Source organism: Cervus canadensis, chromosome 6 (assembly GCF_019320065.1).
Source record: "Cervus canadensis isolate Bull #8, Minnesota chromosome 6, ASM1932006v1, whole genome shotgun sequence".
NCBI classification, from domain to species: Eukaryota; Metazoa; Chordata; class Mammalia; order Artiodactyla; family Cervidae; genus Cervus; species Cervus canadensis.
Window position 1 is genome coordinate 80,725,713 of NC_057391.1, and position 140,964 is coordinate 80,866,676.

The following is a 140,964-nucleotide window of genomic DNA, read 5'->3' on the forward strand; positions in this document are numbered from 1 at the left end:
CTTCATGTTCTCTAATGTTTCGATTTTTCTCTAATCTGACTTTGACTCCTGGCTCCTGGGTGGACAAAACTGATGTACTCTATGAAGCTTTGGAGCTTGTTGCCTGACTACTGAACTTGAATTGTTGGTTTTTTAAGTCAGGATTGCAAGGCAGGGATATGGCAATGCAGAGCGCTCTGGCAGGCAGCCTTTAAGTCTGTCAAGTTTTTAGGTTCTTGCCAGATTGCTCATTATTGGAAAGCATGGCCTTCTGCTTAAAATTTTATCTCTTGTGAATGGTACCAGGTGGAGCCTAGAAATTACATAGAGCTAAAACCCAAGTATCGTTCCTGTTTAAAATCGGAAAAGGAGCTCCTTTCCCTTTTTTATTCTGTAAAGAAAAAAAAAGTTTCCAGCATGAGAGAAGACCGAGAAGAGACTTCTCTCTCAAGTGTCATTTCCACTCTGTAATCTTAACTCAGCAAGCTGCACATCTGTTTACAGAAGGCTTGAATATTTTGAAATGTTTACCTTTATCTAAAAAACCAAGAAACCTTTTAGTTTTATTACCTACATTAAATGTTGTGTGAATAGAGATAATATTGCCATTCAAATATTAATAGTATTATTTTGGGTTCAAGAACTTCATAACACTGAGGACTAGTGGGAAATTCTGATGAATCTCTATACTTTTTAATCTTTCCTACAATTCTGAATGTTTAACGTAAGAGACTTTATGTTATTAACAAGTCAATATTGAATGTATAATTTGCTACACTAAGTAACTTCTGGTGTTGGTAGTATTTGAGAAACTACTTTGGTTGCTTACTGGCCGATGGTACCTTTCTATGTAGTGATCTTTATCAGCCACCTTTATTATGTTGAGTGAGGTACGTCACAAGATGGTCAACAGAACTATTGTTTATACGAAGACCAACTTACTAATTATTGAATCTACCAAATGTCTGTTTTCAACAAAAACAAAATTTCTAGATTGTGTTCTTTAGTTCAGGAGGTAGGTATATATATGTTCTTATAGAAGATGCTTTCCTTCAGTTTCTTAACCTTTTTAATGTTCTGACAGCATTCAGAATGCCAGTGAAATGAGAAGTGGCAATCACTCACGAATCACTTTAAATCCGTCATGTTTTTGCCTTGCAGCCATGGCTTTGTGCCTGCGATCTTGTGCCAAGAGGTGGTAGGGAGAAGTGAACAGGGTCAGAAATAACCTCTGCTGGTTTTCAGAAGGTACTGATTAATATTACTGGTAGGTGTTGAACATAGACTGTTTCCTGCTTTAGGAAATTGGTATACTATAATCCAGTGAACAGGATTAATAAGAGAAAGATCAGGCACCAAAAAGCAAGTATTAGTCTGTTGACGTTTGAGTTTGCTAGTCTGATACGGAACTGGTAAGAAATTCTTAAATTTACTGTATCACTTGAAGCAGAATAGAAGAGAAAGATCAGGACTATATTAGAGAAATTTGGTGTGAGCACAAGTTACCTTAGAACACAAATATTTTAAGTTTATTAAGAGATGCCCTTGGAATACAAAGGACTGAACTTTGGTTGCATTTATTTGCTAGCATTTTACGAACATTGTTTTCCTTAGCTCAGAAAGCTGCTTGGTATGTTTTTTTTTTTAATTTTTTATTTTAAGCATATTAAGTTTATTTAAAATTGGTACTTGCCTTAATACAAAATAGTCTGATGTTGGAAAAGTTCTGTTATCTTTTAATGCTTCAGATCTTTTAAACTAAATGCAAAACCTCTCTCTTCAGCAGTTGAATTCTACCTGTAAACTCCTTGTGCAAGGAACGTGGATGAGATGCAGAAATCTTTCTATTTGGGAATCATTTATTTAGGGTTAAGCTGGCATGTTCAAACTGATTACAGAAACTGAAAATTGTTGGGTAGTCTGCTTGTTGACACTTATTTGATTCACATAGTTTTCTAGAAGTTTTTTATTTGGTTAAGATATCAATGGTTAATTCAGAAGGTTTTTTTCTCTTGGATAAAGATAAAATCTTAAAATTTACTGGCTGGATCTTAAATTTACTGACTGTGTTCATGTTCCTTGTGAAAATCCTGATTGTTGATTGGCCAGATCAAAGTAAGCTCTGTTTCATTTGGAGACCAAGTATTACATTCTGAATTGGAGTGACTAAAAATTTATTTCTTTGAAGGCACCTCTGCTTCTTATGTAAAGTATTTTATCTTCTAGCTATGCAAGGTGCAGATAATTTTGGTTATAATAGACATCTGGAGTCAGCTTACTACTAGGACTGTAAAAACAGCAGGTTGTCAGCTATAAAGAGACCATTCAGATGTTTCAGACTGGATTTTAGAGTTCAAAGTTAACCAAAACTGAGATGAATTTTACTAGGCTAGAGAAAAATGATTCCTCATTTCTAGCCTTGACTGGTCCTAATACACATTCAGGTTCCTTTCTTGAAAGCTGTGTAATCTTAAGTTATTTACTTAATCAAGTTAGAAAGTAAAAATAAATGAAACTCACTTATCAAAGGTTTCTGTGAGGAGCAAACTAGATAATGCTTGTAAAACTGCTTGGCATAGCACCAAGCTCAAAAATTGGTAACTGGCCATCATCATTATTTTTTGACTTGTTCTTTCATATGTGCTTTTAAAATTAAAATTTTTCACTTGGCTTGAAGATAATTGTCACCTTTTATAGTTAGCTACCATAACTGAACTAGGCCATATGAAATAGTGCAGTGAGTGAGGGTTGGAAGAGTAATAATTTAGAAGCATTTTCAGGTAACCACTGAAACTGATCTTTAGAACCAGTATGGAGGTTTGTTTAAAGGAATCACTAAGGTGCAAAGGCTAATAATTAGTAAGTACCCAGGAGGAAAGTGAAAGTGAAAGTCACTCAGTTGTGTCCGACTTTCTGTGACCCCATGGACTATACAGTCCATGGAATTCTCCAGGCCAGAATACTGGAGTGGGTAGCCTTTCCCTTCTCCAGGGGATCTTTCCAACCCAGGAAGGGATGAGTACTAATGGAAAGCTGTTGCCAGACCACACATGTGAACAAAGGTGAAGGCGCTGAAGCATTGATTTGCCTTGTCACATATTCAAAAAGAAAATAGTAATTTTTTATGAATAAGTAATACAGTCATATGTTATAAAATTCAGAAGGTTTGAGAGTATGTATAGTAACATCTTCTTTCCATCCCCGTCCTCAGCCTCCCACTCTCCTGTCTACAGGGACAACCAATGTTGACTTTCTTTTGTGTCCTTTCAGAAAAATCCTGTGGCTAAGCAGTTAATTTCGCTTTACCCAAATGGTAGAGTGCTACCCACACTGCTGTCTTGTCTTTTGTTACAGTGTCTAGGAGGTCTTCTGGTCACACGGGAACAGTCCCATTCTCATCCGGCTCCTACGCGCCTCTCCTCTCCCCCTTCTCCCTCTCTTCTCTTTCCTCCTCAATCTTCCAAAGGTACCTTCTAATTGTAAGGAGCTTCACTGACAATTTTTAGAAATTTACCTGTATTTCTGTTCTTTACAGGTAAATGGCACAGAATATGTATGTATTTTATGGGTCTGTCTCTATACAGTTTTATCACATGTGTAGGTTTTGTATATCGACCCTCATCTTTCTCTCCTGCCGCCACCTCTGACCCTAGGCAACCACTAATCTGTTCTCTATTTCTATAATCTTATCATTTAAAGAATGTTCTGTAAATGAAATCATATAGTATGTAACCTTTGGGGATTGGTTTTTCGGCCTTTTTCACTTGGTGTAATTCCCTTGACATTTATCCCGGTTGTTATATGTGTTATCAGTAGTTTGTTTTCCTGTTTATTGATAGCATTCATAAAGGCTGTTAATGGATGGAATCAATAGCATTCCATCCCATTCTCTTTTATGGCTGTAGAATGTTTTTGTCTTTATCATAATGTAGCTCACCAGGTCTCTGTTGATGGATATTTAAGCTGTCTTTTGCTGTTATAAATTGTGACTTATATACTGTTATCATTACACCACTCCTGTACTTGCCTGGTTTCTAGCAGTGAAGGAGTACTAGTTACGGCATCGTTTACATAGGTATCCTTGAGGGTGACAGGAGCTTAAGGGCCAGCACAGCATATCACAGTGATGAGCTGTCAAGGGAAGTGACAGTAACGAAATGAAAAAGGCAAATCTTGTTTCCTGGAAAATCCTACAGTATAGAATTCTGACAGAGTAGAGAACCCCAGTGTGTCTTTGAGGGCTTAGAGTGGCCAGAGACTGATGGGTTACTGGTCCACACAAAACAGAGTTTAGACCTTAGTTCACTCTCGTCTTACCTAGGTATTTATGCTTCTGCACCTCCGTAGCTGATCTGAACTTAGTTCTCAGGCTCTATTGTCTTCATATCAGACTGTAGTCAGGGAGCATCCTCAGGACTGAGTTATGGACAGCCCTCCGCCTGCCAGCAGGAATTTGCACTTGTGAGACTATGAAGAGCCATAGACTTAATGGTTTACTTTGTAGTTGACGAGACTTGACTTTGACTCCTATACCCAAGCTAGAATTTTCTACCAGATACTCACATCCTTAGGGTTGACAGTACTGATGCAGATTATAGCTCCCTTTCCTATGATGTTTGAAGAATTAAAATAATTTCTTCCACCGTGACTTGAAATCCCACTCTCAGGTCTGTTGGTCCTGACAGCGAGTTCCTACTTCTTGGCATGTCTAATTTTTTTTTTTTTTTCTTTTACAGCATCTAACTCAGTGCATGGCTCATTTATCTGTAGAGTGATAAATAGAGGGGATGTCTCCTATCTGTATGGCATTGGTCACTCACTCAGAGTCGGACAGGTAACATGTGTGAGGCAGAGGGTGGAGATTGTGGCAAACTGGAGAACAAGGTAGGTCCTGTTACAGGGTGCACGGCACCTGCTCGGCCACAGCAGGCTGTGGCCACCTGGGGATTCGGGTCTTGTGTTGCCAGATTTTTCTGGGGCTTCCAGAGAAGTGAGAAAACTGGATTTTTATGTGAGATCTTCAATATATTAGCACCAGGAAAATTTTGTTTCTTGTTTGGTTTTTTGGTAAGCGCTTCAGCCCACACCGCCTACCTGTCGTTTCATACTTGAAGGCTGCCAAGTTGATATTGTTGATACTTAGATAAGAGGCTGAAGAGGCCTTAAAAGTTCCTCCTTGTCGAGTTCCTTCATTTTACAGATGAGGCTTCTGAGGCTGAAAGAAGAGAAACGACTTGCTCAGTTACTTGATGGCAAAAGAAGGCTAAATCTTAGTTTTCCTGGTCTGTTTCTTATAGGAGTAAGTATGTTTTCTGTACTTTATAATTGCTTACATAATGCAACTAGCCTATTTGCATTGGCTCCAATGACAAGTGTTATTCCTTCACTGAGAAGTTCCTTATTACCTGCCTTACTAAGGACAGATGCATTCAGCTTGGCAGTGAAGTCTGTCAACAACATCATCCAAACTACCTCTCCAGCTTCTTTTTCCACTTTTCTTGCCACATACACACTACACTGCAGGTGCACTGTGTGACTTACCCTCGACACTCCCTAAAACTTCTTGGTTTACTGCCTCCTTTTTATCTTATCTTCTAGAAATTGTAACTGTCTTAAGGCCCAGCACACATGCCGCCTTCTTCCTGAAGCTTTCCTGTCTTGCTCCCTCCAGCTCTCATAGGACTTTGCTTCTACTAATATTTGTTCCATGATCTTCTCTTACTTTGCCTTTCTAAGAGAGTAACTTATATACCTCTCTATTCCTTTTCCCCCATCCGTTCCCACTCCCAAATGCAAGCTCCTTGAGTGTAAGAACTGTTTTATTCATCTTCATCCTTATAACATTGAATATGCAGTACCTGTTAGGTATAGTTGGTGCTCAGCAAGCATATTTATTTATTTTTATTTTTTGTTTTTTTCAATTAGCATATTTAGAATTGATAGCATGGTGTATTTTAAATATGAAGTTAACTCCTATCAGTAAAAATGTATGTAATTCACAAAACTCCAATTTTTGTTTGCTTCTTCACTGCCTCTGTATCTTTTGGTTGGTGACATATGCATAAGTATTATATAAATCAGACATCAGATATTCAAATGCCTACTATGGACAGGAAGATACCATAAGTGAGGGAATTGGCCAGTAGTTTTATAATGGCATGCTAAGTTCTATTCTTTCATCAGAAACATACTGTTTTGCTATTGGACCTGTCAAAATATTCTTTATTCTTACAGAGAAATACCCCCTTTCCCATTTTTCTTGAAACATCTGATATTCTGTATCATTAGCTTTCCCACATTTGGTAGGAATGTAAGTACAAGTATTTTCTTCCTAACCCTACTGTGACAAACAGCAATGGGAGCAGAGTGATACAGGCACCTGACTGTCAGCCTCAGTGCTGGAGGGGCAGTAGGGCGTGGGGGGGCCTCGGATGCTGCAGAGTGCTTGCCTTGCTTCACTGCGATAGTTCTCCCCCAGCCCTGGTTGCCATGAAGTAAGGTAGACCCGATGTAGGTCTACCTTAAGTAGACCTTAACCTTAACCTACCTTAAGTAAGGTAGGTTACCAGATGAAGGTGAAATGGAAATCTGGATCTTTGTGTGAAGTAGTCTTTTCAAAGTACCATGGGGACAATACAGTAGATGTAAAACAAATCACATCTGGAAGTCACATACTTCAGCCATCATTTTGGGACATATACCATAATGGATGGTGAATCCTGCAAGGCACTAAAGAAGATATCTATAGGAAAGGAAACATCAAGTTATATCACATAGATGGTATAAAAATATTTTGACGAACACCTTTTAACTGATATTTTGGAGTGAGCAGTTCTGTTTTCCTTGAGCCAGATGGTAACACATACATAATGTACTGATGCTGAATTTACAGTGGGTTGATTTTTGTCCATTTCTTGCTGTGATGTAGAAGCATGTGAATTGCCCCCCTCCTTGGCTAACATCCTTCCAATGACTCCATTTATCAAGATGCAGGTAAGCACCTTATGTGTGCACAGTTAAATAGTGGGCACACACTCCTGTCCCAGAGAAAGAAGACAGCAAGAATTCCCTTTGGTTAAGTGAAACAGCTAAGCAGCCATACTTGGATGCAAATTTGAACCAGAGTGTTCTCTTAATTCTCCATTGCGTTCTACTATTTCCACTGAGGGAAGAGGATGCATGTCATTACAGCTTTTTTGGCACCTGTCCGTGTCAAGGTGGGTATACTTTTGATATGTTTGATTTCTTAAGTATGTTTTGGGGCATTATCTTTTCCAAATTCTCTTCAGCCATAAAATATAACCTCATTATTTTTAAAAGTGTATCAGAGATAACACTAAAGTCCTCCATTGAGCAACAAACACCTTAAAAGTCTTAGAAGTAGTTACTGTTATCATTTTGGAATGTGGCTTTCCAAACCATTTTCTGCGCATCTTAATGACCCAGATAACCATGATGGTGTGGTCACTCACCTAGAGCCAGACACCCTGGAGTGTGAAGTCAAGTGGGCCTTAGGAAGCAATAATGTGAACAAAAAACTAGTGGAGGTGATGGAATTCTAGCTGAGCTAGAATTTAGGAATTTCAAGTCCTAAAGATGATGCTGTTAAAATGCTGCTCTCAATTTGTCAGCAAATCTGGAAAACTCAGCAGTGGCCATAGGACTGGAAGAGGTCAGTTTTCATCCCAGTCCCAAAGAAGAGCAGTGCCAAAGAATATTCAAACCACTGTACAATTGCACTTATTTCACATGATAGCAAGCTAATGCTCAAAATCCTTCAAGCTAGGCTTCAACAGTATGTGAACTGAGAACTTCCACATGTACAAGCTGGATTTAGAAAAGGCAGAGGAACCAGAGATCAAATTGCCAACACCTGTTGAATCATAGAAAAAGCAAGATAATTTTAAAAAAAAGTCTACTTCTGCATCATTGACTATCCTAGTATTTGATGGTGTGGGTCACAACAAAGTGGAAAATTCTTAAAAGAGATGGGAATACCAGATCCCTACTTGTCTCCTGAAGAACCTGTATGTGGGTCAAGAAGCGAGAGTAAGAACTAGACATGGAACAATGGATTGGTTCCAAATTAGGAAAGGAGTACAACAAGGCTATGTATGGTCACCCTGCTTATTTAACTTATATGCATAGTACATTGTGAAATGCTGGGCTGGAGGAATCACAAGCTGGAATCAAGACTGCTGGAAGAAATATCAACAACCTCAGATATGCAGGTGATTCCACTCTAATGACCGAAAATGAAGAGGAACTGAAGAGCTTCTTGATGAGGGTGAAAGAGAAAAGGCTGGCTTGAAACTCAACATTAAAAAAACTAAGATCATGGCATCCAGCCCCATCACTTCATGGCAGATAAAAGGGTCAAAAGTAGAAGCAGTGACAGATTTTATTTTCTTGGGTTCCAAAGTCACTGTGGACAGTGATTGCAGCCAGGAAGTTAAAAGACACCTGCTTCTTGGAAGGAAAGCTATGACAAATCTAGACAGCGTATTAAAAAGCAAAGACATCATTTTACTGACAAAGGTCCATATCGTCAAAGCTGCAGTTTTTCCAGTAGTCCTGTACAGATGTGAGAGTTGGACCGTAAAGAAGACTGAGCACAAAAGAATTGATGCTTTCAAATTGTGGTGCTGGAGAAGACTCTTGAGAGTCCCTTGGCATGCAAGGAGATCAAACCAGTCAGTCCTAAATGAAATCAAACTGAATATTCATCGGAAGGACTGATGCTGAAGCTGAAACTCCAATATTTGGCCACCTGATGTGAAGAGCCAACTCATTGCAAAAGACCATGATGCTGGGAAAGATTGAAGGCAAAAGGAGAAGAGGCGGCAGAGGATGAGATAGTTGGATGGCATCACCAGCTCAGTGGACATGAATTTGAGTGAACTCCAGGAGATAGTGGAGGACAGAGGAGCCTGGCTTGCTGCAGTCCATGGGGTTACAGACAAGAGTACATGAACTATTAACTGAACAACAGTAAATACATGTGTATCTGTAAGGATATATTTTTCTTTTTTGAATGAGTGATATCCTTTACACATTGTTTTGCAGACCCACTATGTCATATACACATACACATATGTATATATATGTGTATGACATATATACACATATATATCCTATTATATGTATATAACAGCTTATTATATTTTCCCTTATTTGTGACAGTTTTTACTGTCATAACAATGTTGCATTGAACATCCTTGTAAATGCCCATTTTAGGGGTATAATTTCCTGTTTTCCAGATAAAAAAGTAATTGAATTACTACTGGGGTACAAGGAAACAACTTTTTTTTTTATACCTTCCTAATAACTATATATATGTGTGTGTTTTAGAGAAAGTCCTAACTTAATGTCCAGGGTTTCAAAAGAAAAACTCTTGGGGGGTATTTTAGAATCTTAGTTTTATATACTACTCTCATTTGACGTCTGCCTTTTGAATCAATTTGGAATTGATATAGGTAAGCAAAATAGGCTCTAAGAAGTAGCCATGTTCAAAATTAGTAAGCTTTTGAGTGATGTGTTTTAATGGTGGGGAAATTAAATTTTCAATTGAGAAAATAATCTCCCTTAATCATGAAGTTCTTTTTACCAAATATTTTTCTGCTCCCTTTGGAATTAGAACAACTGGACCCATAGGGGCTGTAAAGATATTCTTTCACATCACACATTTTGAAAAATACTAGTTTGAATAATCCTGGAAAGTGTAGGTTTTTCTACTGTGCCCTTACAAACCTTTTTCAAAGAATGTTCCTTAACACAAGTTACTAATACCAGAAATGAAAGAGGATGTCACTACAGATTGAGTGGACATTAAAAGGATGACAAAGGAATACTGTGAACAACTCTTTGCCCACAGGTTTGACATCTAGATGAAACAGATCAATCACTTGAAAGGCACAATCAACTAAAACTCATGCAAGAAGCTATAAATTTGAATAGACCTGTGCAGTATCTATTGGTTTGTCCGAAAAGTTTGTTTGGGTTTTTCCACGTGACTGTACAGAAAAACCCAAAGGAACTTTTTGGCCAACCCAGTATTTTAAAAATCAATAATTATTAGCCTTCCAAACCAGAAAGCACCAGGTTCAGATGAATTCACTGGGAATTTTGTCAGACACTCAAGAAATAAATTACATCACTTCCTTATGATCTCTTCCAAATGATAGAAACATTATGAGGCCAGTATTATCCTAATATCAAAACCAAAGACATTACAAGAAAACTGCAGACTACAGCTCTCTCACATGACATACAGAAATCCTCAACAAAACATTAGCAAATCCAACAATGTAGGAGAAGAATTATATACTATGACCAAGTGGGAAATATACCAGCTGTGCAAGGCTGGTTCAACACATATGAATAGATGTGGTAGAAGCATCTAACAGATTCCAACACCCATTTAAGATAAAACCCTCAGTTAACAAGGGATACAGGGGAACTTCCTTCTTTATAAAGAATGTGAAAACCCTACAAACTAACATGTTTCATCATACTTAATGATGAGAAACTTGAAGCTTTCCCACTAAGATCCATGAGCAAGACAAGGAAGTCCCCTCACACCAGCACTTTTCAACGTTGTATCTGATGTCCTAGTTAATGCAGTAAGTTAAGGAAACAAAATGTCTATACATTGGGAAGAAAGAAAGAAAACTTTGTGTATAGAAGATGTGGTTGTTTCTGTAGAAAATCTGAATCAACAAACTCCTGGAACTAAGAAGCAGTTATAGCAAGGTTGCAGGGTACACAAGATTGATATATAAAAGTCAGTTGCTTTCCTGTGTACCAGCAATAAACAAGTAGAATTTGAAATTTAAAACAATACCATTTACATTAGCACCCCCCCCCAAAATGAAATACGTGGTATAAATCTGACATGACATGTACAAGATCTATATGAAGAAAACTAACTCTGATAAATAAATGCTGATATTCCATGTTCATGGATAGGAAGACTCAATATTGTCAAGATGTCAATTCTTGGGTTTCCCTGTTGTCCAGTGGTTAAGAATCTGCCTGTCAATCCTGGGGACACAGATTCGATCCCTGATCTAGGAAGAACCCACATGTTGCGGGGCAACTAAGCATGTGTGTCTCAAATACTGAGCTAGTGCTCCGGAGCCCATGAGCCACACTGCTGAGCCTGCGTACCCTAGAGCCAGTGCTCCGCAAGAGCAGCCTCTGCAATGAGAAGCCCGTGTACCACAACTAGAGAGTAGCCCCTGCTCCCTGCAGCTAGAGAAAAAAGCCTGCTCACAGCAATGAAAACCTAGCGTAGCCAAAAATAAAGGAAGAAAGAAAAAAAAATTTTAACGGATGTCAGTTCTTTCCAAATTGATCTATAGATTCAGTGCAATCTCAATCAAAATCAGCAAATTTTTTTGTGGATGTCAACAGATTCTAAAGTTTATACAGAGAGTCAAAAGATCTCTAATAGCTAACAGTATTGAACAAAACTCAAGGACTAGTACTACTTAACTTGAAGCTGGACTTCAAGACAGTGTGGTATTCATGAAGGAACAGACAAAAATAAATAAATGGAACAGAATTGAGAGCCCTAAATAGACCCACATGAACATATAATCAGCTGATCTTTGACAAAGGAGCAAAGGCAATGTAATGGAGCGAAGATGGTATTTTCAACAGATAGTGCTGAAACAGCATTGACATGCAAATAAGTAAATAGATACACTTACACCCTTCACAAAAATTAACTCCCAAGTGGATCACAGACCTAATTGTAAAACACAAAACTATAATTCTTCTAGAAGAGAATGTAGGAGAAAAGATAGATGGTCTTGGCTTTGGTGATGACTTTTTAGATCAAAGGCATAACTCATGAAAGAAAGAATCAATAATTTAGACTTCATTCAAATTAAAATTTCTGTTCTGTGAAAAACATGGTCAAGGGAATAAAAAGGCCACAGACTGGGAGAAAATACTTGCAAACTGCATATATCTGGTAAAGAACTATTATCCAAAATCAAAAATAACTCTTAAAACTCAACAATAAGAAAACAACCTGATTTAAAAATGGTCCAGAAACCTTGGCACCTCACCAAAGAAGATAAACAGATGATAAGCATATGAAAAGATGTTTTACATCTTGTGTCTAGGGAATGCGGGTCAAGAAACCCGCATGAGGTATGTGGGTCAAGAAACAACAATTAGAACCAGACATGGGACAACTCATTGGTTGGAGTACGATAAGGCTGTATATTGTCACCCTGCTTATTTAATTTACATGCAGAATACATCATAGGAAAAGCCAGAATGAATGAATCATAAGCTAAAATCAGGATTGCCAGGAGAAATAACAATCTCAGATACACAGATGATGCCACTCTAATGACAGAAAGTGAAGAATTAAAGAGCCTCTTGATGAAGGTGAAAGAGGAGAGTGAAAGAACTGGCTTGAAGATCATAGTATCTGGTCCCATCACTTCATGGCAAATAGGAGGGGGAAAAGTGGAGCAGTGACAGATTTTATTTTCTTGGGCTCCAGAATCACTGCAGACAGTGACTGCAGCCATGAAATTAAAAGGCACCTGCTCCTTGGAAGGAAAGCTATGACAAACCTAGAAAGAGTATTATTAATAAAAGCAGAGACTTCGCTTTGCTGACATAGGTCCATATAGTCAAAGCTCTGGTTTTTCTAGAGTCCTATACAGATGTGAGAGCTGAACCATAAAGGGTGAACACCAAAGAACTGCTGCTTTCAAATCATGGTGCTGGAGAGTCCCTTGACTGCAAGGAGATCAAACCAGTCAATTCTAAAGAAGTCAAATCCTGCGATCCCAAAGACATGCCTAGTTAATTCCAGCTGATTGGAGACCAGAAAATTTGTAAATGGATGGTTTGATGTTCCTGCAAATAAAAAAAAAGGGCCGGGAGTTCTTTTGATTCCAAAAAAAAAAAAAAAGAAGTCAAATCCTGAATATTCATTGGAAGAACCGTTGCTGAAGCTCCAATACTTTGGCCACCTGATGCTAAGAGCCAACTCATTGGGACAGGCCATGGGAAAGATTGAAGGCAAAAAGAGACTGAGTGGGAGAGGATGAGATGTTAGAAAGCATCACTGATGCAATGGACATGAATTTGAGCAAGCTTCAGGAGATTGTGGGGGACAGAGGAACCTGGTGTGCTGTAGTCCCTGGGGTCACAAAGAATCAGACACGTCTCAGCGACTGAAGAACAGCAGCACAGCTACACATGTATTAGAATGGCCAAAATCAAGAACGTTGACATCATCGAGTGCTGGCAAAGACATGGAGCAACAGGAACTCTCATTCATTGCTGGTAGCAATGCAAAATGGTATAGCCACTTAGGAAGACTGTTTGGCAGTTTCTTACAAAAGTCAGCATGTTCTTAACCATACAGTCTAGCAATCACATTCCTTGGTATTTACCCAAAGGAGTTGAAAACTGCAACCACACAATAACCTTCACATGGTTGTTTATAGCAGCTCTGTTCTATAACTGTCAAAATTTGGAAGCAACCAAATAACTTTCTGTAGGTGAGGGGATAAATAAACTGTGGTACATCCAGACAATGGAACATTATTTAGCAGTAAAAAGAACTGAATTTATCAACCCATCAAAAGACACGGAGGAAGCTTAAATGCATATTGCTAATTGAAACAAGCCAGTCTAAAATGCCACACACTGTATTAGTCCAACTATATGACATTCTCAAAAAGGTAAAATTATGAAGATACTAAAGATTAATGTGATTGCTAGGGGTTAATGGGAAGGGAGGGATTTTTAGGGCAGCAGAACTATTTTGTATGATACAATAATGGTGGATACATATCATTATATGCTTGTCCAAACCCATGAGATTTACAACACCAAGAGAATGCTTATTAGACTGTGATGCAGATGTATCAGCATAGATTCATCATTTGTAACAAATGCACCACTCTGGTGGGAATGTGATAATGGAGAAGCCTGTACTTACATGGAGGTAGGGAGTATATATGGGAAATCTCTGTACCTTCTGCTCTATTTTTCTGTGAGCTCAAAATGGCTTGAAAAAATAAAGTATGTACATATATAGAGAGTGAGGGATTTCCTAATTTTCATATGAGCCTTCTGCTCTCATTAGATATGGACCTGAGTGTGGTCAGTAGGGCCTCTACAAGATCAGAAAGGCAGTCCCAAAGTTTATTGTCAAGGAAGGGTATTGACAGGAGGCCCTAAGCCCAGAATTGGTATAGTTCAAGTTGAATAATTGATAATTGCTTATATTCCCTGACCACTGAAGCATATGATTACTCTTTTCTTTATGCATGTTTGGAAGAATGATGAAATATGAGAAGTGTTGTTTGTGAAGAGTTGTGTGCTAAAAGCAGTAGTTATCAAACTGCATGTAAGAGTTACCCCAGGGATCTGTTAAAACGCCCGGAGTTCAGGCTGAAGGTCACCAGGTAGTTCCGGTGGGCAGCCAGGTTTGAGGACTCGTAGGCCAAAGGGGATGTTAAACTTTTTCTCTGTCTGAAGATAGTTTTGTTACTCACAATTCCGAAAGGCCCTTGTCAGTAACTTTGCAAGTGTGGAAGAATTTGGAGGTGTAGGAATGCTGTTTGTTAATAACAAACTCCTAAAGTGAAAAATAAAATCCACTTAGCCTGAAAGAGTTAATGTAGTTTCCAAAAGTGCTTGATATAGCCAAGAAACAGCTTAGGCACAGGAAGAATCTGGCTTATACTGGGAGCAAATAAAGCCAGTGTTTAAAGTGTGTTTTAATCTAAAACACATATGTGCCCCTGGGCCTGAAAACAAGCCAGAACTTTCACAGCTGTGGTGAAGTTTCCTAACAACAGATAGAAAGGAGTTGCTGTACAATGTTACTTAAACTTGAAAGTTTAGAGGGAAAATGTGATTTGTGGAGGGATGTTGTAGATAGGGGCTTCCCAGGTGGCTCAGATGGTAAAGAATCTGCCTACAGTGAAGGAGACCTGAGCAGAGGAGTGAGGTGAGCATGCAGGACAGGTTATCACTTTGTGACTTCTTTCTGATCCCAAAGAGAACAGAACTAGCTGATAGTTCTAATTATCTGTGTACTCAGAACAGAACAAAACCAAATAAACCCTACCAAAATGAAAATTGTGTCCTTTTAGAAGCACTCCAATCTGTGCCGGGTATGAACTTTTATATGCATCTTCCTTAGAATATATTACTTCTTCAGTAGAACCCTTTCTTAAAGATTCTGATTCTATGTAGGTTTTTTTTTTTACTTTTTATTTTGAAATAATTATATAGATTCATAGGAAGTTAAAAAAAAAATGGTGCTCGCTTCGGCAGCACATATACTAAAATTGGAACAATACAGAGAAGATTAGCATGGCCCCTGCGCAAGGATGACACGCAAATTCGTGAAGTGTTCCACATAAAAAAAAAAAAAAATGCACAGCGAAGTCCTCATGCATCCTTTACCCAGTCTCCACTATGATAACTCTTACATAAGCAGAGTTTATGTGTCAGAACCAAGAAATCAGCATTGATATACTCCATGGAGGTTGTTCAGACTTCACCAGTTTTATAAGCACTTAAGTGTGTATGTGTGTGTAATTCTATGCAGTTTTTCATGTGTAGCTTTGTGTAACCACTACCATAATCATGATATAATACTTCACAAGGGATTCTGAAGAACTGCTAAGGGCTATGGAACAAGTCACTTTGCTTGTAGTCCCATCCCCAACTTGAGTTCAGAACTTTGTATTGCTGGGGGCTGCCACATAGCTTTTGAAACCTCAAATGGCTTTTGATCTTTTTTTTTCCCCCCATGGGATCATCAATACAGATGTGTGTCTCAGTTACTATGCTTTGAGGTGGTAGATTGTGATCACTTATATTTAAAGAAAGTGAACTGATAAGTATACCCCAAAGAATAAAAGTCTGCTATTGATCTTCATTTTGGGGGCAAATTCAACAATTCTGGCACAACAAAGGACTGAATGTTTGGAAGTTCTTTTCCTGCCAATTTTTAGAACATGTGAGATTTGCTCAATAAATAGTGTGTCTTTCTAATTCCTGAAACAAGACTGTCCACCTCCCAGAGAAATGCCCTGATATATTTGAAGTGAATAGGCATGATTCTATTAACACGTGAAAACTGTTAACAGCATATTCTCAGCATTGTCAACATATTAAACTCTGCCTCACATTGTTTAGGTAATTCCTGTCTCCAGAGCTGAATGATACATAATGATATTTACCATTTACATGGTATGGGAATTTTAATTATCTTTGCATCCAGTATGGCAAAACTAAGGTGTTTAGGAATGTAAGTCCAGTGTTAAGCTTTCTGTTCCCAGGATTTGCAGATAAATCTACAATCTAGCAAAAACTGTGTACATGTGTGCTCTGCACCCCATTCTCTTCCATAGAAACTCTTATTTCTGACAGTCTTTTTGGCAAGAGTTCCATAGGAGAGAATAATTCTGGAGTTGTTCTGGTTGGTTCAGTCAGTGAGCTCAGCCCTGATGAAGTAATGGGGTATATGATGAGGGATGAAGTATCTAAACACCAAGATAGTCATCTTGAACAAAAGCAGCTTTGGGGTATTTATAAAGAATATATTCTTAAAAAAAAAGAATATATTCTGCCCTATAAAATTGTGGGATATTTGTTAGGGATTTAATAGACTGTGAGTTCAGCAAAGCATCAAGTTGATAATCCTTTTGTCATAGAGAAAGCAAGAGAGTTCCAGAAAAATACCTCCTTTTGCTTCATTGATTATGCTTAAGCCTTTGACTGTGTGGATCACAGTAAACTGGAAAATTCGTAAAAGAGATGGGAATATTATCTTGAGAAACCTGTATGTAGGTCTCTTGAGAAACCTGTATGTAGGTCAAGAAGCTCCAGTTAGAACCTTACATAGAATAACTGGCTCAAAATTGGGAAAGGAGTGCAACAAGGCTGTATATTGTCACCCTGCTTATTTAACTTAAATGCAGAGCACATCGTGTGAAATGCTGGGCTGGATGAATCCGAAGCTGGAATCGATTGCTAGGAGAAATATCAACAAACTCAGATATGCAGATGATATCACTCTGATGGCAGAAAGTGAAGAGGAACTAAGGAACCTCTTGAGTATGGTGAAAGAGGAGAGTGAAAAAGCTGGCTTGAAGCTCAACATTCAAGAAACTAAGATCATGGCAGCCAGTCCCAGCACTTCATGGCAAGTAGATAGGGAAAGGGGGAAGCAATGACAGATTTTTTTGGGGGGGGGAGAGGAGGGCTCCAAAATCACTGTGGACAGTGACTGCAATCATGAAATTAAAAGACAGTTGCTTCTTGAAGGAAAACTGTGACAAACCTAGACAGTGTATTAGAAAGCAAAGACATTACTTTGCAGACAAGGTCCATATAGTCAAAGGTGTGGTTTTTCTAGTAGTCACAGATGTGCAAGTTGGACCATAAAAAAGGCTGAGCACTGAAGAATTGATGCTTTTGAATCCTGGTGCTGGAGAGGACTCCTGAGAGTCTCTTGGACTGTAAGGAGATCAAAGCAGTCAATCCTAAGGGAAGTCAACCCTGAATAATCTTTGGAAGGACTGATGCTGAAGCTGAAGTTCCAATACTTTGGCCACCTGATGCAAAAGGCTGACTCTGGAAAAGACCCTGATTCTGGGAACGATACAGCAAAAGGAGGAGAGGGTAACAGAGGATGAGATGGTTAGATAGCATCACTGACTCAATGGACGTGAACTTGAGCGAACTCCAGGAGATAGTGAAGGACAGAGAAGCCTGGTGTGCTACAGTCCATGGGGTTGCAAAGAGTCAAACATGACTTAGCGACTGAACAACAACAAATTGTCTCATAAAGCTTGATTTGAAAAAGTCAGTTTATTTAGAAACTGTAGGCAAAAAACTAGAGTCTTAAATATCCTGAAAACAGAACCAACCAACTCACATTCATAAAAGAGCAGAGGAAGAAAATAATCAAATTTAATGACTCTAAAATGAAAAGAACCAGAAGAGACGTCAGATTATTTTCAATAAGAAAGCAAGCTTATCTTTGTGGAAATGTAGATTTTAAATATTAAGAGAGGAAATATTAATTTCTGCTCTTAAATATTAAGAGAGGAAAGCTAGGGTTATGTCAGTAAATGCTCCCTGAACCCACCCACCCAATCAAGAAAGGAGTAAGACAGCCTCTTTAACAAGTGGAACAATTCAAAGATATTTTGAATAACTGTACAGAAGTTAATTTAGAAAATAATCAAGCCAAGAACTGTCTAGTGGACACTGATACAGCTTTAAAAAGCAGGTGCTAAAGACAGCAAGTAGGATAATTTTAGAAATGCTATCAGTACATCAGTCACAAAGTTTATGGTTAAAAGGATGTCAAAAAAGCAATGTATTGGCCTATAAAAAAGAAAAGCCGGTTGATGTATTAGCAACCGACTAGCAAATAGCAATGATCGTGTCATATGTCTAGTAAGCAGCATGTCAACATGCAGTTTTTACAAAGAGTAAATGAGGATGCATATAAAGTTCATAGCACAAGGCTTTTTTTAAAGCTGGATTTCATTTACCTCTCAGGAGATACCACTTTAAAGCTATGTTTTATGCTATCATCCCCTAAATCAGTGCATGTTACTGCATGGTTGAAGTGAAAAGAAAATTTAGAATATGTTTTGTAATGTCAGTAATGTCACACATCAGTGCCATTCTTAAGAAATAATTATTTGTCATTGGTAGGAGTACATATTCATGATTTTGCAAACAGTTTATGACTGCTGAGTAAGAACGTAACTACTGAGCACCTACTGTTCACTCGGATTGTGCCAAGAATTTCATGTGGATGACTTTACCTAAAACTTAGAACAGTTTTACTGAGGTAGTTACTTTTTTATTATCTCTGTTCTACAAATGGGAAAGCTGAAGCCAAGGGAATAAACAGTTCGCAGAGATCATAGCTGGTAGGTGCTTGAGCCAGACAGACACTCTAGAAAAGACACTCTAGAGCTCATGCCCCTAACCACAGTAGTCTTCTTCGGAAAGGTGTTGGTTGAGGGGGAAAGTGAAGGTAGGGAGACTGCAGATCAGATCACTGAGAATAAAGTGGAGGAATTCGAGACATTCTGGCTTTAGACTGGTTTTCTAGCCTAAGGTACCCAGTGCTTGTTTACTTTTCAAACTTAGTTAAGGAGAAGCAGTGATGAAGGAGATAGGAGTCTGGGTGGAAGAAATATGAGGAGAAAAATAGAAGGGCACAGTAGAGGACAGAAATGGTATGGACCTAACAGAAGCAGAAGATATTAAGAAGAGGTGGCAGGAATACACAGAAGAACTATACAGGAAAGATCTTCATGACCCAGACAACCAAGATGGTGTGATCACTCCCCGAGAGCCAGACATCCTGGAAGGTGAAGTCAAGTGGGCCTTAGGAAGCATCACTATGAACAAAGCTAGTGGAGGTGATGGAATTCCAGTTGAGCTATTTCAAATCCTGAAAGATGATGCTGTGAAAGCGCTGTACCCAATATGCCAGCAAATTTGGAAAACTCAGCAGAGGCCATGGGACTGGAAAAGGTCAGTTTTCATTCCAGTCCCAAAGAAAGGCAATGCCAAAGAGTGCTCAAACTACCGCACAATTGCACTCATCTCACACGCTAGTAAAGTAATGCTCAAAAATTCTCTAAGCCAGCTTTCAGCAGTACATAAACCGTGAACTTTCAGATGTTGAAGCTGGTTTTAGAAAAGCGAGGAACCAGAGATCAAATTGCCAACATCTGCTGGATCATTTAAAAAGCAAGAGAATACCAGAAAAACATCTATTTCTGCTTTATTGACTATGCCAAAGCCTTTGACTGTGTGGATCATGACAAAACTGTGGAAAATTCTTAAAGAGATGGGAATACCAGACCACCTGACCTGCTTCCTGAGGAATCTGTATGCAGGTCAAGAAGCAACAGTTAGAACTGGACATGGAACAACAGACTGGTTCCGAATCAGGAAAGGAGTACATCAAGGTTGTATATTGTCACCCTGCTTATTCAACAGAGTACATTATGAGAAACGCTGGGCTGGATGAAGCACAAGCTGGAATCAAGATTGCCAGGGGAAATATCAATAACCTCAGATATGCAGATGACACCACCCTTATGGCAGAAAGCAAAGGACTAAAGAGCCTCTTGATGAAAGTGAAAGAGGAGAATGAAAAAGTTGGCTTAAAGCTCACCATTCAGAAAACTAAGATCGTGGCATCCGCTCCCATTACTTCATGGCAGATAGATGGGGAAATGATGGAAACAGTTAAGAGACTATTTTCTTGGCTCCAAAATCACTGCAGATGGTGACTGCAGCCATGAAATTAAAAGACGCTTACTCCTTGGAAGGAAAACTATGACCAACCTAGACAGCATATTAAAAAGCAGAGACATTACTTTGCGAACAAATGTTTGTCTAGTCAAAGCTGTGGTTTTCCAGTAGTCATGTATGGATGTGCGAGTTGGACTATAAAGAAAGCTGAGTGCTGAAGAATTAATGCTTTTGAACTGTGGTGTTGCAGAAGACTCTTGAGAGTCCCTTGGACTACAAGGGGATCCAACCAGTCCATCCTAGAGGGAATCTATCCTGAATAGTCATTGGAAGGACTGATGTTGAAGCTGAAACTCCAATACTTTGGCCACCTGATGCGAAGAACTGACTCATTTGAAAAGACCCTGATGCTGGGAAAGATTGAAGGCAAGAGAAGAAGGGGACGACAGAGGAGGAGATGGTTGAATGGCATCATTGACTTGATGGGCATGAGTTTGAGTAAGCTCCAGGAGTTGGTGATGGACAGGGAGGCCTAGCATGCTGCAGTCCATGGGATCGCAAAGAGTCGGACACGACTGAGCGACTGAACTGAACTGAAGGGAAGACTAGGATCTGACGTTTAAGGGGTGACTATGGAGAATTCCAAAGTGGCAAAGCTAAGAGTTTATGAGTATGAAGGATAAGATTGTGAGAAACAACCCCAAGGGACTCAGTGACAGAGAAGGCAGGTTCCTCAAGGAATGTATGAACATGTGAAACTGGTGGAGTTTGGAGGTGGGTGGGTGGGTGTTCCTGTACTGTTTTCATTATCTGTACCTGTCCTCAATGTTTCATCAGACATTCCCGTTTCTTCTCTGGGGCCTCACATCTGATTTTCTAAAACAACATGATTGAGCATCAACTCCTGGGCACTTGGTTGTACTATTTAAGTTTATATAATCTGAAAGAGCTTCTTCTGGTCTGTAGGAATTGTCTATCCTTTAAAAATGCCCTTTTCTTTCATTATCTTATTCTACAGCTGAGCACCTAGTACATCTTTTTAAGTATAGGTACCATGATCTACCTCAGCATGCATTATCAATAATCTCAAATAGGTAACCAGAGCTCATTCCTTACAGTGTGTGTTATATATACTTAAATCTGACCAGAAGTATACTTGCCATATTGTCAGAAGCATCACCGTGACAGAACTATAACTTTAGCTCTCCCTCACCACTTTATTTCATTACCTTTTCTGATTTTCTCAGTCCTGAGAAAATGATCTTACATTACATGAAATCTATACAGGTACCTAATAGAGTGTGTGTTAAAAAAAAAAATGGATTTTTTCAGGTTTCTATTTTGTTTTGGACGCATGAATCATCAAACTATGTTCAATTTGCTTTACAGAGCAAAGCTTCTAAACTATTGAAACAAAAAAGGGATCAGTGATGATGAGCATTTACACTTTGCTCTACACCAGGAACTAACAAACATCAACTATACTTCACTTTAAAAAAGAGACTATGAACAATTTAGGATAACACTTCATCCAGGAAACTGGTCACCAAAATTTCAGCAATTTAAGGATTTGACTTTAAAAGACGTATTTTCTTAAAGGCGCATGTAAAATTATGTTATAGAAGCCTTATTTTAAATTATTTATTTCTCAAGGTTCTACATCATTGAAAACAAAGACACGTTTTAAAGAGTAGACCTAGGTACCTCCGTGGGTCTGGGGTATGCAACTTTTTTAAAGAGTGGTGTGCTATCTCTGCCAGGTGTACACTTTCTCTGATGGAAAGAAAATGGTTCAGGTGCCCCTTATATACCTAGGAGATGCCTTTGGCCTATTTACTGTATGAATCTGGTTTGGAGTTGTGTATGCTAAATGCAACCATGTTTGAAATAAAGGGTCCTAATGAACCTCTTCCTGCATGGAATGCCAATTAACTGCCTGCTTTTAATTGATAATTGGACATTAATCCCTCAGTAGTGCCATAATCTTAAACCACAGTCCAGCCCCTACTGTCCATCAATGAAGGATTGGACAGTTACGCAGTATTTGACTAGACACTGAGCATGTTTTAATTTGGGAGAGAATAGTACCCACGTGCATCTTAATGGGAAGGAAAAGGTGAATAGACAATTGACCTTTGGCAATATTATGACTGCTAAAAGAACACAATAACCAGCTCAGCTTACACTCCAAATGTGTTCCCTCCATTCTTGGTAGAAACAGAAAAATACAATAAAATAGAAAATTCTTCTGTTGGCAGAGAATATGTATTTATACATTCTTGTGTGTTTAGCTCAGTGGTTAGAGAACACTTCCTGGAAAGACTGCGGCACACACGTGTTTTCAATTTGAGCTTGTACATTTCAAGGTTCAGTGCCCTGGAGGTGGCTTGGCTCGGTGTTTAAAACACACGCTAATGAATTTCAGGTTTGGGACAGAAAGTGGCTGTTCCACATTGGACAATCATGTGAACTTGGAATTGCTTCCCATGAATGTCTTAAATAACTATGTAATGTCACTCTGGACAGCAGGTTCTCCTCCTGTCTCCAAACACAGATAACTGATTGCCTTTGCTTGGGATACTCAGTGCTTGCTTACTTTTAAAACTTAGATTTGGCAGAGTCTTTCATTTTTGTAAAGGGAACATTGTGGGAGAAAATAGGGCAAAGATCATCTGAGTGCAGTTGGATGTACTGAAGGACACTTACAAATAACCTTGAAACAACCCCAAAAGACTGGTTCGGGCTGAGTGTTTTTCTTTTTTTTTTTTGGTTTTGTTTTTCCCCTTGGCTGTTTGGAGTAAGAGAAAATTCAAAAGAAAGTCACCTTTACTACCTTTTTGTGTTGATACATCTAGCAATAATTTAGAAACTTCATCCTTTCTGATCCAGCTGACCTGAAAAGTCAAGAAAGTAGGGTAGTTGATATAGTAATTTCTGTACAGGAGAAAGCAGTAAGCTGATGAAATCACAGACACCCTTTAGTCGGAATGAGCTCTGAGTGATGCCTGCCCTGGCCTGTGCACTTTTGGCATGCTTTCGAAGACTTGATTCTGACTAGCTGGGATGCTGCAATTACCCAGCATTCCGGAGGTCTTGCTTATATGCTCAGAGCAAGTCGCCATTTGTGTTGGACCAGCAGGGGGAAAAGAAAAAAAAAGTTGATTTCCTGGATTCCTTTATCTGTGAAAGATTGATCATGGGCTGTAAGGTCCTTATGGAGCAGGGGAGTTTCCATTTCTGTGTGATGCCGTATTTGTCTCAGTTATGCCATTCATCATCTGTGAGGCTATGCACAAGCCTCCCGTCTGAGCTTCAGTTTCCTCCTTCCTCTTTTAAGCAAGCTGGGCCAGATGAGCCCCTCAGGCCCTTTCTAGCTTTCACGGCCTGAAGTTCAGTTTCTTCGGCACATAGGAGCTTGAGGCATTGGTCGACTAGAGACAGTTTGGGTTATTTAACTGCTGATAAACTTCCAGCAGATGACTGTGAATGTATAACAACACTCAAGTCCTGCAGAAAGTTTGTATTGGCTTTGCTGAAAGGATCGGTGGACATCCGGGTGACAAAGCACTCCTAAGTGCCAGGCAGGGGTTGTCAGAAGACAGTGCCGCATCCGGGCTGGACGCTCACCGGGGACGGTGGCCTGTGCTGAGCGCGGGCGGCAGCACCAGGCGGTCCCCGGGCAGCCTGGCCTCAGAAGGTCGTGGGTGCCTCCGTGCTCCTGACCACCCCTCCTGACCCAAATGCCCTGGCCTCCTAGCCTTTGGCGACTTACCTCACAGTTCTAAGATTCTGTTTGGCTATTTTTAAAATGAAGATAATATCTACTTTTTGGGATAAATAGCTTAAAGGTAATGCATTTGAAAGTGTCTTGCACATAGGTGAAGCTTGATAAATAGGTAACTAAAAACAGCACTTTGTAAAAAAAAAAAAAAAGACTCCAAATAAGATAACTTTATCTGAAAGCTGAAGGGGGAAGAAAAGAACATTTGTGTAGTGAGTAATAAACATTTCACAGAGTTCTCTAAGATGTATCTCTCTATCCTTACAAACTCGTTTTACAGATGCAGAGACACCTGCAGGTTCCCAGGGTCATGATACCTGGAAACAGTGGAGTGGAGATTGTTCTGGTTCCAAACCATTGTATTCCTTTTACAGTATTTTATAGTTAATGTTAAACCTCTGGTAATTCTGGAAAAGGAAGTAAAGGATCAAAAAACGGTCATAGTACCTATTTGAGGGATTTCTCCCTATGCCCTCTTTATATGACTACAGAGGTACTGATTGCCATTTGACAACCAAACCCAGGAAAGCCAGGCCAGTCACTCCTCACTTTGTGGGATCTTAATTCCGAAACAGTTCCTGGGGATAGCTGGAAGATTTGAATATCTCTGGGATGTCACTGTCCAGTTTCGAAATAATTTTATAAATGGGTTTCTTCCAGGAAGGATCTGCGTCTTTGCCTGTGGAGACAGCCCTGAAGAACTCCTGTAATGTCAAGCTGGCGATTTCCAAGAAGCAGTCTGGGACCTGCGTTCCCAAAGAGACCCACGAGAAAGAAAAAACGTGAGGCTGTGAAGCCTGGCGCCATCCAGACCTCACTGCCCGACGCTGCCAGTTCCCTGGGTTGCAGGCTGATCAGAGCACCCCCACTCTCCTGGCCCCTGACTTTTGCAGCCCCAGGAATCTGTTGCTCCCTCATCAAATACAGACCTTAAAATGATGATCCTGATGAGACAGCCCTGGGAAAAAATGGATTAAGGACACTCCCTCTGTAGCAGTAGCTGATTCCATTAATGGGTGACATTTTTAGCAAGTGGGAAATTCTGACTCTGGTTGAAATGAAATCTGTGGTTCAAAAGAGGTTTTTAGTATTCTTTTCCTTAGTGTCTCACGTGGAAAGAACCGCCCCCCAAGCTTACGGCTGTCATACCTCATTCCACCTTCTTTGGGGACTGGATTAAAAGGACTTGGAATCATTCCTGCTTCCAAAGCCAACCATTTGGCTTGGGGGTGGAGAGGGCTCAAGACTATGTTCCAGGACCTCACCCAAACTGGCAGCATTAACGATGGGACATCCCACAGGGCCTCCAAATCCAGCCTGGCTGGGGGCTTGCCCCCACTGCCTGCCAGATGACCACCCCCACATGGAAGGACGCAGTGCTGCCCCCCACCCACATGCCTGGACCCCCACGAGCCTCTCAAAGGAGGCATGGCCCATTTTCCCCACAGGTAGGCTTAGGTTTCTGAACATATTCTGATGGGGCATCTGACCAGCGGATGCCAGCAATTCTTCGCTTTCTTGGAGGCCTCAATACACTGCTCTTTGTGACCTCACAGTCACATGAGAAATGCGAGAAGAGGGCACTGTGCTCAGTAACCAGACGCACCGGGCACCGCAGAACAAGATGCCAGCCGAACAGAGCTGTTGGCCACACGCAAGGAAGATTACAAGCTCTCACCGATGACCCTTGGGCCACTTGCTCGCCCTTCACCGATGCTTTACCTCTAAGGTGCCACCAGCGTGCCTTCATAGGGACCCCCAAAGGACTGAGCAGCTTAAGTATTGTCTATTACTTCCAGAAAGGATTTGAGATGACTTGCCATGGAAGGCCCACAGATAAAACTATTCAAGGGAGAATAAAGATAAGAACCAAATGATGAGCAGAAACTGCAGTAAAGAAAACCTTGGCCAAGAAGCAGTGCTGCAGCGAGAGCCCGGTATTTATCTTGGGCCTCCTGGTGCAAAGACAAGAAGGTTTGCAGGGTGTCAAACCCGGTCATTACAGAGTATTGTCTAAAACGGCATAACACCTGATCTCTGCCCATGTTTCTGAATAGACTGACTGGAGATTCAGTTTGTGGCATTTACCTGCTGCCTACGAGAAGATGCGGAGGCCCTCATCTTTGTGGATGGTACAGAGATGGGTCCCAGGCTGCCCTGCTCTCAGTGACGTAAGGACAGACATGGAAGGGGATCTTTTCTAAAACTCCAGTGACAAAGGGAAGGCGCTCGTCAGACCTCCTGGGACCCAAGTGCACGGTCTTACCTCAAAGTCATTTCCCTTGTTATAGTGCATATTGAGAGCTCGAAAAAGTTCTGAGTCGCGGAGAACCACCAGCATTTTGGGATTTGTGACACCATCGGAAATCGCTTGCCGGGCAAATTTCTCCATCTGTATGTAATAAAACTCACGGAAGTTGCTGAACCACTTGATCATCTGGGAGGTGATGCAGCGGTTGAACTGTGCAAACAACAGGCTCCATGAAATCAGACATTTGTCACAAGGTGCTCAGAGTCAGAACTGTCAGCTTCCAATTCAGCACGGATTAGCAAGAGTGGCTTCAATTCACACTAAACAGGGCTTTCTTTAAAACAGAAGTCACAGCTATTTTCTAAGCCTATACAGTTATACATGGAAAAATCTGAATTAGCTGTAATGCCCAGTAGAAAACAAATGTATTTTATAGCCTAGACTTATAAAGGTTTTTCACTCCTTAAATGTGACTTTGGGAGGGCCCAAGGTCAAGATCCATGTGGTCCCATTTTCTGCAGCCACCCAGGTAGATTACATCACAGCCCCGGTGCGCTCTGCAAGGTAAAGAGCCAAGGGAAGGGGTAATGGTATAGATCGGAGGACTATGTATTGGCAACTCAGAGTTGCAGAATGAATCAAAAAATGAGAACTTGGTTCAGAGATGAAACAAGCGATTGGGTATGAGGGAAATAGCTCAAAAAAAAAAAAAAAAGGCTGGGGGTGGGGGTGGGATGATTGAGATACAAAGTATCAGCAGGCCCTAACCCAACCCCCAGCGTAAAGGAGGCCCTCTGAAACTATGGAAACATGCATGGCCTGGTTCCAACCCCCAGAGCTTGATTTTTCGTATTGTCACATTGATTTGTATGCACCTTCACTCATTTTTGAAACACAAAAGTTCAAAGGTAAATTTAACAGCGACAGTGTCCAACTCTTGATACATTCTTTCTTTTTTATAGTGTCTCCAGCTAAGACAGAACACTAGGCTAAAGATGCTATTTACTCTTGGTTCTGTAACCCTGCCTCCCTCCCCAAGTGTTTCTGGGTCTTAACTATAGCTCAGAAACTTAAATTCAGAGACCCAACCTTCCCACCCCCAAAGTTACCCCTGTTTATTCAGTTTCCCAGCCCAGGACAAAAATGCCACAACAAGAAGAGGAGCTAAAGTGCGCAGATGATGACCTAGGATTTGACTCAACGTGGGAAACACCTGCGGCCACTTGGGAGTTTTGCAGAGACTGGAACTCAGTTGAAGGACTTTACCTGAACATCGGGGAAGTAAGCCTTCAGGAGGTTGGAGCTGGGGTAGCGTGTGAAGAAAAACATTAGTTTGGCCTTCTTCAAGTGACCAGGATTGAGGCCCTCCTGGATTTGGCCCAGGGTCAAGGAAAACTAAGACCAGTTTATCAAATGATTTTGTCAAATTATCCAAATGGTAAATTGTCCTGTTCCTTATGGTTTCTATTTAATTTTTTTCTGGTTGAAATATGTATTTGCTCCATTATTCTCTCTCTAGCAAGTATGATCAGATAAACTTCTTTCTTTCCAGATGCTGAATACCATCTATGTACAGTAAAGTTGCAGAATTTAAAAAAACATTTTGATGTGTTAAAGATCTATGGCATGTGTGATAGATACAATTTGTTGTACTCAGTGTGTGTGTCTGTGTGTGTGCGTGCGCGTGCGTGCACGCTATCACAATAGGGTGGGAAGAGATGGCAGCTGTCCCCCAGATAAACCATTTCAAAACCCCAAGTAGAGACTTACTTCTCCTCTCTATCTCAGTTTCCTCATCTGTAAAATGAGAGGAATCAACTAGATGGTCCCCTTTCTGGCCCTCATTGTTGAGTTTGTGGTGTTGATGCCAACAGGCACCTAACCAGACTGAGTACCAGATCACAGTTTGCTTTGGCTCAAGAAGCTCGAATTGCCGGGCTGCACTTCTCTCCATTTGCCTGGCAGAAGCTCCCCCTCACCCTCCCCACCTCAACTCAGATGCCCCCTGTGCTGTGAAACCCTTCCTTGCCGAATTAGGCCTTCCTTACCCTGGGAAGCTCTTTGTATAAGCTGTTTTTTGTAAGAATGATGTGATTGGGGTTTTTATTGCATGTTTGCCTCCCTATTTAGACTGTGAGCTCCTTGAGAGCAAGGGCCTTACCCGTTCATCTTTGTATTCCACGTGCCTAGCCCGGTGCTAGGAGCAGAGTAGGTGCTCAATAAATGTTTGGTGAATGAAGGAATGAGTAATTGAATTGTCAACTTTAATCCATGATTAAGTATGGCGATTCTATTCCAACCCATGCCTCTCACTCTGGGAACAGATCCCTCCCCCTTTAGTAAGAGCAGGGGGCTGTGGCATGAAAATCTAGCACCAGGGTGGTAGGGAAATAAAGAGTCTTACGCTAGAACACTTAGCATTCCCAGGAACAATCCTAGGGCTGTGTGGAAAGCATTCAGGGTGACCTTGGAGCTGAAGCCTGAGAGCTTTAGGACAATGAAGGCTTCTCAGGAGGACATGTCAGTTTACCCGAAAGAAACCAGACAACTGATTTCAACTATAGCTGGCCCAGGCACCCAGGCCGCTGTCCAGGAGGCCCCTGCCCCCTGCCTCACTAGCCCTACTTCTTATCCTTCGTAAGTGCTATGGAAAGAATCCTGGATTGGGAGTTCAAAGACCCAGCTTCAGATCATAGATTTTGCCACCTAGTCCTGTATAACCCTAGGCAAGCTGCTTACCTTCTCTGTGCCCTAATTCTAAACTGTGGAGTGTAGTGGTTGAAACGCGCTTGGCAGTCAGATGCTGGCTTTGAATCCTGGCTCTGCATGTGTCTGTCTGACTGAGCAACTTAGCCTGCTTCTGTCCCTCTCGGATACTGATCTAGAGTGGATACTTGAGGATGGTGAGGTAACTTGGGCTCACAACCCCTTCTCTGAAACAGTGGGCCAAATGGACACCAGGTTTCAGAATTTATCTTGTCAGGGCAATATGGTGTGTGTATGATGTGTTAGTCACTGCCCACAGCAGGGTCTGTGGCAGCTGTCTAATCAGATAGTTTAAAGTTCCCACAGCAAAATCAATGACTAATTGTGCTAAGTGAGATAGTCTATAAAAGGCCTCCTATCAGCACACATAGGGCTTCCCAGGTGCCGCTGGTGGTAAAGAACCTGCCTGCCAGTGCAGGAGACACAGGAGACGGTTCCATCCCTGGGTCAGGAAGATCCCTTGGAGGAGGGCATGGCAACTCACTCCAGCATTCTTGCCTGGAGAATCCCATGGACAGAGGAGCCTGGCGGGCTACGGTCCGTAGGGTCACAAAGAGTCGGACACGACTGAAGTGACTTAGCGTGCAGCGCAGTTCAAAACCTGCGCTTTGCAGGTTTTGCAACCAAGAGGATTTCCCATCGACCTTAGGAGAAAGAAATCAGAGGTTTTCAGAGCGTTTTGAGTTTCAGAACTGTGGCTAGGTGGCAGCGCACAGGGGAACTGCCGGTCCCAGTGCCTGCCGCCCAGGAGATGTGCGGTCCCTCATGGTCCCTCATCATTGCCTCAGCATCATACCCGTTCCACCTGGTCACCGGGGCATCATGTGAATGGCAAGTTCTTTTATACGTAAGCATCTTGCTCTTCTGGGCTTTCATGGCCCCAGAAGAATAAATCTATAATTCTAGAATGAGAGAATAATTGGGGCCAGGATGCTTCCTGGGGGCCCCTAATTGTTGCAAAGGTAGCCCAATACCTGATCGGGGCAGCCAGGCCCTGTGGGTGGCCCCCCAAAACCCCCTGAAGCTCTCGGAGCCCAAGCCTCATTTCACAAGGCAGGTCCAGGCACACAGGAGGTGCTCTTCTGAAATAACAGAATACCCTTCCCAGGGGAAGATCAGCGGAGAATCTTTGGGGACTGAGTTCTTGAGGTTCTTCCACAACCTGACTCTGACAGGGAGTCTTAATCAGTAGCCTCTTGTCAAAGGCCTGCACAGATAGCTTCTCTCACTCAAGGCTTTCACCTGACAAGAAAATCTGTCTACAGTGATCTCTCTGTGTCTACTGCCTGAAAGGGGTACTGGTGGCTGGCAAGATGCTCTGAGCATTGGGTTTGTTTGTGGCTGTTGCTCCCGGCCTGCCAGGAAAAGAACCCGGGGTGTCCAAGCTTGGGCTGTGTTGCCAACACTTGTGACCAGCAGGTGGCGCTCATAGCCTAGGAACCAAGAGCCAGCCTGGTGTGGCGTGAGTGGGTTCCACCCCATCCTGCCGCCTTCACCAGAGCTTGCCAGGTAGAAGGGGCTAGACTATTCACCCCTGCTTCTGTGACTCCACAGGCACAAGGAGATGCAATTTAAGGCTGTCCCTGAGAAGCAGCAGCGTGAGCTTGGCTCACTAAAAAAGCCACATCCAAAATACGTTCTCAGGAACTTTAATCTCACAAGATGCTGGTTGAAAGAGAGCTCTTTGGTTAGATGCGTGTGGGACTGTATACATTCTCCTCTTAGCGGTTTTCATCGGACTTCATGCTAAAAAGGCTCTGAGAAGTCCCACAGAAATGGAACTAACCCAATGTTTACCCAAGCAACTTCTCTTGCTTCAACAACTTTTACATTCCTGAGGGAGGGTTACTCTGGAGAAACCCCTGCTTCTGAGTGGGCTCTCCCTAAGGTCTGCAAAGATGATGCAGTAAGATTCAGACCCCCTGCAGACCAGCCTGGGCCCCACAGCCTGCCCGGCGGGGGACCCCCCACTCCCTCCACTCATGCAGCACCCAGCTGTCTGCTCAGCAGCAGCTTAGAAGCTGGTCCTTAAACTGTCATCTTACCCCTTTCACCTGGCCTCAGGTCTTGTCCCTGAAGAAAATCTCCCCTTTTCCCATCAGCCCCGCAAGTTTCTGGCCCCTCATGTATTGCCCATGAGTTATCTAGTTGGTGCAGGTAGAAGGGGCATGACTATTCACCCCTGCTTGTCTGACTCCACAGACACAAGGAGATGCAATTTAATGAGATGTCTCATTTAAGGAGATGTCTCTTTTTGCCTGAAGAGACAAGAGGTTCTGGGAACCACGTCTCAGGTAAGGCCATTGCTTAGGTGTAGGCCACTGCCAAGGTGTATGAGCAGCTGACGTCTCAGTGATGGGGTTCTTCCTTCCACAGCGTGTTTTTGTCATATTTTGGGAGCCCATTTGGATTTAAAAATAAACAAAACCCTTCCAGACCCAAAGGATTAATTCAGTAGTGGTAGAATCTATGTTACAGAAGAAGGTGAAGGAACCCTCCCAGACCCTTGGATCTCAGAACATGGCCACCACTTTCTCAGGAACCTAACAGCTATGAGCCACAGGGGACGGAAGCCCTAGAATGAACATTAAGAAGATGCCCCTCTCCTCCGGGAGAACAGAGCAGTTCCCCGAGCCAAGCAGTGGTTTGTCCCCTAACCTCCCCTCAGCGTCTGGAGTTCCTGTCTCCCTGGGCTGGGACAAATGAGAACCCCGATTACCCGAAAAGGATATGTGGGCTGCAGAGAAAGGAAGCGTGTCCGTGATAGCCTGCAGGCCACCCGGCTCCATTTTCACTGGGGGAACGAGGGCCAGTCTTTCCAAACAGGTGGACGTGAAGGGCCAGGGGCACTGCTGCTGGCCCGAGGCCAAAGGTCGCAGTCTGGCAGCTCCCCAAGGTCGCAGGGCCACCTCCGAGGAGGGCTGGCTCCGGGCAGACGGGTCCTGAGGAAGACCGCCCCTCCAGCGGCCCCCGGGCCCATGGCCCAGTAGCTGGCCGAGAATCTGCTCCTCCTGGATGTGGGCAGGTGCAACCACAAAGGGACAGTCTGCTGGGGGAGCCTGATAGGGTTTGGGGATCATTCTCGGAGAGATGGGGTACCTGGGAGGATCTAGAGACTTGGCCAGTGATAAGCTTCCCAGTGGAGCCCCTGCTGGTGGCTGGGCCCGCCTCGGCAAGGCCGCCAGAGGAAGCGGATCTTTATGGGCACCGCCCTCGGGAGGCGAGGGCTCACTCCTCCCGTCTGGCACTGGCCCCTGCAACCTCCCGCCCAGCTGAGTCAGGCGCCCCGATGGATCCACCAGTACCTTCTGTAACACCGAGTCCACAGCCTGGGATATGGCCCCCGTCAGTTCTTTCTTCAGACTCTCCAGCAAGGCCCGTGCTTCAGAGGGAAGAAACCTGGGCCCCTCGGGCAGGTACTGGACCTCAGACACTCTGTGTGTCTCCAGCCTGGAGAGGTCCCCGACAGACCCCGGGCAGTGGTGGTGGTCGCTGTCCACCCCCCAGGGCCCAGGCCCAGGGCCGTGCCTCTGGTCTGCCGTCGCAGGGCCCTGGGCTGCGGCCCTGGGCTCCACGGCCCGCAGGACGCGCTCCCGCAGGTGTCTCACCTGCTGCCTCAGCAGGTGGAGCTGTCCTCTCACCCGAGGGCCCCCCTTCCTGCCACCGCCCCGGTTTCCGGCAGGGCCTGGCTCCAGGGGGCCTTGCTGAGCGGGAAGGCTCTGCTTCCTCTTCCGCCCCCAGGCCTTCTCTGGGCAGCTCAGGCCATCCCCAGCGTGGGCCCTGCCTGGCCCCAGAGGGGCTGGGGAGAGGAACATGCCTCGTACGATGGTCTCTACTCTGGCCCTCTTTGCCTGGATGTGCTCATCCCCAAAGCAGTCAGGGTCAGAGAGGCTGGAGCCGGGGACCTGACTCCAGGCAAAGGGGGAGCATCTGCTCTGCTCCCTGGGGGACAGGCTTCTTCCACCTTCCATGCAAGGTTCTGTCGGATGTTGGGCTGGACCCGAAAGCAAGCTGGAGTTTGGATCCATCTCTTGGCTCCACAGACACTGTAGTCAGGGTTCTGCGAGAGAGTTTCTCTGGAGGCTCTCAGCTGGAGGTGCACCTCCAGGGATCTGGGGCTTTCTCCTCTCCACTTAGAGGAAGGATTCAGACTCTGGGATTCCGGGCGCTCACCCACCTCCTGGGCAGACTCTGAAAATAGAGACAGGAGATAACAGGACCTGTGACTTTGAGCGGTGCTTCTCCAACTTGACTGTGCAAACAGATCAGCTTGAATCCTGTTAAAAGGCAGATTCTGAGTCAGCAGGTCTGGAGTGGGGCAGCAATTGATTCTGTATCCCCAGCCAGCTCCCGGGTGATGCTGCTGCTGGTCCCGACCACACTTTGAAGACATTCCCAAGAGCAGGCCTCCCAGGAGAAAGTTCTTGTCCTGCCAGGACATAAAAATAAAATAATCCATAATAATGATTGTGGCAGCCAGTTGCGTAACTGGCATTGTGCCAATAACTTTACACCCATTACCTAATTTAATTCTCATAACAGCTCCGTGGGAATGCTGTCAGTCCTATTTTACAGATAAAGGAAACAGGCTCAGAGGAATTAAGAAGTTACCTCCCTAAGGTCATACAGTTAGTGTCAGGCTGGAGTCAGAATAAGATTTATCTTGATTTAGAATGACTTTCTGCAATAGAATCACCCTGGGCACTTGTTAAAAATAGCAGATCCAGTAGGCTCGCCAGTCCTGCTTAATCAGAAGTCCTCAGTGCTGTGTTAGGGCACCTGCCTCTGAAACAAGCAAACTGAAGTTTGAGAACACGCTGTTTGACCACTATGCAACCCTGCTCCTGAAAGAGTCGGATCATGCATTTATCTTTCAACCTTCTCACAGCTGCTTTTTAAGCATCTACTGTACATCAAGACTTCTTCTGGACACTTGGACAGTCTGTGGTGAGTAAAACAGCATAGTCTTGCTCTCATAGAGCAGGACATCTAGCAGGGGAAGAGAGAATAAAAAAGTACATTTTCAGGTCGTGATAACTGCTATGAAGAAAAAGCACAATAAGGACTGGGATGAAGATATGGGAGAATGAGGGAGCAATGTTAGAAAAGACTGCATAAAGCTGTTTTATTCCCATGAATATCAAAGTGCGCTGCACTCGAATCAGGAGCTAATGTGTGTGCAGGAGGCTTTGGGTAGCAGGTATAAGGCACTTGGAGCTTATGAAACATTCATATATGTAAAGTCATTACATCTCACACCAACCTTAATGGCTGGTGTAATTCTCCCATTTTGTAGACAGGGAAATTGAGGTTAAGAATGGCTCTCAGTTACTAATGTTCCAAGTGTTCTAATGCAAACACACTTCAGCTCCCTCCCCAAAGATAAGAAGACCTGCATTAAGAGACTGACTTCTCTGTCTTTTAAGCAGATTCATCCTTTCCTAGAAAATTTAAATGAATTTCTTTTTTCTCTACAGATTTCCACTCTTGATTGCTTCTTGAGTACAAATGCTGGTAGGAGAGATTTTGCTTTCTTTCCATTTTTCATCTTGAAGCTTGCTTGGAATTCTATACTTTAGGAAATCTCAGCTCTTCTGGAGCCAGGGGGTTCTAGTTGGTAGACTTGACCACAGCCTCCACTTGGAGCTGGCTGGCAGCTGGCAGACACTCAACACAAGCTCTCCGAGGGCAACTTCATGTCAGCACCAGGGTGAAGGGTAGGAGGCAATGGCAGCTGCGGTGCCATTTTGAGGGAAATGCCACTGAAAGGTTAGGTTCTCAGGTCAATTAGAAGATTCTGGCTTTGAATAAGTAAGACATTTGTAAATTACTAAAATTAAAAATCACTGATTTGCCACATTAATATAAATGAAAGAATTTGCTATTGCCAAGTTTTACCAACAGTTTTGATGGTTTACCACCTCTTGGAGAGAGAAACATTTAACTTCCTGTGATCATTTGGCAATGAATATACACTATTTGTATAATATGAAAAAAAATTTTTAAATCATATCATCTAATAAGCATAAGTGGATCATTGCATATACATTAGCTGCCTTCTAAGCAATAATGATCACTACACTGGCACAATTGATATTTTAACTTAGAGGGACTAAACAAAAATAACACAAACCATGTATATTTTCAGTTAAAAGGGGCTTTTCTGGTAGCTCAGCTGGTAAAGAATCTGCCTGCAATGCAGGAGACCCTGGTTTGATTCCTGGCTTGGGAAGATCCCCTGGAGAAGGGATGGGCTACCCACTCCAGTATTCATAGGCTTCCCTTGTGGTTCAGATAGTAAAGAATCTGTTCACAATGCAGGAGACCTGGGTTCGATCTCTGGGTTGGGAAGATCCTATGGAGGAGGGCATGGCAGTCCACTCCCGTATTCTTGCCTGGAGAATCCCCATAGACAGAGGAGCCTGGTGGGCTACAGTCCATGGGGTCGCACAGAGTCAGATATGACTGAGTAGCAAAGCACAGCACAGCTTCCAAAAAGAAGAAGGGTTTGGTTATAGTTATTTTTAGTGAACATTTCCTAAACTCAACGTTTTCAAACCCAGACTCCATGGCTGCGCTCTGCCTTTCCTCTCTGCCACCTATCTTCTTGCTCAGTCCAGAAGCTGGAGAGCCTCTTTGACCCCTGCCAATCTTCTTATCCTCAACATGCGGTCACTATGGCTGGTAAATTTTGGGAAAAAATGGCTCTGAACTACATTCTGCCATATTGTTCCCATTATGTTTTCCTGACTTCGCATCTCATAAGTTTTCACCTGGGCAATTCCAATACCTCATGACTGGTCCCCATCCTCTAGCTTCTCACTGTGGTCCTTTTTCTACATTCATTCATTTATTCATTCAACAAATATGGGCTGAGTGGTGACAACAAACAAAATCCTCTGCCCAAGTGGAGCTAACAATCATGCAAAGGGAGGCAGATGTAATAACTTAGTAAGTAATGGAAGGCCAGTATACAGGGCCTTGTTGATAACTGTGAACATATTGGCCTTTACTCTGAGATAAATGAGGACTCATTGGAACACTATGTGCAACGTGACCTGACTTAGTTTTAAAAGGCTTGTTCTTTACTGGGTGGGGAATAAACTAGGCATGGCAAGCAAGGGTTGAAACAGAGAGATGGCTTAGGAGGCTCTTGTGATCATCTAGATGATAATAATTCAGATGAGATGGCTTGGACCAGGGTGACAGCAACAGAAGTGGGAAGTGGTGTCAGATCCTGGATATATGTCAATGTTGAAACCAGTGGGGTTTACTATTAATAACAGATTGGATGTAAGGAACAAGAGAAAAAGAAGCATCACTGATGATGGCTCCGAAGTGTTCGGCCTAGAAGGATGGAGTTGCATGGACTGAGACGGGGAGGGCTACAGAAGAAGCAGACTTGAGGAGGAATATCAGGAGCCCAGTTTTGAAAGTGATAAATTTGAAATAATGATCAGACATCTCAATGAGGATGCTGAGAAAGCAGTTGGATAACTAGGCCTAGGGTTCAGTGGGGGAGATTTGGGTTCAAAATAAATAATTAAGAGTTGCAGGTATGTAGATGGATGTACTTATCAAAGAGTGAATGTAGGCAGAGAGGAGCAGGGGGCTGAAGTCTGAGTCCTGGGACTTAATAGCATGAAGAGGCTAGGCAAGAGGGGACCCAAACAGGAAACATAAACAGCAATCAATGAAGTAGGAAGAAGTTTAGTGAAAGAAGTGTTTCTAGGAGACGGGAGAGGTCAAGTCACATAAGGATTGTGAATTGACTGTTCAAGTTAGTAATTCCAGATGTTATTCAGAGTCACTTGGAGTCTTTATCAGAGCACTTTTGGTGGAGTGGAGGGCAGGGGAAGCCTGGTTGGACTGAATTTTAAGGAGAGGCAAGAAGAGGAATTGGTGACATTGACTGTGGCAACTTTTTCAAGGTGTTTTGTAAGGAAGAGAGAAATAGGAAAGTAACTGGAAAGAGAAGTGGGGTCAGAGAGGGTTTCTCAAAGGAACCCTCCCACGCCATTGGTGGGAATGGAAATTGGTGCAGCCACTGTGGAAAACAGCATGGAGGTTCCTAAAAATAGTTACAATATGATCCAGCAATCCCACTCCTGGACATATATCAGCAGAAAATTCTAACTCAAAAAGATACATGCAGGGAGTTCCCTGGCAGTCCAGTGGTTAGGGCTCCAACCTTCCACTGCAGGGGGAACAGATTCCATCCTTGAATGGGGAACTAAGATCCTGCTTGCTGTGTGGAAAAAAAAGAAAAAAAAAAGATACATGCACCCCCCATGTCTGTACTATTTACAGTAGCCAAGATATGTAAGCAACCTAAATGTCTGTCAACAGATGAATGAATAAAGAATATGTGGTACATACATACAATGGAATACTACTCAGTCATACGAAAGAATGAAATAATGCCATTTTCAGCAACATGGATGGGCCTGGAGATGATCATACTAAGTGAAGTAAGTCAGAGAAAGACAAATATATGATATCACTTATAAGTGAAATCTAAAAAAATGATACAAATGAACTTTTTTACAGAACAGAAATAGACTCACAGACATAGAAAGCAAATTTATGGTTACTAAAGGGGAGCTGGAAGGAGGGATAAATTCAGAATTTGGGAGTAACAGATACACACCACTACATACAAAGCAAATGATGAACAACAAGGACTTACTACATAGCGTAGCGAACTGTAGTCAATATCTTGTAATAACCTATAATGCAAAAGAAGCTGAAAACGAATAGTATACATGTATAACTGTACATCAGAAACTAAGACCACATTGTAAATCAAATATACGCCAATAAAAATTAAATTAAAAAAAAGATAATTTCTCAGGATAGGAGGCATCACAGGATATTTGTAGGCTAATAGCAATGCTGTTGTGGAAAGATAATATTTGTTAATATAGACAAGAGGGGGAGAATTTCTGGAGCCTTGTCTTTGGGTAGGAAGGAGGGGGTGTGATGTGGTGCAGACGAGGAGGGCTGACTTTAGAGAGGAGAACCCTCAGTTCATTGGTGGTGGAGGAGAAAGGCAGGTATGTGGGCAGGTGCTGGCAGGTGGGTAGACGCGGTGATGGGAGCTCGGTGGGGGAAGTCCCTTTTGATGGTTTCCATTTTCTCAGTGACATTGTCATTGACATTAATTTTCTAAAATGTAGGTCTGCTGACGCGCCTCCATGGAATCCAAGCCTTTGCTAGCTTCCTATTTACGGTAAGGTGCAGATGTCTGGGCTCCTGGTAACCATGGTCTTACTCTAACTCCTCTGAAGCCCCTGCCCTCAACCGTTACCTGTGTTGCGCTGTCCTGGGCTGTGTTTCCTGAGCTCACCAAACTGCTTCATGCCTCCAGATCTTGACACCTGCTGTTCCCTCCACCTGGAAGGCCCTTCTGCTTTCCACCTGATGAACCTCTCCTCCTCTTTTAAAATCCAACTGAAATGCCCGCTCCTTTCTGAAGCAATCATTGTGTCTCCCCCCATCCCCGCCCTCCGCTTCAGGCTCTGAGTTCCCCAAGTAGTGCCTGATCACCAATTGTCACCAGACAGGTTTGTGCTCAATTACATATTCTCTCAGCACTTTATTCGGACTGAATTTTGTCCCCTCATTAGAGGTAAGGTATTTCAGATCCCTCCAACACCAGGCGCAGAGCCTTGTGCGTGAAACAAAACCAACACAGCCAGACCGGGAGACAGAAACAGACAGAAGGGCACAGAACCACCAACTGCCAAATCTCCCTTGTGGGTTATTGAAGGTATTGTTTCTGGTGTGGTCCGTGTGCCCGGGACGGCACAGCTATTAGAGTCAAGGACGGGACTCAGTGTATTCGATGAAGCAAAAATCAGCAAGAATGTTTTGATGTCAGAAACTGGAAGTCCAGCCAGACACTGCTGTGGCCGGTTGCCCAGAGACGGTCACGCCCATCTCTGTAGGACAGCCATGGAAACTCTGTACCCGGGCAGCCAAGAAACAGGAAACCTCTAATGCTGGGGCCAGCCTGCTGCCCGAGCCCTGGATCTGGGTGTGGCTTGAAGCAGCGATGCTGTCTGTTTGAAAATTAACTAGTAACACTCTCACACTCACTGACAGATGTGACCATTGTCACAACCCTTTAAAAATAGGTTTACTGCTTTCCTTGAAAAGTGAAAGTCATGAAAGTAATACAGGATCATTTTACTTCCCAAATACAGAAATGTGTTAGTAGGAGAAGAAAGACACTTATAACGCTGCCTCCCAGAAAAAAAAATCACAGCCAACATTTTGGTGTTCATCATTTTTTCCAAATTTTTTGTCTGTGTACAAAGTTCCATAATTTTCATAATTCTATTTATTTAAAAAAATAAAATGGAATCATACATAGTTCTGTAGCTTTCTATTGTTCCCTTTTTTGTGTCAAAGAACATTAATCTAGAGCAGCATTGTAAAAGCTGATAGTAGTCCATTGTATGGATGGACCATAACTTATTTGGTAAATTCTCCTCCTGTGTGTGTATGCTTAGTCGCTCAGTCCTGTCCAACTCTTTGCAATCCCATGGATAGTAGCCCGCCAGGCTCCTCTGCCCCTTTCTAGGGACATTCCTCTGTTTTCATTGTTATAGCCATAGAGAGGAGTTGAGAGCAGGGACCCTGGAATCCACTTGGATTTTTTTTTTTTTTAATTTTTTGCTGGTTGACTTTCCACTTGGTGCCAGGCACAGAGTTATGGGGTGTTGGGAAGGTTCTCGTGTGGCTTCAACAGTAAGGAGGGAGATTCTCTGAACTGCCTTTTTGGCATTTTTGCTCTTTTGATGTTAAAGAATGGAGCTGCTTCTGCTGGCTACTGTCCGTGAAGTCTTGAGGTGGGGAGCTGGGGGAACGGGAGGGGTGGGGCAGGGCTCTTAGCACCTAGGGCCTTGGAAGGAAGCCCGGTGGCGGGCGGTGGCCACTCTGGACGGGGGCCTGGTGTTGGTTTTATTGGACTAGCACCAGGCTGCTGCTTCCTCATGGTTTTCCAAGCCAGGTCACAGGTGACCATGTCGCTGGACGCTAGGGTACTGAGGACTTCAACACCGTGGCCATGAATAGGGGTGTGGACTTCTTGAAAAAGAAGGTGGCCCATCCGTGCCCGAGTCGGCCTTGAGGGGACTGGGGTGGTAGGGGCTGGCCTCCCTGGTACTGGGCACCTCCGCAGGAGCTGTTACTGAAAGTGAAACCCAGGCAGCCCTGGTGGCATTGGCGGTCATGGGTGGCCACTGGCCGAGATGCTGGAGGTGCTGGCTGCCTGCTCTTGCTTGTGGGCTGGTGGGAACCTCAGCAGAAACCCGTGGTCATGGCTGGCAGGGATGAGGGCGCTTGATGATGGAGCTCGTCTGCAGAGGAGACCACGAGTGGCCACTCCGTGACCCAGACATAGGGCTGCCTGCCCAGACGGAATCCTTAGAGCCACTTACTAGCTTTGGGACCTCTTGGTACTCAGCCTTCCTCTCACTAAAACAGGAATAACCATAGTATGCACCCTTATCATAGGGCTGTTGTAAGGATCCAATGAGTTAACGTATGTCATGGAGTCAGAACAGTTCCTGGCACATAGTAAATTGCTGATGTGTTAGCTATTGTTATTATTATTGATGGTATTGAGATGAACACTCCTATCTATATCCTTGGGAACATATTATTTCCTTAAGTTACATTTCTGGAAGTGGAAATTCTGGGTCAGAAACTAGGTGTATGTTAAACTTTCATACTTGTCACCCACCTGCCCTCCAGAAAAGTACCAACTGATTGGGGGTAAAGATGAGGGTCTGAAGGAGAATTTTTAATTTTAATTTTAACTGTATTTCTGTATTAATTGAAGTTTTCTCAGAAGGTACTCATGCATTACTTGTACATATACTTTTAAATAGTCAGTTTGCTCTCTTAGCAACACATCTTTAAAAGAACACATATGATCTCATCCTCACCAACACTGGGCATGTCAGTTCTTTGTCAGTGTCAGTCTTTTAAATCTTCACCAACATGATAGGTGAAAACGTTATCTCACCATTTGTATCTCTTGCTCATTTTTCATATATTTTGGGAGAAATAGTTATGTTGCATATATTATGAAACTTAAACATGTTTATGTCATTTGAGTCAATGACTCTATATCTAAGAAGTAAAATCAAGACATTATTAAAAAATAAAATACATTTTTAAAAATTAAAAAAAGAAAATTGATGCAATACCCACAGATTTATGTAACAATGACCACCTTAATATTATTTATAAAGCTAGAGAATGGTTAAATTATATATATATATAAATTATAAAGTATGGTATCATCTATGTGATGCTATGTCATGCAGTCACTTAAAAAATCATGTTTGAGAAGAGTTTGTAGGACATTATTGTATAATAAAAAGTGGGAGAGAAAAATCACATATTAAAAATACAAAGAAAAAAGCATGAGAAGGAAATATATTAAATTGTTAGCAATGGTTCTTTGGGGGTGATGGAACCCTAGGTAATTTTTTTCTCTGTTTCTTTCTTTTTGTTAACTTTTCTGTATTTTCCATATTTTTAATGGGTATGTTCTCACTCTTGTAATTTAAAAAAGGGATCCCTTGCCTTGAATAATTAAAAATTTGCATTTATAGGGGAGGCTGTGAATATTTAGGGGCAGAGAATATATAGGAAATCTCTGTACTTTCTGGTTAATTTGCCAGGAACCTAAAACTGCTCTAAAAAAATGGGATCTATTAAAACAAACAAACAAAACATGCATTTTTCTTTCCCAGACGTACATTTCTGGGCATCAGACAGGAAAAGTCCTGCTGGAGAAGCAAATTCAGCTACAAACACAAGCACAGAACTCAGGCCTCCTAAGATCACTCCAGAGTTATGCAGGATTTTATAACTTGAAAGGGCAAAATGCGGGTGAGGTTGAATTTCAAGTAAATAACAGACATAAGAAAGCAGCTCTGTGTCATTTCTTTTCAGCTGAAGTGTTTGAGGTCACGGGCATCAGCTGAAAAGACAGTCAGTATCTGGGGTGTTCTCAACTACACAGATCACCTCCTGACCTGAGAGCCTTTCTCCCTGTGAGTTTGTGCCCTTCCATGGGATCTCTCTCGAGATCTCCCAAAAGCTCTTCCCCAAGGGGACAAAGGGGAAGAGCTGCTCACAGCGTAGGCCAGGGTGAGACCAGCAGCTCACAGGGTGTGTCTCTGCTTCTGTGATGTGTCCACATTTGTGGAACAGCAAGCACTTCCAACAGACTCCAGCAGGGCCACTGAGAACCAGTCAATAAAACAAGGTTGGCCACGGGGAGTCCTTAGATAAGAAGCACCATGTGAAGCCCGAGAGATACTGACTCATTCTCATCCCTGTGACTGATGCTCAGCCCGAGGTTTATATGAGGTTTATTGTTCTTTCCTTGATAATGTTCCTTCCAGGTCTGGGTTGGGAAAATTTAGTGTTTGTCTTTGCAGGATTTTATTCATTCACTTCCTGGACTCAGTTGGATTTTGATTGGACCAGCCTAGTAGATCACTGCCCCAATATGGTTAGAGAAATATGGAAGGAAGCACCTTATCCTGAAACAGCCTCTCCTGAGCAGATTATCATGGGATCTAAGGGCCCACCACCAGTGATTCATAATAACAATCACTTAATCATGTTTATATACAAATGCATTTTTGCCTGCTGCTGCTGCTGCTAAGTTGCATCAGTCATGTCCGATTCTGTGTGAACCCATAGATGGCAGCCCACCAGGCTCCCCCGTCCCTGGGATTCTCCAGGCAAGGACACTGGAGTGGGTTGCCTTTTCCTTCTCCAATGCATGAAAGTGAAAAGTGAAAGTGAGGTCGCTCAGTCGTGTCTGACTCTTAGCGGTCCCATGGACAGCAGCTTACAAGGCTCCTTCATCCACGGGATTTCCAGGCAAGAGTACTGGAGTGGGTCGCCAGTGCCTTCTCTGGCATTTTTGCCTGACCCATGGTATTTCTGAACAGCTTTCCATCCAAGTCCGTAGCAGGCTCAGCAAACTTTAGCTGCCACCTAAGACCTGTGCTAAGTGGCATATCTCAAGGACATACAGCATTTCTATGTTCTACTCAGGGGTTTTCACATATGACCTCACCTCTGCTTCATCTTCTGGGGGCCCCCTGCATTAGTGCCATGTGGCTGTGGGCAGGAGCGGAGGCATCCATTCATCTCTGGTCCAGCCCTGAGTAGCTCACCCTGCTGCACCGGCCGATAGTGGAGATGGTGAGAGGAGGTCAGGTGACGGCCCAGTAGGCACAGCCCTGACCGTTGACAGACTGAGATAGAACCACTTCAGAAGCCCTGGTGGTCTGTGTGACTAGTGCCCATGAATTATGGAATCATCTTCTGGTGCTGGACTTGGGTCAGATTCACCAGCTCATGCAAGTTAACTTTGCCTCTTTCCTCCCTTAGTTTCTTTGTCTGTGAAATGGTGTTGCAAACAATGCCATTTTCTAGTGAGAATCGCAGGTGTTAACACATGCCCGGTGCCTGAACTTGCACTCTCCAGCACTGATAATAGGTGTTCCTTAAATTGAAGCTTCCTTTCCTCCTTGGGCGGGTCTGGGAGGCCCCATAGCCTTGGCACTTTAGCACTGGAATGGACTTAGGGATGCCCTGGTACAGTGAGTGGTTTCCAGAATTTTAGATTTCAATCATTAATAAAATTAAAAAAAATAGGATCAGCTTGAGAGTTGCTGACACTTTATTTGCAGATAAGGGCACAAAAAATAAGCATACAAAGACTGAATCTATTCTCATTTTATTTCATAAAAAAAGGATCTTAAAAAAAAAAAGAATCTTAAACCACACTATTTTAAAAAAAGAGGACTGGCATAATATCCAAATAAATTTAGCTTTGTTAAAAAAAAAAAAAAGCAAAACTCTTTACATTGTCTTTTCTGAAAATCAGTGAAAACATCACTGACGATCCGTGAACATCAAGTCAGGCCTTTGCTTTACAGATGAGTCCACTGAAGCCCAGAGAGGTGGAGCGGCATGCCCAAGGTTACACAGTGGCTGCCATGTGGCCATGCTGTCTAGAACAACACAGCTCAGCGGGAGAGGCCCTTTCTTGTGGCTGAGATGGGTGCTCTGAGCTGACAGTCAGTAGGTCTGGGCTCCACTCCCAGCCATTTGCCCTCAAGCCACATTTTCTGTCTTGTCTGCTTCACTAAAATAGGAATGATCATCACCCCCTCACTCAAGACTGTCTGAGAATCTAATGAAAGAAGAGCTTCAGAACTGCTTGGAGGGACTTTCCTGGTGATCCGGTGGTTAAGACTTCACTTTCTAATGCAGGGTGTGTGGGTTTGATCCCTGGTTGGGAAGCTAAGATCCCACATGCCTCGGGGCCAAAAAAACCAACCATAAAGCAGAAGCAATGTTGTAACAAATTCAATAAAGACTTCCACATCAACAAATCTTAAAAAAACAAAAAAACAGACCTGCTTGGAGATGCATTCCAGGGTATTAGAGAATGAGGTATCAGGAGTGAAAAGTTTCACGGTCTGTGATTTACTTAAAAGTATTTCAGTCAACAAAAGGAGATGAAGCAAATACAGCAACATATGAACAATGGTTAATCTAGGTGAGGGGTGTGTAGATGGGTATAGTTACCCTTTCTCTACACTTTTCTGCATATTTGAAATTTTTCATAGCAAGCATTCCATCGTCATACAAAAAAGTGCTCGAGCAAGGTAAACGGAAGAGACAGTGTTACTCACAGAGAAGACGCCCTCGGGGAGTTCTGGTCCTGGGCTCTTCAGCCCGGTGGGATTCACCACCCCAGGAGCTGGAGAAACCCACGCTTTACCAGCCTTGGGTACAGAGCCATGGTCAGGAAGTGATTTTGGTTTCCCTGCTTCCTCCCCAGGCAGGCCTGGTGCCTGTGGCTGGATGAGGGAAGCCTCCCACCTCTTCTCAGTGCAAGGCACTATCTGACAGACCCAGCTCCGAAGAAGCAGCCGCAGGCACTGGGGACAGTGGGGGCTGCCTAGCACAGCCAACCAGTGTTGGGGGGGGGCGCTGATGAATATGCAGATAGAGGGCGGAGCTGGTTGGCTGCCCCCTGCCATCTCCCATTCCCACCCCAACTCAGATGCACAGAAGAGCCAGCTCAGAGAGGACCTTCTTGAAATGCCATCTCTTCTGCTGTTGCCTAAGGACCCACAGTGCCTCTTGAAATTTTGAGACTGAATTATCCAGCTTCTCCCATTACATAGCGCTCCTGACCTCTGCTTCCAGATTCTCCAGGGAGTCAGCACCAAAGGGATCATCTTTCTCCCTGTCCCTCGTCTTGAGGATACGGAAACCAGTCCAGCACCAAAAACATGGCATCTCAGGTCTGCAGGAAAGCTATGTGACTTCTCCCTCCAGCAGAGGTCTGGAAACCATTGGGGAGGTCATTTGCTGGGCCCAAAGCCCCCTTCTCTGGCAGAGCTGGGGAGAACTCACTGGCCAAATCACTTCCCCCGAACATCACTTGAATTTTAGCAACTTCTCCTTCAGTTTGGGAAGTAAAGTGAATGCTGTGAAACACAGCAATGAAAATCGATGAGCTTAAAGCTCAATTCACCATGGATAAGTCCTCAAAACATAATGTTGAGTGAAAGACTTAAGCCACAGAATGATACAGGTACTGTGATTCCATTTATTTTACATTTAAAAATAGGCCAAAATGTCTAGATATTTGCTGAGTACTTATCCATCCATTATTTTTAATTACAAATGAATGAAGAGATAGATGGATGAAATCTGGGTATCATGAGCAATACAAAGAGAATGTAGGATGTAGTCTCTATGGACCCCAGGCTGTAGCCCTATCTACCATCTGGTAAATATTAGGAAAAATGTAAGAAAGGATGTAAGTGTGTAGTTCAGGCCACACTTATGAATACTGGAGGATTTCAGTTAAAGAAAAACAAGTCTGTGTGTATTATTTAGGCTGAGCTGCCCTCTTTGTGGGACTTTCCAAGTGGCACAGTGGTAAAGAATCCGCCTGCTGATACAGGAGATGCGAGAGACGTAGGTTCGATTGCAAAGACCTGACACAACTGAGCATGCATGCACATGTCCTCTCTGTGGTGTTTATTTTATTTTTAATTAACTGAGCCATTTATTCTCCCTAGAAATACATATTTTTTCTTGTACAATTTGAAAGTAAATACATCTTTTCCTCGTTTAAAGAAGGGCCAAAAACATGTGTACAGTTTAGAACACAGGCATACTGAAACTGCGATGAAAATGAGGAGATGGTTAATATATATAGTCCAGTATATCAGGGGGTTAACTCTGGGATGACCAGCAAGGAGGGTCACACAGGGCTTTGTCATTTCTTAAGTTGCATGGTGAGTATGGGTATTCTTTTTATTCCTTTCCTTTAAATCACACACATGTATTTTATATGCCATTTTGAATATATATTTTACCATAAAAATTTAAAAATTTTATGACCCCTGCCATAAACACAAGTTTATGAACTTGTAGTCATCAACTCCTGTCCCAATAGATGATGCTGTGTCTTGGGAGGCTTTAAATACAGAAGAAGGTGTAAGCTGATTGTGTTGGACCTTGGGCTCCATGGAAGCTCATATGAGAATTTCAAGAAAATTAGTTTCTACCTTTATCCTGTGAGATAAACTTTGCATGTTACCACATATGTGTGTACACACACATGTATACTCCTACATGTGTGTGGTATCTAATACTGTAACATCTAATTAACTTGGGTGATGATTGAAACTCCAGGAGAAATGTTTTGCCATATTGTCCAGGCCTGAGCTTCTAAACTGTCAATGAGAATCTCAAAAACTAATTATTGAAAACTGCAAAAATTAAGTAGCTATTAAGAAATATTAACAGCTACCCCTGCAAAAGATTGCCATGACTCCTGATTACTGTTTTTGGATTCTTCAGCTGCAACCATCAGTGTTGTCAGCATGGCAGTATGTATTCATTCTACTTGTATTTATTGAGTACCTATGGAATACCAGAGACTGCATCCTATGCAGAGCATTCAGGAAAACAGAGTCAACTCTCTCCTCCTGCTATTCTGCCCAGTAGAGGAGACAGACAAGTAAAAATGACATTACAATGCAATGTAGAGACACAGGCACATGCTTTGGAAAAATGGAAAAGATATGTTAATTCTGCTACATGGGATTGGAAGGGATTCAAAAGGTATTTAGAGGATGATTAGGAATGCCTAGGTGAACAGGAGTTGGGAACAGCCCAGGCAAAGATTCAGAAGGAGTGAAATAGCTAAAGCTACTAAAGCTCAGCACCTGTGAGAATGGGGATGGGCAAGTATAGCCAGAGGCCAGATTATCAGGTGAAACTGAAGAGTTTGGACTTTATCCCACTGATAGGGAGAAGCAATCTAAGGACTTTACACCGGGGAGTGACAGGATTAGATTTGCATTTCAAAGGCATCTTTGACACAGGTGTGGAGAATGAGTTAAGAGAGTTTGGGAGTGGCCCCCTGGGTCCTTTCAGGAAGCTTTTTAAAATAATCCAGGTGAAGGATGCTGAGGACTTGATCGGGGCAGTGATAGGGCAAAGACGTTTTCTCTATTTCAAGTTAGGGCTTCTGCTCACCCCTCCAGAATTCCAGTGGAAGTGCTTTCAGGGTTTGAGTCATTGAAGGCACCAGAAAGTTCCTAAAGACCAGGCAAGAGGACTCAACTAAAGAAACCAACATGAGTAGGCACCAAGCAGCTCATTCATTCATTCTTAATTCAAGCAGAAGCCTATAGAACACCTTTTCTATTAGGGAAGTGAACTATGAAAGTGAATACTCAGGAGCTTGGGGCTTTAAGGGGAGGGGGAGCTAAAGAATAGAGGGAGTGCCACGTGCTTTCACTTTGAAGCAGGGCAGTCCAATTCAGCCCAGAAGTTTTTAGTGCACATCTAAACTATGACAATCTCTGTTCTAAGTGCTGGGGATACATTATACTTCAGAAACAAACAAACATATAGAGAAAGAAATCTGACTTGGGGTTACCAGAAGAAGGGGAATTGGATGAAGATATAAACTTCCAGTTATAAGTAGGTACTAGGGATGTAATGTACAACATGATAAATTAGGTTGTATGTTATTAATACATATGAATGTTTTTATCTTTTTTCTTTTGCTTTTATTTATTTATTTATTTTTATATGAATGTTTTAAAGAGCATAACTGTTAAGAGTTCTCATCACAAGAAAAACATTTAAAAAAAATTTCTTTGATTTTGTACCTATGAGATGATTTGTTGTTCAGTTGCTAAGTCATGTCCGACTCCTGGAGATACCATGGACTGCAGCGCGCCAGACTTCCCTGTCCTTCACTATTTCCCGAAGTTTGCTCAAACTCATGTCCATTGAGTCAGTGGTGCTATCTAACCATCTCATCCTCTGCTGCCCTCTTCTCCTCCTGCCCTTAATCTTTCCAGCATCAGGGTCTTTCCCAATGAGTCGGCTCTTCGCACCAGGTGTCCGAAGTATTGGAGCTTCAGCATCAGTCATTCCAATGAATATTCGGCGTTGATTTCCTTTAAGATTGACTGGTTTGATCTCCTTGCAGTCCCAGGGTCTCTCAACAGTCTTCTTCAGCACCACAATTGGAGAGCCTCAGCCCTCTTTATGGTCCAACTCCCACAACTGTACATGACTCCTGGAAAAACCATAGCATTAACTAGATGGACCTTGATCCTCAAAGCGATGTCTCTGCTTTTCAATATGCTGTCTAGGTTTGTCATCGCTTTTCTTCCAAGGAGCAAGTGTCTTTTAATTTCATGGCTGCAATCACCGTCTGCAGTGACTTTGGAGACTTTATTAAGTCTGTCACAGTTTCCATTTTTCCCCCATCTATTTGCCATGACGTGAAGGGAATGGATTGACAAGATCTTAGTGTTTTGAATGCTGAGATGATGCTCGCTAAACTTTTTGTGATAATCACTTCATGAGATGCATAAATCAAGTTACGCTCTTAAATTTATACAGTGCTACAAGTCAATAATATTTCAACAAAAACTGTAATTTTAATAAATGGCCGGAGATACAAGAAGTGAACAAGATAGACCAGGTTCCTAAATCTCATGGAGTTTATTTTCTAGAGGTAGAATGACAAATGAACAGCCTCCAAAACGCGCAAGAGGTATGGGGAACAACCAGCTCGGCTGGAGAGAGTTTGAGCAGGGACGATGAGGAGATAAGGATGCAGAAGGCGGCTTGTTGAACATCTTCAGGTCAGTTAAAGGGCAACGGGAGCCCTTTAGAGGTTCCTCGGTGTTCCGTTTCTTTGTTCCGGAAAGTGATCCCCCCCCCCCCCATCTTTGAGGAACCTGAGGCTTAGGGAAGCAACGTCACCTGCCCAAGGCCACACGAAGTGTTAAGATCGCACGTGCACGTCAGCCAAGGTCCGAGTCGGAAGAAGCCCACGCCGCCTTCTGTTTTTTTTCCCCGGGAATGTGGGGGAAGAATGGCGCGGTGTCCTGGGTGGGGTTGTCCCAAGGGAGATGGGCGCGGTGTCCTGGGTGGGGTTGTCCCAAGGGAGATGGGCGCCGAGTTTATCCGAACGCTCCGCGGGGAGATACGGGGAAGAGGGGACCCCGGGGCGGGGCGATCTGTCGCCGGAAGGTTTCAGGAGCCTTCCGGAGGCCCAGACTGAGCTGCAGCGGACCCCCCCGTCCCGCCCGGCAGTGGTTCGGTCCGGACAACCTTTCCCACCCCCCTCCCCGCGCAGCGGGTGCCGCGGCCTGCCCCGCTTCCGGTTGCTGCCGGGCCCAATATCCGGTGTCCGCCCGCCCTCGGCTCCGCCGCCGTGATGCTGTCCCTGTCCCGCTGCGCGTCCCGGGCGTTCAGCCGCTCGCTCTCCGCCTTCCAGAAGGTACGGTCCGACGGAGCCGGGACCCCCGGTGGGTGAGAAAGTCGCCGGCGGGCAGACGGGGGTAGGGTGGGGACGACAAGGGGCGTGGCGCGCCGGCCAGGCCGGGCACCAAGGGCACCGGGACGCGGAGGCCGCCGCCGCGGTGCTGGGAGGCCAGGAGCCGCTGTCGCCTCCCCGGCCGTCTTGTGGAGCCCAGCGGCCGGGCGCCTTTCCCGCGGCCGCCGGCACCGCGGCCCCTGCCGGACCCCACCCTCCGTCCGCGCGGGCGGAGGAGCCGCCCAGAGCCGCGCCCGCCCGGGCACCAGACTCTTATTAGAGCTCGGGGGGAGGCGCCGCGGAAGCCCCCGACTGGATCCGGGGACCTCTTTTCTTCTCTGTTAAAAAGCCAGTGGGTTATCACTCCCGTGGGGGAAGGTTGAGATAGTCTGGCAGGCCAGGCGTCCCGCCCGCGTTGTTGCTGTTGCCTTTGCCTTTGGTAGGAGGCCTGAGGTTCACCTGTCAGCAGTCCCGGGGGCAGCTTTAAGTCTGTACTTGAAAAAGCTGTTTCTTTCCTCACTTTTCGTCTCGGGTGACCGACGTCTTCTTTCTCAACAGGGGAACTGCCCTCTAGGGAGACGTTCCCTGCCCGGTAAGTTCTGCCCTTTTGCCGTCCCCTAAAAATGTTCTCTCCTCCTGGGCAGAGTCGCGTGTGAGGAAATCAGGTGCCTGTGTTTCTCCGCCTCGTGTTCAGAGAGAGAGAGAGGAGCGAAACAAAAGATTCTTATTTATTTTAAAACAATTACTGATTTATTTGGCTGCACCGGGTCTTAGTTGAGGCATTTGGGAATCTAGTTCCCCGACCAGGGATGGAACGGGGATCGCCCCCCGCCCCCCCTCCGCTGCATTGATTGAAAGTGCCGAGTCCTAGCCACTGGAAGCCACCCCAAATGCTATTTAGTAACAGCTGCCGTTTGTTCATTTAGCACATAGTTACTCAGTATCTACTCAGTGTCAGGCACCTCTGCTGCTAGGCACTCACAAGGGATACAGCACTGAAGTGGTGGGGCGGGGGCGGTTTCTCACCCTCCGGGAACTTACAGCCTAGTTAGGGAAAGACAATATGTAAATTGCCTAACGAATGGACTATCATGAATGCTGAAAAGGAAACAAATGAAGCTGGACACTGAAGCTGTGACCCAGAGGATGTGACAGGAGCCATCCAGATGAAGAGCAGGAGAAGGGAAGGGAATGGCATGTGCAAAGTCCCTGGGGAAGGAAAGCTCTTGTCAATATTTTGGAACTAGCAAAAGAGGTGATTTGGCCAGAACATTTTGGTTGAGGGAGAGAGTGGCATGAGATAGAAGATGGCAGAGAGAGGAGTGGAAAGAATTCAGGTTTTTATCCCAATAGTTTTTTATATGCATGGCATAAATATTCATTGAATGAGTTGATTTTCTTATGGGCATTCTATGTGCCAAGTATTGTTCTGAGTGCTTTCTGTGCCTTTTTTCAGTTACTCATCAAGAAACAGTAAAATAAATATTTTCTCTATTTTACGAATGTATGACTCAAGGCTAAGAGAGGTTAAGTGCCTTGACCAAGGTCTCTCTGCCAACTATTGGTCAAGCCAGGTCTGCTCCTCAGCCTGAATTCCTAACCCATCATATTATCATTTACTCGTAATGAATAGATTATTTGTTGAATTCTCACTATATGCCAGACACTATGCTAGGTGGCAGGGATAGAGGTGGTGTCTACCCTCCAGGCGGAGAAGGCAATGGCACCCCACTCCAGTACTCTTGCCTGGAAAATCCCATGGATGGAGGAGCCTGGTGGGCTGTGGTCCATGGGGTCGCTAAGAGTTGGACACGACTGAGCGACTTCACTTTTACTTTTCACTGTCATGCATTGGAGAAGGAAATGACAACCCACTCCAGTGTTCTTGCCTGGAGAATCCAGGGACGGGGGAGCCTGGTGGGCTGCAGTCTATGGGGTCGCACAGAGTCGGACACGACTGAAGTGACTTAGCAGCAGCAGCAGCAGCTACCCTCCAGGAGGGTACATACGTACCCTTAATTACATAAGTACATGATTACATTGTGATCACTGTGAAAGAGAAGTAGAGGGTGGGATGATAAAGCCAGGCTTGGGAGGGTGGAGAGTGAGGTGGCACCATCAGTAAAGGCTTCCCCAAGGAAGTGACATTTATGCCAAGTCTTGACGAATATATAGGAGTTGGCCAAGAGGACGATATTCTAGGCAAAGGGAATTGCTTATGCTAAGTTTTCAGACAGGAGGAGACATGACCAGTCATAGAAATGGAAAAGAAGCTTGTCTGGAAGGGCTGGACAGGAATGTGTAAAGTTTTTGGACTTTATCCTTAGAGTCATGAGATCGTAAGCACCTAGCACAGTGTTAGCTCACAGGGGACTCTCAGTAATAAACTCTTTAACTTGGAATTTTGAAAAACGCCGGTAAACATTTTCTCCATTTTATAGACTGGCAGGACAGTGGGAAGAGCCTTGTTCTTGCCGTTTGTGTTGTGATTCAGGGCTTCTCCTTGGGCTAGCCACTTAACCTCCAAAAGCCCTACTTATATATGAAGTGAGAATAATGGCAATGGTCATTCCACTTCAGGGAGTGTGAGATGAAAATCAAAATGAGGTCATTATGTGAAAGCTTTTTATAAATTCTAAAGCACTGTACAAATGAAACTTGCTGTAGGATAAACTCTAAAGTGGACTTGGAATTCCAATAATCAGTATGGGCTGCTTGCTGGCTGCAAGCTCATACATGCTATGTTTGGGATTTGTACTATAGTCGTTGGCTATTGGACATCAAGAGGTGACTTACTTTTTTTTTTTTTTTTTTTTTTAAGAGGTGACTTACTTAACTGAAACCTTGAGGATGTTTGTGGGAAGCTGGGACAAGAGAGAATTGTCTTCCAGTTGGTATTACTTACGCCCATGGTTCAGAAAGAGCTGTTTTTGATCTGAAAAAACAAGACACATGAAAGAATATAATCTGGTGAAGCAGATAGAGCAGTTGTCTGTTGCAGCAGTGCGGTTATTAGTAATAAGGACAATTGGTGGGGCAGAAAGAAGCTCTCACCTTGTTAAGTGTGACCAGAAGGGAAGGTCTCGGCAAGAGTGGGAGGCAGTGAACGGAGAGGAGGTGTAGTAGTTTGAGCAAGCTGAAGACCTTGGGCCTGAAGGAGCCTAGTCTTTGTTGTTGGAATTCAAGGCAACAAGACTTCCAGCTCAGTGCATTTTAAGTAACCAGGGAAACAAACTCACACCAAACGTTCCACTGCTTCTCTGACTAGCCTGTGTGTAGTCACAGGATAAGCTCGCATGTGTCTCTTTCAGGCTTCAATTGTATTTGAAAACTTGGGAAATAGAGGCATTCTATCGTGAAAACATATAGGGATAATGAAAGTTTATGAATTTTGAGATAAATAAGATTATAGAATTCTCCCCTTTCTTCCTCAAACCCATTCCCCACAGTTGCACATAACCTGTTCTTTTCTGCCATTACAATTACTATGGTGGAAAAGTTTAAGAGGCAGGACTCTGTGATATAGATTATATTATTGCCTGCTGTTGATCCTGCTCTATCTCAGAGTTAGGGGGTAAACAACTTCTTCTCCATTCCCAGCAGGTATCCTGTATGAGATAAAGAGTTGTTGGTTAAGAGTTGTTTTGTTTCTTGCAGGGATCTCCTTATGTCAGGGACCAGGTTACCCTGACAGCAGGAAGACTGTGTAAGTATCATTGGGGAGCACAGATATGTGGACCCGGGGTATTGAAGACACCAGTTTGACCATCTGCTTTCTTTCCTGTCTTTCAAGCCTAGTAATCAAGCTGGTTATATTGAGTCCCTTGACGTGACCTTGATGTTAATTTATGTTGTGAGCCTGAACTTCAGCCCCATGTGAAGTATTGGACCAGGAGTGTGTCAGGACCAGGCGTTCAGATTATAATGAAAGTGAGGCTGGAATCCTCTTTTTATGGGACTAGATAGAAGGGTGCTCCTAAATATTCTGGTTGGATAGAAGTGAAGCTGAAGGACTGGAGGTTACATTTATTGTGGAGATTAAGAGCATGCAACTTCCCTGGTGGCTCAGATGGTAAAAACATCTGCCTACAATGTGGGAGACTCAGGTTCTATCCCTGGGTTGGGAAGATCCCTTGGAGAAGGGAATGGCAACCCACTCCAGTACTCTTGCCTAGAAAATCCCATGGACGGAGAAACCTGATAGGCTACAATCCATGGGGTCACAAAGAGTCGGACACGACTGAGCGACTTCACTTTCTTTCACTTTTGGTTGCATAGTTAACGCATTTTAGAAACAGTAAAAGCAAGAGACTAGTCATTTAAGTCCTGGGACTTTGACTAGTGTAGAGGGAATGAATGCTACTATTGCATAATGCAAAATTTGGAGAGAGGCCACCCATGTGTGTTTCACATTAACTTCTGCTTGTGAACGTTGCTTAATGCTACTTTGCATTCCAAGTATTTTCAGGGTGGTAGTAAGAGGACGCTCTTTAGTTTCCTGTTGAGCAGCTGTCAAGCTATTTTTCTCTATAGGTAGAATCTTCAAAATGAAGGGTCAGCAGATTGCTCCTTCTTCACTGTGCAGTACAATGGCAATTTGGCGTTCATGAGTCTTTGAACTATGTGTACCTTTTGATCTAGCAATCCCATTTCTAGGGATCTGTACTGAGCTCCTAGTGTACCTGTGTTTCTCAGAATGGCCAGACAACAGTGGATTGGTTAGGCTATGCTATGTTATGTGTTCATTCTATAAGTGGGAAAAAGCGGGTTATAAAATTATTCCTTTTGTATTGTATGGTATAGTCCCATTGTAAATGTTCTTTTTGCTCTAAAGTTTTCTACTGTTAACATCTAATACTTTAGTAAATTAAAAATAATTTAGGGAGAGTCAAAGTGTGTTTCTTATCTACAGTTTAAATGAAAATTAGAGCGACCACAAATCCTATGCAATAAATACAACAAATAACTATTTGAAAGTAAATTATTTTAAAAACTCCTAAACTTAGAGTGTTGAGGATCACAGATTAGGGAATTACTCTAATCTAGTAACTGTTTTTGTATTGTATATTGTCTTTTTTCTGTGAATAAGGTACCTGTTTTACTTAAAAATCTTTTATTGTAAAAATATGTTTGGTTTTATGTTTTTATTTAATAGGTTACACATTTACATGGTTCAAAAGTAAAAAGAGTGTCCGTGAGAAGATTTTATCCTGTTCTCCTGTGCTACTACGTTCCTCTTCCCAGAGATAGCCTGTGTGCCAGGTTCTGGGTGTCCTCAGAGATCAGTCTGCATTGACACATTACCTGTTAGTTCTTGCCCATGAACATGTACCTATACATGGTTGGAAACTTTTATGCAGAACAGTTTGTGTTCTGTATTTTTTTTAATAACACATATTTTCCCTTGGTTTTACATAGAAGTTAAACATACCAAAGGCAACTTAAATCTATTTCACTTTTTATTGTAAAGGTGCTTGTTGTAGAATATTTAGACAGTCCTGAAAGTGTAGAAAGTGAAAGTTCCCGTCAGTCCAAATCACCCTTCTAAAATGTGTGTGTATGTGGCAGATAACCACAGATACGCTATATATCAACATTTCCCACTCTCCAGTGGTAACCACTGTTCATGGTTTTGTGCATACAAAGTCATATCATTCTCCAGGTTACATTATTTCAAGTTAGTGTCATATCAGAGAATACTTGCTCTTTTGAGGTTCCTCTTCAATGAGTCCAGAGTGGACTGATGTGCTGCCTTCTGGCAGAGAACGGGAGATTGTGAAGTTTTCAGTGGGTTTTTTGTTTGTTTGTTTGTTTTGCATATAACACCTTGTTTTGCTTTCATCTTGCTGTCTTATCTAAATCTGTAATCACATAGACAGAAATTCTGTTTTACTTGGCATAGTGGCAAGTACCCTGAAGGCACACAGTTTTATCTTACTTGGATTTAGTTAAGAAAAAACCTAATCAGGAAGCTGAGTCCTTTTGTGGTTACGCAAAGGACCAAGATGCTGTCTTTTTCTTCAGAGATGCAAACGTAAGTCTGTTAAGTCTGTTCTGGAAGAGCTGGCATTTCACTGCAGCACATTTCACTCACCCAAGGGCCTACTACTTAAGGCACCCAGGTCATTCAGGCTTTACTCTAGACCTGCTGAGTCATGGTCTCTGAAATGGGGCCTAGATAGGTATGCTTTGAAAAAGTTCCCCAGGTCACAGTGATGGGCTCTGCTAGTCAAGAATCACTGGTTTAAAGGGAAGGTGAAAGAATCTAGAAAAGAGTGGATGTTTGTATAACTGACTCACTTTGCCGTACAGCAGAAACCAACACAGCATTGGAAATCAACTGTGCTCCAATAAAGATTAATTAAAAATAAAAAACAGGGAAGGTGATCTGTCATGCCTTATCTAGACTAAACTGTGAGTGATTCGCCTGTTAAAGGAGTTTATTTTCATGTTTGTTTTGTAGCGTTAGCAGCAGTAATATCCTCAGCGTTCGATTCTTTAGAACTACAGCTGTGTGCAGTAAGTACCTTCAGCTCCCTCCGCTCTTGGGAATGGAATTTTAATGAGAAGAATAACAATTGAATTTAATGGCAGAAAAAGGAGAAATATGGACTGCGTGATTTTTTTTCCCCCTCTTTTCCTAGAGGATGATGTGATTACAGTCAAAACCCCAGCGTTTGCAGAATCTGTCACAGAGGGGGATGTCAGGTGGGAGAAAGGTAAGATCTACTGCCTTCTCACTTCTTAAATTTAAATACTTTTGAAAAGTCCCCTTTACTCCCCTCACCTCCATGATAATCAGTGGAACCTCTGGCTCCACCCTTTTCTTTACATGCAGTGTACTTTCCCGTGGCCTGTAGGAAAGGGGTCCTGTAACACCTGCCAAAGGGGATTTAATGGCTACTTTTCTTGTTACCCACTGCTCACCCCTAACAGGTAGGCTTTGACTGTCTTTTCAGCTGTTGGAGACACAGTTGCAGAAGATGAAGTGGTTTGTGAGATTGAAACTGACAAGGTAGGCTTGCCCTATTGGTGCCATCTTTCCATGGTCTCTCCTTGGTTTCTCAGCCTAATGAGAGGAACAGGGGCTTAGTTGTTGTTTGAAGATAATTTTTAGCTGCCTCAGTTGTAAAATTGTTGGAATAGCTCAGTAAAAAGAAAAAAAAATACTTAAAGTTTAGTTTTAGATTGTTCTAGGTGTATGTACTATGTACTTTAGTAGCTTTAGTTTTATAGCTTTTGTGTGTGTATACATGAACTGTTTCCAGTTGTTTTTTATGTATCACTTGGAAACACACTAACTGAATCCTGCTTTAATGTTTCTGAGAAAGGATAGACAAGGTGAATCTTCACAGTAGCATTGATTACTCTTATTCTGAAAGTGTAGCCTTGATGTTTATGCAGGGTCTTGTATATCTGTGTTGCAACTCTTGTGACTCATTTGAGATTCTATATAATTAATTTTCTAATGCTGAGTAAAAATTTGGACTCTTTCTCTGTCTGTCTTCCTTTTGAAGACCTCTGTGCAGGTTCCATCACCAGCAAATGGCGTGATTGAAGCTCTTTTGGTACCTGATGGGGGAAAAGTAGAAGGAGGCACTCCTCTTTTCACACTCAGGAAAACTGGCGGTAAAGAAGTTCTCCTGGTTGTCAAGGTCTCCAGTGTTCCCCCTTGGAATTGGGGCTGAGCATAATATACTAATTCCTTGATACATCAAATACCATTTTGCACTCCCACTGCCTTTAATGAGGCAGTAAGAGGAGATATATATATAGTGTGAACTTTAAATGTCAAATTTTAGAAGAAAGGGTATTAAGAAAATAAATCTCACAATAGTGTTCTTTCTGGTGCTTGACCTTTTCTTAAATAGGAAGGAAGAAGATTTTAGAGATAATGTTTTTTTTCCTGTCCCCTCCCCCCACCCTGGCAGCAGAGTCACATGGGGACTTTAAAAATAATACAAATACCCAGATTCTGAGGCCAAGGGATTCTGATATATTAAATTTGGGGTTTTCAGATCCTGGTTATCTATCATAGTTTTTGTTATTGTCTTTAACACTCTCCAAGTGATTCTGATACATAGCCAGGGCTGGGAGCAGCTATTCTAAAGTGAGAAGAAGCAGTGTTTCATCATGTCTATTATGGAGAATTTTGGACTAGTTTTTTCACATCTGTTCTGTCACAACATTTTTTAGGGAGGGTTGAATTTTTCTTGGGAAGAAATGAGAAATAAGGAAATGAATTTATATTGGATCTTATAGTCAGCGATTAGGAAAGAAAACTTTTGATTTTTAGTTAAGTGCTGTAACTACTAAAGTCTATTTCATGGTTAAGATAGTTAAGCAGAAAGATGGTAGATGGCATCATTATGTTCGATCAGGATAAGATCAGAAGCCAAGAATGGAATGCACATACAGTGGAAGACTAGGGAATAAGATTGATTCTTCTAGTTGGAGAATTTCATCTTCTGACCATTTCTTAGAGGATGTTCTTCTGATTTAAATATAAACCCAGATGGTGATATCCAAATGGGTAAAATAAAAAAATATTTGAAGTTGTGAATTTCATTGCTTGACCACCTCATTAGTTTCTGAGAGTTACTCTAGATAAAATGCTTTGAACTCTAAAGTCTAAATGTGTCCTTGATTATTTAAGCATTTATTTTTTAATAGTTAAGAGAGTTCTTCCACATGTAATGTTAAAATAGGAGACACAGGAGACAATCAGTATTACTGTAACTGGAAAGTTGTTTCTTTTATTTGTGTGTTTCAACAAGTTAAATTGCTGGGTTTCTTTTGCTTTGAAGTCTATTACCATTGACTTAGGTGCTTTGAAAGTATTGGCTGAACTTGATGACTAATAGATATTTATGCAATCAGGAAGGCAGCTGAATTCAGTCAGTTATCTAACGTAGGACATCTAGGAGTCCTGGGGAAAGAACAGTGCTTTAAATCACTCTGTGTGTATCATAGCCTTACACGTATAGCAGGTACTCAGGAAGCATTTGTTAATTGATGAGAGAGAGAGCTTTTGCTGTTAAATTCTACTTAGTATCTGCAGTTTGGTTGCTTTCCGTTCCACATAGTGCCAATGGCATCTATTTTTCGTGTTTTCCAGCTGCTCCTGCTAAGGCCAAGCCAGCCGCAGCCCCTGCTGCTGCAGCCCCAAAAGCAGAACCCGCAGTGTCTGCAGTTCCTCCTCCCCCCGCAGCATCTGTGCCCACCCAGATGCCACCTGTGCCCTCACCCTCACAGCCGCTCACTAGCAAGCCAGGTAAGCCTCTGCCTCCCACGTGTGTTTTCACGGCAGAACATCTCATCTAGTGCCGTGTTCCCTCAGGGGGCAAAGTCTAAGACTAATTATGGCTCTGGACAGGCTTCATTGGCTGTGTTGTAGAAGAAACTCTAGACTTTGTATCAGAAGACCTGAGTTTGCATCGCAGCTTCCTGTGTATAGCTGTGTGACCTTAGACTAGTTATTTAACTTCTCTGACCAGATTGTTCATTTGTGAAGTAGGAATGATACTAATATATCTCAGCATACCTTGAAGATTAAGTGACAAGTGCAGTGTGAAAGCATGGGCATATATTCAAGTAAATGTTTCTCATTTTCTGATTCAGTGTACCCTCTCTTCATTTACAGTGTCTGCTGTAAAACCCACTGCTGCCCCTCCAAGAGCTGAGGCAGGAGCTGGTATAGGTCTGCGTTCAGAACATCGGGTAAGCCTCTAAGGACCACTTCCAACAATGAAGCCGAGGAGCAGTGTTGAGATTAATAAAATATGGGTATGCTCTGTCTGCCTTTGAGTGGCCGGCAGCTGATTCCCTTGGCCTCGCAAGGAAATTCAGTTTAGGAAGTGACTTGTTCATTCACATGACTGTCAAATGATAAGACTAGAAATGGAGGTCTTCTGAACACTTGTCCATTGGTTTTTTTCCCACTCTGCCATGCTACCACTGAAGTGCTGTGGGTGAGAAAGGTATATGCAGAGGATGGTAGCCTAGTAACGCTTCTTCTCCCTCCCACACTTCAGAGAGGTGGTTTAGTGAGCTCTATTGCTGTTCTTCCGGGATGCTTAGCTGAGGTCTGCCCAGTGGCAGTTAGGGGCAGGCATAAAACCTCAAGGAAGTATGGTCAAGAATGTGGGTTCCTCTGCCTGAGAATACCTCCTAAAAATACGACAGCCTGAAAAATGTGTTGCTTCTGAGTTTCCATTCCACAAGTAGCTGTTCTCATGCAAGTCTTTATCACCAGAAATTGCCTTGTCTATAATGACTCTTGGGCTGGCTCGCCCTACACCACACTCTTCCTTTCCATAAATTGGTTTTGGTTTATAAACCAAACCATTTCCTGGGCCTCTATTCTTCATCAGACTTCAGGGCACATCCGAGTGAGTAGTTTTTGTCTGTGTTTCCTTGTTCTCGCTCAGAGGAGCAAGCCACCACAGGAAAGAGGGAGCCTGGATCTCTTCCTGTATTTAGATACTACGGTCCTTAATTATCCCCTCCTAGCACGCCCATGCTCCTGCAGACTAAGTGGGAGGGCTAGGCCCAAAGACACCAGGTTGGCAACACTTGTCCCACTCTCCCTTTCAGGAGAAAATGAACAGGATGCGGCAGCGCATCGCTCAGCGTCTGAAGGAGGCTCAGAACACCTGTGCGATGCTCACCACTTTCAATGAGATTGACATGAGGTGAGAGCTCTAGTCCTCCTCCTCCCTGTGCTCTTTTTCTTGCAAAACTCTTGAACTTGCCCAAAACTAACTTAACAGGAAAGAAGTACTTCTTTGCACTATTTCTTGACCCACTGGTTTCATTCTCTGACTGACTTTCCTAATACTATGCCTGCCTCCTCTGTGATTTAAAAAACTTAGCCTTGTAGATTTATACCTGAATCTTGTGATTTCTGATAAATGAGGCTGGTAATAGTCTTAAACTCTAATGACCACTGTTAACAAGTAGAGATAGGGGAGCCAGGCCAACAAGGCTCCCCTTCAGGATGGAGAATCATTTGACACCATGCCCAGAGTCAGGGGGCCATACCCTGCTTCTTTCTCACTGTGACTGCTGCTTATGTGTGTTCCTAAGCGACTCAGGATTGAGTGGGTAGAAAGGCATAGGCTTTTCATATCTTTCACCTTTCTCAACTTCGATAACGAAATGGGAAGCAAGTTTTGCTTTTAAAGAAAAAAACCTCAGAATATTAACCAAAGGGACTGATTCAGTATGCCCCTTTCTATAGTAAGCTAATTGTTGACTCACTTTTCTTCTTGAAGACTTTGTTTACAGGTGTAGGGAAGAGAATGTAGTTACGAGTCAACAGATGGTTTTTGATTGCTTACTGTGTACAAGATATTACACTATATTTTGGTGGGATGCAAAGATGAGTGATAAAGAACCTGTAGCCTGGAGCTACCATCTTGTTGGATAAATGCAAAGTAAAATCTAGAAAAACAAGTATGAGAAACATACAAAAAGTGTGAGGTGGAGAAGAAAATGAGATTGTTTTCGAGGTGGAGGAAGGAGTCAGGAAAGGCTTCCTGGAGAAAAAGATCTTTAAGGGGCCTTAACGATTCACATTTTGGCATAATGGAGAAAGGTCATTGCAGAAGATGTTAACAATATGGACCTGGCACAGATAGGAAAGTACAGGGCACATCTGAGAGACAATCACTGTGAGGAAGACGTGTAGGAAATTTCAGAATGTTTTAAGGGCCAGGGTAAGAGTTCATATATAATACAGGAAGTAAAATCATCAAGTCTTTAGGTCATCTCGTTGCTTCTTTTTATCCCAAGTGCTTAGTCTGCTACTCTGCATTTCACCAGGGTAATGGTTTTCTTTGGAAAGGGTCTGGGAAGTGTGGAGTGGGAGATGGTTTAGGGACAGCGTGCTGTAGCACTGTTCACAGAGTAGGGTTCTGGGGTCCATTCACTGGACATCATCTGTTCTATTGTGAAGCTTCCCCAAAAGACTAGACGTCATCCAAGCCAAAGATTTCTCTTGTATCCATAGGATGTAGGGAAGGACCTTGACTAATGAATCACAAAGGCTGCAGCTTATGTTTCAGTGCATTAGGGCCAAATTGTACACAAATTGAATTGGATTTTGAAATTCTACCCAATTCCTTAAGACAAAACATGTAAATATTTGTGGCCTTGAAAGATGCAGTTGGCCCAACAGCTTTGATTGGAAAGTAAGTACAGTCGTTGGATCTCCTTTCAGCAGCTAATCGAGGTGTCACTTAATGATGGCCGGGGGTCCCTCTGCAGCCAGTAATCTGGTTTAGATTGAGTGCCCTTTAGGTCTTGTGCTGATCAGCTAACCCATAAGGGGCCTTTCTGAGACCTCCTCCTCTCCCCTGTTGTCCCAGCCTCTGCCTCCAAGGACAGAACTCTGAAATAGAAACTACTTAATGACCAGACAATAGCATTTGGGCAGTTTTGAGAGCAGAGATGTTTATCGCTTCTCTTTCCCTCTTCTGCAGCTCTTGTGTCTTGGGAACCAGTAATGTCTTTAGGGTGGTAATCCTAGCACTAAATGTAGTTAGACTCAGGAAAACAAACATTTTAAACCCAATCAGTCTCCCTAGGAAAACTTCCGTTTTAAAAAACAAGAGGTCTAAAGAGGGGAGTTAAAGTTATACCATCTTATCTTTCGTGCTAATGTCAGATTAAGCCATTACAGGGAGAAAGAGAAAACTGAGCATTTGGGCCTGAGATAAAGTTAAATTCGATTTTCATCACGGAACTGTCTTCCCATAAATACGGAGATTTCTGCAGCAAAATGATGGGAAAGCCATTTCCCGCTAATTCTAGTACATCTGTTGTATGTTTGTGAAAAACCAGCCCCAAAAGAACAAAGAATGGTCACACTGCAAAGGTTTCCCAGTAGCCTTGCTGCTTATACTTTAAAAAGCTTAGGTCCACACATGGTCACTTTTCTAAATACCAAGGAAACTATGTCCATTAAATTAATTTTAAGGGCAAGAACTGTGTATGTTATCTTTATGTCTTGGTGCCTTGCATTGACCACCATGTGTGGTGGGTGTTAGTGCCCATTTGAAGGAACCAAGCAGATGGAATTGCTCACTCTGGGAGATGCTTGAATATACTGCCTTTCTCATGAGCCTAACACAACACTGGATTATATCCATCCATAGGTAGTCAAGACTGCTTTTGCTCAAATGAAACGTGCACCTGTGTGGTTTGGGGTTTTTTTGGTTTTCATTTATTAGAAATGTCACAAGTCATAGTTAGGTTTGGTGGTATTTTGAAAATAAACAAGAAATATTTAATGAAAAAGTTAGTCGCTCAGTCATGTCCAACTCTTTGTGACCCCAAGGACTGTAGCTTGCCAGTCTCCTCTGTCCATGGACTTCTCCAGGCAAGACTACTGGAGTGGGTTGTCACGCCCTTATCCAGGGGATCTTCTCAACTGAAGGATCGAACTTGGGTCTCCTGAATTGCAGGCAGATTCTTTACCATCTGAACCACCAGGGAATCCTATTTAATAAAAAGAAAAAGAATGGTGCTTATTTTGTGGACTTTATGCTTTTAAGAAAAGAAAAAACTATCTTCAGGGTAGATAGCTCATGAATTCAGTGTAGCTAGAAGTCACTTTCTTGTCCAGGGTGAGGCTGTTGATGCGCTGTATGAACTCATTCATTTTGTCTGTCACAAAATCTCTGACTTGTGGAGCATGAAAACGCCCTTACACAGAGTGGATCTGATTCCTTTGGATCCAGGTTTTTAAAGGAATGAAGTAATTGTGTTACCCTCTAGTGGAATATTTCAAAACTTGAACTTAGATGGTCCAGAGAAAGGGAAAACTTTACCCAATTGTATACCTGGAGTTAGAAACCAGTGTGAAAGTCAGAATTGAGGTTTCTTTTATGGTCAGTTTGTTTTGTAATGTGTTCTTGCAGTAACATCCAGGAGATGCGGGCTCGGCACAAAGATGCTTTTCTGAAGAAACATAACCTCAAACTAGGCTTCATGTCGGCATTTGTGAAGGCCTCAGCCTTTGCCTTGCAGGAGCAGCCTGTGGTAAATGCAGGTGAGTTTGTGGTGGCCAGAATCAACAGAGGTCCTGGAGGTATGTGTGTAAATATAGAAATGCTCCCCCACACTCAGCACACAAAAACGATGGTCCTGTGACTGAGGCGTCTTATTTCAGATGTGTGAGAACTTGAGTACCTTTCCTAGGGATTTCTGGACTGACCTTCCTGAATGGGCATCACGAGTGCTTCTTCCCTACCAGCCGGACAGAACAGGTTCCCTTCCCAGTGCAAAGTTTGGCAGCTGCTCTGGCGACAAGTGGTTCTGAGCCAGTCCATTTCTCCAAGCTTCTCATGTCAGTGTGGAAACTCATGTTGTGGCTGCTGCCCACCCTCCCACAAGCCCTGTTATCTTGGGACCCGACTTCTGTACTTGGCATAGCTCCATGGTGACCTTTGATTTCTGGCCAGTGGACTTCACTGGAAGGCCTTGGGCTTGGCCCCTCTTCTGTGGGCTTGGTGCTCATTTTCCTTACTTTTTGCTCGCCTGCATCGTTGAAATGTTGACCTAACAAGCAGTTCTCTTCTCCACTGAGACAATTCTCTGTGTCCTTGGAAGATTAGAGAGAGGACATTGGGCACTTTTGCAACCCTCAGCAGTGCAGGGTCCTGAAAGGTCTAGAAATAGAAGTCCTAATCCCTTTTGCCAAGTGGTGTGCCCTCAGGTAGGGGAAAGACTTTGTTTCATCCAAATGTGAAACCTCTTTACTTCTTCCATTCTTATGCTTCCTGATGATTCTCTGCATCTCTTCTGCCTGCCCATACATGTAGGCATTTCTCAGAGTTCCCTTGGCCTCCTTCTCACTTTATATGCTTTTCCGGGGTATCCTATCTACAAAACAACATAGAATTCCTATGGAAAAGATTCTCAAGCCTGTATTTTCTCATGAGCACCAGACTTAAATTCTTAGCTACTGGTTTGCTCTCTCAGGGTAGCATATTAAAGACAGACCACACCGCTTCCTACCGAGTCTTCTGGAAAGAGGCTTCCCTTGCTCCTTGTTGGGAGTGAGCAGCAGAATGAGCAACATCCCCCCACATCCACTTCCTTTACTAACTTGCCCTTTCTGGGGGGCACTTTTAAACCTGCCATTAGCTGAGGGAGGGCTGGAGTAGAGCTGGTGAGCGAGAACTTGAGCACATACTTACCCTGTGTTAGCCCGTGTACCGATCCTTCTCAGGGCTGCCGAGGAGACGGATGCTCCTGTGCTCAAGCTTAGTCAGGACACTTGGGAGAAGTTATGATTGGTTGGCTTGGGAGTAAGAGTGCCGGCTGCCACTTGTAATGCGGTGGTTTTTGTACTGGCTGGTCAGTCCACACCGTACGAAGCATCTCGGATTTTTACTGTACTAATGCAAATGTTTCCTCACTAGCCTCGGCCTGGGGAGTTCTATGTAATGCGTGTTTTCTCTTTCATAGTGATTGACGATGCAACCAAAGAGGTGGTGTATAGGGATTATATTGACATCAGCGTTGCGGTGGCCACCCCTCGGGTATGTTGGAGCAAGAAGTGGGGATCTCTGGTCTTTGACTCTTACCCATTTGAAGAAGCAGACCTCTTGAGAGACTTTTTTCTGTATTCATTTGTCTAGAAGGGAGTTGTTTGAAGAATAAACCTGTTTTTGACCATACCACATTATTTTATCTTTTGCAAGTCTAAATATTTTAGACTACATTAATCACGTTGAGTAATTAAGATACTCTGGGGTGGGGCGACCTTTGGCTTGAATCAAGAGAGTTGTAACTATAAAGGGTACTGTTAATTTACACCTGAAAAGAGCTTTTTACTCTCATCAGGGTCTGGTCGTTCCCGTCATCAGGAATGTGGAAACGATGAATTACGCCGATATTGAGCGAACCATCAGTGAACTGGGAGAGAAGGTAAGATGGAAGGGTGTGTGTGAGCTGCAGGGGCAGGTCAGGGAAGAGAGCCTGGGGAGGCTGGGCAGTGAGCGATGCTCAGGGAGCTGGGGCCTCCCTTTGCTGTGGAAAGAGGACGTGGCCCTGAGAGCATCAGTCACGAGCAAGAGCCGAAGTACAGCTCTGGTGGAGCTTATGGTGCTCTTGTGAGTGAAGATTTCATCTCATCCGGGTAAACCTGCTCGGAAAAGGGAGGGTCCAGAGTCCTTTCCTCCAGCCTGTAACTAGTCACAGGCATCTCAGTTAAAGCTAGAACTTGGACCATTGATCTCAGATGTGAGCCTTCTGGACTTCCTTTAGGTGGAGGAAGCTGGGTTGACATTACCTTTCAATTATAAAATCTGTTTTTAGGCCCGGAAGAATGAACTTGCCATTGAAGATATGGATGGTGGTACTTTTACCATCAGCAATGGAGGTGTTTTCGGCTCGCTCTTTGGAACGCCCATCATCAACCCCCCTCAGTCTGCCATCCTAGGCATGCATGCCATCGTTGATAGGCCAGTGGTTGTGGGAGGCAAGGTAGGAACCATCACCGTTAATGTCCCAGCAGCTACGTGAAGAGGTGAGGGAAGTCTTAACTAAATGCTCGTTAAAGATTCGCTGTAATTTCAGGCCTAAGTTGAATCTCTTCATTACTAATTAATAGCTAAGGCATTGGTTCTCAAATTGTGTGTGGAACAGCAGCACCTGGGAACTTGTTGGAAATGCAAATTCTTGGCCCATTCCCAGACCTAGTGAAGCAGAGAGTACAGGTGGTTCTGAGGCACATTAAGGTTTGAGCACCATCGAGCTGAGAAAGCTTGCTCCTTCATCTGGGACTAGTCAACAGGCTTCCTTCTCTAGGGAGTGTGGGGGTACCATTGAAGGCGTGGTCCTTGCCTTGGGAAGTGGGGGACAGCAGTGCAGAGCTGCTGTCAGCCTGCCCGGTTGTAGTGACGATGCTTAGAGCTTTTCTGGGAGTCAGGGAATGAGGTCGGAGGGTCTTGAGCTGGCCTCGCAAGATATGTTGGTAGGAAAATGTTTTGTGGGACCCCTGTGTTTAGAACCTTTTGAAGTCCCTAACTCCTTGAATCCAAAAATTGTAGATATCTGCTGAAAATGCTCATATACCCAACCTTGCATAGAGGTTCAGAGAATTTGTGGACCCCAAGTTAAAAAAAAATTATTATTATATCTTTAAAGAAAAAACTGCAGGTAGCCAAAATTGAAGAGGAACTTTTCCTTGTAGATGGCAGACACGTGAGAGGGCAGAGCATGGTTTTTATTTAAAGACAGTTGTAAGGAGACTCCTGTTTCCTTGGGTTAAGCTTTTTGTTTTTGAGTGTGGGAGCTTTGCGCTCAGGGTCTGGCTTGGTCTTTGAACACATTGTATCTAGAAGCAACAAAGCAAAGTAGGAAAGTCTCTGGACCTGGGGACTTACCTGTGGGCTGTGCTTAGTCATCTCCCCGCTTCATCAGGGCTTTCTCTGCCCCACTGCAGACAAACCTGTCGGCCTCTCTTCTCTGTAGGTGGAGGTGCGGCCCATGATGTACGTGGCCCTGACGTATGATCACCGGCTGATCGACGGCAGAGAGGCTGTGACTTTCCTCCGCAAAATCAAGGCAGCGGTAGAGGATCCCAGAGTCCTCCTACTGGACCTTTAGGAGGAAGCCTGTGCCCCACACAACCATGCAGGAACTGAAAACCAGTCTTCTCCCTGTCCCCTCACAGGCCCCAGGTCAGCCTGGTGACCGGCACATGCTGTTGGCCTCAAGCAAGGAAACCAGGGCACTATGTAACCAGCAGTCACAGGTCTCTCTTGGTGTTCCTGCCAGGCTCTCTCCCTCTGCACCCTCTCCTACACTCAAATATCTGATTTCCTTAGGCTTGAGGGAGAGAGAGAGCCTTAATGGATGCTTGTTATTATTCCTGCCTTTCCTCCCATTAGCCCTCCACAGAGATGATTTCGCTTTCTTCCTGTCCAGTACACTATAGGGAAACTGCCGGGGACCATGTGATTAAGTTTCTATCTTTTGAACGTCTTTTCTCCAGAGATGCTGAGGAGGGTGCTCTGCCTCCCAGGCTCGGAGCCGCCTCCGTGCTGGCGGCGCCGTCCTGGCTCAATTCCCCCCCCCCCCCCACCCCCCCCCCGTGAGGAGGTGCTGACCACAGGCTGCGGGTGCTGCTCTGCCTCGGTGGTGCCTGCCTTCTCAGCTGTCACTGTCTAAGAGCTGCCTCGTGTACCTCTCCCAGGAAGCACATGCTGGGGGATCTGGAGGGGCAGAGCAGGGGAGGAGGCAGGTTCTGAGGTCGTGTGTCATAAACAGGACTGGAGCAGAACCCGGGCCTGCCCTCACACTCTCCGTCATAACTGCACCAGGAAGACCCGTTTTGGCGCAAGCACACACAGCTGTGGTTGTGCCGACCTTTCCAGGCTGCTCGGAGCCATTTCTACCACCTTGTTCTCACTTAGATGCTAGCACCTCTTGGCAGGGAGACAGAGCGTGTCCCAGCCTCGGGCTCCTGGTAGAGACTGGCGTGAAGGTGACTTCCTGTGGACTGGCTCAGATTGTCTTGAGCTTTTAAATTCCGTTGGTATAAACCTGTGGGCTGCAGAGGCGGTTCTGTTCCTTCCTGTGTCAGTGCCCTTCAGGAGTGGACCCTCAGCTCTTCCTCTATAGAACACAGGTCTGGTGGAGGATGGAAACCTGCCCAAGATGCTTGTACACAGTGGGGAAAAGGCCAGTGTCACCTCTGAGGTACTGCCTTGGGTCTGGGCACCGACATTGGAATTCTTTGGAGCATGGTTAAATGCACACATCTTGTCAGGAAGGTTACTGGGCTTCATCACGTTGTATTCCAACTGCATCCAGGCCTGAGGCTGCTGACCCTTGACAAGCCGGAGCCATTTACTTAGCGTGGAATGCCCATTGGTATCTTGAGCGAAGAAGCAAGGCCTGGGGGCTGGGTGGGGGAGGGGTGGGAGCCAGTGCTGAGTGCCTGCAGCAGCTACTGTCTTCACTATTCAGAACTTGTAACTCAGTATTTAAAGAATCCGATTTTAAATGCAAATTAAAGGGCAAATGTTCGCAGAGAGTGTTCCTGCTTCTGTACTTCTTTTGGTTACTGAGGTTGTCCTGATGAAGAAAAACTTGTTCCACCCTGCTTGAGGCCCTTCAAATGCCAACATTTACATTTTGGTGGGGCCTCGTGTTATTTCTGGGATGGACTGGGGAGAGGTGGAGCGACTCATAATTTCACATTTTGCAGTTGATGGCTACATCGGTACCCAGTTGCTCAAGGTTGGCCAGAACAAATGAGGGTAGATCACCTCCTTGGGGCAATGGTCTGTGAGGGCTAGCAGATGGGGCTGAGAGCTGACGTTGCGGAGTACCTGTGACAGTGCTTGGTAGTGTCCAGGCTGAAACAGTCTGGCTGTTCCCCACGCAGTCCCCGCCTGCTGACCTTGCTCGCAGTGGTACCATCTTTATATGAAGGTCTGTCACAGGAACAGAGTGGCTCCTACAGAGCAGAACTAGAGCTAGTAGAAGAAACTTGGGTTCAATGAGAGAATTTTAGAATGATCAGGTCTGGGGCATGGAGCAACAAGCTTTCATATCTTTAGTAAACCTACAAAGGAGGTATATTTAGCCCTGTTTTTATCAAATGGAGACAGACTATAAGCCCCGCTGAGACCACAGATCTAAACCCAAGACCTAGCAGCGTGTCAGATGTGCAGTACTTATTGCATGAATGAGGCCCAGAAGTTCCAGAGGCAACTAGTGCTTCGTACGGTGCTTGGAGGTGGTCTGGCCTGACTTAGGGACTGTAATAGAAGGAACAGACTTGTGAGCGTACTCCACCAGGCTCTGGCCAGGTCCTCTCATTTACCTCCTTGAATTCAGTCTTCTCAGGAGCCACCATGTGTTCAAAGGGTCACTGTGAGGATTGGACCCCCACCCGCAAGCACCATGACCCTCTTTGAAGACTTCCCTGTTTTATGTCCCACAGAGCCTAGTGTCCCCTACGTGCTGGGACTTTTCTGTGGGTTCACAGCTGCTCTGTGGGGCACAGGCTGGCATGCTGTTCACTACCAGCCCTGCTTCCTCCTTCCTAGCAGGTTCCAAACACACTCTTGGTTATCGTGGAGCTCCTCCTCTATTCCCATTCTCGCAGGGCCCCTCCCATTGTGTTAATGAGGCAAGGACACCAGAGGCAAGAGCAGGCTTTATTGGAGTGGGGGTGGAGGTGGGCAAGCGCCAGGGAGAGCCAGCACCTCCCTGTGTCCTTTGCCTCAGACTCATCCCAAGGACCTCCCCACAACACAGGTCCCCAGCCCTTCACAGCCAGGACTGGAGGGTGGTGTCAGAGATGCCGCCTGGTGGTGATGGAGACTCAGGCGAGAAGGAGTTGTGGGCAGAGGTCTATGAAAGTTTCTGTCTTGGATGCCACACCCCAGTGACAGGGCGGGTCCTGAGAGGAAGAAGGGGGCCCCCAAATCTGGGGAGGGAATTATCTTTAGGGGTAACTACTTATCCTAGCTCTTCAGAGACCAGAAACTTCTTGCTTCTGGCTAAAAGCTTGGACAATCATTTTGGGTGTTGCTTGGTTTCATTTCAAAAGGAAATGAAGTCACAGTGGGTAGTGAATTGAGTGGACCCTCACCACTGAAATGCAAAATGGTAAACAGGACAAGTGTCCAAGAAGGGAATCCTAGTGGAGACAACTTTCCTTCAAGTGGCTTCAGGCTGGAAACAGAATCCTGGTTCCCCCGGCTCAGACCCACGGGCCAGGGTTTGCTTTCTCTCCACGTGAGTGGGCTAGCTGGGGAAGGGAGCTCTTTATTCTGTTTTCAAAACTTCTGTAAGTGGCAGAGCTGTGCCTTCCCCTCTTTCTTCCCCTTCCTCCTTATCCTTATTTTCCTCCCCTCCTTTCCTTTTGCTCTCAAAGGTCTGTAATCACAAGATAAGCGGCATGGTCAGGAGGGGGTGGGTTGTCCTGTCCCTCCCGCTCCACCCCATGTCTGCTACAGACTTCTTCCCTGCTTCCCCACCTCCCCCATCCCCTGGGGAAGTAGCCTTTGATAGAAGGGGCACACTGGTTGCGTGGCTGAGATGACCAACTAGGACAGCCCTGGTTTGGAGCCAGGAAGCCAGGGGACTAGTATCCTGAGATGAGTCTCCAGAGACATCCTGAGTGGGGCGCATGGCAGATCACAAGTCAAGATTTCTCGGCTCAGCAGGTGGTCAGTAGCTCAGAGCTAATGCCAAGGAAGGCACCTTTTAACAGGGCAGGTCCGAGTTCAAGGTACAGGGTGTAGACACAGCAGGTGACTGTTGACTGATGGGCGGAGGATGGACAGGTGGAGACGTTCAAGCTGCCTAACAGGCTGAGATCTCTGCCCCTCAGCACCAACTAGAAAGCATTTCTCCAAGAGGTGGCTGGGGGAGTCCACAAGGCCCTTCCTGGTCAGTGGCGATGAGACTTCTGAGGCCCAAGGGTGGGGTCCTGACCAGGAAAGGCAAAGCTGCCTTGCATTCTTTGCCCGTGGGCCACTGATGGGATGTGGCAGGCAAAGAGACAAGAGGAGATCCAGACCAATCCAGCTGCTCCGATTGCCGACGCCACACCCTCCTACCCCACCAGTTTGCTCCACTGGATGGAACTGAAAAAGGGGTGGGCCTTGAGCTTGTGGACACCGTCTCCTCCAGCGCCCAGGCGCTGGGCCGGATCAAACTGCAGCAGCTGCGGAGAAAAGCCCAGTCAGCCCTGGGCAGGCTGGCCAGACCCCCGGAATCCCGTGTTACCCTGGTGGGGGAGGCGGACATTGGTGTTTGGCCACTGAGATATAGAAATTTGTTGGCCCTAGGACCTTCCTGCTCCCACACCGGACACCTAGTACATGGGGTGAGTTGTTCATACACAGGGCTCTGTCCTCCCTTCTGTCCACCCTCAGGCCAAGAAGGCACCACCGGGAGGCCGCCTGCACCTCACCTCAGTCAGCAGGGAGGCCGCCGGGCCACTGAGCCACTCGGGCAGCTGCAGCTGGGTGTGGGGCTGGATTCCTGAGGGGTGGCTCTGGGACAGCGCCTGGGAAGACACGGGGAGGCGGCCCCCAGGAGTCTGTACACTCCAGTGGCGGCCGGGATTTTATTTCTTCCCCCTGTGTCACACCTCACGGGCACGGTCATCACTCTGTCGCCTTCTGCTTTGGATCTGCTGCCTGCTGGGCTGAGGAAGTGCCTGACACCTGTGATCCCTAGTTTCTGCAACAACCTTCAAAGTAAGCAATTGGCATCCCCATTTTAAGGGCAAGAAGCAGGCTCTGAGAGGTCGACAGATCTGTGCTGATTTCAGGGCTTGAACCCAGGCCCCTGTGGCTCCAAGCTTGCTGGAAGCACCGGTCTTGGGTTGCCATCGGGGCAGGCACTCTGTCAGGAGTAGCACTGAAACCTCTCTCCTTACAGAAAGCAAATCTCCATGGGCGGCTCCTTTGCCATGGCGTGCTCCTGCCAGGGTCAAGGCAGGGCTGTGGTGAGACAAGAAGGCAGGACCTATCTGTGCTCCAGAAGGGTGCAGCTGCAGGGAGCAGAGAGGTGTGTCTGGAGGTCAGGAAGACAGGCACCTGGAGGAAGGCCAGGAGCCCTGAGCTGGACAGGTGGGAGGGCCCCAGCTAATAGGAGAGAACCACTCTGGGCGGCTGTTTCGCAGCCAGGGCTCTCAGAGGCCTGAGAGGTCCTCTCGGGACCAAAGCAGGAGGCAGCCAGGAGTGACTGGTCAGCTCTGAACTTCCGGTTACACTGCGTCCTCTCAGGGCACTTCCTGCTCAAATGGAGCTTGGCCTCTCCCTGATGCCTGATTTAACCGGCCCCAGGTGCAGCCCTGAGCTCATGGGGGAGGACAGAGAGCTGAGCCCACCACCCTGAGCAAGGTGCTTGTGAGGGGAACTTCAAGCTCTGCGTCGACCCAGGCTGGACAGGGCAGCTGCCGGCCTGGGATGACGGAGACCCTCTCTCTGGCCTTCCAGCCAAAGTCTTGGAGTCACAGCTCTGAAGGGTGTGGATGAGGGGACGTGGTATGAGCAGTGGGGAGAGGAGGCCTGGGGGGATGATCCGAGGAAAAGGGCTGTGTCACACTCAGCCTCCCTCCAGAGCCAGGCCCAGGCGCCCTCTTCCAGGAACCTTCCCTGAGCACCGCAGCTTGACTCTCCCTCATCTAAGTTGACCGTCTCCCTAGCTATTGCCACTTGCCTGATGAGGGTCAGGGTGCAAAGTGTGGCCAAGGCCTGAGTGGGAATTGCTTCTTCCTTCGCTTACGGCCTCCGGGCTGGGGGAGAGGGGGCCTGTGCTGATAAGACATTGGGCCCAGTGGCCAGGTCTTGAGCAATCAGGTAGGCTCAGCCCCCAACACTGACCGGTTGGGCTAACCCCAGCCCATGCTATGCTCAGTGACACCCGCCAGGCTCCACACCCTGCCCACACAGAGCTCACCGTCCCGGTCAGCAGTTCATACAGGAGAGACCCAAAGCTCCACCAGTCGCAGGCTTCGGTCAGCTCCGAAATCCCACCAACCTCTGCGGGAGCCAGAACACAGGAGTCCTCAGCCTCGCTGAGCGGGCAAGTCTCCCCTCAACCCCTTCCCCACCACCCCCACCCCCGGGATGTGCCTGGCCCCCGGCCCAGCCCACACCCAGATGCCCACGGGCTGCCCCGCCCCTCCCTTCTTGCCTGGGGCGCTGTAGAGGTTGTGCGAAGCCTCCCTGCAGCACTGGGGCTCCACCTCTGACCACTGGCCAAAATACGTGAGCCGGATGTGGCCTTGTCATCCCGTGTGTGTGCAGGGAGCAGCCAGAGGGGGCGAGAGCTGCAGTTAGTCATCTTGGAGCCTTTGGCGTGGGGCAGGGGACCCCAGGAGCCAGTGGGCTGTGCTGGGCAGAGGTTCCCTAGGGGCACGGCCCCTCCACCCCGACCCCGAGACAACCTGGTCTTCACAGGAGCGGCTGCCCCGGAGCTCAGGGTGGGGAAAAGGGTCTTCTTTCCAAGCTCAACCACGGCCAGCCAGGCCGGCTTGGCCAAGGCCTTCCCGAAAATGTAGGGGGCGGGGGTGCCCCAGGGGAACAGGCAGATAACGTCCGCCTCCTCTTGGCTCTGGGGAAATCTCGAGGCTTTGGGGGCCTCCTGCCTGCCTGAGGGGTGGGGTAGGGTTAGGGCCCGCTCCTCTGCTCCCAGCCCCCCACCCCCAGCCCCGGGCACCTACCGGCCTGGTCCAGGAGCAGATTCCGGGGATTGAGGTCCCGGCACAGCACCCCTTGCTGGTGCAGCGCCTCCAGGGCCAGCAGCGTCTCGGCCGCCCACTGCCTCACCTGCTCCTCCTTCAGACTCCAGGCGCCCCAGCCGGGCACCGGGCTGGCCCCTCGAGAGGCCGAGGGGTGGCTCGGACCTCTGCCTCGGCCGCAGCCCCCCAGCACCCGGCCGGCCCCTGCCCGCACCCAAGGGAGCCCCCAAGGGGCTGTGGGCTCTGAGCTCCGGCCAGGTCCTCGCCTGGCCTGGCAGTGCAGGCGGCCACCGGGGGCCTTTGGAAGGTCCCAGAAGCAGGCGGTGCTCGTCCTGGCTGGTGCTTCACCTCCAGCCTCTCTCTGGGGTTTAACGAATGCTGCACCCCTGGCTGGGGTGAGGCTCTGAGAAGTCCACGGAGGCTTCATAGGGATTCCATCCTGCAGGCGGGTGTGTCCCGGGGGCACCCGAGCTGGGGTCCCAAGGCTGGGGTGGGAGTTTAGCGGAGCCTTCGTCTTCTCCAGGCTGGAGCCAGACCCCATCCCAGACTGCTGGGGGTGTGGCTGGGAGAGCAGGTGGGACCAGAGTGTACCTCCTGGGCCGAGCAGAGGGAGCCGAAAACGTGGGGATGGGAGAGGAAATGAGTGTGGATGCGTTTTTGTCCCACGCCTGCTCCCCCTCTGTCTTGGGCACAGACCCTCTGCCTTCAGGTCCTCACTTGGCTCTCTCCCCTCCCGAAGCCCAGGATGCCCTCTCTCCTCCTCTCCACCCACCCGTGATGGGGCCCCAGGCTCACAACCTGGCACAAAAATAGATGCTTAACCCCTAAGGAGATGTAAATTATTCTCTAATGTCCTTGGTCTAGATGACGGGTTCTCCGGTGTTCCATGTATTATATATTTTTCAAAGGGAGAATCCTGGAGAAGGGCATGGCAACCCACTCCAATATTCTTGCCTGGAGAATTCCATGGACAGAGGAGCCTGGAGGGCTGCAGTCCACGGGGTCACAAAGAGTCGGACACGACTGAGCGACTAAGCACAGCACAAAGGGAGAATGGTGTCATCAATTTAATTAAGTAAAACAAAAGAAGGCTAGACATGGATCTGTGATGACTACATGTCATGATCCAGAGAGGTGTACCTCATTGAAAACAAAACAAAACAAATCCTAACTGATCAATAAATATCTGCTGTGGCCCAGTTCCTGTCCTTACAGCTTTGGCACCATCATCCCATGTGGCCACTCGGAGGGGTGGGCACAGACTAGAAAAGTGAAAAGAGCCAAGACTGGGGGAAATGGTGACAAATGGGACACCTGCATATGTGCCCTCATTCGCCCAAGACGTGAACATCCTCCCAGGATGTCCCCTGCCCCCTGGCATCACTGAGAAGCCCATAGCAGGCTGGTCCTGCCTTCACCCTCCAGGCAGGCTGGGCCTGTGGCTGGTCACCAAGCTCGGCATTTTAAGGGGATGAGGCAGGACAACCTCCCGAAGGCCTGAGGAGCTGACGGGGCCCCTGGGGCCTGCTCACCTTGCACGTGCTCCAGGTGCAGGAAGATGGAGTCCTCAGTCACAAAGTACCGCAGCAGCTGGGTCATGTAGGGGACACCGTGCGGGATGATGGTCAGCCGCTCCCGGTTCGCCACGTGGCACCTGGACAGGCCCTGAGGAGGGCGCAGGCCGGGCAGATCAGCTGGGGGCTGGCCAGAGGCCACTCTGCTCTTCAGGGGCAACCAGATGAAGTGTGGGAGCCCCCCGAGGAGCAGCTGCCTCCCCCCAGTTCCTGTCCTGACCCTCAAGCCTCTTTCCACCATGGAAGGCAGGCCCTCCCCTCCCTGTCTGGGCCAAGGGTAAGGCAGTATATGTGTATGGGTTTCTGGGAAGTTGGGCACATGCCCAGGGTGCAGAACTAGCAGCTGGGGGATCTGGAGGGAACGTGGGCTTCCCATACGGGTTCTGGGTAGAGGCTCCCCAGAGGGCAGGGGTTTCCAAGAGCTCCGAGAAGGTCCCAAGGGGAAGGAGGAATGGCAGGGGGTGGGGTGGCACCTGCCTTCACCACGAAGGTCCCTCCAGTCGCTAGGTCCTGGACCAGCTGCACCTGCAGAGGTCCAGGAGGCACTAGTCAAGGCACAAGCTAGTTCCCGGGGCTCCATGCCCCCACCCCCCACCCCCGCCCAGGCCCCATGCTCCTCCACCCAGGCTAGGCAGGGACGTCAGGCTTTGATGGTACAGAGTATATGCCCTCCTCCACCAACATGACATTGAACCTGTCTGATTCATCCACCCTTGTTAGAAACTGCAGGTCTTAGCTCAGGTACCACCTCCTCCAGGAAGCCTTCCCAGCCTCAGATTGGGCCAGGACTCCTAACCTGTCTGCAGTGCTCTCTGGGCTCACCCCCATCACACTGTGTGTGATTTCCTGTTGCTCCACTGGGCTGTGAGCTCCAAGAGTGCAGAGACCATGCTGGCTAGCTCTGTATTCCCAGAGCCCTGCACTGCACAGGGAGGCAGTCAGAGCTTCCCACACACATGGTGAGTGGTACATCTGCAGGTTCTGAGGGTGGCATGGCTGGAAGGGACCTCAGGGCCAGTCACCTTCTCTCAACTCTTATTTATAGGTGAAGAAGCCAAGGCTCTGAGAATGTAGCCCCAGTGGTGCCTGAAGCCACGTGGGCTTGGCGAGCTCCTTCAGGTCGCACCCTCTGCCTCCCACCCCGAGTGGTGCGATGGTCTTATTCTTTTTTAAAATGGTCTTTTTCTCTGGACTCTGTCTTTGGTGAGCAACCCATTCCTTCTCCTGTTGGTTTTGCTTGGAGGCAGTGGTCTGCAATTGCTGGGTCAGAGCCTTGTTTGGAGCTGGGCCCTAGACTCATCTCCACTATGGGCAGGGGTGAACCCCAGCCGTAGGAGAGGACCTGTCAGGGCAGAAAGGTGGAAGATTCAGCCCAGACGGGGGCACGTGAGGGCAAGACCAGCACCCTGGGTCATAGCAGTCCCTCCTTCAGAAGGCCATTAAGAGGATGCTGTTAAACCAGACAACTCAAGTAGGCGGCAGCTCGAGCCTGCCATATAACATGCTCTCTATAGTCTTTGCTGATGACTATTAATATCGGCACAGGGAAACTTGTGTATAGTATTACTGTATAGTACTACTCTGTATAGGATTATTATAGTATAGGATAGTATTATACTGTATACTGTATAGTGTTACTCTGTGCTAAGGGCCTTATCTAGTTTACTTCATTTTATTCTTACAGCCCTACCAGGTGAGTATTTCTGTGCTGTTCTGCTGTGCTCAGTCATGTCTGACTCTCTGAGACCCGCCAGGCTCTTCTGTCCATCCGATTCTCCAGACAAGAAGACTGGAGTGGGTTGCTATTTCCTCCTCCAGGAGGTCTTCCCGACCCAGGGACCCAACTCACGTCTTTTGTGTCTCCGGCATTGGCAGGCAAATTCTTTACCACTGCGCCACCTGGGCAACCCCAAGTATTACTAGTGATTCATTTTACTGATGAAGAAATTGAGGTTCAGAGAGGTAACGTTGCCTGCAGTCCCACAGAGCTGGGATGCGAATCCAGATGGGCTGGCCCAGGAGCCTTGAAGACATAACTGAAAACAGGGACACAACTAGGTGACCTGGCACATGCCTTCCCCTCTGGGCCTCAGTTTCCCCGTCATCAGTGAGATGAGGGCTGGGGCATCAGGAGTGAGGTACCCCTTCTGACCACTAGAGGTCTCTCCCCCAACAGCCGGAGATGGAGTCCAGCCTGATCCCGGCTCCTCCGCCCAATGTGTGCCGAGTTTGAAAGAGAGAACTCTGGGGTCATTTAGGACAACACGGTTTCCCACAAGTGCTGACACCCCGGATAATTCCCCACTGCCTCTTGCCAAGTGGGATTCCCCACCACCTTGTCCTGGGCAAGGCTTCTCGTTTACAGATTCAAAAAAAAAAAAAAAAAACAAACCAGCAGGGAAGGTCAGGGAGGCCAGAAACAAAACTTGATCAGTACACTGAAACAATGTGTTAAAAAAGAAAAGAAAAAATACATACACACACACACAAGAATCAAGAAATTAGGCCAAACCATTAATGCTGATGATCTTGGAATGAAGTAGGATGGAGGGCAATATTTGTTGTTGTCACTGTTGTTTCTGGCCACACTGAATGGCTTGCACCAACCAGGCATCAAACCTGTGCCCCCCTGCAGTGGAACTGCAGAGTCCTAACCACTGGATAAGGAGGAAATTCCCATTTATTGTTTCAAACTCTTTTCTTTTACATCATATTTCAAAAGGGTAGCAAAAGGGACATTCCCCCCCACCCCCACCCCATTAAACCAAGCAAACAAAACAAAACAAAAAACCCCTTCCTCTTTTGTTCTGTGCTATGGGAGACAGAGCACTGGTTTGTCACTTGACCTCTATGAGCCTCAGTTACATTCTCTGTAAAAGAATGATTAAAATGCAGCAGCACTGCGCAGGAGGACTTTCTGCTGTGACAGAAATATTGTCTATCTATCCAATATAGAAGCCATGAAGCCACATGTAGCTATCAAGTCTTTGAAATATATTGGGTGCCACTGAGAGAATATTTAATTTTTATTAAAACTGGACTTCCCTGGTGGTCCAGTGGTTATGACTCTGCGCTTGCACTGTGGAAGGTCTGAATTCAATCCCCACTCGGGGAAGTTCTACATGTCACGTGGTGCAACCAAAAAAAATTTTTTTTAATAGTCTTATGGGCTTCCCAGGTGGCACTAGTGGTAAAGAACCTGCTTGCCAATGCAGGAGATGTAAGAGACTTGGGTTCAGTCCCTGGGTTGGGAAGATTCCCTGGAGGAGGGCATGGTAACCCACTCCAGTGCTCTTGCCTGGAGAATCCCCATGGACAGAGGAGCCTGGTGGGCTACAGTCCATGGGGTCACAAAGAGTCGGACACAACTGAAGCAACAATTCCATTCCATTTCATGTGGCTGGTGACTACTATATCTGACTGTACAGTATAACCCTTCTTCCCCCGCGGGGAGACCAAGTGGGTTTAATGCTGTGCCAACTACAATGGGCCTTACAGATGCCAGGTGAGATTGCTATCCAGAAGGTATAAGGCAGTTCTGAGTGCCAGCTCCCATCTTTTTAAAAAAGGAAGTCTCTTTTTTTAAAAAATAAAACCCACTGAGCTCTTGGGATGTGAGGACAATTAAAACTTTGGTAAAACATATTAACCCTTTCTTTTAAAATGTCCACAGTGTCAAGGCCAGGAGGACTCCCTCCTGGAGCAAACAAATCCAGAAGTTTCAAATAGGTTCTCAAGCACGAAGGTCCACAGGGGCTGTTCATGTGCGCCAGTGGGCAGGGCAGGAAAGGGGCAGGGCTAGCACCTCATTAAAGCGGGCAGCCCTTCCTTGGCCCCGGGCTGACAGGCCAGAATGTGAGCCTGCATTTCCAGATCCTCTCATTTCTCAGGAGAAGTAGGAAACTTGGACTTTCTTTATGAAACCTGCCAATTTTTAAATGCTGATAAATAGTAATAATTTTAAAAACACCCTTGTGTTTGAGCCAAAAACACAGAAGGGACTTGGCTGTCCTTCTCTTTCTTCCCCATCCCAGACTCAGGGCCTGGCTCCCCGACGAAGCTCAGCAAATAGCCAGTGTTGTCTCCCAAGCCCACCAAGGCTCCCCAAGAGCAGACCCTGGGCATCCTGGCCAGCTGCCCACCTAGTCCCTGACCTACCCACCTCACTGTTCTCTGCCACCCCCTACCCCTCTTTGGGCCTGTGAACCCTCACGGTGGGACCTCTCTGGGGGCACTCAAGGCTTCCTCAGTGGGGACCTTTGCTGCTCTGAGTCTGAGGGCTGCTGCAGACTGGCACCGCTCTGCCAACCACCCGCCCTGGTCTGTCTGGGCACAGCGATGGAATGAAAGGCAGGGACATCCATCCAGGCCTGGCTGTAGGGACCTGGGCCCAGTGGCCCTAATATCTCTCCTAACTGGGGAGACTGATTTTCCTGGCTTGTGAATGACACAGGAAAAGGCCACAGGATTTTACGAGGGATGTGGAGTGGCTAAGTTGAGTGCCCAAGAAAGGGTAATAAAGGAAAAAAGAGGGCACTTGTAAGACAGAACGGTTGGGCTTGGCCTGTATCTGTTTTTCCCATATGCACAGGCCTCGGAATAGAGGATTCCAAAAATGCTTTGCACATGTGTGTCTGGGGTTAAACAAATTCAAATTCGGGGAATTCTGTCACAGACCTCCCTCTTGGAGATTCACTGTGTACATTTGCATCCTCAAAGCCTGAAACTTCCTAGAATTAAAGCAATGAAGTAATGTAACTTTAACTCACTGTTTCTGAAGCTTATTTGACCCAGAACCCCCCTCTCCATGACACCATCGGTTCAGTGGGATCCCACACGGGCAAACAGTGGTGGCTGTCGCCTCCTGGGCCTGCCCAGGGGGGCGGCCAAGCCACGTGGACGAATGCGGTGGGCGGGAAGGGCTGGGCAGATGGAAGCTGGCTGGGCCTTGGCTGACAGACCGGGCGCTTGCTCTAGGGACCGGGGAGCAGCCTCTGGAACGAGGCCAGGGATGGGAAGCCTGCTTGCCTCTGACCCACTCTTGTCATCAGGCTTCAGCCATCAAACTTGTATCAAACACTTTAGTGTGTGCCAGGCTTTTCCCAAAAATTATTTCACTTTAGTTCCCACATCCCCCTGGGTGGGAGGGTGCGGGCGGGTGGGAGGATCCCTTCTCCACTTCCAGATGAGAAAACCGGTGCCCAGAGAGGGCAAAGAGCTTGCCTGGGACCACGCGGTGCCCGTCCAGACAGCACTTCATCCTCGGCGGCATGTGAAGGAGCACACACCAGTCCTTTTTTCTCTGCCAGCTCCCACACCCACCCAACTCCCCCATGAGAGTCTTAAATGACAGATGCCTGGGTTCAACCCTAGAAATTCTCACTCGGTGGGTTTGGGATGGGGCCCAGGCATCTGTGTGGTTAGGAAACTCCCCCAGGTGATTCTGATGAACAGTTCAGTTTGGAAAAAAAAACAAACAAACACTTCAGCAAATACTCCAGCTATCTCTGGGTCAGGGCGGAGAGCAATTGAATATTGGCTCAAATCTCATTTGACTCAACCTGTCTGTCCTGCTGAGTGTCCAGGTCTAGTTTGCACTGTCGACTCCTGTCTGCCCTGAATTAAGGGAGCCAATCCCGGACAGGGGGACCACGGGAGAAGCCAGGAGACAGAGGGCAGAGCTGCCAAGGCCCTGGACAAGGCAGGTTTCTAGCGATGAGCACATTCCTGCCCCAGGAACCTCTGGGCTGGGCTTGGCGGGGGAGACTCTTGGTTGCAGCCCCAGAGGAAGCGGGAAGCGGGGGCGCGCGAGGCAGCACAGGCTGGGTGGGTGCCCCTGCGGCTTCTGTCCTCAACTGCGGAGGGAGCGGTTCTGTGTCTGGAGGATCAGTGGAGAGGCGCTGTCTGCCTCTGTGGCTTCCTCACTTTTTCCTTTCCGGGGATGGTGTGTGCTGGGCTGGAAGAGGGGTGGGTACCCCTGGACCTGGCTGCCCTTCTCCGCTTGGACCCCCTGACCCCTTTCTAGCACCGGCCACTCCTGGTCACACACGTCGTGTCCTCCCACACCTTGGGCATCGCTCGCTCACCTTCTCGATGACCCCGACCACCTTGCAGCCCCTCAGCTGCTCCAGGGCAGAGCTCAGCGTGCGGATGGGCCGGAGCCTCAGGCTGCTGAAACCCTGCAACGGCAGGAGAGAACCCCACGGTGGCCTCAGGGTCACAGCCTCCTCACCCTGCGGTGGGCACACCTCGGCCTGCCAGGAGACCAGTGGCCACAGAGGGCAGGACCAGGGTATGGGCAGACCCCCACATCACAGAGACAGACCGAGCGGAGAAGCTGGCCTCGGTCCAGGGTGGCCAGGCCACCCTCTCAGCTCAGCCCCCACCCAGCCCTCCTTCCAGGCCCAGGGAGTCCTCAGAAACCCCTCTCAAAAGCACCAACCACAGGAGGCAGATGCTCCCAGGGGTGGGGAAATAACCCGGGCAACAGGCCTCAAAGACCAAGGCAGGCCTAGGTACCTGCACTGGGAGAAGCATCTTACAAGGTGCATCAGACCTAGAAGGAGTGTGAATGTGCACACCTGAGGGCTTCAGAAGTGTGCGTACATTCTCAACCCTCTCTGAGGGCCCGCTGGGTCAGGATGTGGGGAGAGGATTTGTGCACATTTGTATATGCACGTATTCATGAGCGTGTATATGCACATGGGTATTCGTGTCTGTGTATACGCACATGAGTATTCAAGTCTACTCCAAACACTCACTGCAGCCCAGCCGAAAAGCACTCTGGCAGCCTGAGTGTGTACACAGGTGAGCGTGTGTATGGGCTGTGTGTGAGGGTGAGGAGCTGCCTCTGTGTGTGTGTCTCCTCTGTGAGAGTGCTAGACTGGACTGGAGATGATTCACTAAGTGTTAGAATATGAATGAGCTACGGAGAGTGTGGGAGAGAGAGGGAGGAAGCCAGGAGGAGGAGGGCAGGGGGGCAGCCCCGGGACACGTGCCAGCCTGCCTGTGCTCTCCACCGTCTGCCCTGCTGGGGATGGCAAGGCGGCAGCTCCCTGGCCTTGGGGGTGGGGGCCTCAGCCCTCTCCCCCTGGAGCCCTCAGGCCTCTGGGGGCTCCTCACCTCATCAGGGCTGGCTCCGCTGCCCAGCGTCCTCTGCAGGTGGCAATTAAAGATCTCCTCCGCCCGCCGCAGGTATTTGGTTATCTTCAGCTTGACAGCCTCACACCTCTCCTTGTTGGGGTCGACTGTGGGGAGAAGGGGTCAAGAGGACCCCGCCAGCCCTGGGAGGAGGCAGGGGTTTGGGCTCCCATTGCCCATGCTATGCCCCCCACAGGAGGGCAAGGCCTATTTCTGAGGCTGTCAGTGGATTCTGACCCCACATCTGTTCTTGGGTCCTCTTCTGGGTGGCAGACCAGCAGGGGAGCAGGAGGAAGGATGGTGGCAGGAGAGACTGGGAGCCGGCGGGCCCCTCGGACTACAGCACTTTACCAGTTGGCACTCACCACCTCCTGGCCACTGTCATACCCTGGGAAGGAATGGAATGGAGTTTCCCTGTCCGTTTTTTACAGGAGGAAGGAGAAGCCCCCCAGAGAACACACCTTCTGCTATCTTTGATGTCCAGTGTGAAAGAGGCCAGAACAGGCATTGGGCCTGGAGGGTAAAGGTTTTCATGGGACAGGCATGAAGCCAGCTGTTGAGAGGTAGCATCAGTGCAGGGTCCGGAAGTGTGAATTGGGGCCTGACTCTTACCCCTGGGCTGGCCATCAAGGCCCTCGGGTGTCTCCAACTGGCCTCAGGGCCAGCCTCTCCCACAGCTTGGAAATGCCTCCCTTTGCCCTGAACAGGCCTCCCCTCTTACCTTCAGGCCTCTGCCTGTGTTCTCTGCCTGCCCCCTCTCTCTCCCCCTCCAGGCTCTTCAGCTGGACAGCATGCCTACCATTCTTCAGTGCTCAGATTAGGGTTTTGACTTTTAGAAAATGCCCTGTGCCAGGCTTGCCTGGCCTCAGTCTCCCTCTTCCCTCCCTTTACTTCCTCCCCATTGTCCTTGCCACCTGGGACTATAATTGTCCATCATCAACTCATCAATCTTCTGCCATTAGAATGCAAGTACCCAGAGGGCAGGACCCCAGCCCAGCCCCAGGGATAGGAGGGCTTAGTGGGCCAAGCTTATAGCCTCTGGAGCCCAAACTGTTCAAATCCCAGCTTTGTCACTTGATAGCTGTGGAGTCTTTTTTTTATTTTTTATTTTTAGCTGTGGAGTCTTAAGCAAGCTATTTAACTGCCCTGTGCCTCAATTTCCTCATCTGGAAAATAGGAATAAAAATCATTCTTTTTTTTTTTTTTTTTTAAATCATTCTTGTATATTTGGAAGTACAGGCCAGAGCATCCACAGTGGTTTGTATTACTGTGAATCAGAAATGAATTGATACAGGTAAAGCCCTTAGACCAGTGCCTAGTATAAAGGAACTGCTTTATAAATGAAAGCTATTCTTATCAATACTACTGCCCTTCTCATAGGTCCTGCAGGGCCAGCGCAGAGCCCTGCTTACCCAGCAAAGATAGACAGATGACAGGATGAGCCCTTCCTCGGCCCCTGCCCAGCCCAGCCTCACCATGCATGCCTCGGAGGAGAACGTCCACGCCATTCTGGTAGTGGTTGAAGGCGGCCTCATAGTCCTCACTGACGTCACGCTCCAGGGCCAGCCGGATCTGAGTGGCTGCGTCCACCAGGTAGTCGTGCTTAGTCATGTCAGCTGCCCCCGGAGCCACCCGGTTGCGAATCTGCTCCAGGTACACTCGAGCCTGGGACCGTGCTCGAGAGCAGGGCTCAGGCTGTGGGCCAGGGCCAGGAGGGCACTCACAGGCCACGAGGCTCATGGCTGCCCTGGGTCAGGGACCTGGAATGAGCAGAGGCATTAGGAAGAACCCAGTTGGGGACAACGACCCGTCTGTACCCTGGTTTCTCCCACTGAGTATTGTGGAGACTGATACTCACCTCCAAGGGCTGGAGGGATCAGAGCTAACGGGGGTAAAATCCCTCACTAAGCCAGATCTTTCCTAAGTGGTGGTCATAACACAATAAAATATGCTTTGGGCTCTGAGTTGTTTTTACAATTCTTTCCATTCAAATTCAGTTCAACAAGTATTTCTGGAGCACCTACTGTGTGCTGAGCATTGGAGAGAGCTGAAGATATTTGTGATTCAGAGCTGCCTTCAAAGGGCCTCTGTGCCCATTAAACATATGCAGGTCACCATACTTTGAGGCTGAAGCAAAAGCCCGGGGCCCAAAGGCCATTTCTTATATTGTGCCTTGTTCACCCCTCCCTCCTCCTCCCAAGGAAATCTCACTTATCCTTCAGGGTTCAGCTCCATGGTACCTCCCCGAACAGGAGAGATTGCCCCTGCTTTATTTCATTTCCCTTGGTCCCAAGATCAGTGTGGCCAGGGAGTGAGGACCCCCAAGGAGCCAGGCGGAGAGCTGGGCACAGGGCTTGGCCTTAAAGACTGCAGGCAAATGAAATGACTGACTGGCAGATTCAGTACCACTCTGGATGGAATTAGATGAATGAGGTCAGAGCCCAGCCAGCCCTAGGGAGGGGATGGCTCTGTCCCCCTGGCTCTGCTCTGAGAAGTCCAGGAGGCCACGTGGCCTTCAAGGACCGGACAGCAGCTCCACCCTGAGCAGCAAGTGGTACAAGTGGCCACCAGGGTTAGAGCAGTGGCGAAAGGAAAGGAAAGAGCTCAGAGAGAGGCCGGAAAGCTGCCGCTATCCTTCCCTGCAGCCTCTGCGCCTTTGCTCTCTCAGGCCTCATTGGGAAGGGGCAGGGCCCAAACCCCAGGTCATTTCTACTTCTGTGGAGAGAGGGAAGAGAGAACAGGATGCGGAGTGGGGCGGGGAGGAAAACCCACATCGCCAAGCCAGCGGGCAGCTGAGCCCCGGCCAGGATGCGGCCAGGAGGTGGAGGAGGGGAGGAAGGGAAGCCGCGCCCTTCCCATTCGGCCCAGTCACCAGGGCATGCAGCTCGGAGGCCGGTGATCAGAGGCACCCTGGTCGGCAGTGTGTGCTGCTCTGAGTCAGGGCCTAGCTTCACGGTCCACCCGACGGGCCGGGTCCTTCCAGGCAGAGCTGCAAAGCCGCGTCTGGACCCAGAAAGACGTGCATCCAGTCCGCGAGTCCCCTGCACGCAAGGTGCACCGCCCCGTGAGGGTCGCCAAGGAAGGGGACTGGGGGAATGAGAGGTGAGGGCATCCTCTCCTAGGGAAGAGGGGAGGGAGGAGGAGCCAGGCTAACACCGTACCTGCCCGAGCCAGGAGCTCGGTCCGCGCGGCCGGACTCAGCCCTGCGGCCACCTACCCTTCGTCCCCGCGGGGGACATAGCACCGCAGGCGGCTGCTTTCCGCCCTCCTCCCAGGTGCAGGGGTCTGGCCGGTGCAGCCTGGTCATTGGTTGAAGATGAGCTCATCCGCTATCGTTAGAATAAACCACCAATCAGCGCCCGGCTCTGCTTCTGCGGCCTCTTAAAGCAGCAGCGTCGGGAAAGCGGAGCTAAGCGAGAGGGCATGGGGAGGGGTTGGGGATGGGCAGGGGATGCGATGGGGATGGGGATGAGGGTGGAGATGGAGTTGGGGACGGGCGGGTGGGGTAGGAGCTGCGGAGGTGGAGGTCCAGACTCTCTCAGGGATGCAGAAGGAGTTGCTTCGGAAGTTTAGGCCGACTGAAAGCACGCGCGCCACTTCTGGGACTTTTCTCATTCGTTATTTCATGCATTTATTCAACTATTTGAATATGGTTGAAGATGGTGACTGCAGCCATGAAATTAAAAGACACTTACTCCTTGGAAGAAAAGTTATGACCAACCTAGACAGCATATTAAAAAGCAGAGACATTACTTTGCCAGCAAAGGTCCGTCTAGTCAAGGCTATGGTTTTTCCAGTGGTCATGTATGGATGTGAGAGTTGGACAATAAAGAAAGCTGAGCACTGAAGAATTGATGCTTTTGAACTGTGGTGTTGGAGAAGACTCTTGAGAGTCCCTTGGACTGCAAGGAGATCCAACCAGTCCATCCTAAAGGAAATCAGTCCTAAATATTGATTGGAAGTACTGATGCTGAAGCTGAAATTCCAATACTTTGGCCGCCTGATTCAAAGATCTGACTCATTAGAAAAGACCCTGTTGCTGGGAAAGATTGAAAGTGGGAGGAGAAGGGGACAACAGGTTGGGTGGCATCACCAACTCAATGGACATGAGTTTGAGTCAACTCTGGGAGTTGGTGATGGACAGGGAGGCCTGGTGTGCTGCGGTCCATGGGGTTGCAAGGAGTTGGACACGACTGAGCAACTGAACTGAACTGATTCAACTATTTAAATATGTATTTAGAGAATACTGTGCGGGAAGAGCTAGATGGCAAGATACAGCAACTGAGTAGACAGTCTCTGCTCATGTCTTCCTGGGGTTTACAGTCTAAGTGAGGGGACATAGGGATTAAAGAACTAAAGAATACTAAAGAATGAAATTTCATTCCAGGTGTGAACAGAGTTTTAAGAGAGAAGCACCATAGGGGCCGTGAGACTCACAGCAAGGGGAGTGACCTAGTTTGGGGGTCAGAAGACCTTCAGGAGGGGGTGATTTCTGAACTGGACACACAGACTTCTCCTGCACCCTATTGCTGCCTGGACTTATACTATTCTTCCCTAGTACACTTGCTCCCTGCTAGATATCATGCCATTCCCTTCTGATTCCTAGCGCCTTCCCCCTCTCCTCACTCTCAGCCAAAGAGCATGCTTCTTCCATCCCTCAAAAACATGGAAACACAGACTCCTGCTCTGCCTGCTGGCCAAGTCTGCATCCACATACCATCTCCCCATCTCTTTCCGTAGATGACCTGTTTGTGCCCCATCAAAGGCCAACCTTCCCCTCGGGGTCAATCTTGTGCCATCACCCACTCAAGGACCCTCCTCCAGCAATTATCCCCTCTTTCCTCCACCATTAATTTTTGGCTTCTACTGCATCCTTCTTCCCATCTGAAACAATCATCATGCTGATTCTCGCATCTTGAAAACCATACAAAAGACACTCATGGCCTCACTTCTCCCCTCTCTACCACCCCATGGGAGAAGAGAAATTGGAGAAGAGAAACTTCCCACTGGAGAAGAGAAACTACTTGCTGTCCCCAGTTTCTCTTCTCCTGGTCTTTCTTGAACTCTCTCTGATGAGGCTTTCTTCCCCAGCATTGGTCTGAAATAGCTCTTTGTCATGTTACCATGACCTCTTGGTTGCTAAACCCAATGGTCATTTCTCGGTCCTCATCTTACTTGACCTCTTAGGAGCCTCTGAGACCCAGGGGATCACAGCCTTCTCTCCATGTGGCTTCTCCCCAGGCATTCAGGACCCCCACTCGCTGTTGATGCTCCTTCTGTCTCCTGTGATGGCTTCTTCTCTTCCAGATGTCTGAGGGTCCCAGGGCTCAGGTGTCCCAGATGCTTGACATCTTTGTTCTCCCTGTGCTTACTTTCTTGATGAGGGATTGCACTTCATCTCATGATTTGAAATAGTGTTATTCTATATGTTAATAATTCTGTGCATCTATTTACAGATATCGTATAGCTTCTGTATCCCTTAGCCCTCACCTCTCTACTAGACTTAAATATTTAGAAGTCTAATAAAACACCTCAAATTCAACAAGTCTGGAACCTTGAAAACAGAATGCTGAGTGAAAGAAACCAGACATAAAAGGCCACATGTTGTACCATTCTATCTATATATAATTTCCAGAAATAGGGAAATTCATAAAGACAGAAAGTAGATGTCAAGGAGTGGGGAATGAGGAGTGGATAGTGGTTATAGGTCTTTTGAGGGAGTCAACGAATTTTCTGGAATTAGATAGTGTGGTGGGTACACAACTCATGAATATACCGAGAAGCATCGAAGCCACATTTTAAAGAGGTGAATTTTATGATATGTGAATTATAATCAATAAAAAAATCATCATAATGAAAAAGAAAAACAACTGAATTCTTGATCATCCCCCACCTGAAACCTTATCCACCTAAAGCCTCTTCCGCTCTTCCAGCCTCATCCTTCCCATTGCTCAGGCCAAAGTTTTGAAGCCACGTTGGCTTATTTTCTCACAATCTACATTTAATCCATTAGAATATCATCATGGTATTTTCCTTCAAATTATACCCAGAATTTGATCACTGCTCACCATCTCCACTGCTACAACATCTTCATCTCATACCTGATTTACCATAGGGGGATTCCTCCTGTCTTCTTGTTTCTACCCTTGCCACCCTACAGGCAGGTTTCAACACTGCCTCAGGGGATCCTTTCAAAGCACAGTAGACTCTGTACCTCTTCTGCTCAAAACTCTTCCAGAGCTCAAAACTCATCAGCCCAAGAAAAACTCTTAAGTTTTTGCCATGACCTCCCAGGCCCTCGTGATCAGCCTCCTCTACTATTTCTCCAGCTTCCTTGCTTGCCAGGGTCATTCACTCAGCTTCAGCTCCCGAGCTTCCTCACTGATTCTAGAATCCACATGGCAATCCCACCCTAAGGCCTTTAGCTCGCAGCTGCCCTCTGCCTGGAACAGTCTGCCTTTGGATACCTACCTAGTAATCTCTGCTTCTGTTTTGAGTCATTTCCCTGATGCCACCTCTTTGAGAGACTTACTCTGACTGCACCCTCCCTCTACCCCCATCTCTCCCTTGCCGTCCTCTGCTGTGTCCTAACCTATTGACAGGGACTTCCCTGGTGCTCTAGTGGTTAAGAATCCGCCTGCCAATGCAGGGGACACGGGTTTGATCCTTGGTCCGGGAAGATCCCACATGCGGCAGAGGAACTAAGCCCTTGCACCATAATTACTGATCCTGAGCTCTAGAGCCCAAGAGCAACAACTACTAAGCCCATATGCTGCAACTACTGAAGCCCATGTGCCCTAGAGCCTGTGCTCTGCAACAAGAGAAGCCGCCACAATGAGAAGCCCGCGTACCACAGCAAGGAGTAGCCCCAGCTTGCCACAACTGGAGAAAGCCCATGCGCAGCAATGAAGACCCAACACAGCCATAAATAAACAAATAAGTAAAAGTAAGAAGGACTATTGGCATGAATCTAATTTACTTATTTGTTTCATGTGTCTATTTCTTTCCACCCCCCCAGGGTAAGATCCACATGGGCAAGGCTTTCATCTGCTTTGTTCACAGCTGTCCTAAAAGCGCCTAGAATAACATCTGGCACATAGCATTGCTCAATCAGTATTGATTGGATGAATGAATGAGCTCCAAAGAATGAGAAAGAATTAACAAGGACTGTGGAGGCGAATGTTTTAGGCAGAGAATCATCATGTATAAATGCCTTAACAAATTAAGGCAGAAAAACAATATTTATACATAAAACAGATGGCATAAAACCAGTTGATAAAACTTAACACTCATTCAAGATAAGGATAAATTCTTTGCTTAACGAATTCTAAACAAACTCATGAACTTACTTCTAAACTTGATAAAGGGCTATCTACCAGGAACTTAGAGCAAATACCACATGTGATGATGGAGCATGAGACACATTCCCATGGCTCAGCTGTCTTTCTGACACATGGCAGGATCACACCTTCCTACTTCTTTGGAAATTAGACTTGGCCATGGGACTTGCCTTGAAATGCTAGTGGACAGAATATGAGTTACTTCAGGACAGAGGCTTCCAAAGGCAGTGTGCAATTCCTTCTGTCATAGTAATTGTGGAAGCGCACGTCCATGGAGAAAAAGAGCCTCCATCAGCCTGAAGCTTTGAGAAAGAACAGTAAGGAATGCCTCCCTTACCCATGACTTGTGTTGAATATGAGGTGCAAGTGAGAAATAAATTTTGATTGTGTTGAGCCACTAGATTTTGGAACTGTTTGTTATTGCAGCAAACTTTGACCTTTTTTGAAAGATACCCCCAATGCAGTCAGAAATGAACGAATACCTCTACTTGTCAATAGTATACTGGACATGACAACTAATACAATGAGAAAGTAGAGACAAAGAAGAGGTTTACAGACTGGAAAGGAAGAAGCCATATTGCCATTATTTGTGATAATGTGATTCAATCACCCACCTTGAAAACCCAGAGCAACAACTGACGTGTTCACCAGATCAATATTTAAAATCAAGAGACCTTTTCTATACATCAACAATAGCAATTTGATGGGACTTCCCTGGTGGTCTAGTGTTTTAAGAATCTGAGTGCCAATGCATGCGGGTTCAATCCCTGGTTGGGGAAGATCCCATATGCCCAGGAGCAACTAAGCTCCTGTACCACAACTACTGAGCCCTTTTGCCTAGAGTCCCTGCTCTGCAATAAGAGAAGCCGCTGCAATGAGAAGCACCCTCACTGCAATGAAGAATAGCCCCCTCTTGCCACAACTAAAGAAAGCCCATGCATAGCAATGAAGACCCAGTGCATCCAAAAATAAATAAATAAATAAATAAATTTAAGGAAGTTTAAAAAAATAGTAATTTGAAAGTCTAATAGTAACTTTAAAATTCCACTCATCAGAGTAACAAAAACTATGAAATATTTAAGAATAAACTAATTAGAATTATATAAGACCTTCTTCAATGCAGGAGACCCAGGTTCGACCCCTGAGTCTGGAAGTTCCCCTGAAGGAGGAAATGGCAACCCACTCCAGTCTTCTTGCCTGGAGAATCCCATAGACAGAGCAGCTTGACCCACTATAGTCCATGGGGTCACAAAGAGTCGTACTCGACTGAATGATAACTTGAGAACACACTTGAACTTTCCTGGAGAAAATAATGAGATTGAAAGTCACCAAAAAAGGAAGAGATGTGTTGTGTTGGGAAGATTCCCTGGAGAAGGAAATGGAAATGCACTCTAGTATTCTTGCCTGGAAAATCCCATGGACAGAGGAGCCTGGTGGGCCACAGTCCATGGGGTCGCAAAAAATCAGACACAACTGAGTGACTAATGCTGGACAGCTATTGTGTTCAATAATGGGATAACTATCATCATAAAAATGTCAATTCTCCTAAAGTAATTGAAAACTTCAGTGCAATCTCAAACAAGATACTAAAAAGACTCTTTGTAGAACTTGACAGGATGCTTCTAAAACCCATATGTTTCTTCATTTCCTTACCAAAAACTTACAGAGGGCCTACTTTGGGCCTAACCTTGTTCTAAGTACTGGAAATACAGTGGTAAATAAAACAAAACAAACAAACAAACAAAAACAAAAAAAGGCTTCCTGGAGCTGTTGCTCTAATGCAGAAAAAACAGTAGTAAACACGCAGACATAGATACCTAATATCTCATGGTGATTTTATGCAGTATATATAAATGTTACATTAGCCCCCTAAAAAAAAAGACAGATGATGGGAACTGGGATCCCCTTTACCAGATCTAAAGACTTACTACAAAGCTGCAATTTTAAAAACAGGTGGCTACTGAGACAGTGTTCCACAGCTACTGAAGACCACAGGCCCTAGATAGAGCCTGACCTCCACAAGAGAAGCTACTTCAATGAAAAGTCTGTGCCGCAACAAAGAGTAGCCCTCCACCCCTGCTCATCGCAAATAGAGAAAGACAGGGTTCAACTACAAAGACCCGTGTGGCAAAAAATAAACAAATTTGAAAAAAGCAGGTGGCATCAGTGCACATAAAAACTGTGTTGGCTAAACAGTTCCTTTGGTTTTTAAGCTTAAAAAAAAAAGACACGTTTTTCATTTTCACCGAGAATGTTATTGAACAACATATTCACCGTTTTGTTCCACTACTTCCTGCCATTTTCCAGGCAACGTCACAATTTCATCTTCTCATCTTTTTCAGCAAAGAACCATTCCAGGTGACTTTTAGTTTTCCAGAGAATTGAAATTTTTTCCATTTAAGAGAATTTTGTAAAGACTGAAATAATGGAAATCTGAAGGTGCAATGTATGGTGAATATGGTAGATGAATTGGAACTCCCCAGCCAAACTGTGACAGTTTTTGCCTGGTCATCAAAGAAACAGGGTCTTGTGTTACCCTGGTGGAAGATGACGTGTTTTCTGTTGACTAGTTCTGGATGCTTTTTGTCAAGTGCTGCTTTCAGTTAGTATAATTGGGAGAAATACTTGTTGGAATGAATTGTTTGGTTTTCCGGAAGGAGCTCATAATAGAGGACTCCCTTCCAATCTCACCATAAACATAACATCACCTTTGGATGAAGACCAGCCTTTGATGTGGTTGGCGGTGGTTCATTTCACTTGCCTCTTCTATTCTAAATTATTCTACAGTACCCACTTTTCATCTCCAGTCACAGTTTGTTTTAAAAATGGAATGTTTTTGTTATGTTTAAGTGGAGAATTGCTTGTGGAAATATGGTCAAGAAGCTTTCTTTGCTTAACTTATGTGGAACCCAAGCTTCCATGCAATTAACATACCAAGCTGGTGCAGATGGTTTTCAAGGCTTGATTTGGATATTTTGAGTGTGTTGGTTATCTCCTGCATTGATTAACATTGATTGTTCTCAGTGAATGTCTAGGTTTGATTTCTACCAACTTCAACTGGTCTACCTGACAGCTGAGCATCATTCAGTGAGACGTATTCAGCACAAAACGTTGCAAACCATTTTTCACTCTGATCAGTCACAGTACCTTCTTCATATGCTGCACAAACTCTTCTTTTTTTCCTTTGCGTTTTAATTGCATTTTTACCTTTCTTGTGATAATAAAGCATATGCTGAAATGTTCCTTCTTTTTCCATCTTCAATATTAAAATGGCTACACAAAAATTCACCAATTTTGATAAGTTTCTTTAAAAACACATGCTGATATAACAGCTGTCACAATACAATCCAACAAAATTGTTTTGAATGAAATTAAAGACAACTATGTGCTACAACAGGCTGCTTATGGAAGAAATTTTTTTTTGGTCAACCAATTCTGTAAGAAAAGACTAGAGTCCAAAAAAAAAAAAAAAGATAAAAGCACTTCATGCATCTGAGGGGGATTTGACTTAGGATAAGGAAAGCATTTTGAACCAGTGGGGTAAGGACAACTCTTCATGAGAGTTGTTAGGACAATTGACTTAAGGGAAAAAAATCGATCCCTTCCTCACAATATATACAAAAATAAAGTCATGTTTCTAATTCTAAATTAAAAAAAGAGAACAGCCTCACAATTTTATAAGAATTAAAGAATGTCAGCAAGATCTTTAGGTAGAAAATACCTTTAAATATTCTTGGTAAAGAGGGATATATAAATTAATGCATTTTGGAGGGTGATTAATCAGAACTATTTAAGTGGAAATACACTTAACCTAAATTATCTGTAACCTATCAATTCTACTTCTAGATATTTAAGGAAAAAAAAACACCAGCCCAGATTCATAAGGATATATGTGGATATTCATTGTAGCATTGCCTGCAATATTAAAAAAATTTGGAAAAATTCCAAATTTTATGTATTGTGGAATATCAGTGTAGACTAGAATTAATGAGGCGTATTTATATATTGATTTGTTATTAGTTATTCGGCATTTTAAAAGAATGAACTAGGGCTAAATCTATATGTACAAACATGCAAGATCTCAAAAATGTTTTGTTGAGTAAAAACAGTCAGTTCCTAAAAGCTACCTACAATTTGATGCCATTTATATTTATATTTTTCTTTCTTTCTTTCTTTATTTTTTTTATTAGTTGGAGGCTAATTACTTCACAACATTTCAGTGGGTTTTGTCATACATTGATATGAATCAGCCATAGATTTACACGTATTCCCCATCCCGATCCCCCCTCCCACCTCCCTCTCCACCCGATTCCTCTGGGTCTTCCCAGTGCACCAGGCCGGGAGCACTTGTCTCATGCATCCCACCTGGGCTGGTGATCTGTTTCACCATAGATAGTATACATGCTGTTCTTTTGAAACATCCCACCCTCACCTTCTCCCACAGAGTTCAAAAGTCTGTTCTGTATTTCTGTGTCTCTTTTTCTGTTTTGCATATAGGGTTATCGTTACCATCTTTCTAGATTCCATATATATGTGTTAGTATGCTGTAATGTTCTTTATCTTTCTGGCTTACTTCACTCTGTATAAGGGGCTCCAGTTTCATCCATCTCATTAGGACTGATTCAAATGAATTCTTTTTGACTGCTGAGTAATATTCCATGGTGTATATGTACCACAGCTTCCTTATCCATTCATCTGCTGATGGGCATCTAGGTTGCTTCCATGTCCTGGCTATTATAAACAGTGCTGCGATTTTAAAGTACACACCAAGTCAATACTAAATGTTATCCATATTTTGCAGACTGTTAGGATTCTCCAGAGAAACAGAACCAATAGGATGGATAGACAGTAGATAGACAGATACTCTTACTGTAAGACATTGACTTGTGCAATTATGGAGGCAATTATCCCATGATCTGCTGCTCTGTCTGCATGCTGTAGACCTAGAAAAGCCTGGCACAGTTCCAGTCTGAGTCTGAAGACCTGAGAACGAGGCACAAGGATGGTCTAAGTCTCAGATCAGTGTCCCAGCTCAGTCAGGCAGAGAGAGTAAATTCTTCCCTCTTCCACTTTATTGTTCTATTCAGGCCCTCAGTGGATTGAATGATGTTCATCCACTTTGGGGGCTTCCCAGGTGCTCAGGGGGTAAAGAATCTACCTGCCAATGCAGGAGACGCAGGAGACGGAAGACATCCATTCAATCCCTGGATCAGGAAGATCCCCTGGAAGAGGAAATGGCAACCCACTCCAGTATTCTTGCCTGGAGAATCCCCTGGACAGAGGAGCCTGGCAGCCTACAGTCCATAGGGTTGCAAAGAGTTGGATACAACTGAGCAACTGAGCATGCACGTACGCATCCACATTGGGGAAGGCCATCTGCTTTACTTAGTCTACCAATTAATGCTAATCTCATCTGGAAACCCTCTCACAGACAGATCCAGACATAGTGTTTAATCAAATATCTGGGTACTCCATGACCCAGTCAAGTAGACACATAAAATTAACTATCACTGACAGTAATAGCTAACATCTATCCAGCACTTACTACAAGCTTGGCACTACCCCAATTATTTAACAAGGAACACCTTATGTGAATCTTAATCCTACAGTATTATTTACTATTATTAATCCTTACTTTACAGATGATAGAACTGAGGTTAAGTAATTTGCTTAGTCTTACCCACTTAAGAAGGAGGAGCACTGGGAATCAAATCTAAGCAGTCTGGCTCCAGAACCAAGCTCTGGACCCCTATGCTGATCATATTAAGCTTCTAACAGTGGTGTTATCCAGGGAGTGGGGGAGGCAGGGACCGAGACTTGGGAGAGGAGATGGTCAGTGGGCAAATAAAGCTCTAAAATACCTGTAATGTTCTATGTTTTTAAAGGGCAAAGTAAACTGGTATATTATTTGTGATAATAAATTAATTTTAAATAGATGCATTTAAAATGATATTAAATATTATATTGAGTGGGCCAAAAAGCTTTCTCTTACCAACCCTGTACGTGAAATTACAGAATTACTTTTCAGAACGTGGTGATTCACAGGACTTTCTTGGTGCCTTCCAATGTAGGGTCATGTAGGTTCAATTTCTGATCAGGGAACTAACATCCCACATGCCACAGGGCAACTGAGCCTGTGCACCACAGCTGGAGAGAAGCCTGCGTGCTGCAACAAAGACCCAATGCAGCCAAATAAATAATCAAATATTTCTAAAAGAAGAATACAGTGATTAATGCTAGTGGGCAGTGCTCCATAAGCCTCTAATGGTGGGCTAGACCTGGTTTGATGGGGAGTGGTGTTTGGGAAACTTTCCTGAGGAAGTGTCTTTGAGCTGAGTGGTGGATGATGTGTGTGTGTTACTCAGCAAGGGTGAGGAGTTGGGTGTGGATGGGGGGTGGGGGCATAGATTTCCTGGCAGAGGAAACAGCTTGAGCAACAGTCCTGATGGGGGCATCACACACCCCCAGAACTAAGACAAGGCAAGTGTGTTGGGCTCCAGAAAAAGAGGGAACATGGCTTGAAATGAGGCTGGAGAGGTGGGCAGGCATCCAACCTCATGGAGGCTGGTAGGCTGAGGAAAGGCCTGGGAATTTAATTCTCAGAATAGTGTGTGCTGTTGGGTAAGGTGAAAACTGGACACTGATAGCACCACAGAAATCCCTGGAGTCATTTTTGCAGGGCTGTGTCACGGCGGTGGGTAGAAAGGCCAAGAAAGAGACTGAAGATGTAGCGGTGTTGCAGTCACTAAGTCACGTCTGAGTCTTGCGACCCTATGGACCCACCAGGCTCCTCCGTCCGTGGGATTCTCCAGACAAGAATACTGGAGTGGGTTGTCCTTGACAACTCACAAAACATGTGACTCTGAAGGATGAGGCTGGGATAGAGAGGCACCTGGAGGGTGAACAAGCCATTGAAAGCTGAGTTTAACTTAGGCTGGCTGTTGTTATATTTAAGATGAGAAAGATTTACACCCAAAGACACATCCACAAGAATGTTCACCATAGCACTGTTTATTACAACAAAAAGAACTTAAATGTCCAACAACAGTTCAATTTGTTGAATAATGGAATATCCAAGTGATGCAAAGCAAACAATAGTATACTCAGACTCTTGTTTCAGACAATGAGTGGTCACATCTTCCTCTAAAGCAATTCAGTGCTTAAAAAAATCATTTTGTAGAATAATATCTATTGTTGTGGGGGAACATATTAAGTTCTATAGCGTATTAGGCTTAAGAAGCCAGTTATAACATAATGAGTATGTTATGATCTCATTTTGATATCGGGAAGTCTCCTCCACCTCTACCTTTCTCCCCATCTTCATGCCTGGTGGGGTGAGAGGAGGGGGTCTTTTGACATAATGAAACATGGCAGAAATTATACCAAGGGAAGTGATCCACTTTATCAAAAGAGAAGTCTGTTTGTCTTGTGGATGCTCCATGTGGGTTCAGGATGGAGCTGGGATGTTGTGGGGAGGGCAGAGGATAAGAAGGAAGGCATTATGGCCCCAGCTTAGGCTAACTTTATACCAAAGCTGAAAAAAAATGTATTGTTCATCCTCTAGACTTTGGAGGAATATGTAATAGGTTATAAGAAAGATTTGGAGTTGGGGTGCAGTTTTAAAGGAAAATGTGACCACTCACTACCTGAAACAAGAGTCTTTGAGTCCACTCTTGCTGTGGACAGCAAGGGAGAGCCGTTCTTGCAAGGCAGTCTCTGAGCAAGGCAGAGGGGTCATCTTTCACAGGCTTTGGGGAATTGAGGAGTACAGCAAAGGGTCAGCTTCCAGAGGGTTTAGGAATGGTTGACCTTCTAGAACCACGGTCAATGGAGTGAGGCAGCTGCTGCCTGGTTGTTCTCAGAAAGGTGGGCCATTACTGGTTGAGCACGAGATTCCAGGTTACTGAAGCAAGTTCTCATAGAAGCAAGGTTTATACCTGGTGTTAAGAGTTCAGTTCAGTTCAGTTTTGCTCAGCCGTGTCTGACTGTTTGCGACCCCATGGACTGCAGCACCCCAGGCCTCGCTGTCCATCATCAGCTCCCAGAACTTGCTCAAACTCAGGTCCATTGAGTCGGTAATGCCATCGGTGTTAAGACTCACTTGCTACCTAACAACTTATCTTTGTGTGTGTGTTGGGGGGGGCATGCTGCCGTGGCTTGTGAGACCTTAGTTCCCTGACCAGGGATCAAACCCAGGCCCCTGGCAGTGAGAGCACTGAATCTTAACCACTGGACAGCCAGGGATTCCCAGCAATTCATCTCTTCCTAAGAGGATGCGAAATGTTATTTCCTTAGGGGAGAAGGACTGAGACAGCAGGACAATCTACACATACATGAAGATGAATGGTCTTAGTGAAATAGCCCAGGTGGGGCCTTTGTGTTGGAGCTAATCCCCATTAGCCAGGACTGGTTTCTAAAGAAGGATCCCAAAGACACCCAGAGTTTCCTGGATTTGAACTCAGGACGTGGTCGTGAGGGAAGAGTCCTACCTGCTCCTTACCTCGCCCGGCCTGGTGAGAGGGTGTATTTCATGTTGATGGGCTACTCAGTCCTTCTCAGTAGCCCCTGGGCACCCCCCACCCTCAGGTTCTGACTGGGCCCTCCTCCCTCCTGAGTGATGCCCTCCATGACCCTGCAGGGCCGGCTCTCCGGTCCACAAGCAGATCAGAGCCTGCGAGGCCTCGGCCTCTGCCTCACCCTGCGTGGCAGCCGCGGCCAGCTGTCGGGCCCCCCAGACCCTCCAGAGACTCTGGGGCTGGAATTCCCTGGGCAGATTTCTCACCGTCTCAGTACTTCCTTCCAGCTTGTCTGGCAAACGAGAAGACTTCACAGGCTTCAGAAAGAGGGCTGTGGCAGAGACGGCTTTGAGAGGGATCAAGAGCTCAAGGAGGGGAGGATATCACAGTTACAGTCTAAACCTCAGGCCCCGCTGGGGGCGTCAGGCAATCACATGTCTGTAAACAACCAGCGCTGCTGGCCCGGCTGTGTGAGTGCAGAGGCTCGCGTTACCGAGTGGCCCACATGGTGACTCATGGGGGACCCTGGCTGATGGCTGGGTGGGTGGGACAGGGGCCTTAGAGGGGAGAGAAGAAGGGGGAGACTTCGAGATAGGGGTCGGGAGTGGGGTGGGGGTGGGGGGGTGTCTCCTATTCTGAGTCCAATGAGGACAGGGAGCTGGACCCTCTGCCTGTCATCCAGGTGACGCCCTCTCAAGTGAGAGAAATGGAGGCGGTGGGGTGGGGGTGGGGGTTGCCCAGCTCTGTGGGGAAGCCCTGACCCTCCTCCCTGCCTGGTGGTTTCTATGGTAACAAAGTTACCTCAGAAACTAGAAACACGCCATCTTGTTGGCCTGGAGCCCCATGGCCTGTGAGGTGGGGCCCACAGACAGCCAGCAGGGACCAGGCTCTCATCTGCCTCAGTCACAGCCAATGTTGGGTGGGCGGTGGGAGGCCGGGAGGGGAGCTCCAGGCTCCCCTCAGGAAAGGGGAGGTTCAGCTTTCTCTAGAAAAAACAGCTGCTGGGCTTTGGTGCTGACAGAACCATCTTTCCACACCACAGCCCTGTCCTGTCACCGCCCTGTCTGGAGCCTTGGTTTCCCACCAGAGTGTGTGGAGGGGCCTGTTCTATGGACCCACCTCATAGATGTCTGGCCTGCTTCTCAGATTTGGAGCAGACACCGTTCGCCTCCCTGCCTCCTCTCCTCTGTGCTCCGTCCTGAGACGAGTTGATATGGTGAAGGGTAGACAGCACAGGTTCTGGATTCAGATCAGGATTCAAATCCATTCCAGTCACAGGTCAGTCATGAAATTCTGGCTCACTTAACTTTGATAGCTTTGGACACACCTGGGCCTCAGCTTTTGGGCTTCCCTGGTGGCTCAGAGGGTAAAGAATCTGCTTGCAATGCAGGACATCCAGTTTGATCCTTGGGTCTCAGCTTCTTCATTTGCAAGATAAGGAGACAGAAATGGATTATTTCTAAGTTTTCTTTCAACCTTGAGTGCCAAGATCATGCCACACTCATGCTTAAAACATTTCAGTGCCTCCCACTGCTTTGCAAAGTCCTAATTCCCTAGGATGGTGTCTGGGGTCCAGCCCACCTTCCCCTTCCTGCCTTTTCTGTCTACTGGTACCTTAGGCATCACATCAGCTACACTGAACCACTTGAAAACCCCTGGCTTTTCTACCCTGGGTCTTTGTTAATGGGTTTTCTCCAACCTGTTAATGGGTTCCCCAGCCATCTCCCCACACTCAATCTGGCCTATTCCTCAATGTCACTGCCTTTGCGAATCTGACCCTGATTTCCCCCATGTGTAAATTGGTTCAGACTACTTTAATAGCACTCCATCTGCATTTACTGAATCTACATGGACTTTTCCCCTTCTATTGTGATCATCTGTGTGTATCTGATTCCTTTGACTCTCTTTTTAGGGTCAGGGAAAATATCTTAACTGTCTCTGTATGTGTGTGTATATGCATGTGCTAAGTCACTTCAGTTGTGTCCGACTCTTTGTAAATCAATACACTGTAGCCTGCCAGGCTCCTCTGTCCATGGATTTTCCAGGCAAGAATACTGGAGTGGGTTGCCACGCCTTCCTCCAAGTGATCTTCCCAATCCAGAGATTGAACCTGGGTCTCTTATGTCTCCTGCATTGGCAGGGGAGTTCTTTACCACTAGTGCCACCTGGGAAGCCCTAGCCCTATATATATCTGTATATACAGAAAAATATAGAAGCCCTGGCCCTATATATATCTCTCTATATATAGAAATATATAGCCCTATGTATCTATTTTTTATATAGCCCTCAAACTACTGCACAATTGCACTCATCTCACACACTAGGAAGTAATGCTCAAAATTCTCCAAGCCAGGCTTCAACAATACGTGAACTGAGAACTTCCAGATGTTCAAGCTGGTTTTAGAAAAGGCAGAGGAACCAGAGATCAAATTGCCGATATCCGTTGGATCATCGAAAAAGCAAGAGAGTTCCAGAAAAACATCTATTTCCGCTTTATTGACTACGTGAAGCCTTTGACTGTGTGGATCACAATAAACTGTGGAAAATTCTGAAAGAGATGGGAATACCAGACCACCTGACCTGCCTCTTGAGAAACCTGTATGCAGGTCAGGAAGCAACAGTTAGAACTGGACATGGAACAACAGACTGGTTCCAAATAGGAAAAGAAGTACGTCAAGGCTGTATATTGTCACCCTGCTTATTTAACTTATATGCAGAGTACATCATGAGAAACGCTGGGCTGGAGAAGCACAAGCTGGAATCAAGATTGCGGGAGAAATATCAATAACCTCAGATATGCAGATGACACCACCCTTATGGCAGAAAGTGAAGAGGAACTAAAAAGCCTCTTGATGAAAGTGAAAGAGGAGAGTGAAAAAGTTGGCTTAAAGCTCAACATTCAGAAAACTAAGATCATGGCATCTGGCCCCATCACCTCATGGGAAATAGATGGGGAGACAGTGGAAAACAGTGTCAGACTTTTTTTCTTGGGCTCCAAAATCACTGCAGATGGTGACTGCAGTCATGAAATTAAAAGATGCTTACTCCTTGGAAGGAAAGTTATGACCAACCTAGACAGCATTTAAAAGCAAGACATTACTTTGCCAACAAAGGTCCATCTAGTCAAGGCTACGGTTTTTCCAGTAGTCATGTATGGATGTGAGAGTTGGACTGTGAAGAAAGCTGAGCCCCCGAAGAATTGATGCTTTTTGAACTGTCGTGTTGGAGAAGACTCTTGGAGTCCTTGGACTGCAAGGAGATCCAACCAGTCCATCCTAAAGGAGATCAGTCCTGGGTGTTCATTGGAGGACTGATGCTGAAGCTGAAACTCCAGTACTTTGCCACCTCATGCGAAGAGTTGACTCATTGGAAAAAGCCCTGATGCTGGAGGGATTGGGGGCAGGAGGAGAAGGGGACGACAGAGGATGAGATGGCTGGATGGCATCACTGACTCGATGGGCATGAGTTTGAGTAAACTCTGGGAGTTGGTGATGGCAGGGAGGCGTGGCGTGCTGTGGTTCATGGGGTCGCAAAGAGTTGGACACGACTGAGCAACTGAACTGAACTGAACTGAACTGATATATTTATATGGATGTCTATATATATAAGAAGCCGTATATATCTCTGTACAACCCAGCTAATCCAGGTTTTTCACTGGACTCTGCTTCTGCCTAAGAACATTAGGGCTGGACATCCCTGGTGGTCCATTGTTTAAGAATCTGCCTGCCAATGCAGGGGACATAGGTTTAGATCCCTGGTCCGGGAAGGTTCCACATGTGCTAGGCCAACTAAGCCTGTACGCCACAACTACTGAAGTTCATATGCCTACAGCCTGTGTTCTGCATCAACAGAAGCCACTGCAATGAGAAACCTGCCCACGGCAACTAGGGAGTAGCCCCTGCTCACTGCAACTAGAGAAAGCAATGAAGACCCAAGGCAGCCAAACATAATAAACAAATAAATAAAATTTAAAGACACGAACACTAGCATCTTTGGGAATTCTCTGGCAGGACAGTGGTTAAGACTCTGTGTTTCCACTGCCAGGGGCTCAGTTTCAATTCCTGGTGGGGGAACTGTGATGCCACAAGCTACAGAGCTAAAAAACCAAAGCAAAACAAAAAATTAGGGCCTTCAACATTAGCGAAGTAGTGTAGCAACATTTCCCAAGTCACTTCCTTCACACCCCATACTTATTATCAGAAGCCCCAAACAAAACACCAAGCTTCTTCTCTAGCTCTGACCCTGATGTCTTTTATTTCCCTCTCCCATCGTGCCTTCTCTCTCTTGGTTCTCAGGTAGACGACTTAGCCTTTCTAACTAAGACCTCTCTCTTTATCCTTCTTTCTTCCAAAATGGGATTTTCTTCAGTAAGTGGGAAACTGGAAAGTCTTTGAGGAGATACCCCATGTCCAAGGGCAAAGGAGAAACCCCAGCAAGACAAACAGTGAACTCATCTTGGGAAATAATATAGTATCCATCTTTCGTGACTTCATTATATTGATTTTATAGCCATATATAACAAAAGATTATGTCTTTTTGCCAGTGGGAAGAGGAAAACAATAGTGAAGAAGAAGAAAAATTTTGAATAAACACTTCATGAAAGAAGATATAAAATCAGCAAAGCTCTGAGGCTCTGGAAGATGGCCACTACATGACAGGAGTGAGCCTCCATCCCTGAATGACACAGTGGAACAGAGCTCTCTCTCCCAATTTCCTCACCCTGGGTGAGACAGAAATGAAGAGGCGTTTCTGAAGTTGGTTATTTCCCTTTCCCCACATCAAAGTACAATTTAAGGAGACATCCCATGTGAGATACCCTCTGTTCAAGGGCAGAGAAGCCCCAGCAAGATAGTAGGTGCTGGAGCAACAGCTGTGTGGTGCTGGAGCGACTTCGAGGAGACACCCCACGTCCAAGGGCAAAGGAGAAGCCCCAGCAAGATGGTAGGAGGGGTGAAATCACATTTAGAATCAAACCCCACACCCGCCACAGACGCTCAGAGGGCTCAAATATACCTTGTGCATACCAGGACCCAGAGACCCCACAGAGACTGAGACAGAACTGTGTTTGAGTGTCTCCTGTGGAAGTACGGGTCAGCAGTGGACTGCTGCAGGGGCAGGGCTCTGGGTGCAGTAGATGTGGGTATGGAACAAGCCCTCTTGGAGGAGGTCGCCGTTAACCACCATAGAGCTGCCAGAACTTGCACAGGACTGGGAAACAGATTCTGCGAGGACACAAGCAGAACCTTGTGCGCACCAGGACCCGGGGGAGAGGACCCCCATAAGAGACTGATCCAGACTCGCCTGTGAGTTTTCAGGAGTCTCTGGTAGAGGCATGGGTTGGTGGTGGCCCGCTGCAGGGTTGGGGGCACTGAGTGTAGCAGTGCATGCATGGGGCCTTCTGAAGGAGGTTGCCATTATCTTCATTACCTCCACCATAGTTTGGCCTCCCTCAAATAACAGGGAGGGAACACAGCCCCACCCATCAACAGAAAATTGGATTAAAGATTTACTGAGCATGGTCCTGCCCATCAGAACAAGACCCAGTTTCCCCCTCAGTCAGTCTCTCCCATCAGGAAGCTTCCATAAGCCTCTTATCCTTCTTCATCAGAGGGCAGACAGACTGAAAACCACAGTCACAGAAAGCTAACCAATCTGATCACATGGACCACAGCCTTGTCTAACTCAGTGAAACTATAAGCCATGCCATATAGGGCCACCCAAGACAGATGGGTCATGGTGGAGAGATCTGACAAAATGTGGTCCACTGGAGAAGGGAATGGCAAACCACTTCAGTATTCTTGCCTTGAGAACCCCATGAACGGTATGAAAAGGCAAAAAGATAGGACACTGAAAGATGAACTCCTCAGGTCGGTAGGTACCCAATATGCTACTGCAGATCAGTGAAGAACTAACTCCAAAAGAATGAAGAGATGGAGCCAAAGCAAAAACAATACCCAGTTGTGGATGTGACTGGTGATGGAAGTAAAGTCTGATGCTGTAAAAAGCAATATTGCATGGGAACCTGGAATGTTGGGTCCATGAATCAAGGCAAATTGGAAATGGTCAAACAGGAGACGGCAAGAGTGAACATCAACATTTTAGGAATCAGTGAATTAAAATGGACTGGAATGGGTGAATTTAACTCAGATAACCATTATATCTACTACTGTGGGCAAGAATCCCTTAGAAGAAATGGAGTAGCCGTCATAGTCAACAAAAGAGTCCAAAATGCAGTACTTGGATGCAATCTCAAAAACAAAAAATGATCTGTCTTCGTTTCCAAGGCAAACCATTCAATATCACAGTAATCCAAGCCTATGCCCCAACCAGTAACGCTGAAGAAGCTGAAGTTGAACAGTTCTATGAAGACCTACAAGACCTTCTAGAACTAACACCCAAAAAAGATGTCCTTTTCATTATAGGGGACTGGAATGCCAAAGTAGGAAGTCAAGAAATACCTGGAGTAATGGGCAAATTTGGCCTTGGAGTACAGAATGGAGGGCAAAGGCTAACAGTTTTGCCAAGAGAATGCACTGGTCATAGCAAACACCCTCTTCCAATAACAGAAGAGAATACTCTACACATGCACATCACCAGATGGTTAATACTGAAATCAGATTGATTATATTCTTTGTAGCCAAAGGTAGAGAAGCTCTATACAGTCAGCAAAAACAAGACTGGGAGCTGACTGTGGCTCAGAGCATGAACTCCTTATTGCCAAATTCAGACTTAAACTGAAGAAAGTAAGTAAAACCACTAGACCATTCAGGTTTGACCTAAATCAAATCTCTTACAGCTATACAATAGAAGTGACAAATAGATTCAAGGGATTAGATCTGACAGACAGAGTGCCTGAAGAACTATGGACAGAGGTTTGTGACACTGTACAGGAGGCAGGGATCAAGACCATCCCCAAGAAAAAGAAACGCAAAAAGGCAAAATCACTGTCTGAGGAGGCCTTACAAACAGCTATGAAAAGAAGAGAAGTGAAAGGCAAAGGAGAAAAGGAAAGATACTCCCATTTGAATGCAAGTTCCCGATAGCAAGGAGAGGTAAGAAAGCCTTCCTCAGTGATCAATGCAAAGAAATAGAGGAAAACAATAGAACGGGAAAGACTAGTGATTTCTTCAAGAAAATTTACCAAGGGAAGTTTTCATGCAAAGATGGGCTTAATAAAGGACAGAAATGGTATGGACCTAACAGAAGCAGAAGATTTTAAGAAGAGGTGGCAGGAATACACAGAATTATACAAAAAAGATCTTCACGACGCAGATAATCATGATGGTGTGGTCACTCCCCTAGAGCCAGAAATCCTGGAATGCGAAGTCAAGTGGGCCTTAGGAAGCATCACTACGAACAAAGCTAGTGGAGGTGATGGAATTCCAGTTGAGCTATTTCAAATCCTGAAAGATGATGCTGTGAAAGTGCTGTACTCAATATGCCAGAAAATTTGGAAAACTCAGCAGTGGCCACAGGACTGGAAAATGTTAGTTTTCATTCTAATCCCAAAGAAAGACATTGCCAAAAAATGCTCAAACTACTGCACAGTTGCACTCATCTCACACACTAGTAAAGTAATGCTCAAAATTTTCCAAGCCAGGCTTCAACAATGCATGAACTGTGAACTTCCAGATGTTCAAGCTGGATTTAGAAAAGCCAGAGGAACCAGAGATCAAATTGTCAACATCTGTTGGATCATCAAAAAAGCAAGAGAGTTCCAGAAAAACATCTCTTGCTGCTTTATTGACTATGCCAAAGCCTTTGACTGTGTGGATCAAAACAAACTGCAGAAATTTCTTCAAGAGATGGGAATACCAGACCACTTGATCTGACACCTGAGAAATCTGTATACAGGTCAAGAAGGAACAGTTAGAACTGGACATGGAACAACAGACTGGTTCCAAATTGGGAAAGGAGTACATCAAGGCTGTATATTGTCACCCTGCTTATTTAACTTATATGCAGAGTACATCATGAGAAGTGCTGGACTGGATGAAGCACATGCTGGAATCAAGACTGCCAGGAGAAATATCAATAACCTCAGATATGCAGATGACACCACACTTATGGCAGAAAGTGAAGAGGAACTAAAGAGCTTCTTGATGAAAGTGAAAGAGGAGAGTGAATAAGTCAGCTTAAAACTCAACATTCAGAAAACTAAGATCATGGCATCTGGTCCCATCACTTCATGGCTAATAGATGGGGAAATAGTGGAAACAGTGAGAGACTTTATTTTGGGGGGCTCCAAAATCACTGCAGATAGTGACTGCAGCCATGAAATTAAAAGACATTTGCTCCTTGGAAGAAAAACTATGACAAACCTAGTCAGTTAGTCAGTCAATTCAGTTGCTCAGTCATGTCTGACTCTTTGCAACTCCATGGACTGCAGCATGCCAGGCCTCCCTGTCCATCCTAGACAGCTTATGAAAAAGCAGAGACATTACTTTGCCAGCAAAGGTCCATCTAGTCAAAGCTATGGTTTTTCCAGTAGTTATCTATGGATGTGAGAGTTGGACTATAAAGAAAGCTGAGCACCGAAGAATTGATGTTTTTGAACTGTGGTGTTGGAGAAGACCCTTGAGAGTCCCTTGGACTGCAAGGAGATCCAACCAGTCCATCCTAAAGGAAGTCAATCCTGAATATTCATTGGAAGGACTGATGCTGAAGCTGAAACTCCAATACTTTGGCCATCTGATGTGAAGAGCTGACTCATTTGAAAAGACCCTGATACTGGGAAAGATTGAAGGTGGGAGGAGAAGGGGATGACAGAGGATGAGATGGTTGGATGGCGTCATGGGCTCAATGGACATGAGTTTGAGTAAACTCTGGGAGTTGGTGATGGACAGGGAGGCCTGGTGTGCTGCAGTCCATGGGATCGCAAAGAGTCGGACACGACTGAGCAACTGAACTGAACTGGAAAGACTTTCATGTGCTAATATATTTTGCCCCTTCACATATGTATCCATTACAAAATGCCTGGTCCTAGTAGACTCAAAAAACGTTCAGGAATGAATGAATGATCAGGGTAACCAGCTCACATGCATAATTAAGACCAAACTCTCTTTGGCCTTCTCAGTGGCATTTGTACGTCTGGTCTTGTGCCCCTAGGGTCCATTCTCCACACAGAAGGCAGAGTGAGCTTTCAAGAAATGTGCAGATTATCACTTTATTTCCTTGCTTGAACCTCTCCAATGGTTTCCCTTCACATTATAACAAAACTCAAACTCCTTACCCTGCAAAGCCCTTCATAATCTGCCTACCTCTAACATCACATCTCATGGCCCTTCCTCTCTTGCCCTTCAGGCTCCAGCCACATTGGGATTCCTTCCAGGCTTTTGCATCAGCTGTGTTTTCTGTTTGAAGGGCTCTTGTCCCGCTTTGGAGTAATTGTCACATGACTATAACTTCACCATAAAGGTGAAAGTCTAGGAGACTTTCCCCAAACACTGTCTCATCGCCTTTCCTTATTTCCATGAAGCCTCCATTGCTGCATGACAACTGCCTCCAAATACTCTGTTATTATTTTATTTCATAATTCAACAATGATGAAATCAAGTAGGGTACAGTGGGTACAACTTCTCTCTCCTCTCTTTTTAATATTTTTTTTTAGTGGGAAACAATTTCATTATTTATTTATTTGGATGCGCTGGGTCTTTGTTGCGGTACACAGGCTTCTCTTGTTGTGGAGCAGGGACTCTGGAGTGTGCCGGCTCAGTAGTTGCAGCTCACAGACTAAGTTGCCCTGCAGCATGTAGGATCCCAGTTCCTCAAGCAGGGATCAAAGCCACTTCCCCTGCATTGGAAGGCGGACTCCCAATCACTGAACCACCAGGGAAGTCCCAATCTGTCTGTTCTCTAGGGGGTCTGAGGCTTCATTTGAGATGACTGTAATGCCTGGGAGTTGGAACAATTGGACTGATCCCCGCCTGCCTCCTCCCCACACATCTATATTGCTGGCTTGGGCTTCCTTCCAACATGGTGACTTCACCATAGCTGGACTTCTCACATGGCAGCTCAGGGTTCCAAGAGACCAGGGCAGAAGCTGCCAGTCCTCTTTAAAGGACTTGGAACCATTATAGGGTCCTTTCTCCCATACTCTATTGGTCAAAGCAGACCCAGGTCGACTCAGATTCAAACGAAGGGCCATCTCTAATGTGCCAGACCCATACTCTGGCAATAAGACCATTTTCTCATTAATTTCTCTGTTTACATGTATCAGTTGCTTATTGAGCAAGCCGCAGGAATACAAACAAACCAGTTTCTTTCTCTCATCGTTGCTTCTAGATGAACTATGTTGATTCTCCTTTTCCTGTTTCTTAATAGCATCTTGGGCAGATCTTCTAATGTTCCTGTCACTTTAATTTATTAAAGGCCTGGCCTCATTTAAGCTGGTCCATCTAATTGAAGGCTAACTCCTTTCGCTCCTGGGCAGGGCCTGGATTGAACTTGAGGGAGCAGGAAGAGGCATGGTCTGCCCTTAGACTCCTCACCACTTTCCTGGCCAAAGTCCTTTTCTCTTTTTCACAAGGTCAGGAAAGAGAAATTAGGGGGAAATTTCCTCTTAGAAGAGGCCATCTCCTCTCTAGCTGTGCATGTACCTGGTGTGGTAGGCATCGAGATGCCAACTGTCCTGTGGGTGCACTGCAGGGTTGCCCCACTCCTCAGTTCCCTATTGTGCTCCTTTTTCAGGTCTATACCTGACCCCCCCACTCAGCGATTGCCCCAACTCTATGCCCACAGCCTGTAGCCTATGGGGCCTCTTCACCTGCAGGTTTCCCTCTTGGGAGATCATGGGCAAGGCAGCTCATGGCCATTCACCTTCCCCACGCCCCCCAACCTGTGGGAAATGACTGCTGGATGTCCCGAAGTGTCCCCTCTCCCTGTCCCCTGTCGCTATTCACTTCTCCATCCATCCAAGCCCCAGCCAGATAGCACACGGGCTAATCTGAATGGCAAACCCAGCTCCAGGGAGAGGAGGGGAAGACACCAGCAACCCAGGTATCCAATGACTGCCCCTCCCTCTCTCTCCTCCCCCCACCCCTGCCCCTGGCCCTCTGCTTACTGAGACTGAGGAAGGGTGTGCTGGGTGATGTTTGAGCCTAACAGGACTACTTCAGCCATCTCTTATTAATAATAAATCCTGTAGACAGACGTGTCCAGCCCCAAACTGCTGCTTCTTTGTTTTAAAAAGTGGGGAGGGGTGCTTAAGACACCTTTCTCCTAAGCGCTGGATCCAGTTTCTGATGTGAAAAACAATAAAGTCCACCCCACATCCTGAATCCATGATTGTGGTCCGTCTCTCCACTCAAATATGAGATCCATGAGAGCAGGCCCTGGATGTTTTATTCCCCCAGTGGATCCCTGGTGCCTAGGTACACAGGTGGGGCTCCACAAAGAGATAAAGAGCAGAAGAAAAGGGCCTGCTACGTCCTGAATGACCTGAAAGGATGGCCAGAGTGGTCAGATGCACCAGTTAGCTCCCTTCCTACTGGCTCCAGCTGTGAGGTTCTGGCCACAGATGCAGAGTTTTGCTTCTGGCCTCTGGCTGCTCCCCTGGTCTAGTTCTCTCCAGGGGTGGCTGGTCTGGGTGGGGAGGCAGAACTCCATGTGGGTGACTTGTGAAGTTGAGAGCCTGGGACATGCTACAAGGGCTGGGGTAGTGTCCCTGGGGCCCCATCAGAGACTGACTAAAGGGGAGGGGTGCCCTTCTTAGCTATCCATCCCTCCGAGGCAACAGCTTGGAATGGGTGTAACCCAAGAGCAAAGAGGCAGAAGAGAAAATACCTTTCTCCCATGAAGCATGTCCTGCGGGGCCGGCCCACACCCACTCTGTGATTGCTGGCCAGAAGCACACTCTGACCAGGGTGTCCTCCAGGGCGGCCCAGGCCTCAGTGGTGGACAGACCACCAAGGGCAGCTGCCTCGGCAGGGCTACCCCACCCAGACCGTCCCTGGCTTCCCTCCAAAGCCTGAGGAGGGCTCCGGCCCCAGGCCCTGAGGCTTTATCTGAGCAGCCTGCAGTCAGAGAGAACAGGGAGCACCCTGTCCCTAAACACAACAGGAAAACAGACATACCTTGGGGGTTGGAGGCTGAAGGGAGTCAGATAATAAGTGGTTTGGATTGGGGGGAAAAAAAAGCATTTTTTTCCCTCCTTTCATGCCAAGGCATTCAGGAGGAAACAGGAAGATGGGAGGTCCAGGGCAGAAGAAATCAGGTAGCATCTGCCAGTCCCTGCATTCAGCAGCTAGAGTGGGCTGGAGGTGGCGCGGTTTAGGTCCCTGGAGCCAGGAGCCGTGGCACCTGAGAGCCGGGCATTGGGCTGGGGGTAGGGTGGCCCTGGGGAAGGCGGCAGGCACCAGGGGAAGAGGACTGCGCTCTTGAATTTGAGGGTGTTCAGGGGTGGCTGAGGCCTGGGCCCTCAAGTTTAGGGCCAAGCCTCCATTCTGGGAACCCCTCATTATGGGAAGAGTGGGCCTCAGGGTTTTGCCTAAAGCATCTGGAGAAGACACCCCAGGGACTCAGGCTGGACCCCCACCCCCACTCCCACCCCAGGCAGCCTTGGGGCCCACGGTCCTCTTTCCTCTGTCCCCCTCCCATTTCCTGCTGTCGCCTGCTGCCTTGGCAGGAACACTCCCCTGGAAAGCAGTTTCAGACTAGAATACTTTATTCAAGAGAAACTGGCTTGGTGGTCAGACAGCCACACAAGGGCAGCTCGCTCCATGTCCAGCTTGGGGCCCACTCTTTGCCTGTGTCCTTGAGAGGGGCGGGATGATGATGCTTTGGCCACAAAGAACAATGTCTCAGCACAAGCAGCAGCTAAGAGGTGAGGCGAGACCGAGGGGACGAGGAGTGGCAGAGGCCCCCCAGGCAAGCACTGTTCTCCAGAGCTGAATGTCCGACCTCCAGGGTGCAGAGTGGCTGCCCGCCCACCCCCTCAGCAGGGCCAGGGTGGCCGGAGCAGGGGCCTCCACCCCCGACTTCCACCAGGAGCTTCCCTAGCAAGGGTTGCTGGTCTGTGCGGAGCCCAAGGTTCCGGGAGGGCAGGTGGTGGGTCTCCAGTCCTTCCTTCTCCAGCCTCCTGGAGACCCCCGGGGCCTCTGGGGCCAGGCCTGCCCCTCACAAAGCCACAAGTCTTGCTCCTTCTCAAGCTGAAGCCACATGGGTCTGTCTTCTTTCTCTCACGTTCTGTTTAAGGCACTGAATTCCTGAGGGTCCTGTCCCGTGGAGGGAGTGAGTCATTCAGCAGGGATACAATTGGCTAATAAATAGAGGGCAGGTGCCAGCAGGAGGTAACTGAGAATGTGACGGTAATAAATACACCAGCCGGGTGTGGGGGGGTCTCTCCTCCGAGGGACTGGTTACCTCCGGGAAAGAGTATCACCGCACCTGCCAGAGACCAAACACAGAAAGAGGGTATCAGCCCAGGGTGGAGGGTGGGGTCCCTCCTATGGGAGGGAGGACTTCCCAGAGGGGAAGCTTGGACAGGGAGCACGGAGAGCCTGCAGTGCTCCTGGATCTCTGCTTGCATGAGGCTGAGAAGCGGCTAGGAACTGGCCTTCACCAAGCACTTACCCATGTGCTCAGCCTTGCGCCAAGCACTCTCTCATTTACCCTTAACAATATTCCATGAGGAAGGGTGCAATTACTATCATCCTTTAGCAGACGAGCAAACGGAGGCTCAGAGAGGTTAAGAAACTTGCCCAAGGTCACACAGCAAGTTAGTGACAAAGCCGGCTTTGAACACAGTCTGGCTCCATGCACCAATGCCTTTGGTTACTTTGGGGCAGCAATCTTCAAACGAGGATACCAGAACCCCTGGATGCACATGAAGATTGTCCAAGTCCTATGTGAATATTGGTGGTTTTAAAGGAATCTGCTCCCAGCCTCTACCTGCACTCTGCCTGAAAACTGTCTGCGACAGAGGTCTGCTTCCCATCATCTCATTGCCAAAGGCCCTTCTCCCTTAGAAAGGAAGGAAGCTCCTGTTACAGTACTTTGCCTCAAGGTAAAAAGGATTCAGGGGGACACTGAATAAAAGAACAATTTGATAGATATCGGTGTAGGTGGTTGAGAAAAGAAATATGATGAGCTATTGGGTAACCAAGTCTTTTGCAAGTTGGGTGGTTTCCACGTCTATTTTCAACAAAATTGAAGAGATTAGCTAAATCATCAGCTAATATGTTAAGAGAAGTAAATTCTTATAGCAGATCACTTTCAGGTTTTCGGCAAATATTGTTAACTTGGAAGGGGTTCAAGTGCTTGAGTAACACCCAGCCCCATTTATTTATTTATGTGAACATGGTTTTTCAATCTTTTCATCTGCAAAAAATAAACAGGAATGGAATTATTGCTGAATCCTGTCTCAGTCTGGCAGGAGATAACGGGTTCTTGCCGGGTTCATCAACTAATTGAAAAGTAGCTGCATCCATCTCATTGAGATGCAACCCCAGTAAGATTGATTGTCCTTTTGTGCTTAGCATCTAGTAAAATATAATGTATTTGTGCTGTTTTAATCAATGGGTACTACTAATAATTACTGTGATAATTCATTCCAAGAAAAAATTTAATTTCGAGTTTTCTACTCACAGGAAAATTTAAAATAATTCAAACTCATATACCATTGTTGTGGCAGATAAGTAAGACAAGGTGGTACATAAAAAATGTTTGACTATTTAAAAAATATTACATTAGGCTGAAATTCTGTGGGGAAAGTAAAATGGAAAGTCATGTTCGAGGAAAAAAGAAGCAATGGAAATATGCAGCTATTAAAGGAGAGTGTTCATATATTTTTTGATGTTGTTAAATAATTTTTAAAAAGTGGATGATCATATTAAATTAGGATGGCTTATTCCACAGGATACCTCTGGAGAGTGATATAATGGCTTTATATTAAAATACTAATATATTACATCCTTTGCAACTATCTACAATGTTGATGAAAAAGGTTAATGTCAACTTAAAAATGAACAAGGGGGCACGTGGGCTTTGGAAGTTCTTTCAAGAGATTCCCAAATGAAACATTTGAAGACTGCTACCCCAGCAGCTAGGACAGGACACTTTCCATCTGGGGCTGCCTGGTTGGGGAGCCCAACCAGGACTGCCAGCCCCTCCCCTAGTCACTGCTTGGAACCAGGGGAGAAATAAGGGCTACATGCCTGTAGGGACCAACCTCTGAGAAGCCCTAGCTTCACGGAGTGGGGTGGACGTGTCTGCTCCTGCAGGGACAGGCTCACAGGGTAGGGCTTGGCCAGCCCCAGCCCCATGACATGAGAAGATCTGTGGAAAAGACAGGACTGTGGAGACAGTCCTGTTGCTGGGAGGAGACTGGCCTTGGAGAACCACAGTGTGACTGAGTTACTGCGCATGTGAGGTACTTTATTTTTCCTGCTTACTCTCACAGATTCGGGGTTGCCCTTTGCTAATTCTGCTCTTCCAACACTCAGGCCTGGATCCCAGCCACCTTCTCCAGAGGTGAAACCAAATGGACAGGTAACATGGACAAAGAAAGAAAAGCAAGTAGACCCCAAGGCTCTCTGGGAGAGTGAAAGAAATACTGGTCTGAGAGCCAGTGAGGGGCTCTACCTTCCCTAGGGCCTCCAAGAGGTAGCCCTGGCTAAATTTTTGGACTTAAAAAAAAAAAACTGTTACTTCTTTTTTTTTTTTGGCCACACCCTGCAGCATGTGGGACCTTAGTTTCCTGACCAGGGATCAAACCGGCAACCCGTGTGTTGAGAGGTGGAGTCTTAACCACTAGACCACTGGCCTGTGTGTGTGCTAAGTCGCCTCATTCGGGTCTGACTCTTTACCACCCTAAGGACTGTAGCCCACCAGTCTCAGTCCCTAAATTTTTGGACTTTCTAACACTAGAGTGTAAGCCCTGTAAGGGCAGAAATATTATTGGTCTGCCCAAGAAAGTACCTGGCACACAGTAAGTGCTTGGTAAATGTTTGTAGATTGACCAAATGCTTGTTTGACCCCCCTGACGCTCATTCTACACACAGAAAAACTAGGCTCAGAGAGGTGATGTGACTTGCTCAAGGCCACACAGAAACTTAGAACTAAGCCGGGACGGCTTCCTGGTTCTTGTCTCAGTTCACCTGAGGCTTCCTAGGCCCTGGCATCTCTAGGTTCTGGCCCGCACCGCTGGCTTTGTCCCTCCCCGACCACTGACCATGCTGGCAGGGTGGGGCTCCCCTCTGGCCCAGCCTCCTTGCCATCCCTGGCACCCCCGCGCACTCACAGGTGACAGTCTTTGTGTTTCTGCTCCTTTCTCTTCCTCTGGCCCCTGACCTTGGCTCTCCTCCTGCAATAAGCCAAAAGCGTCAAGACAGAGCAGCTGGGGGCCCCCATGCTAGGTCAGGGGTTGGCAGGCCTGAGAACAGCCTGGCACCCCTGCCAGGCTGCTTACCTTTTTGGCTTCGTCTTCCCCCACCGAGGTCTGGAAAAACAGAGAGAGGAATGGTGGAGAATCAGGACAGCTGTAGGTGGGGGCTCCCTGGCCAGACTCCCCTGGCCATCACTGGGGCTGGCCCTGTAGTTGGGGCTGAAGCCACTAGGGGGTAGCGTGGAGCTGGTGAGGGAGAGATGCCCAGAGGCCTGGGGGCTTCCACTCCCACTCTAGTAGGCCCTGGTGACCCCACTATGAGAGGTGCGAGTGCTCTCTTGGGGGTCCTCTCCACACCCGTCTGCTCTCCTCTGCTTCTTGGAATCAAATCTGGGGACTGAGTCTGCTCTCTGCAGCCTTTCTCTGTTCACGTCCTTCCCTTGCACCTGCCAGGGTGCCCTTTCCTTCCAGAGTGCCCTCTGGGAATGTCCTCACTGGCAGTGAGTGAGGGGCAAGGCCACCTGTCAAGGCACAACGGCCACCACCCTACCCTGGGGACGTGTGATGTTGCAGCAATCTCAGGGATCAGGGTGAGGGAGCAGGATGACGGGAGGTGATCGAAAGCCCCACAGTCACCAGACTTGTCCTGGCTCTGTCTCCCGGGGCCGTGGCTGTTGGCCCAGAAGAGAGAAGAAAGGTGGCCCTGTTGCTCAGCCCTCTGGAAGGCGACAGTCTTCCCTGGGAACCAGGGTGGGGGTGTGGGACAGCGTGGTGACAGTCAGCTTTGGGCCAGGGAAGGCTGCCCTAGGCTGGCCGTCCTCTTGGGAGCCAGGGCAGGGTACCAGCACCTTCTGGGACTGTTTGGTCTTGTCTCTGCCATCTGGGACCAGTCAGAGACACTCTTGTACCCTTAATCTTCTCATCTGTCTGCCCCAACATAGAGGTTATGAGGGCAAAGGTGATGGGGAAGGTGAAAGGTCACTGTCTAGCACTGTGCTAAGGAGGATTTGCTACTGAACTGTTGTTACATGGCCAAGCCCTGGCAAGGGAGGATGGGAGGAAACTGAGGCAGGGCTTCTAGCAGTGGTATAGGTCCAAGAGCAGTGGCCAGAGCCCTGGACACCAGGCAGGACCAAGCCCAGGGCAGTACTGGGGTGTCTGTAGAGTGTGGTAATGGCCATGAGAGGTAGCAAGAGAAAGGGAAGGTTTAGGGGTCAACAGGCTGGGGTCAACCCACTAGCTGTGGCAAATCATGTAACCATAGCAAGCCTCGGTTTCCTCATCTGTAAAATGGGTGGTTAGGAGACCAAGGACCTGGTCTGTCTTGCTCACCACTGTATCCCAAGCATCTGAGACCATACCTAGCATACAGTAAGTGCTCAATAGATGTCTGCTGATTAAATCAGAAACACACTCAGGTCGGGTGCCTATGTTGGGCGAGGCACAGAGGAGATGCACCATAAACGGTGGCTCTCCCCCTCTTCCTGCCCCATGACATGGCTCAGGACCTCTGGTCCCATGCCTCCATCCCATGGCCCAGAGGTATCAGGAGTGCCCCTGAACCAGTTGCCGGTGCCAGGCCTGCTGCTCCTGGTAACTAATGCTAAGAGTGCCCTGGGCACCAGCAGCAAGATGTGTTGGGGAGAGGCTCTGCCAGGTGGAGACTCGACTTTAAAGAAAGCCTGTGCCTCCTTCCCTCTGCCCCTTCCCTCCTACCAGGGTTTGTCTGTTTTTGAGCTCCTCAATCCCGTTGCCCCCTCCCGTGGGTCCAAGTGCCTCTTCCAGGGCCCTGGCATCCCCCTCCCGGCTCGAGGAGGGAGACAGCGTGCCCAAGCCTGGCCAGTTTGGGAGGGACCCTGGCTCCCTCTGGCCCTGTGAGTTCTCAGTAGCTATGCTCCAGCTCCTGGGACCAGCTCCCTGGGCTGTCACTGGTCCCCAGTTTCCCTGGTCTCCATCAACAGGGAAGGAGGCACAGACTGCCGCACGCATGGCCAACCCCTGGCTGATGCCGCCAGGTGTGTGGGGGCCGTCCCGGCCGCACCCGTGGACCCACCTGCACTCGCAGCTGATGTGCTGAGAGAAGCTCATCTCCACAAAGAAGGGCAAGTCCAGAGCGCGGTACTTCAGGAGCTGTGAGGAGACAAAGGTTGGGTGACTGGACTGCGGGGTGGCCTTCAGGTTTCCAATACTCCATCCGGCCACCCGTTAGGGGAGGACCAGACTCCCTACTTCCCACCAGCCTTGGTACTGCATGGGCTTCCCTGGTGGCTCAGATGGTAAAGAATCTGCCTGCAATGCAGGAGACCTGGGTTCAATTCCTGGGTAGGGAGATCCCCTGGAGAAGGGATAAGCTACCCATTCCAGTATTCTTGGGCTTCCCTGATGGCTCAGATGGTAAAGAATCTGCCTGCAATGCGGGAGACCTGGGTTCAATTCCTGGGTAGGGAAGATCCCTTGGAGGAGGGCTTGGCAACCCACTCCAGTATTCATGCCTGGAGAATCCCATGGACAAAGGATAGCTGGTGGGTTACAGTCCGCGGGATCGCAAAGAATCGGACACAACCGAGCAACTAACACTTACTTACTTACTTCTGTACTACACACCCTCATTCCACTTGGAGTGCGGGGCAAACAGCCCTCCTACCTGCCTGCGGACCCGAGGGAGGCTCCCATCCCCCCCTCATCCCAGGGCCATCAGCAAAGCACAGGGTAGGAAGGTGGCCCATGCTCTGAAGGCAGCAAGACCTATGTTCAAGTCGTGGCTTTTCCACTTGCTAAGTAGGTGAAATATCATCTCTGAAGCTCAGCTTCCCTCTGTGAAATGGGAATATCACTTGGCTCCAAAGATTGAATGTTGAGGTAACATTTCTGAAGCACAGTGCTTGGAAATTTTTGAGGTTTCAAGTGCTCAGAAAAAAAACCCAACATTGTGAGTGTGAGTGTGGAAGCAAAGCTCAGGGCACCGAACGCTCCTGGTATAAAAAGGGACATTTTGAATCCAAACAGATTTCTTTCCCAACCTCAATGAGATATCTTGTGTCCTGGAGTAGGGCTAAGCCAGAGCCTGAGAAAGCTGGTAAGGGAGGAGGAGAGGGGGCTCAAAGATGGGGCTGGGGCTCAAGAAGGAGGAGTGCTGTGGGTAAGAACACCTGGGTATCACTTTGGGTCCTGTGACCCTGGCCTGCCCTCTCCTGGTCCCCTCTCTCGGGGGGCAGACTCTGTGGCTGTGGATGGCGGGGCAGGCTGGGACCCGAGCCGGGGCGTCTCCCTACCTGCAAGGTGATGTTGGCTGTCTCCAGGGGCATGCAGTGCATCTTTTCATCGCTGCAGCAGCCAGTGCAGCGCAGCAGGGAGACACAGGATGGGCTGAATAGGTGCTCCATCTCGCTGGGGTACTCAGACACGATGTCCACCAACCTCTCCACCGGCTGGCAGTAGCTGCGTTCCCACACTCGCTGGAAGGGCACCACTGCAAGGAGGCACAGACAGCCGGCTCAGGTCCCAGGGCAGGGCAGGCCCTCCCAGGCTCAGCCCACACCCGCTCCTCCAGGAAGCCCCCAGCCTACGTGAGCTCTCCCCTTGCTCTGAACTCTTGATGTCAATCCTCTGGGACGACAGCTGCACCCCCCCTGACCTCCCGGCTCATCTGCTAGATGGAAATCCCAGGGGAACAGAACTTCTTAGGGGCTTGCGATTCTCGGCTCTGTTCTCAGCTCAGGCGCTGGCATCGGCCTCGGGGGCCTTGCAGCTCGGAGGAGTGTGTCCTGGCAGTATCCCCAGGCCCTCTGGATCTTTTTCAGGGCCTGACCTGGTCCTCCCCTGGTCTTGAGGAATTGGCAGAATACAGTTAGCTCTGCAAGTTCTGCAAGACTGGCTTGCAGAGTCCCACAGGGAGGGTGAACCTTCCCCTTAGTCCTTATTTCCTCTCCTGTCTGGGCCAGCTCCTCTGCCTGGTGGCCCAGACTGCAGCCAGCGATGTGGCCCATCCCCGCTCTCCATTTTCCGTTGGACCACCCTTGCATGGGCCCAGGGCCACATCACTCAGATTCCCTCTTTTGGTCCATGCTCCTTGCCCCCTTCTCATTTCTAACCAAATAAAGCCCACCACCCACTCCTCTGGGCCTGCCTCCCTGCCTCCTCTCTGAAGCCTTCTCCAACTTGTCTGATATGAACAGATGTTCCTCTTTTGAGCATAACTCAGCCCCAAGGGCTTGCTTTATCTCCATCACTGGAGGCTTTTATCATTTTTACAACCGAGTTGAGGCTCCTTGAAGACAGGCACCCAAACACCCAGTAAACACAGGCTAGGTAATTACTGACTGAGTAGATGATAGTTCACTGAAAATTATCAGGGACATCCCCGACCCCCACGATGTCCTGGTGGTTGTGACCAGATCTTTGGGGGCCTGATCTGGAGTCTCTCAACAGATGCTCCTCCTTTCGGGGAGGGCCTGGGGCCTGGACCCAAACACAGACTGGCAGGAATTGAATAGCCAGAGCCAGGAGACTGGCTCCTAGTCCCGGCCCTGCGCTGGCTGTGTGACCTTGGGGAGGTCACTGCACCTTTCTGGGTGTATCAGTTTCTCCAGCTGGGGAAAAAGAAGAAGGCTGGGAAGAGATGGTTGCTAAGGGCTCCCCCAGCTCTGATAGGCACTCTGTGTTTCTATGTGCACTGCACACACGGCCCAGCCCAGCCTTGAGACCGCGGGCAGAGACACATCGCCAATCCTGGGTCACCCTGCCCTGCACTGGATGGTCGTCCTCCTCTTGTGGGGGAGAACAGGGGAGCTGGACCACCTGGGGTCCCTGCAGCCTCTGCCCCGCTCCCAGCAGCCCCTCACTTCCTTCCACGGCCCTTCCTAGGAGGCAGAAGGGGCTGAAGTCCATTCTACAGAGCCTGCGAGGACGTGAGTCTCAGGGTAATCTCGGAGGAAAAATAAACTTCAGCCCTAGCAGAGGCCCTCGGGAAAGGCTGCAAGCCGGTGGAAAATACCCAAGAGGCGGTGTGTCCACGTGGAGCTGGCTGGGGCGGCACAGAGCAATAAACCCTGCTTATCTGGGTGTCTGCGGCTCCATTCTGCCCTGTCTGTTGCAGGGGCACTAGGGCTGGGTCCGGGAATGGGAAGGGGACCAGAGGCCTCCCTGATCCTGCCTCTCCAGGCCTCTGGGCCACTCTCCCTGGACCCAAGCAGGAAGCAAGGCCATGTCCGCCAGGCAGCCCAGAGCCCCAGGAAACTGGCCTTTGCAGGCAGAGGTCAGAGGAGCAGCTCCCTAATGTAACTCCATGAGTGCGTGTTTAGTCTAAAAGCTTCATGAGCACTACATAACTCTCAACGCTTAATCTCTGCCTTGGAAAACGTAAATAACAGCAGAGGAATAGTTGGCTGCCAAAGTGCCATAGAAGGTTCAGGGTCCCACCTCGGGACCAGCCATCAGGAAGAGTGCAAAAGCAGAGGAGTGGCCCCCAAGGCCCCTATCATCCCACAAGCAGACTCCAGCCCACCCGGGCTGTGGGGCCACTGCTGGGTTAAGCAGAGCCCGGGAGGGCTGAGAAGGAAGAAGAGACTTCCTGTTCCCCCCCACGCCCACCACACGGACTGTGTCAACAGGACCCAGGCTCCAGGGCCCTGAAGCCCGGCACGTCCTGGGCCACATAGTCCAGATGGCGCTGGGAGAGAGCGGGGAAGGCGGTGGGCTGGGCCTGGCTTACCTGGTGGCCATCAAGGAAGAGGGTCGCTTATCCCTGGCGCTGCTGTCTGGGGGTGTGGGAGAGTCAGAGGGTGCTGGGCAAGAGGCCGGCTGAGAGATGTGGTGACCGCTCCCAGATGTGGGCTGAGCTCCTCAGCAAAGAGCTCTGCTCATCTGCTCCTGAGAGCACTTCCTCTGGCCCCCGACCTGCTCAGAGGCCAGGGTTGCAGAGAGGAACGGGGTGGGGGAGGGGGGTTGCCTGTGGCCCAGGCAGGCCCCTGGCTGCCCCCAGGGCCATGAGTGGGCTCTCTTGCCAGCCCCTGGGCAAGCTTCTGGTCTGGCTACAGATGCCTACCACCCAGGACAGAGGAGATCCCCGGATGGGAAGTGTTTCATCCTGAGAGCAAGCTCCTGGGGAGGCCACTGGGTGGGGGTGGGGGGACAGGACTGGGCAGAGCCACGAACCACCAGCCCAAACCCAGCAGGTATCCCCTCTGTGGTCACCGGCAGAGCACACAGCCAGCCTGCTTCGAGAGACACCCTGTTCATGCCTGCTCAGCTGTGAGCCATGGGGAGGCTTGGTGTCATGCACTCCAGCTCTGCACATGTCCTGAGGGGTGTCTGAGCCTTTAGGCAACAACCCCAAGGGCCTCTCTGAGCCCCAGAGCCTTCATCTACAAAATGTGGAGAATATGAGTGCTTTCCTAGTTCACAGCTTGTGGTCAGTATGGAGTTATAGTAAGTGGCCGATACTATTACCATGAATAGTGACAGTAAAAAAAGTCAACATCTGTGGCTGCAGAATACAGAGCATGCTGTCTCTTGTCTGGTATTATGAGGGGATGTCATTTTCAGGGTTTTGATAACTGGGGTCCAAAGTTCTTTCCCTGGTCACAATACAGGCTCCCTAATCGATGATGATGATGACAAGGGAGCTGCCCTAAGGGATTGAGACTTCCCAGCCTCCTCACCCAGGTCCCTGGGATATATATACTCTTGGGACTCCTCTATGGAGTCACTGAATCCTGCCAACTGGGAAAAAGAACTTTTAGATATCATTTGGTCTAACACTCCAATTTTACAGATGATGAAACTGAAGCTCAGACTTCTTTGTCCAAAATATACTAAAAGGATCAAAAGGGCCATGGGGTGGAGGTAAGTGATGGGTCCCTCACCAAATCCCAGAAAGCCTAATATTGTGCCAGTCCCAGAGGGGACAGCAGGGCTAGGGAGAAGGTATCAGTGAAATCAACGACTGCTACTGCCCCCACCTTCTCAGTGCCCAACGGGCCTGAGACTCAAGCTGGCAGAGCATGACCAAGTCCAGGAGAGGCTGGCTACCAGGCGGTAGAGGGAGGGTGTTCCCAGCACGCAGAGTCTACCACGCGTGTGTGTGCGCACGTCCCTACACGCTCCCTTTCTTCCGTGGGAAGTGGTGTGTGGCCTGTCTGCACGTCTCGGAGAGGCAGGGAGGGAGGAGCAAGGCGGGGGGCCTGGCATGGGCCTCCTGCCTTCTACACGTATGTCTCTTTGGCAAATGTCTTGCCCTTTGAAGATTCTCCCTTGGTGCAACCTAGGGTGGGGAGTGGAGGGGCCGGGAAGGGCATGACTCACTCTGTCTGTGTGTAATCAATGGAGAGGCCTCCTCAGGTCCCTGAAGTTCCTCCAGCCTGGCTGCTGGGAAGTCCTCTTGCCCTTCCCTGGTCCTCTTGATTGCTGGCCCACTGCAGCCTGCTTCTGACCCTCCGTCTAGCCCTTGGCACTCATCACTGCACTGCCTTCCAAGACCCCATCTGCCCCCTTAGAGCGTGCTGGGAAAGGGCTCTGAGCCAACTGTTTGGACACTGGGTATATGCGCTCCTGCCCTGCTCTCTGGATGCCCAGTGACCCTGGCCCAGGAAGAGACCTCTCTAGGCCTCCGGGTCACAATGCAAGGGGGATCTCTCAGGCCCTGCCAACTCTGTCAGCTAGGGCCTCAGCCAGCTTGCAGTCTCTTCCAACTTAATATTGGCCTGCACCCACTCTTCATGCCAACACTTTCCCATCCGCTGCTGAGCTCTGGGATGTGAGGGCTTGGGGAGCCCTGCACCACCCCCTCCCCGCCCAGCCAGCTTACCTTCCACCTCTGATGAAATGTTCCCAGAAGACAAGGCCCACTGCTGTGGACAGAAAGGTGCAGAGGTGAGGGGGGTGACTTTGGGCCTCTGTGCTCTGGGGTCCCGTGTGTTGGCAAGAGCACAGAGGCCCCCTCCACCCTCCTGCCCACCTGCTGCTCGGACACGCTGCCCCGTCTCAAGGCTTACTCTTTCCAGGTGCAACTGACAACTTGAGGGAGCCTGGATGGGTCCCACTTTCTCTGGCCTCAGCTTCTTCATTTGGAAAGGGTGGGAGACTAGAGAAGCTTTGGAGACCCATTTGCCTGCTATGTCCCAAAGATCTGGTGAGACTATGGGGGTCTCCCTTCTACCCAGCCCCCAGGCAGCCCAGCTAGGTCCTGTGCAGCTTGCCTTGGCCGGGTGCCAGAGCCCAGGGGGAGGCCATCAGCTGGTGGGAGCAGAGGCGCTGGAGCTGGTGGCGCCAGGAGCTGCTGCTGCCGGTAAAGTTACACCTCTAAGCAGCCCTGCAGCAGGCGGGCGGGCGGAGGGTGGTACGGCTCTCCTGCCCCCTCGTGGGACTTGCCCAGCCCACCCACTTCTGCGCTGGGGCCGGGGACTCCCAGGGCAGTGGGATAGGGCAGTGGGGGTACCGTGGTGGGAAGGGAGCTTCATTGGCTTTGTCAGGATTTCACTGCCCCAGCTGGCTTGCAGCCAGACTCACCCAGCTCCTGGGAAAAGGGCTCTGCTCACTTCCCCAGGCCCTGCACTCAGGACCTCCGGCTGCCCACCCCGGGAAAGAGGGCACAGTGGGACTCTTGTCTCACCCCCCCGCTCCAGCCCACCCAGAAGCCCTGGGCTCCGCCCGGAGCCTTGGCGGGGACAGGGCCCAGCCTCCCCCACCAATGGCCTCTTGGGCTGGCTTCCCTTCCACCAGGCCAGGTCAGAGGTCCCGGGGGCGCCTGCCTGGTCACAGGGCCTCGACCCTGACCACAAGGCCAGGGACCCGCCTGGGATTAGCAGAGAGATGCTTTTAGCAAAGCCACCGGGGGCTCCAGGGGCCAGACAGGAAACCTCCCTCCCTTCTCTGTGGCTTCCCTGCCCCCGCCAAGACAGACCCCCAGGGGCTGGAGTCTGGGACAGTCCAGCCTGAGGTCTCCTCCCAGAGGACTGGGTCTGGCCTGGCTCCTGGGAAGCGTGTGGACATCCTTGAGGGTGCCAGTGCCCGCTGTGGGTCTGGGATTTCAGAGCCCCGCCTCTCCCCATTCCCAGTCTGGGGGTGGGAGTCTTACCTGGGGGGGCACGGCGGGCAAAGCCAGCCCCGTCAGGAGCTGCAGGAAGCAAGTGAACAGTCTCATGGTAGGCATCTTCTCAGACGTACCAAACCAGGGGGTTGCAAGAGAAAACCACCATGCTCATCTCCAGGGGGAGCCCCTGGCGCAGGACCGGAGTTGGATGGGAGCTGGATGCCCCCCTCACTGCTGCCCCGAGGTCGACCTGAGCATCCTCTGAAAGCCCTGGAGATTCTGGAGGCCCCCGCAGGTAAGGCTGATGCAGAGAGTCCGGCGGGGCCGGGCGGCGTGGGGCAGGCGGGTCCCTGGGAGGGCCGGTCAGGAGTCCCAACGCGATCCCGGGTCCTCTCTCTCTGGTAGCCGGCCAGTGATGCGGCTTCTCGCTCAGACAGCAGCTCCCTTCTGGGACTTAAAGCTTGTTGGCGGCGGTGTTTCAGGGGCCGCGGACGGGGCGGGGCCGCACGGCCGCCCCGCCCACCGCCGACGAGGCTCCAGACCCGAGTCCCAGGGAGAGGCCGAGCCCAGCGGGGCCAGAGGGCGGCCGGCCGGCGTGGATCTCAGCCCCAGCTCCCTCAGCCCGTGGTGCCTGAAAGGGCCGATCCCCACGCGGACTTGAAAGAAGGCCAGTCAGACCCGTGTCCGCATCCTCCCCGGCGACGCTCGGAGCCTGCTGCCGCCGCCCAGCACGGGGCACCATCGGACTCGGGCAGCACCCAGTGCGGGCCGCGGAGAGGGGACCGCAGCTCGGCTCTGGCCACCTCGGGTGCGGGAAAGCCAGGTCAGCCCGACGCCTGTGCTCAAAGCTCCTGATGTTAGCGGCCTCTGCAGAGATACCGCTTCAGACCCCCCAGGAATGCAATGATTTGGTCTGGCACTTCATGGTGCCACCTTATACCATCGCCATAATCCTGCAGGGTGAAAGAATTCTCAGCCCTATTCTATAGACGAAGCCGTGTCCGACTCTGCAGCCCAGTGGACTGCAGTCGGCCAGGCTCCGTGGACAGAGCAAACAGCGGACAGGGCTGAGAGTCTAAGCACAGCACACAGCACACAGATGGAGAAACTGAGGTTTCAAGAGTGCCCCTGCCTGTATGTGTCCTACACACACATGTACTCTTGCAAAGTGTGTGTGTATGTGTGTGTAACTAAGCCAAGCCATGTGGCTGTCTCTTCAGCCCAAGCACCGTCCTCCTAGCCAGGCACTCAGACAGCAGGCACCCGTTGCGACTTCAGCACTTATTTCCTCTTGTGGGAAGCAGTTTTCCCAGGCCTTGCCAGCAAACCGGCCACATGTGGGTTGGAGAGTGGCCGAGTGCAGCATTTCCTCCAGGTCCCAGGAGAAGGAGGAGGTGTTCCAGTGCAGCAGGGGTCTGTGTGCGTGTGTGTGTGTGTGTGTGTGTGTGTGCCTGTGCCTGTGTGTGGGCACTTAGGTGCGGTTGTGAAGGTCCCCGTGTGCTCTCTGTGTAGTCTGGGTGTCTGTAAATGTCGCTTGTGTGAGGGTCTGTTCTCTTGATATCTCTGTATGCCTGTGTGATTGTGTGTGTGATGTGTGATTTTTCTGCTGGGTTTGGAAGTGTGTCTGAATGTGCCTTTCAGCGGGATTGTGAATTCGTATGCCTGCCCATGTCTTTGTATGTGAATATCTGGGCCGGTTGCTGTGTGTGACTATGCATCTCTCTGCATATTTGTGTGTGTCTTCAAGGGTTCATCACCACCACCACCCTCTGCGCACAGCTTCCTGGATGCAATAACCTGGCAGGACTTGGGGTCATGGGTTGGCCTGGGCCTGGGGCTGGTGGGCGGCTGTGGGAGAGGGGGGAGGTCTGAGAGGCGGGCCTTACAGCTCATATTCCAACCAGGAAAAGAGAGGCCAGGGCAGCCCCAGCTCTCACCCCAGTGACCTCTGCGTCCGCTGTCTGCCCGCCCACCCACGTGGGGCTGCCTGAGACGCTGCGTCCTGCTTGGCCAGCCCCAAGCCCAGAGGTCCAGGAGCCAGGGGCCAGTCACCAGCCAGCTAGGTGGGGGCTGCAAGAACTTTCTGACGAGTTCCAACATGCTGAGGCTCGTGGAGAAGACAGATTCCTTCCTGGGCCCAGGGTCTTTGTGGAGGATGTCTGGGTATCGCTGCTATGCGTGTGTATGAGGGGTGAGTAGATGAGTGTTTGGGCATATCTGGATCGTATATGTTTGCCCATAATATCTGTGTTTACACATATGCATGTGTTTATGTGTGTCTTTATTTTGGGTTTGTGACTGTGGGCACGAGTGTGTTTTGTGTGTGAGTGGGTGTACTTAAGTATCTGTATTGTACATGCTTTGGAGAAGGAGATGGCAACCCACTGGAGAATTCCATGGACAGAGGAGCCTGGTGGGCTACAGTCCATGGGGTCAAAAGAGTTGGACACGACTGAGTGACGAACACACACCCTGTATACGCTTGTCTATAACTGAGTGTTTTGAGTACTTAGGCACCTTTGCACAGTATAAGGGAGCATATATTTGTGTGTGTGTATGTATGTGTTTGTTTTCATTCATTTGTTCTTTCATTCAACACGCATTGCTTCAGTCCTACTATGCTCAGATGGCTGGGGATTTCACAGTTCCCTTTCTACTCTCTGGGGTGAGCCCAGTGCCTGGGCAGTGTCTGCAATTCCTGCAAGCACACTTCAGATTTTTGTCACTAAACTGAAGACCGTATCATTCTGCGCCTGGCTTCTTGCATTGTGAGATGAACTGGCTAGGGTAGGCTAGCAGAAACCAATTAGACTTCAAAATGTCCATGGGTCAGATAGAGGCTTACCGTTGCTCACATCCAGTCCAGGGCAGGTGCTCTGGGGGCTTTGCTCCCCGGGATTGTGACTCCAGTCCGTATCAGCCGTATTACTTCAAGTCACTTCCTTTACTTCTCAGAGCCTAGACTTCCTCCATCTCAAGTGGGAATAATAATTTGCTTACCTCATAGGTGAGGGCTGCTAAAGTACCTGGAGTACAGGAAATGTTAGCTGTTAGGCATGATTTCTAATTCAACTTTTTATTTTTATTGGAGATATAAAGACACTACAGAATACAGTCCTCACCATCCTGGACATGAGACAGAAAATGAAGAATCTCATGATTCTGAATTGCAGAGGCACAACAGTATGCAGGGATTTGCACATGTGCTTGCGTGCATACCTGAGCCAGCAGGGATGGCAACCCACTCCAGTATTCTTGCCTAGAGAATTCTACAGACAGAGGAGCCTGACAGGCTACAGTCCATGGGGTCGCAAAGAGTCAGACATAACTGAGTGACTAACACACATGCATGCATACACACACACACACACACACACACCCCCAACACTCACAACCTATCTCCATCACCATCCAGGTGGTCAGTCCCCAGCTGTCCCTGCGGTCTTCTGAGTAGGTCCAGGTGCTGAGCAGATCCACTGGTAGCATCGGCGTTCACAACTCAACATTTAGCTGTGGAGCGTGGCAATCATTTGTTTTTGCTTCAGGGAGAGAATGAATATTTCTGGAGTGCCTATTATGTGTCAAGCAGCATGCTTGGTGCTTTTAACACTTCAACTCATTGAATTCTCACCACCACCCTATATGTGTGTGTGTGTGTTTAGTCACTCAGTCGTATCTGAGTCTGCGACTCCATGGACTGTATCCGGCCAGGCTCTACTATCCATGGGATTCTCCAGGCAAGAATGTTGCAGTAGGTAGCCATTCCCTTCTCCAGGGGATCCTCCAAACCCAGGGATTGAACCCGGGTCTCCTTCATTGCAGGCGGATTCTTTACCGTCTAAGCCACCAGGGAAAACAGAAGTGCCGGGAGTTGAAGTAATTGGCCCATAAGACATTTAGCTATCAGGGAAGGAACAGAGATGGAGATCAAGCTTAGGTCTTTCTCCAGGGCTCTTTCCAGTGAGCCATGAGGTCTCTCTGCAAGCAGATTGCAGATAATTTGAAGGTAGGGCTGTTGTCCTGAAGCTTTTCTGGATCTTCCCTTTGCTCGAGAGGAATGGCTGCTTGAACTAACTCTGAAGGCTGATGTGTGGGAGGGAGAAACCATCATCCCAGTCCTGGAATTGGCCCTGTTGCAGGTAAATACAGGTAAACACAAGGGTCTAGGCCATAGGAATGTTGATTGCACCATGACAGCAGTCCCCTTGAGCAGCTGTGGGTTCTAGTCCTGCATGCGGGCTGCCTCCTGAGACTGCCCTAAGACACAGGGCTTCCCACACCTTGCATTAGTCATGGTCTGAGCCTGAAACACTTGCCCCAGCCCATCCCTATTTCTTGACTTTTGGCTTCCTGACTCATTTTCTCATTTCGGCCTGGCCTCTTCATAGCCTTGACCCTCTGATCTATTTCCCAACTCTGATTTCTTCCTTCTCCCTTGATGACATTGATCATTAGCCTCTGGAGCGGTGTCTCAGGTGGCTCTGACCTTGTCCCTGGGCCCCAGATGGTGTCCAGAGATGAGAGAGAAGCGGAGTATCCAAGGACGAGAATCTCCTGCTTTGTGGCTGGCCGGGAGAGGGGCAGCGGGCAGCGTGGGCCAAAGGCCTTTGCCCTTTATAGCCTGGACGTGTGCTGTGCCACCAGCAAGCCAAAGTCAGCAGCAAGAAGATGGCTGGCTGGCCTCTCTGCCTTCTTGTCCTGCCCCCTAGGTCAGTGGACCCACCCCAGCCTCAACCCCGAGTCTCTCTCCTTCTCTCCATGAACTTCATTCAGGCTCTGTTGGCCTCCCTGGCCACCATCACCCCTAACCCAGCCTCCCTCCACACTTTGAATATCCCTTCCATAATGGCGCCTGGTCCTCAGCATCACCACTGCATAGATGCTGGTTTGTCTTCCCTCAGCTTATAAGACAGACATTTGTTCACCCTTGGGCCCCCAGCACCTCGTGCAGTGCCTGGCTCACTGTAGGGGCTTATTGGATGTTTGTTGAAGTGGGCCCATCCTCAGAGCACTCTCTCCTCTCTCCACAAGGAAAATGTCCCAAGCCTGCTCATTCCTTATCCAAAGTCCTTCAGCCTTCAGAGGTAGCTCTCCTAGACCCCATGCTCAAGACAACTTGGGTGGGCCCCTCTGGTCGGGTGGTGTGGGAAAACAACCTCCCATTACTATGTAATCCTGCCCTGGCTTGGTCACCACCACCCCGCCAGCCCCCAGGGGACAAGGCTCATGCTTTGGGCCAGAGACCAGAACCTGGTGGGAGGCCTAGGGTAGGTCCGAGTTGGAAGAGAGACAAGAGCAGAACCCACGGGGGACCGAGTGTTTCCCAGGTGTGGAAAGCAAGATGGTACCCGCCACGAGACCACGAACAAGGGCAGCCAGGCGAGGTGCCCGTGGCCTTAGCCCAGGCTTTCGGGGTGACGTGTCATCACCAGAGGATTGGAAACCTGTACTTTGGGAACTTGGCAGCCGGGGCTGGGTTTTTCGTGTTTTCTGTAATTATTTCCCTTTTGTTCTCCCTTAGTATTTAGTAAAGTCCTTTGTGAAAATGCCAGCTGGTCTCAGCTGTGCAAAGCGGGATGACAAAGGGGTACTCTGTGCGTGCTTGGGACCTCGCTTAGTGGCAACAGCAAAGTCAGGGCTCAGCAGGGGCACAGGGGCGGAAGCCAGCACCTCGTGTCCAGCAGCCTCGCTGACACTGCCCTTCCTTCCAGGCTCTTCCAGGCTCCAGCCTGGGCTTTATCGAAACCAAAGGGGCCGGAGGGCCGGCAGGCTGTTTTGAGGGAAGGCATTTGTTCAGATCCCCGAGTTACCCAAGCTCTCGAGAAATCCAGAGGCCAGCACCTGCTGCACTCCGGCTACCCACCCAGGGCCCGTCCTCCCAGGGCAGGGGGCTGGAGGGCTGGGTGGGGGTCTTTGACCAGCTATTCTCCTTGAACTGGGCCCTTGAGCTGCACCATGACTGCCTCCCTGTCCTGTCCCCGTAGCTCAGGGCTCTTGCTAAGCCTTGGTCCCCCGCCTGCCTGCTGCCTACCGGGATGGACACGGTGGGTCCCTTCCCAGCTGCTGAGCTGCTCCACGTTCCATGCCCTGTGACGCCGCCGCCTTTTCCTTCCACCCCCTCCTCTCCTTCCCATTGTGTGTCCCAGCTGCCCTGGTGAGAGGGGCCAGGGAGACCGTCCTCCTCAGGAACAATCTCCCCTTTCTCTCTGGGGTGTAAGTGATACAGGAGGAGAGGAAGCAATTTATAACTAATCGGCTGTGATGTGGAACAGAGCTCTCTGAGAACTGGAGGGCTTGTGACAGCTCGGGGCCGTCCTTCCCCAGCAACAACAGCTGGGTGGCTGGTGTGGCCGGTCAGCCTCCTCCTCCCCCACTCCGCCAAGGAGGCCTGAAGGCAGAGGGCAGGGGGCCGCTCCTGTCCGCCCCGTGTAGCACCTCCTGTGTGCCCGGCAAGCCGCAGAAGGGAGAAGGATGGACGAGCACTAGGAGACTCGTACGAGAAGGCAGTGTCCGGCAGGGCTTGAGAGCTTGTCTCTTTCTAGCTGTGTGGCCTTGGGCAAGTCTTTCCAGCTTTCTAACCATGTCTTTAGTGGCTGGGTTGTGCGGTTTAAGTGAGAAAGTGGAAGTCGATCACATAGCAGAGTGCCTGGTACCTTGTGTTTAATAACTTCAGCCTTTATCTTTGTTTCCTTGGGAGAGGGGGATGACGTGGGCCAGATTACCCCCACTAAGCATCAAGCAGATGTCCCCATAGTCACCATGGTTACCATGGATGGCAGGAAAGCCATCCCAGAGGAGGCAAGGCTTCCGGGCTAGTCCTCTGACCTCCAAGGGGGTGGAGTCAACCTCAGAGACCTCCTTCTCCATAGCACAGGAGTGTCAGGACAGGAGAGGGCACCCCCATGCACCCCCATCCTCGGGCCCCTTCTCTGTGCCGTTCACCTAAGGAAACAGGGATGCTCTCGAGTCATAGACAATCACAGATCATTGTGAATTGGCCTCTGAGGAACCAGAGTCCAGGTGCAAAGTGCTACGGGAACGACGAGTGGGAAAGAGGATGCTGGTGTGTGTGTGTCTGCGTGTGTCTGCGTGTGCATGTAGGGATGAAAGATCAAAATCAATATTGAATCTCCCTGGCCTGGGAACCCTGACCATTCCTTCCCCCAGGGGAGGCCTCCACCCAGAAGCTAGAAGGGAGGTGGGCCCTAGAACCAGGGCCTGATGCTCCTAGGGGAAGGAGGCTGAATGCCCCAGCTGTGTCTTCCGGGTGGCAGTGTGACAAAAGTCTTCTGCAGGGACTCCTCCCAAAGAAAAAAAGTCATGCCTGCTTTCTGGTAGCAACCAAAGGACTTCTTAGTACCTGGTAGGAATCGGGGGACTTGGGGAAAGTAGAAGAAAATAGCAACCAGAAGATCCATCCCAGCCCCTCACCCTCAGAGCACCATGTCCAGAGGCTGCAGAGTCTGGGGAGCCAGCCAGCCTGTCCTCCGTCCGGCCTCCAGGAGTTGGCAGGGCACAAAGGACCTAGAGTCTTGGCTCAGCGCTCCCCCGATGTCAGGAGCCCAGGGGGCGGTGAGGGGCTTCTGTTCTCGTCAGGAATGACGCTGCCTCTGTTATGGGTCGAAAGGTTAGTGGAGACAGTATAGACTAAACATCTCATAATTGGAATGGTGTGGATCTGGATGAGGTTTGCTGTGAGGGCCTGTATCTGTTCCATTTTAATGTCATCCTTTAGAGTGTTAGTCCCTCGTCAAGCTGTCATTCTGCACTTCAGAGGGAGGGGGCCAGGCCGGTGAATCGGCTGGACTCTGAGCTACAATGGGGAAGAGAAGGAGCTGCATCTTCTGTGGGTCCTTCGTTCATTCAGCCCTACTCTGTGCCAGGCCTTGGGCTCGCTGTGGGGGACACCAAGACCATGATGGTGCTGGAGGAGCTTCTGGTCTTAAATAACACCAAGTCCATGCAAAACAAAACCGTCCAGGGTCTCTGCTGCAGACCCATGGTAGCATGCGGGTGAGCAGCTCTAACCTTAGACGTCTGTCCGCTGGAGGGCATTCTAACATAGAAGAGTGTTCCAGAGACTTGCCAGGAGGTCCACAGAGCAGGCAAAGAAGGTTTCACATGGAGAAGGTGATGCTTGTGCAACACCTCACTGGATGATGAAAGCTTATCAGGAATCGAAGGGTGGAAAGAGCATTCTGGTCAACGGGAGTAACCTGGTGAGGCATGGATTATTTGAAGGACATAGAAGAATCTGGTGGATCTGGACAGAGTGCAAGCCTGGGAGACTGTGCATCCATACCTGAAGAAGAGGCTGGAAAGGAAGGCTGGAGTCAGATAGTGAAGAGCTTTGGAGGCCATACTGTGAGTTTGCAGTTAATTCCAAGGGCTCCAGGGAGCCACTGCAGGTTCTTAAATAAGATAATGATATGACCAGAGGTGGAGGGTTGGCCTGGAGGCAGGCAAGCCAGATCTGTGCTTATGATAGAGCTGAGAGAGGCTTGACTCAGGACAGTGGTTGTGTGAAGAGACGAGATAAGATCCATTGTCACCCAGATAGAAGAGCTCATTTCCCAGCTGTCTCTGGAGCTGGCAGTGACCTTATGACCAAGTTCTGGCCAATCTTTGCTCCTGAGGGCTTCTGAAGAGTTTTGGGTGTAAGGGAAAATTTGGAATTTGGACTTTGAAAAGTCCCCTTAAAGAAAGAAGCATGCTTTGCTTCTCCAAGCTTTTGCCTGGAATTCAACTATGATGGCAGGAGCTCTTGCAGACATCTTAGACCTTGAAGATGAGTTGAAAGGAAACTGGATCCCTGAAAACTTTGCAGAGTCTTCATACCAGCCCTGGCTATTAACGTCTAAAATTATTTTATGTGAGGAGAAATTAAACTTCCATCTTAAGTCATCACTTTGGAGTTTTCTGTTAACAAATGTGCTCTTCCACATTTTGCCATATAAAGGTAAGAGCATGAATTCCACAGTTTTATGAGTCTTATAGAAAAAAGGCTGTATTCTTCCATGACTTATCCTGGAGAGTGAATCAGACCACTGCTTCCTGGGGAGAATTGGTGCTCTCCCATCCCCTCTCAGTTCTTAGTTCGAAACAGGAATGGGGAGGCCACAGTTAAGCATACAGATGTTGCGGCCCAGCCGAGTTGGACCTGCCTCCCCAGCCGCATCCCTCTTTTCCCAGCTCTCATCTTCTTCCAGAAAGCACAGGAAGGAAACTGTGTTGGGGGCAAGGGGTGCAGAGGGGAGCCAGATTAGTTCCTCTTATGGTTGGATTCCCAGGGGTGGAGGAGACAGAAAGTCTAGCAGAGCTTTCAGCAGACAGACAGAGGTCCTCCAGCCAGCCCCCTGGCCCCTGGCTCTCTTATGAGTCAAAGAACACTTGGCTGCTTCTCCAAAGATCCTCCTCTTCCTCCAGCTCCTGTCATCTTGGAGAAGAACAGGGGCCTTGAATCTATAGCCCAAGAGACTCTAAAGGGGCAGAACTGGCTTCTGCCTTAGTAGAGTGGGGTGGAGGTGGGAGATGGGGGTGGAGGTGGATCTGACAGCTGCACTCTACTTTCCAGTTCTTGCTTTAGAACAGGACAGCTTTGGGGAGTCCCATTCTCCCCAATTATGAATCAAGTGCTCCAGATGACTTCACATACTGTGAATCACTTCCCTATCTTTCTTCCAGGAACCTTCAAGAGTTCTCCAGAACCCACATTTACTGAGCACTTGCTATGTGTCAGATCGCATGTACACATGTGATATCTCACTCCATCCTCACAATAGCCCTGAGACTTGGCATCACCGCATCTTAGTGCTGAGAATGGTAAGGCACTGACAGGTTAAGTAATTTGCCTCAGATCACCTAGCCAGTGAGTAGTCAAGCTGGAACTTGTCATGTGGTGCTAGACACGTGACTCCAAAGACCAGGCTTTTTGTGCTGGACAGACCTGGGGATCTCCACTAGCAGCGGAGGCCTGTGGTCAAAGTCACAGAGGGCAGTTTCCAGGTCTTCCCAGCCCTAGATGAAGTTGTGAAGGTGGGTCCTTGGCACCCTCCCTTTCCAGCCCTCCTGCCTCTCACCCCATTTTACCACCCTCTGTTCCTCCAGCCTCATCTTCACTTCTCGTTTTCTATATGCAAAAGGGTTTGAATGACACTGGATTGGATTCGACCACACTCAGTGTGCTGAAAACATACCATGAAAAAAAAAAAGAAAAAAAAAAAATACCATGATGCAGTCAGATGAGGGGATGAAAGGGACTTGTCCAGGGCCACAGATGTGAGCGTAGGAGTTAGGACAGTGCTCAGTTTCCCAGCTCCCAGTTGATACTTGGATATGGCAAATATCTTATGCCCCACGAAGCCTGACCTCTGACCTCAAGTCTTCTAGCCCTTTGTGAATGATATTTATCCTGTTCCAGGCCCTGTACTGGGTTGTTCTGGGGGAGATTCTGAGACTTAAACAATCTCAGGCCCTGACATGTTCAAAACCTGGCAGTACGAGGAGGAAAAGCTGAGAAGTCACCCCTAAGACCAGAGCCAGTATAAGCAGTGATGGGTGGGTGGGTGGAGCCTCAGAAGAGTCAACCTGAGGGATCATTCCCTACAAGGGTGCCTGCCTCCCTCCAGGGACCAGTATCTTCATAACCACGTGCCACGATCGTGAAGCTGGCCAAATTCTAGTACCGCCTACACTGTTGTTTGTTTGTTTTAGACTGATTTTTTTAAACTTATAAAACATTTTTAAAGGAAACTTTATATCACTACTTTAAATAGTAAAGTAACTGTAAAAATAAATTATAACCGGATATTGCCAGTGACGACTCTGAGTCTGAGGTCTGCTCTTTTTGTTTTGGAAAGGACATTTAGGTGTTAAAGACATATTAACTTCTAACTGAGGTTTTCTCTTTAACTCACTAGAAGCATGGAGAGAGGATTGGGAAGGGAACAATCTTCCCACTTTATGACTCGATTGTATTCAAGGCTAGATAAAATCATCTTAAACACACCCCAAATCATCTCATATGCTGTCCATACTTTGAGAACCGGTGGCATAGAAAAAAGAACATTCCAATTCCATAGTCAAGATAGATGTAATGTCGGGGGAGCAAAAGCTCATTGGCAAGCTCCACTGAGCAATATGGAAGGCTCAAGTCATTTCCTCTCTTAAAAAGAACAAAAAGGATAAGCAAGCTTCTCAGTTTTGGTACATGTTTTTACAACTTGCAAAGAGTTGTTTTTTGTTTTTTTTTCCCCCAAGCATATGAAACTCAAAGCCTTATGCAGCCCAAAAGATCTCTGGGTAATTTTCCTCTCTATTATGGCTGAGAAAGCTCAGGTAGAGGTCACAACGCCCACACAAGGTCATCCAGCAGGTTATCCCACAAAAGACTTTGCAAATGCCTGATGGTCCTCTCTAGTCACACTGTCCTCAGATAGGTGAACCCAGCATCACTTTGTGTGGGAAGCCTGTCCCGCATTGCAGCAAACCCAGACCCACAGAGGCTGGTCCTAGAAGAGCCATCCTGGGAGTCTGATCTCCGCCCTGAAATAGGATTCACCTTCCGATGGGCATCTCTCTGTTCTTGGTGCCCACTGTCCCCACTTTGTGGGTCCCAGTGGGCACTCAGGGGAAAGAAGGACAAAGGAGGTACAAAAACTGAGGGAAGTGGGATGGGCCACTGTCTGGAGCCTGAGATGTCTGCCCTCTAGTGTCAAAGGCCTGGGATGGGGGCCTCCGTTCCTGGCCTGTACCTGCCTTGCGGAGGACAGCTCATCTGCAAGCATACCACCTAGGGTTCCTCTGACACTTTGCATCCTCTTCCTGGTCCAGGTCCAAAGAACCCCATTCCCAGGCCTCTGCCCAGCCAGGCCTTCTCAGCTCAGGGCGGGCTCTTGCACGGAGGGACACACCTTTCATAACTGGTCTCAGCAATGCTTTCCCTTTCGCTGAGACTCACCTCTTACATTCAGGGTGTGGCCTGGCAGTATAAACAGCCACTCTGTTTTAATTAAACAAATACAGTCAGCCCTCCACATCCGAGGCTTCTGAATCCAAGGATTCAATCACCCACGAAATGAAAATATTCAGGAGAAAAATTCCAGTAATTTCCAAAAAGCAAACTTGGATTTGCTGCACATTGATGACTATTTACATAGCATTTACATTGTATTAGGTATTATAAGTAATCTAAAGATGATTTAAAGTATATGAGAGGGATTTTCCTGGTGGTCCGGTGGTGAAGAATCCTCCTGCCAATGCAGGGAACATGGGCTCGATCCCTGGTCCGGGAAGATTCTACATGCTGCAGGACAACTAAGCCTATGCACCACAACTACTGAAACCCCAAAGCCCTGAGTGTCCCAGAGGCCCTGCTCCGCAATTAGAGAGTAGACCCCCCTTCTCGGCAACTACAGAAAACCCGCACCCAGCAACAAAGACCCAGCACAGCCCCAAATAAATAAATAATGAAATTTTTAAAATTACAGAATTGAAGTATGTGGGAGGATGTGCATGCATAGGGTATACGCAAGTACTATGCCATTTATATCAGGGACCTAAAGAGTTGACTCATTGGAAAAGACCCTGATGCTGGGAGGGATTGGGGGAAGGAGAAGAAGGGGACGACAGAGTATGAGATAGCTGGATGGCATCACCGACTCTATGGACATGAGTTTGAGTAAACTGGGAGTTGGTGATGGACAGGGAGGCCTGGCGTGTGGAGATTCATGGGGTCACAGACAGTCGGACACGACTGAGCGACTGAACTGAACTGAACTGAAGCATCAGCAGGTGGTGGTCCTGGAACCAATTCCCCAGTAGATACCGAGAGACGACTGTATATCCATTGCAGAAAATATAAATTAACATAAAGAGTAAAATAAAAACCACTCAACCTCATCACTCAGAGAAAACCTCTACTAATACTTTGTTTGCTATTAGTCTAGATTTCTTTCTAAGCATGCATATCTTTTTAAAAATAAGAATGGCATCATATTGCTTATAGCATGCTCTTCTTCATTTTATCATATTTTGGTAATATCTTTTCCTATGAGTAGTAAAAATTCCATAGTCTTGCTGCTTGAAATGTGTGGTCCAGGGACCCGCAGCATCAACATCCCCTAGGAACTTGCTGGAAATCAGGATTTTAGGTATCACCCCCAGACCTGTTAAATCAAAATATTCATTTTAACAAGATCCCAAGGATATTTCTGTGCACACTATGTTTGAGAATGCTGCTGTCTGGCATCATTTTTCATGGCTGTAGTTCCAGAGAAGACTTATCACTGTGTGATTAAATTTTTCTTTTCAAACCCACCTATAATTGGACGTTCAGGTTGTATCTAATGTTTTCTCCATTATTAACAGTGCTACAATGAGCATGTGGGCTTCTCTGGTAGCTCAGTTGGTAAAGAATCCACCTGCAATGCAGGAAACACCGGTTCAATTCCTGGGTCGGGAAGATCCCCTGGAGAAGGGAAAGGTTACCCACTTCAGTATTCTGGCCTAGAGAATTCCATGGACTGTATAGTCTATGGGGTTGCAAAAAGTCGGACACAACTGAGTGACTTTCATGTACATATTTCTTGCTTGCATCCCTTACATGCTTAGAAGTAGAATTTTTGGGTCAAAGGATTTTGAGGCTTACTGTCAAGTTCCCTAGAGGAAAGCCGTTCCATTCCTCCCTACCATGTCCAGAATGAGGAGATGCCCACACCTCGGCAGGTCTTAGTATCATCATTCTTTTTTTACATCTTTGCCATCAGGTCTGGGAAAGACTTGGGACTGTTTTGCATACATTTTCTTGGTTACTGGGGAGTTGAGTTGAACATTCTCCCTCCAAGTGAGCATTAGCCACTTGCATTTGTTCTCACTGTCTGCTGAGTTTTATTTATTTATTTATTTTTAATAGGAGGATAATTGTTTTACCATGTTGTGCCGGTTCCTGCATACATCAACATGAATCAGCCATGTGTAGACATGTGTCACCTCCCTCGTGAACCGCCCTCTCACCTGCCAGCCCATCCCACCCCTCTCGGTTGTCTCAGAGCACTCTGCTGGGGTGTTTGTGATACCCCGAGCCCACCAAGATAGTGGGAGATGCTGCCAGAAGGCTGGCCCGCATCCAATCCTGGTGTAGAGTTCTGTGCGAACACTCCTGTTACTGCTGCCAGGGGGCACAGTGGGCTGGGGCCCAACTCAGGCCCCCCTTCCCTGGCTCCCTTGTGGACCCCATGCCCAACCAAGCCCCCCACCCCCTGGCCTTGTGGTGGTGGTGGGGGCTGGCTGCCCTTCGGTATGATGCTCTCCAGCCTGGCTAGGCACCCCATGGCTCCCCAAGACAGGCCCGCCAGGTGTGCTGGGAGAGCCTGAGACCGGGACAATTCAGGGAAGTGACCCTGCACCGTGGCTGGGCGCCTGCCCCAGCAAGCATTGTGAGCCGCCCACTGGCCAGTGGGGCTGAAGCTGCTGATGGTGGCAGCAGGAAACGGCGATTACTCAGCCCCGGCCGCACGCACGTTGGCTGCTCCCTCCGCCCAGCCTTCCTCCGGGGCACAGCTCATCCCGCCAGCAGCTGGGGGAAGCCGTTCCTGGGGAGGAAACGGGGGGGACTACCCCCCCACATCCCCCAACAAGGCTGCACCTGTGCCCAGCTGGCCCTGCCACCTGTTGCCTGGCTGGGCATGAAGCCTGCCTGGGGGCCTCGGTGGCCAGTCAGGCACTGGGCTGGGATAGGGGTAGGTCCTGGCCCCACAGCCTTCAAGCTTAGAGTGGGACCCCGAGTTGACGTCTACCCACTCATTCCCCATAGCCACTGGGAGGTATGTAGGTAGAAGGAAATGGCACTCCAGTATTCTTGCCTGGAAAATCCCATGGATGGAGGAGCGCGGTAGACTACAGTCCATGGGGTCGCAAAGAGTCAGACATGACTGAGCAACTTCACTTTCACTTTCTTTGTGGCAAGCAAGGAAATCAAAACTCAGAAAATGAGGGTAACAATTGCCTAACCCCAAGATCATGTTGTTCAGTGCCAGGAACTCTGCAGAATACTTTGCAACACTAACTCATTCAAGTCTCACAGGAATCACGGGTACAACAGCAGACCCATTTTCACCAAAGTCACCAAGGCGTGGAGAGATGAAGGCTCTTGGTCCACGTCACATAGCCTTGGAAGGGCAGATCTAAGTGTCTCACTCCAAACCTCGTATCCTCAACCTCCCCAAACACCTGCCTACCAGGTGATCCGTCTAGAGCCTCAGATCCGGCAGTCAAAGAGCAATGGGAATGTTGGGAGGGGCGGGCCCACTCGGGCCCACTCTTCGTGAGATTGTCTCAGCACTGGCCCTGCCCCCACCCAGGACTCCCCACGACGACCCTCATGGGGGCTGCTCGGTGGGAGTCACCTGACCCTGGGCCTCTGTCTCGCCATCCACTTCTGCGTCTCCTTCTGTGAACAGATGTCTTCGCCGACTGTCTCAGAGGCTGTGTCCTCTGGCTGTCTCCACCCTGCTGCTTGATTCTGACTCTAGGACCCTATGGCTCCCCTCTCTGCAAAAGGGGCAGAAGGGAATATGCATGGAATGTGGCAGACTGGAGATGGCACCAGAGGCCACGGGCAGCAGAAAAGGGTCTCCTGGCTGGGAGCTGCATGGATGGAGGAGAAAGCAGAGGGAAGGGAGCGATGAGCCTGCTCAGGGGCTGGGGGCCCAGGGAGCAGGGTGTCTGGAGGATGAGAGGAGCCTACTGCACAGAACTAGGGAGGAGGCAGCAGCCCGGCATGACCGTTCCCCCCTCCCAACAACGCCCAGCCTCCTTTCATCTTCTGCAGTGGTGGTAGTGGCCCCAGGCTGTCCCAAGGGCTGCAACAGCTGCTGCGGGTAGGGCTGGGGTGGGAAGGGAGGGCCGGGAGGAGGGAGGGAGTTGATCTCAGAGTGAGGGTCTCTGCATGATGACAAGCTTTCTCCAAATTTGCAAGATGGACTGTGGGTTTTCAACCAGATTCACTTCTGTCCTAAGTGAGGCCAGACCTCCAGGCCTTTGGCAATCAGGTTGGGATCCAACCACCAGCGGTCAAGGCAACCTGTATCACTTAAGACTGCACAGAGAGGCTTGGAGAAATACTTGGCAATGGACAAGTAATGGACAAGCCCATGGCTGTGCCAGGGGGAATCCTATACTGTAGGTCCCAGAAGGGGGTTGACCCAGCAGCTTTCTTTCAGCCCTTGCCTCTTCCCAGCAGTGCCTCCTGGATCTGGGCTAAGTTGAACTTCAGCCAGCCAAGCTGGCTGGCCTCTGGATGGATTTGGTCAGACAGCTGGGATGTGGTGTTTCCCGCTCTGGTGGGTTTGCAGTCTGGGGCACTGGGCCTCTTGGCCACAGCTCTCAGCAGGATGGCAGGGTTACAGTGGGGTAGAGGTTGGCAAGAACGCTTTAGTGAGGTTTCCAAGGGAGGGGATGTGTCAAAGGATCAGAGCCAGGTGTTCCCCATAGTTCTACCTGTTCTCTATCCAGGTGACCTTGAGACATGAGTGGTCCCTCGGGAAGGCCAGCCAACTGGCCCTGAAGACTCCTTCTGTGTACTCACCCCAGGGCTCTCCCTCATTCAGGAGAAGAGTTCTCTCGAGGTTAGGTCAGCCTGCCCCAAGATAACATCATGCACTGTTCAGTGGCCTCATTTTGTATGTCCTGGTGAACTTGATCATAGCTGCTGGGACTCCTGATTCCAGCCTAGATGCTGTGTTCAGCTCCTCAAGACAACCTGTGCTTGGCTCTATGAGCAGCATGTGAAAAATAACACAGCTCTCCTCCCCATTC

The 140,964-nt window shown here is 47.5% G+C and overlaps 4 protein-coding genes, 1 long non-coding RNA gene and 1 other non-coding gene across 20 annotated transcripts; 3 read left to right on the forward strand and 3 right to left on the reverse strand.

Moving 5' to 3' along the window:
* The first annotated feature begins 15,287 nt into the window (after positions 1–15,287).
* LOC122444384 lies at positions 15,288–15,394 on the forward strand. Its single transcript, XR_006270227.1, has one exon. It is a non-coding gene; the product is annotated as a U6 spliceosomal RNA (small nuclear RNA).
* A 7,073-nt stretch (positions 15,395–22,467) lies between these two features.
* Positions 22,468–33,112, reverse strand: PROX2 (prospero homeobox 2). Of its 2 annotated transcripts, XM_043472563.1 has the most exons (5): positions 32,375–33,112; positions 31,802–32,080; positions 27,570–27,677; positions 26,319–26,513; positions 22,468–24,798 (listed from the first exon to the last, which is right to left on the reverse strand). In XM_043472563.1, the coding sequence occupies exons 1-5, from the start codon at positions 33,095–33,097 to the stop codon at positions 24,613–24,615; spliced, it is 1,491 nt and encodes a 496-aa protein (XP_043328498.1). In that variant the 5' UTR covers positions 33,098–33,112; the 3' UTR covers positions 22,468–24,612. The 2 variants fall into 2 exon arrangements, with proteins under 2 accessions (XP_043328498.1, XP_043328497.1); XM_043472562.1 differs by having other exon boundaries at positions 31,802–33,112.
* A 769-nt stretch (positions 33,113–33,881) lies between these two features.
* On the forward strand, positions 33,882–39,440 carry LOC122443864. 2 transcript variants are annotated; one of them, XR_006270132.1, is made up of 3 exons: positions 33,882–34,016; positions 34,547–34,583; positions 38,249–39,440. It is a non-coding gene; the product is annotated as an uncharacterized LOC122443864 (long non-coding RNA). The 2 variants fall into 2 exon arrangements; XR_006270133.1 differs by lacking the exon at positions 38,249–39,440 and adding an exon at positions 37,419–37,472.
* A 10,387-nt stretch (positions 39,441–49,827) lies between these two features.
* On the forward strand, positions 49,828–69,045 carry DLST (dihydrolipoamide S-succinyltransferase). The gene is made up of 15 exons (XM_043472569.1): positions 49,828–49,959; positions 50,554–50,587; positions 53,653–53,701; positions 56,459–56,514; positions 56,640–56,714; positions 56,955–57,010; positions 57,513–57,624; positions 59,114–59,269; positions 59,639–59,715; positions 60,592–60,689; positions 63,921–64,051; positions 65,473–65,546; positions 65,851–65,934; positions 66,325–66,492; positions 67,483–69,045. Exons 1-15 carry the CDS (start codon positions 49,897–49,899, stop codon positions 67,615–67,617), a joined length of 1,368 nt encoding a protein of 455 aa, XP_043328504.1. The 5' UTR covers positions 49,828–49,896; the 3' UTR covers positions 67,618–69,045.
* Positions 69,046–70,162: 1,117 nt separating this feature from the next.
* RPS6KL1 (ribosomal protein S6 kinase like 1) lies at positions 70,163–86,235 on the reverse strand. 11 transcript variants are annotated; one of them, XM_043472565.1, is made up of 11 exons: positions 85,714–86,002; positions 84,417–84,701; positions 82,924–83,048; positions 81,888–81,980; positions 76,279–76,326; positions 75,760–75,892; positions 74,210–74,821; positions 73,681–73,770; positions 73,444–73,526; positions 71,948–72,043; positions 70,163–71,698 (listed from the first exon to the last, which is right to left on the reverse strand). In XM_043472565.1, the coding sequence occupies exons 2-11, from the start codon at positions 84,679–84,681 to the stop codon at positions 71,588–71,590; spliced, it is 1,656 nt and encodes a 551-aa protein (XP_043328500.1). In that variant the 5' UTR covers positions 84,682–84,701; positions 85,714–86,002; the 3' UTR covers positions 70,163–71,587. The 11 variants fall into 11 exon arrangements, 4 of the variants coding, with proteins under 4 accessions (XP_043328500.1, XP_043328501.1, XP_043328502.1 ...); XM_043472566.1 differs by lacking the exon at positions 71,948–72,043 and having other exon boundaries at positions 85,714–86,003; XR_006270128.1 differs by lacking the exon at positions 71,948–72,043 and having other exon boundaries at positions 71,567–71,698; positions 73,681–74,138; positions 85,714–86,006.
* Positions 86,236–111,446: 25,211 nt separating this feature from the next.
* On the reverse strand, positions 111,447–124,619 carry PGF (placental growth factor). Of its 3 annotated transcripts, XM_043472570.1 has the most exons (7): positions 124,195–124,619; positions 122,926–122,968; positions 118,394–118,590; positions 117,175–117,251; positions 115,206–115,235; positions 115,038–115,100; positions 111,447–112,183 (listed from the first exon to the last, which is right to left on the reverse strand). In XM_043472570.1, exons 1-7 carry the CDS (start codon positions 124,267–124,269, stop codon positions 112,156–112,158), a joined length of 513 nt encoding a protein of 170 aa, XP_043328505.1. In that variant the 5' UTR covers positions 124,270–124,619; the 3' UTR covers positions 111,447–112,155. The 3 variants fall into 3 exon arrangements, with proteins under 3 accessions (XP_043328505.1, XP_043328507.1, XP_043328508.1); XM_043472572.1 differs by lacking the exon at positions 115,038–115,100; XM_043472573.1 differs by lacking the exons at positions 115,038–115,100; positions 115,206–115,235.
* Positions 124,620–140,964: the final 16,345 nt, after the last annotated feature.

What these genes read in the sequence shown, in the direction of transcription:
- RPS6KL1 (XM_043472565.1), bottom strand. Translation starts at nt 84,681, where the DNA reads ATGAGCCTCGTGGCCTGTGAGTGCCCTCCTGGCCCTGGCCCACAGCCT. An exon ending in TCTCCTCCGAGGCATGCATG is followed by an intron (nt 83,049 to 84,416) that starts GTGAGGCTGGGC and finishes TTCTCCCCACAG; the next exon opens with TCGACCCCAACAAGGAGAGG. An exon ending in TGGTCGGGGTCATCGAGAAG is followed by an intron (nt 76,327 to 81,887) that starts GTGAGCGAGCGA and finishes GGACCTCTGCAG; the next exon opens with GTGCAGCTGGTCCAGGACCT.
- DLST (XM_043472569.1), top strand. Translation starts at nt 49,897, where the DNA reads ATGCTGTCCCTGTCCCGCTGCGCGTCCCGGGCGTTCAGCCGCTCGCTC. An exon ending in CGCTCTCCGCCTTCCAGAAG is followed by an intron (nt 49,960 to 50,553) that starts GTACGGTCCGAC and finishes CTTTCTCAACAG; the next exon opens with GGGAACTGCCCTCTAGGGAG. An exon ending in GGATGTCAGGTGGGAGAAAG is followed by an intron (nt 56,715 to 56,954) that starts GTAAGATCTACT and finishes CTGTCTTTTCAG; the next exon opens with CTGTTGGAGACACAGTTGCA.
- PGF (XM_043472570.1), bottom strand. Translation starts at nt 124,269, where the DNA reads ATGCCTACCATGAGACTGTTCACTTGCTTCCTGCAGCTCCTGACGGGG. An exon ending in CAGCCAACATCACCTTGCAG is followed by an intron (nt 117,252 to 118,393) that starts GTAGGGAGACGC and finishes GTCTCCTCACAG; the next exon opens with CTCCTGAAGTACCGCGCTCT. An exon ending in CACATCAGCTGCGAGTGCAG is followed by an intron (nt 115,236 to 117,174) that starts GTGGGTCCACGG and finishes CTGTTTTTCCAG; the next exon opens with ACCTCGGTGGGGGAAGACGA.
- PROX2 (XM_043472562.1), bottom strand. Translation starts at nt 33,097, where the DNA reads ATGGATCCAAACTCCAGCTTGCTTTCGGGTCCAGCCCAACATCCGACA. An exon ending in TTCCTTTCTCTGCAGCCCAC is followed by an intron (nt 27,678 to 31,801) that starts ATATCCTTTTCG and finishes ACCCTGGGCCAA; the next exon opens with ATCCAGGAGGGCCTCAATCC. An exon ending in ACAAGGGAAATGACTTTGAG is followed by an intron (nt 24,799 to 26,318) that starts GTAAGACCGTGC and finishes TTGGGAACGCAG; the next exon opens with GTCCCAGACTGCTTCTTGGA.